The following is a 144,179-nucleotide window of genomic DNA, read 5'->3' on the forward strand; positions in this document are numbered from 1 at the left end:
GCTGGGGCAGACAGAAGTTTAGAAACTTGGCCAGGGTCACACAGCTAGTAGCTGGATCCAAACTCTGTTCTGCCTGACCTGAGTCAAGAAGGACCAATGCGCTATCTACTGTGATATCTTACTGCCAGATGTTTTGCTACTAATGGTGTGATCCTGGACAAGTCACTTAATCTCTGAGTTTTCTGTGTCCTCATCATTAAAAGATGACCTCAATAGTTGCAATCTCTGCCCTTACAGGTATAGTTAGTGTGAGGAAGTTCTTTGTAAACATTAGAGCATTATAGAAATGTCTTTCCTGGGGAAACAGTTTCCCTATCTGAAAAAACTAAGAGGACTTGGAGAATAGTCTAGGTCCCTGGCAACTGTGACACTGAGAAACCTATGCTCTGAGAGGAAGTGATGTGCTGAAGACTACTGCCTATGTTGATGGCAAAGCCAGTGCTCCTGCCCAGTCCAGTGGACTTTCCATCACACTATCTTGGGACTTCTCTCCAGAGTCATAGAATCATAACTTTGATTTAGAGTCGCCAAGGAGCCGAAAGTCAGCTAGGTTAACCTTCTCATTTACAAATGAAGCAACTGTGATACCAATAGATGAAATAACTTATAGTAGAAGCAGGATTTGAATTCAGTCTCTCTGTCTCACAATCTTGTGCTCTTCCCGATGGAGTCATTACTCTTAGAAGGGACCCACAGATTGAAGGTAGAGGAGGGTTCCTCCCTGGCATATAGGGAGTTAACTGAAATGGAGGTGGAGGGAGTAGCCCAGCAGAGCTTCCTGAGTCCTTCCTGACAATAAAGCTAATGAGTCCCTCCTTGCCATTTCTTTTGCACAATAACATTTAATCATCATTTGTGCAGCTGAGAAGGCGTTTGCAGCAGATGTGTGCAGATTCTGCCAAGCGGCGATTTTCAAGTGTAAGAGAAACATCCCTGCTTCTTTGGGAACACCTGACTCTCTAGAGTTAGCACAGTCTCCTGGGGAGTGTGTATGCAAAGATAAGTACATGACCAATGATCCATGCATGTGAGCACATGTACATTCATGGAGAGAGAAATGCTCAAGAATATATGTGTGTGCATACATGTCTGTGGATACACATGCCTATGTACATGAGAAGAGTTGGTATTATAGTGAAAAGTGCCCTGAACTTGGAGTTAGAATACCTGGATCCACCTTTTAGTGGCTGTGCAATGTGAGACAAATTATTTTCCTTCTCTGGGTCTGTTTTTTTGACTGAATAATGTTAATAGTATACATTCAATGGGATAGTTAGGTGGCATAGGGATAGAGTGCTGGGCCTGAAGTTCAAATCTGGCCTCAGACACTTACCAGTTATGTGACCCTGGGTAAGTCACTTAACCCTGTGTGCCTCAGTTTCCTTGTCTGTAAAATGAGTTGGAGAAAGAAATGGCAAACCATTCTAGTATCTTTGCCAAGAAAACTCCAAATGGGGTCACAAAGAGTCGAAAACAATTGAAAAACAATAACAAACAACCACTAACATCTTCTATTTTCACTCATAACACAGCACCTCACATGTACAAAGCAAGACTATAACTTGTATTTGTAGAGGCATCTTGGTGGTGCAGTAGACTTAAGTGTCAGACTTTGAATGAGGAAGACTTCAGTTCAAATACAGCTTCAGACACACACTAGCTGCATGCAGGTCACTTAAATACTGCCTCAGTTTCTTTGTCTATAAACTAGGGATGATAATAATAGCAAATGAGATAATGCTTGTAGAATGCTTGGCTAAACCTACAAGTGCTATATAAATGCTAGCTATTATTATTGTTGAATTGGAGTATTCATTTCTTTTCCTAGTACCTGACAGAGTGGCATCTATATAGCATGCATGAATAAATGTTTAATTGGAATGTCATGTCTTTTGTTTTACCCACAGTGCCTTACACAGCCATCCACAAAGGAAGCAGTAGCAAGTTTTTGGTGAGTTGTTCATGGTCTTCTATTTCCAGGCACATTTCCTAGCACAATACACCAAGTATTCCAGGCACCAATAAATATAGGTTGGAGAAATGAATGAGCAGGATTGAGTTCATATGGTTTGCCAGTAAGCATTCCTATCCTTTGGTAGACTAGAGCCTAAAGAGAAGGAGATATAGGTAAGATCTGTGAGAGGAGAGGGGAGGGAATAAGCATACATTGCTTACTATGTGTCAGGCACTGAACTAAGTATTTTTGCAAATATTATTTCATTTGATCTTCACAACAATCCTGGGACACTGAGGCAGACAGCAGTTAAGTGACTTCCCCATGGTCCCACAGCCAGGAAATATATAAGATCAGATTTGAACTCAGGTTTTTTTTCTGACTCCAGGAGAGGGTAAAATTATGGGCTGAAATATGTCCAAATGGGGGTTGGAGGAGCCCCAAAGAAGTCTTCTTCCATAGAGATGCACTTGGAGCTCATCTAGATTTCAGTTCCTATGAGGATATCCAGTTATAGGGTTTCTTCCCTGGAAGAGATATATATATAAGCCAAGTATCCCTCTGGGGGGATACAAACCCAGAGCAGAGAAAGTACAGACTAACTTCAAACCTGTTTCTACTGATAGGACCTGTAGGGAGGTTTGATAAACTTGCTTGCCTCTGGATCTGGGGTCCCTTTCAGTCCCTTGTTGAAATCTTCCCTGTTCCTCAAAGTTCAGCTCATAATGCCCTAACTAAATTCCCCTAGCTAAAAGTTGTCTTTCCAACTTCATATTCCCAAAGTATTCTCCCAGAACACAACCTCGCCATCAAGGTCTTCATCAGTTCAGATGCTCTGTGTCTTATCTTTCTCTCTAGGTAATGTTGCTGAGTTGTTATAATTACCTCCCATAGGACCTAGCACAGGACACTATTGCATAGGTTGAGCACTGGACTTTTAGTCAGGAGATCTGGATTCTAGCAGTGACTTTCCACACTATTTCTATAACTTTGGACAAATCACTTCCCTATTCTGAGACTTGGTTTTCTAATCCATAAAAATGGGTATACAATATACTAGCTCTAACATTCAAATCCCACTTCAGAAACTTCCTAGCTGTGTGAACCTGAACAAAGCCTTCAGTTTTCTCATCTGTAAAATGGGCCTGTCAGTAGTACCCACACACCACAGGCTGCAGTGAGGTTTAAATGAGCTAACATATGTAAAACACTTTACAAACTTATAAATGTCATATAAATGTCAGTGAAATTATTATCACTACTTACTTCATAGAGTTGTGAAGACAGAGCCGTAGAGATGTGAGTTATTATTACAGCGGGTACTTAACAAATGTAGTGGAGGTTGATTTGGTACCCAAATCTTGCTTGAATTGAATCGGAGCTGTTGTCAATTAGCCATGGCAAAGTACTCGTCAAAACTGGAGGGAATGGCCTTCAGGGAAACAGCCAACTCACAGGCTAACCCAGCTTTTCTTGGTTGGGGCAAAGTGTTTAGTTAAAGAGATGAAGGTAGGGCTGTTGGAGGAATGCATGCTGTATAAGAGCAGAGATCCTAAGGGGAGGGGAAGGACAGTTCAAGGGTGGATCTTGGCTAAAAAGATACACCTCTAGAGCTGGAGATATGAAAGGTAAGCAAAGAATGGTTGGGGGTTGGAAAAGGTGATATAAAAGAGCTGGTTTGGGAACCTAGCAAAAAGATGTGGATGATTTGACTTCAAGTATTTGAAACCTTGTTACAAGAGATAAGCGCTTTGGGGTGTAGTGGGAGGAGGATGGGAATGAACTTCTTTTTAAGCAATTACTGTGGGCCTGATACTGTGCTAAAAAGTGTACAAATATTACCAAATTTGATCTTCACCACAATTCTATGAGGTAGGTGCTTTGATTATCCTCATTTTAAATTTAAGGAAACTGGAACCAGACAATAAAGTGGTTTTCCCAGAGTCAGGCAACTAAGTGTCTGAATCCAGATTTGAACTCACCTCTTCAGGATTCCAACTCCATGCTCTATTCACTGCACCACTTAGCAGCCTAGAGAATACAGAACTGAATTTGAAATCAGGAAGACCTGGATATAAATACTGCCCTAGATGTATGACTCTAGGCCCTTCTATGAGCTTCACTTTTCTCATCTGTAAAAATGGTCATGACAATAGTACCTCCCTCAAAGGAAGATCAAATGAGATGCCAAAATATGTAAATCATTGTGCAGACATTAAAGTCTACATAAATGTGAGCTATTATTAATCTTTTTGGCCCTAGAGAGCAGAATGATGAGAAAGAGAGCGAGAGAGAAAGAGAGACAGAGAGATTGAGACAGAGACGGGTGTGGGAAGGGAAGAAAAAGAGTCCCTGACATAACAATCAGAGCAGTCTAGAAATGGAATGGAGTGTGTCATATGATAGTGGGCTCCCCATAATAGAGAGCCTTCAAGCAGAGAGGCCTGATAATTACTTATTAACATTGATGCAAACTAAATGTCTGCTCAAGAAATTGTGAACTCAAGATCTTCCAAAGTTCTTCTATCTGGGACTCTAGGATTGTATAACTTTAGAGGAAATTGTGCAATCTTGTAAACTTACAGACTGAAGTCAATGTATTATAGCCAAATTTCAGTTATGATGTAATAGCAAATCTTGCCTTGGGAGTCAGAAGAACAAGCTTCAAGTCCTGATTCTAGAACTCTATATGATTTCAGGGAAGGCACTTTTCTCCTACAGATGTTTCAGCTTCTGCAAAATGCTAGTTTTGAACTAAATGGTTTCTAGATTTCCTCCCAGCTCTGATATTGTATTCTATTTTGAGGAACGGGTTCTTATCTTGGAGTCCATGGCCTTTCAAACTTTTTTGTTGTTGCTGTTAACTGATTTCCTAAGGGAATCTTCTGACCCTAACATTCTACGTTGTTCTAACATCACTTTCAGCTGTGATATCCTGAGACTTGATCTGTGAATTTCTTCCTAGATTGTCTACACAACACAGGGCCGAACTTACAGCTAATTATTCCCTCCAACCCAGGTCAGGGCCTTGAGCTCATGAGGGGGTACCAGTCTTCCTATTTCTTCTCTACAAAGGCAAGGCCACTGCATCTTTCTTTTTTCTCCATTCTCAGCAGACCCAGAGTGCAGAGATCTCTGAAAGAGGGGACATCGAGGGCCTAGGGCATTGAGGTTAGATTCTCCATTCTCCTTGCTGGAACCTCTCCCACAGCCACCAGTCCTCCCTTCCCTCCATTCCCTTGCAGTCGCCCACGTCTAAGAGAGATAGATCAGTCCCTGTAGGCGGATAGATTAAAGATCTCCACCCTTCTTTCCTTGGCCCCCGCCAACCAGCCTGGCGGCTCCATCCATCTCTCTTGAATCACACCCTAGAGGCGCTAATGGCACCTGGCATTCTGGAGTCTGGCTTCTCTCTGCGCCTGCGCAGCCCCAAAGGTAACTGTACCTTGGAGACAGGGAGGGCAGAGGTAAGGGAAGGGAGGAAAGGAAGAAAAACCCAGGCCCCACCTCACTCCCAGCCTTTCAAGTTGCCACTCTAGCTCAGGTCTTCCCCACCTGTTTCTGGGGTTCAGGAAATCTCCTTAGTGTCCAGAGACCCACACAAAAAGGGCCTCTGAGAAATCACGTGATGGCTGACCCTAATTCCCAGGATCTCTTCATTCTGAGCAGATTTTGCCTCCCCCATATCCCTTTCCTACCCCCCAGAAAATGGTGTGGTTGGTTGCAGTAAACACATAACTGTGTCATTACCTAGCTCAAACTTTCATTGGCTCCCTATTTTCCCTAGGATAACTCCCTCCACCACCACCACCAAACAACATTGTCTGGTGTTTTAAGCCCATAATAATCAGACTCCAGCCTATTTTTCCAGGATTATTGGATATTGTCCATCTTCACTGACTATTCCAGCCTAACTTGATCTTCCCCCTACTGGATATATCTCCAGGCTCCATACAAATTGCTGCTTGAAAAGCCTCCTGGAATCCCTAGTTCCCTTCAGGACTCAACTCAAGTACCACCTCTCATTAGAGACTTTTATGATCCCCCCTAGTTGTTAATGTCCCCTCTGTATTTATTTTGTGTTTACTTGTACATGTTATTTTCCTTCCAGGAGAATATAATTTCTTTGAAGTCAGAGTTTTTCGTTTTTGCTTTGGTATCCCCCAGTGTCTGGCACACAGGTTAATAAAAACTCTTGTTGAATTGAATATGCTCTTAATGGATTTTTCTTTTGGGGCAAGGGGGCCTCAGGTTGGGAGAAGGGCGTTTCTCCCCTATATAGAGTAGTAATAATCGCAGCTAGAAAGAGAACTCAGAGGTCTCTCAGGCCACCTCCCTGAATAGGAACCCCCTTTACAACATTCCTGACAAGAAGTCATCCAGCCTTTGCTTGGAAATCTTTGACAAAGGGCTCACTACCCACAGAAGCAATCCATTCTGCTTTCAGACAGATCTCTTCGTTAGAAAGTTTTCGCAATGTCTGGCAGAACTGTCTCTGCCATTCCACTCACCCCCACTTCCAACCCGGCACCACCTACGTGTGCCTTCCAGTGACCATGCTGAAACCCAGGAACTCTTCCACATAATAATCCTTCAAATAAAAAAGGCTCCCATTTCCTCTTCCCAGCATCTGCTCCCCAGGAGAGTAGGAGAGATGCCAGAGAAAGCCCCCCTACAACCTCCCTTATTTCTAACCCAGGTCCTGTTTCCTGACGGATCGCAGCCCCCCGATTTCTCATGCCTCTAAAGGTCAAAGTAGACCCCAAAGCCGTTTTCACTGACCCTCTGAATGCCCCCGCCTGGAAAGCTCCAGGATTTCCCCTTCCCCTAATCACTCCGGATTGTCAGTGCGGGACTTTTAATACAGATCGGGTTGAGAGACCACGGGACACGCGCTCTGAGCTCCCCGCGAACTCTGGGCACGAAGTTGAGGGTGAAGAGGGATAGCATTGGGGAAGGGCCCCGGGTCTGTATCTGCTTCTTTCTGTTCCCCGACCCTCCCCACCCCCACCCCTAAACTCAAGGCTCTCCGAGTGAGGTTTGATCAGGCGGTGGGAACTGAGGTGAGCGGGTGGGGTGGTGGGGGGTGCTTTGGTCTTTCGGGGCTGCCTCAATGCCAGAGTCACGGAGCCCCGAGGAGAAGGGCGGGCTAGGACGCGTCACCCTCCTCGTCTGCCCTGTGCCCGGCATAGAGCGCGGCCAGCGGGCGGAACCGCGGCCCCCAGCTGCTGAGATAGGAGAAGTCCTGCTCCGAGCTCGAGCGGGTGTGCACCGAACTGAGCGAGGCTGCGGGCGAGTCCGCACCCTCGAACGCATACGTCTGGAAAGCGTCGTAAGGCGGCACAGACAAGTCCGCGTCCGCCAGCGCCACTTTCCTGCTGATGAAGTCCCTGAAGAGGGAGAAGTCCAGCTCCGGGCTCGGGGCCCCCTGTGGAAGCGGGAGGGAGGGGCGCTCCGACTGCAGCCCGGACTGGAGGCCGCCCCCGCCGCCGCCGCCATCCCCGCCTTTGATCTCGCTGAAGTCGTACAGGCTCCGCAGCGCCGACATGTCGTAGGCCTCCGTGTCCTGCTCTCCTCCGCCCTCGTCGTTGTACTTGATGACGTTGTCTCTCATGTCCTCGTCCTCCTCTGAGCTCAGGTGGCTTTTGTGGTGGCGCTTCAGCGTGAGGATGAGCAGGACCAGCACTGGCCGGGGACAGGGAAGGACGCAAGGAGCGAGACAAGGAGGGTTTGGCCCAGAGGAGGGGAGGGGAGGGGATCGATTGCCCAAGAGGTGGGAGCGCCCCCCCGGGGCCAACGCGGGGAGGCAAGTTTCGGGGAGGGAGTCGTGGAAAAGCGAGGAGAATGGAAAACAAGCTTAAACGGGGGGAGGAGGCGGAGAGGACACGGGAAGGGACAGGACAGCGGAACACACCGAGAACATGGTGTGGGCCGAGGGAGGAAGGGAATAGATGGATGAGAGACCCACCAGAAGGAGGGTAATAGGGAGTGTGTTGGAAAGAAGAAGAAAAGAGAGACATCATTGGAAAAATGGCCCTACGTATGACCCTCCGTCCCCCTACCCCAACCCGTCTGACTGACTTCACCAGGGGCCCTCTCCTTAGCTCCCACAGAGGGGCTGATGTGGCAGGGGAATCCTAGCGCACACCTCCAAAAGAGGCCGCAACCGGCGGTCCTGCAAGCTAAACCAAGGCGCAAGTGAGGTGGATAAATGGCAGGGTATGAGTGGGCTGCAGGCTGGGGGAGTCACTGGAGGGGGAAGCCGGAGCAGATGGCTGCGAGAGCAGGCGGGCAAGGGCTGCAGATGTGACTGCTCCATCAGCTATTCCGCCGTCACCTTTAGAACACTGATGGGCACTTTATTCGTTTGTGGGCAATTAGGCAGAAATTTGTTTGCACTGCGTTGGAAAATGAAACCGATGTAAAGTGCACCCAGTGGGAAAGGGGTTTCTGAGCTGAGGGGGGGTGAGAGGAGCCTGGCCTTCCTATTTCGGGACTCTCTAGGTTGTCTCTCTTGCCTCGGAGTGTTGTGGAAGGTGAGGCAAGTGTTAACTTAGCCACAGGCTGGTTCCCCTAAAATAGGAGTGGGGGAGATATGACCAAGTGAATAGAAGCACAAGGGAGCTTTCTTAGGGACTGAAGTCTGGACTAGGTGAGGGAATGTCCAGATGCAGTACTGTACCGCTTTGGGGAAAGGTGAATGTTTGTGGGTTGGGGAGGGAGGTATCCTCATTCTTTTTTTATAATAGACCAATGACCCTAGACCTCTAGGAATCTTCAATGACCTCATCTCAGCGTTGTGGAGTAAGGAAAGGATGGACCCTTAAGGCTCCTTTTGAGTTTCAAGAGCTTGAAACTACAATAGGACTTGAGACATCTTGTATATATTCTGAATTCTAGAGTCCCTCCCAATACTAACATCCCATGTTCTATGCTCTAAGCTCCCCTACACCGTTGCCATTGTATGTTCTAATGTTCATTCCAGCTCTGAATTCACAAAGGTCTCCAACAGTTCCTCATTCAGTGTAGGAAGGAGTGGGGCTGGGTCTTGCAGAGGATATGATGAACATGGACTTATTTGCAGAGTGGAGATTGGGAAGTGAAGTCTTCTGGACTCTACATACAACCCAGGCTAGAGAACACCACAACAAGGGGCAACCTGCCAGAGGGGAAAAGCTGGGTCCACAGCAGACTCACCAACCAGGATGAGGATGCAGACCAGCAGAGCAATGAGGGCCCCGGGGCTCAGCGAGGCAGCCATCACATAGGCTGTGGTGTTGCAGGACTGGATGGCACCAGCACTATCACAGCCACACACACGGATGGTGAGGGTTCCCGTGCTGCTGAGTGTGGGTGGCCCACTGTCCACCACCAGTATGGGGAGGAAGAAGACATCTTGCTCCTGTCGGTTGAAGCCCACATGTTGTGTGTGCACGGCTGCTGTATTATCTAAATAGAGGTAAGGAAGCATGTGGAGAAGGCAATGACTTTAAGCCATTACCCTGGCCTAGCCTCTGATTCTACCCATTGGTGTGCTCTTAGAATCTCTGCCCCTTCCCACATCCCAGTGATTTACTTCCTTCATCTTCTTTTGTAAGTCAATCCTTTCCCATCCCTCCATCACATTTATTGTTCCTCCCTGGCTTCCTGCCAGCTCCTTGGTGCAGAGGTACTCAGAATGGAAGTGATGGCCCTGGCTTCTTTATGGGATGGGATGTGCCCAGACTTGGAACCCTCCCTCCTCACTCTTAAGAAACTTTGCTCTACTTTCCAGCTCTGCCCAATTTCTTCTAGATTTTACTTTCCTCCTCCTCCTTCTCCTCCTCCTTCTCCTCCTCCTCAATTTGAGGTGATTTCTCTAAATTTAATCAGTTCAGTGCCACAAAGTCCAAGAGACAGTGGGTATGAGAAACTTGTCAAAAGAGTACAGCAAATATTTGATAAATAACTATCTTATCCTAGGAACACTAAATTGATTTCCAGTTAATTTAGTTATAAAACTTTTGTGTACCCTTAGAAAAGAAAATTTATTCTATTTCATGTGTTCATATTCACGATAAGCTCTAGAATTTGTTTCATTTCATACTTAATAGGAAGTAAGCAAAGATTTACTGATTTGGGACAGGGATTAGAGGCTAAGAATGCCCAGACAAAGATTGTTTCCAGAACTCTTGTTTTATTTTGATCTTAACTTTTCAACCTTATCTCCTGCATTATCCCCAACTCCCTCACCTCAGGAAGTCTTGATTCCAGGTATGCTGGCCCATTTGTGCACAGGTCATTCCCATCTTTATGTTTTGGTTCATATTTAGAATATCTGCCCTCTTTTTTGCTGCAATTAAGCCAGTTCACCCTCCCAAATGTTCTCCAATGCAGAAGGCTCATTCCTACTTTGACAAATGTGCCCTCCACATACTTAAAACAAAAAGGAGCTCTTCTACTTCTGCCTAGCTAAAATCTCCCATTCAAAGCCTCATTTGGCTTCTTTCTATGTCCCAGCTTATAGAATTTCTCCCTCTGAGTTCCTATAATCCTGGCCATCTGTATCCCTCACAGGGGTTTTGTCACACATGTTCTGATAATGGGAATCTTGTCTCCTCAACTGAATCAAGATCTCAGGGCAGAAACCAGCTTTTCTAATGTTTTGCTTTCCTCACATTTCTCACAGAGCCCCATGCTCACACTCACATGGGCAGAGACACATGGGTTTCAATCAGCACTTGTTGACTGACTGACTAACCTTTGAGAAGGCAGATACTTATGTCAGGTAAGAGTAATGTTTACAGAATTCAGCTTAGAGGGTGAGCTGGCAAGACAAGGGGAATAGCTGAAAAAGGAATTCATTTCTGGGTTTAAGCTTCAGCCTGTGTAATGGGGAATTTAGGGGTGTGTGTGTGGGGAAGAAATGGTCACTAATTAGTTGTTTTGTACTCACAACTGTCTCCTGCTTCTATTCTATTCAATCTCTTGCTGTCAACCTCTAACACCCTACCTGTACTGGGAAATCCTCTCCAGAGTTGGGCCCTTAATAGCCATGATGATAATTCTCCTTTTGCATGATGCTTTGAGATTTACAAAGTCCCTTCTTCATGGTGTCCCTGAGATGTAGGGAGTACAAATATCACCACTCTCATTTTACAAAGAAGGAAATGAAGGCTCAGAGAATAAAGTTACTTGGCCAGGGTTAGACAGCTAACAAATGGCAGAGTTGGAATTTGAATCCAAATCTCCTGACTTAAGATCATCTTTATATTGTATCAGGTAAGGAGACCAGACTTTAGGGAGATATAGTGGCCAGGACCTCAAGCCCTCTCCCTTTTCCCCCAGGAGTGACCTGGTAGTCTGAATCCCTATAGTTAATATACCTGCCAGTGGTCCAGGCTAGGGAAGCCTCCGAGGGTTGGAGGGGTGCCCTTTTCACCACTGCAAAGAAAGGGTGAGGGAGGGGAGCCAGGGAGCGGCAGGCATCCATCTGGGCTGACATTCATCAGTGTCAGTCCCTGGCTGCAAAAGCAATATTTATAAATCACGTTTCCAAACTGGCTACAAATTTGTACAAAGAAACAGATGGGCTAGGGGTAGCAGTTTGTCACAGTGGATATTTATAAGAAAAAGGGGAGGGAAGGGGGGTGCTCAGGGACAGGGAAGGAGGAGAGGGCCTCCCACCCACTCCTCTAAACGGATTTTTCCTAGCATACAGTAGTTGCCACCCACCAGCCCCCAAATTCCACCAACCCACACAGATAAACAATTACTGAAAGGCAATGCATGTGGTAGCAGAAAAAAAAAATCAGACTTTTGATCAGGATACCCTGGTTTATAACCTAACTATGCAAATTATTGCAGTGTAAGTGGACAAGTCACTTTCTCTGGGCCTCAGTTTATTCAGTTGTAAAAAAATAACAAAGACTCTATAAAAGTGGTAGAAATAACATTTGGAGAACCTAGAGTCAGGAGAAGTTTGCATTGAAATCTTATTTCCAGTGTTTATTAATTTCACAACTATGGGTAAGTCATTTATCATTAAGCCTTCCTTTCTTCATCTGTAAAATGGGACTAGAACCAGCAAAACATACCTCAGGGAACCATTGTAAGGATCATATGAGATAATGCAGGCTCAATATACTTTGTAAACCTTAAGGTACTATACAAATGTCAGACATTATCATTATTATTTGTACTAATCTCATAGGACTACTGTGAGGAAAATGTTATATGATGGTGAGTTATTACAATTATCATTATTGGATTTGTTCTGGGCTTCATCCCCAGATGATTTAGATATACCCCAGCCCCCAGCCAAACAAATATGATTAGAATGTTCAGATATAGAATGTCCCAATGTCATTTCTCTTGCTTCCAGATGCCGGAAAATTGGAAGAAAGGAAAGAACTATGGACCTGTGGGAGATAGGGGCCATACCTTATTGGAGGGGGAGGATAAATCAGGCTGCAAATGTCATGCTCTAACCCAGGATCTTCAAGATATTAATTCTGGATATACACCCAGATCATCCCAGGGTGATCAATTCAGTGATTAAAAGCATGAGGTTAATAGGTGTGATCTCCTGGGTGGTGGCTTGCTTCTATTCCATGACTCTATTATCCTCACCTATCCCTGTCAGCTCCATTAAAAATGCATGTTCTCAATCATAAGAAAAACTAGTGAGAGTGGATAGTTCATTAAAGCCTATCTCTACTACTAGAAAGTTTATTGATCTCAGTAGCACCATCTTTGTGTACACAAAGGTTGCCAACATTTTCTTTGGGAGGGGAATGAGTATGGGGTCTCTCATCTTGGGACAAGAAAAGGTGCTTGAAAAATCCCTTTCTCCTACCTCTTCTAATACCAGCAGAGGGGCTGAGCTCTTTGATGTTGGGGGTGGTTAGAATATGATGGCGTTAACACTGGAAAGAACCTTAGAGTGTAGCTGGATCAACCTGTATCTCAGTAGGAATTGCCCACATCTCTGCAGGATCACTTGGTGGTCCAACTTCTAATTGTTCACAAATAAGTGCATTCCACTTTGGGAAAGCTCTGACTTAGGAAGTTTTTCCTCAGTCTCTCTACGGCTTCCATCCATTAGTCCCAGTTTTGTTCCTGGGAGTAGAGCAAGTCTACTCATCCCTCCAATGAAGAACTTTCAGATATTTCAAGATAACAATCGTCTCCTAAGTTTTTTTCTACTCCAAGTTTTTTTCAACAAACCTGTGATATAATGGGGAATTCAATCATCATCCTTTTGTTGCCTTCTTCTGGACAAACTACACCTTCCTAAATAGTGGTGACTGGAAGTGGACATATTATTCTGAGTGGGATCTGACCTTTCTAGAGAACAACACAGCTATCGCGCCTTGTTCTGCATACACCACACTTTTGTTAATGCAATGAAGAGAAATGGTATTGTCACAATTTGACTCATTGAAAATGCAATGCGTCAGGATCCCTACATCTTTTTCTTTCTTTATATTTTTTGGGCATTCTTTTAAAATTATTGATATCAGGACAGCTAGGTGGCACAGTGGAGTAGTTCAAATACCACTTCAAACACTTATTAGTTGTGTGGCCCTGGGCAAGTCACTTAACCCTGATTGTCTCCAAAAAGTATAAGTGTCGATATCTTTTGTTTTTATATCCCATTCATTTCTAAATATATTCTTCTGCCATCCCATACCCAATGAGTTTTATAAGAAAGAATTAAAAAGAGAAAGAGAAATTCTGTTCTTTCCCCACATAAACTTTATGAAGTGTTCTTACTCTGTTCTAGCCAAGGCACTCATATTTGAAAAGCCATTCACATTCTGCTCTCACTTTTAATCCAGCTCGTCACACAATTTCCTCATCCCCTTTAAGGACTCAGCTCAAATTTCACTTCTCATGGAAGCTTCCTCTGATCATTCTAGCTCAAAGGAACTTTGTACCAATGTTGGTGGACTGACTGACTGACTGACATCGATATGGCTCCACAAGACTCTGAGTCCATTACCAAAGTTAGGAGAGATGTCTATCTTGATCCTTCTATGGGAAGGGATGGGGCTTACCTTTGATATCAAGCAGAGAGAAATGAGGGTTACTGACGGCCTCAGGCACCAGACGGAAGTAAAATCGATGACCTCCCTGTGGTTCATCTCGGTCCACCACACTGATGGTCTGAATGAGCTAAAGGAAGAGAGGATAAAGGACAAGCATAGGAGCTAGTCACTGCCAGTCGGGGGAGGTAAAGCTACTCAGGGCCAGTCCCTGGACAGAAGACCTTGGTGGTCGCATTAAGAAGGGGAGATGGAGAAGCTGAGCCACACAGATGTTACCATCTTGTCCCTTATCTCACCTAGCCTTCCTATCCCAGGGTAGACGTAGTCCATGAAAAAGCATGGGATTCATATGCAATTCTTAAAAAATAAACAGTATGTGATAAATTCATAGTTCTCTCTTGTATGTTCTTTATGTATTGGAATATTTTGTGTTTGTTGATTTTTAAGTTCATAATAAAAAAGAAAGTTTGATTTATTATTTTTATTATTATTAAATAATATTTATTTATTAATAACTATTTATGTTTTTGTTTGTTGCTGAGGCAATTGGGGTTAAGTGACTTGCCCAGAGTCACACAGCCAGGAAGTGTTAAGGGTCTGAGGCTGGATTTGAACTAAGGCCTCCTGATTTCAGGGCTGGTGCTCTATTCATTGCACACCTAGCTGCCCCCAGAAAATTTTATTTTTAACGGGAAGAGATGGGAGGATTATGGAACTTGTAGCCATGAGGGCCTAGCTCTGTGTTCCTAGCTAATTATCTCACTACTATTATCCTCCACCACTAATTATCTCATTGACTCTGGATACCTTACTTAAATTTTCTCCCCATATCAGTTTTCTCATCTATAAAATGAGGATGATGTCTGCCCTACGTATCACACAGAGATATGTCATGTGTCTCAGAATGAGATAGATGTGTGTGACTAAGTTTTGTAAGAGTAAAGTTCTAGAGAAACACCAGCTTCTCTAGAATTGGTCATTACCTGGCCAGGCTTTGCATCCTCACATACAGCAGCTTCATAGGGGGTAGCCAGTTCTGGAGGGTTGTCGTTCACGTCTAGGATCCGTATCCGAAGGGAAGCTCTGGATACCTGTGAGTGATTGTCTGTAATCCAGAGGGTGAGGGGAACGAGACAGAGAGTTAGAGTGGTTGAAGGGTGATACTGCTCCCAACTACAGAATTCTTCTCTTCTCTTTCTCTGGACAGAATCCATGTCCCAGTGGCTGGGTTTACCATCAGGACTGGGGTGGGACCAGATAAGGGAGTAGAGAGGATGGGTACAGAGAAATGAGAGTAGGTCCTCTTGGGCATTGGTCAGCAGACAGTATGGCAGCTTGACTATTTGAAATAAGAAAATCTCGATTCTAGGATTACACTCTGTTGCAGCTAGTTGTATCACCTTGGACAAGACAACTCATCTTTCTGGGATCCACTTTCTGGGATTCACATCATGAAGGAGTAAGTTGTATGAACTGATGCAGAGTATGCAATTACAAAATGGAGGAAAACTACTGAAAAACATCAAAACTGATCATTGAAGTTGCCAGTCTTGGACAGCTAGATAGTGCAGTGGATAAAATTTTGGCCCTGAAGTCAGGAGGACCTGAATTCAAATCTAATCTCGGACACTTAATATTTACTAGCTGTGTGACCCTAGATAAGTCACTTAACCCAATTGCCTTGAGAGAAAAAAAAAGTTACCAGTTTCAGAGAAATGACCACAAAACATAGTTCTTTCTTTTCAGTAGAGGAGAAGTGGACCAGAGAAGAAGAATAACATGGGAATTTTAAAGAGAGCCTTTTTGCATGTTTATTTTGCATAACAAAAGTTTTTTGTTATAAGGGAAGGTTCTTTGGTAGGGGGAGAAGTATGCTATTGAAGATGGTGGCAGTAATATGATAAAGTTATTATTTTTTTAAGTTAAAGGTTTTTTTAATTAGGGGTTTTCTGTAGAAATTAAAAGTGGATCAGCTCAACAGAAGTAAAAATTCTCTAGCAATGAAAGCTACCCAAAACTGGAATGGAATTGGGTTGGGGAGATGGAGAGGCACCAGGATGGTTAGGCAAGGTAGGGAACTCTATGTCATGGAAAGGTTTTCAGCATAGTCAAGATGATCACTTGTTAGGGAGGAAATGTTATTAGAGGAAATATTGAGCTTCATGCTGGACTATCTGATCTCCAAGTTCTTTCCAGCTGAAACTAAGCTCCCAGTAGTTCCAAAGAACCTATGATGAAAAATGCTATCTACTGTCAGAGAAAGAACTAATAAATTCTGAGAGCAGATTGAAGCATACCTTTTCACTTTATTTTTCTTAGGGTTTTCTTGGGGGAGGGTGACTTTTTGCAGCATGGCTAATATGGAAAAATGTTTTGCATGACTTTGCATGTATAATCACTATCATATTGCTTGCCTTCTCAAGTGGCGGAGGAAGAGCAAGGGGGAAGAAGAGAATTTGAAACTCAAAATTTTTTTAAAAATGTAAATTTTTTTAAATAAATGAAGTTGGAAAATATTTAACAAAAATGAAAATATACTTTAAAATTTTTTTATATAAGGGTCCAGAACCCAGTCTAGATTTCTAGCCTGTCTTCCCTGGACAGATACTTTGGCCAGACCCCTATCTCAATCAGCTCAACCTTTGCCCCAACCTCAGGGAATCAAATCTGACAGAGTTGATAACATCTTTGTTCTCCCCAAATATGGGAATTTTAAAGAGAGCCTTAGTAGAAAGAGCACTGGATTAGGAAACATAAAACCTCGGTCTGAGTTTTAGGAGCAGACCTGAAAGTAACCCCAGTCCAATCTCCACTTTACAGTGAAGGAAATTGATATCCAAGGAAACTAAGTGGCTTATTTTCTCAAGGTCACACTTAGCATTTGTCAGAGGCAGGATGTGATCCCAAGTCCTCCAAAGTCTGTGTTCTCTCCTTCCACTGTACCATGCTGCCTCTCTGTTCAACCACCTACTACTAGTGTGATCTTGGGCAAATCAATTCCCTCCCTTGGTTTGTTTCCTTACGATAATAAGGTGGTTAAATTAGTCTTGAAATCCCTTCCAGCTCTAATATTTTAGAATGCTGGAGGTGAAATTGTGTGTGTGTGTGTGTGTGTGTGTGTGTGTGTGTGTGTGTGTGTGAGAGAGAGAGAGAGAGAGAGAGAAAGAGAGAGAGAGAGAGATGCGCCTAAATAAAAATTACTATCATCTAGAAAGGGTTGGAATTTAAACAAAGAAGATTAGAGAGGGTCATGTTCAACTGAGAGGAAGAAAGCATGGAGGATGGAATTTCCCATGCCATGTCTGCCTGGTAAGGGAACTATTTAAGGGCAAGGGAACCTTGCTTGTACTTCTGGCGTTATATGGTTGTCCACTCACTTGGATGAGCTAGTATTCTGTCCCACCCCACTATTTTCATTCACTTAGGAAAGGTGGAAGAGGACATAGCAATCCGCTTCTGCCTTTGCTTAGATGCTAAGAATTGGCTGGTATCTGTGAGCTTGTTGATTAAAAAAAAGGAGCCATGATTTGGAAGGCAGGTACAGATCCTTCTGGGGGGTGGGGGGAAGCTCTGTAATTAACCAGGAGCCTGCCCCTCTGGCTGAGTTCATTCATGAACTTCCATCCCCTTTCTCTTCTCCTGGGGCTGGCTACTGCCTTATCTTTCCAGCTCACCTAGATTTGCCTTTGGTGGTTACAGGGAATGCTTTTTGCAGGAGAGAGAAGTCAAGTCGTGACTGGAAGCTCTGGGTGATCTGTTATTTTTAAAAATGTATTGTTCAGACCCTTAAATAAAACAGTTTCATTTAGAAAACTGAGGAGGATATGAGAAAGAAGAATGGGGGGGATCAAGAAGATACAGGCTTACAGTTGAGCCAAAGGTTAAGACTGGGATGGACAGTTAACTTCTTCTCTCCAGGCAGCAAACCCTTTTTTGGAAATTGGTGGTAAGAATGAGGGAAGCAAAAAGGATTGGAGTTCACATCTGCCTGCTCTCTCATCCTTTAAAGCCTAGCTCATCTGAAAGCTCCTCCAGGAAACTTTTAATTCCCCCATGACTGCAATTGATCTTCCCTTTATTAGATCTCAAAGCACTCTATATTACAATTGTGCTCTTATCATATTGTTTTAATTAGTCATCTAGTTACCTGTGTAACTAATTTTATTCCTAATAGCAAACTGAATGAGAATTGCAATAGTGTCCTCTTTATTTTTGCACTGTGAGGCACAGAGTAGGTACTCAGGAAATGTGTGGTAAATTAATGGAGCCCATCCAAGTACTCTGAATTTAATTACCTCCTGTGTGCAAGACTCTGTGTACAAGCACTAGGAACAGAATGCAAAGTTTAAAGAAGACATGATCCCTGCCTTCATGCAGCTTATACTCTAAGAGCAAGGAGGACTGGATTATAGCTATACAAAATATATTGCTAGTTTGTGTCCTTATAATCCTCATAAGGATTAATAAAGAGAGGAAATTGCCAGGATTTACCAAAGGGTGGGGTCAACATGCCAAGAGGTATCTCTTCTCCCCCTCCCCAGCCCACAACTCAAAAAGGGCAAATCCAACCTTAGTTATGGCTAGAGTTGGTTTGAGAAACCCTGGGAAGGTTTCCTAAACTAAAGATGTAGCATTCTTCTTCATTCCTCTCCCAGCCTAATTTGTAATGTCTACAATCCCACTATTTGGGTCTTTCATCTCAGTTAAGCATCACCTGGCCTAGGCTCCTTTTTCAAAATGAAAACAACCTGGAAAGAGATGGGATGGTGGGAGACATTCAGTCTTTCATACCTCAGTGATTTTATGGGAAGTTTATTGTTCCCTCTACACAGTATATTCCATCTCTGGCCTCCTGGCCTTTTCAAAGACTGCCCCTGTGCTTTCCTTCTTTACCTCTTCCTCTTTAAATTTCTAGTTCTCTTGGCACTCAGCTAAGGCATAACCTCCCACATGAAGTCATTTTTGGATCTCTCTCGTTGTTTGACTATGTATTTAGTTACTTGCTTTCATGTGGTATTCCCACTCATTCCTTCCCTCCAACAGAATATAAGCATCATGAAGGTAGAGATTGTTTTATTTTTGTCTTTGTTTTCCTGGAGCTTAGCACAGGATTTTTTCCTAGAATGTACCTAGTAACTGCTTGTTAAATTTAACTGAATTAAATATATCGCATATGGGGTAGGGGATAGGGAGAGTGCAGAAACAAAAAAAAAAAATGGTGGGAAAAAGACCTAGTTTATCTTCATGAGCCTAATCCAACAAAGTTAACTGTAATCTAGAATGAGGGTAATTAGTGTGGTATAATGATAAAAGCATTAGATATGGTATCAAGACCTGAGTTCAAATTCCTGCACCAACATTCTACTAGCTATTTGGACCATGATCATGCATGTTACTTTATCTGGGCTTTAATATTCTAATCTACAAAGTGAAGATAATTATAATTGTCCAGTCTTCATAAGAGGTTTTTGTGAAGAAAACACTATGTAAATCTTAAAACACTATAGAAATATGAGCTATTGATCTGCTTCCCACACTAGCCCTCCAGTTCCATGAGGCTAGTACCTGGGACAGCTCCCAAGGGAACGAGGTAGAAGAAGCCTCAGGCACAAATGTTAGGTAGATAAATCATACCTGGATCTCCCTCCTGTTAGAACCCTGTCCTAACTGCACCTGCCTGCCCACAAAAGGTACCCCAATCCCAAGGTGGCAGGGTTCCCCCTTACCTTAGCATCTCAGCTAAACTGACTGACATGCAAATTAGTTTAATTATTTCTTCTTCTAAAATAAATTATATTTTGCAGTGACTGCAATATGTTGTGTCAGGCAAAATTACATTCAATATTTTTAAACTAATTGATGCAGCCTTGAGGAAGCCTGATTGACAGCAGTGAGCGGCACAGGCCTGCTACCTAAACGGTTTCTGAAATTAAAATTAAACACGAAGCTTTCCTGCCTTTCCTCCTAGAACTGGCACACCATTAATCTAGGAAGGCAGCTGGGTGAGGCAGGGAAGCCCCGGTGTGCTTAGGAAGTCCAGGGAGTGTCACTAGTAGGAATGACCCTCATTGATAGCATGCCCAGAGCCACTCATTTGTTGTTCAGTCATTTTTTCTGTTGTGTTCGACTCTTCATAAACCCATTTCAGGAGTTTTCTTGGTGAAGATACTGGAGTAGTTTGCCATTTCCTTTTCAAGCTCATTTAAAAGATGAGAAACTGAGGCAAACCATGCTGAGTTTACTTAGGTTCACAAAGCTAGTAAGTATCTATGGTTAGATTTGAACTCATGAAGAGTCTTCCTCATTCCAAGCCCAAGTCTCTATTCGCTGCATCATCTAGCTGCCAGAGCCACTTAAAGAGAGATTAAAGCTGAGGACTTCTGACCTACAGATAAAACTCAGAGATATTCTTTTTCCTCAGATGGTCTTTGGATCCCAGTAGAAAGGCCCCTCCTCCATGTGGAAAGATATGTATTTTGTGAGTACTTAATAAATACATGTTCCTTGAACTGACCTGGATTTCATATTTGGGTCAATTTGACTCTGTAGAGTCTTAATACATAATGGAAAGGTGCCTGGCAGCCTCTGCCCCCTTTATAGGAAACAGATAATTGTGTGGAATAAGAATTATAGCAGAAGTTAGGAATTGTAGACTCTATCCCAGCCTCTTTCATTAATTTAATTGTGGGCACTTGTAAGTGAATGTGGAGCATCACAAAATTATGATTTATTATGAGTAAATGCTTGATTGGTATACTTGTTTTATATATCTACATACCTGAGGTGATCTAAAAATTTCTTGGGTAAAAAGGGGTCACAAGTGGAAAAAGTTTAAGAAGTCCTGAACTAGATGACCCTTAAGGTGATCTCCAGAGAGAGAAGTAGTCCACAGACCATAGCTAGTCATAGAGTTGAAGAACAGAAAAGGATCTCAGGGAGTCCTGCTACAACAATACAGGTAAATGGTAATCTAACCTCAATGGATCTTCCTCAATGGAAATTAATTACTTTCCAGGGACCCTATTCCATTTTTGGAGTTAGGAAGTTTTTCCTTATATAAAGCTGGAATTTGCCTCTCTACCTTGGTCCTAATTCTACTCTCTGCTTATGTGTCTCTATGGAGATTGCTTAATTCAGTGACCATAGAATATTTTCAGGATTTTAGATCCAGATTTACCTCACTCATCAGGATAGTGTATTTCTATATCATACATGCACATCAACCTTCTTCAACCCTCTTTCTCAGATATATACCTACCTCCCAGATACCCAGACCTAACCCCACATCAAACACCTCTTCTATGTCATAGTTTTCCAAATATTTAAAGATAACTATCTCATCCTATTTTCCTCATTTCTAAACAATTATGATCAATGCACACATTCATAGTGTCCTTAATGAAAACCCAGTGAGGAAACAGGCAGGTTTTTGCTGAGAAGTGCTATTGCTGATCATATCTTTGGCTACAACTTTAATTGAGAGGCGTAGAAAAGATATAAAAGTCCACTCTGTATGTTGTTTGCTGATTCCTTTAAAAAATGTGTGACTTAGTAGAATATAATGTAGCCTTCAAGTCTCCTCAAGTAAGATGTCTCCCACACACATCTTAAAAGTACACAGGATTTGATGATATGTGTCTCTATGGAGATTGCTTAATTCAATGACCATAGAATAATTACAGGATCTTAGATTCAGATTTGTCCCACTCATCACTATAGCGTACTTATATATCATAGCAGGCACATCATCCCTCTTTCTCAGATATATAACCACTCCCCAAACATCCAGACCCAGTCTCCAAACTCACATATACTCCTTAACATAACATAGATATCTACATGCAAAGAATATAATCACATATATGTCATTCTATTCCAAAACCAAAAACATGGCAAACAATCCACCAGCCAGTTACCATCCAAAACACCTTCATTTCAGCTTCAGTCTTCAAACATTCTCACTTATTGAAAAGATACATGATTTAGTGAAAAGAGTGTTGAATTTGAAGTCCCAAGACCTACCTTTGAATCTCAGTTCTTTTAAGACCTTCTCTATCTGTGGGATCCTGGGCAAACATCCCCCTCTGTGAGCTTTCCATTCTTTATTTGTACAATAGGCATAATTAGATTTGTACTATGTACTTCATGGGCTCTCTCTTTCTTCCTCTGTCTCTGTCTGTCTGTCTGTCTGTCTCACAAACACACATCCCACAAAACATACTTCTTATCTATACAAATCCCCAGCCATCCCTCCTGACCACATTATACATACATACATACACACATACACCCCACTGTGCACCTGCTTATCCTAGTTCTGAGAATCTGAGCCTTATACAAACAATATACTGCATTTAAACTGCATATTTCACCAGATTACCCATATACTCCTCAGAATAGGTCAACACATATACCCAGGCACATTCTCCTATACAGGAATCAGCTCTCTGTTCTTTTTGCATAGCAGACATGCACAGCGCACACAGTGTTCCATTTCCATAAATGGCCCCCATTTGTTTTTTTTCCTTTTGCTCACACCCACCTGACCCACTCTTATAAAGAGAGATAAGCTCACACTGACACTATCCAAGGCTGGAAGGCACTATGCATGAGATATACCAACATCACCTGGCTAGGTGTCCTTGCTTGTAGGGGAGGGAAGAAGAAGAGATCAGAGAGAAAGAAATGAAGGAAATGGAAAGGAAAAAAGAAAAAAAATAGAAGAAAGGGGTAATAATAAGGTAGAAAAATAAAAGGGGAAAGAGGAAGAGAAAGAAAGAAAGTAGAGAAGGAGAGATCAAGTAGAGAAACAAGTAGAATGAGTAAAAAAAAAAGGCAGACAGAGAAAAAAAGAAAAGAAGAAATGAGAGCGCAGAGGGGGGAGGAGGGAAGGGGAAGTAAAGGACAGAGGGGAGTGAAAGCAGAGAAAGGGAGAGAGACAGGCAGACAAAAGGGTGGGAGTAGAAAGGAGAGAGAGATAAAGTAGAGAGACAGATTGAGGAAAGGGGGATTTAGTGGGAGACATGACTGCCAATGCCTGTCAGCCCCTGGGCTCCCCTCCCCTGGCTGCCGGCCTTCCTATCCTCCCCTGAGGGTAATTAGATTGCGTCCAAACACAATGCTCTGATTAGACTCACTCCCCTCCCGACAGGAAGATTTATCATCTCAATTACAGGCAAACCCAGCCTCAGATACAGCCAGGAGTAGAGCTGAGACCTGTAATAGGGAACCTACCCTCTATCCTCTCCCTCCACCCATCACCTTCCAGGAAGGGGCCAAGTGCTTGTTCACCATTGAGGAGGAGGGAGAAAAAGATGATGGCCCCTAGGAGGATACCCTATTGATTAGTCTCTATGGGGAGGTTATGAAATGAGGGATTTATTCCTCAATTTGAATATTAATCCTACTGGGTCCCCTGAAATCACTGAATGTTACATCTGAAATGGACCTTAAGACATAGAATTTAAAAGTAGAAAGAGGCTTTGGGGATCTAGATCAGTTCCTTCATTTGCCCTAAACCACGTATCAAATTAATGGCAGGGATGGGACTTGGACCTGGATCCCCTAACCATCAAGCTATGGATCGTTCCTCTCCCAAGAGGATCAGCACATTCTCAGATTTTCATTCTGGGGCAGCCAGGGGGCCAGTTAGAGTCCTGGGCCTTGAGTCAGGATTCCTGAGTTCAAATCTAGCTTCAGACACTTATTAGTTATATGATTCTGGACAAGTCACTTAATTCTCTTTGTCTCAGTTTTCTTATTTGTAAAATGAGCTAGACAAGGAATGGTAAAGTATACACACACACACACACACACACACATACATATACATATATACTTTGTCATTCCTTCTCTAGCTCATTTTATATATACTACACACATCTATGCATATAATACATGTGTATTACATATACACATTTGTTATATATTACATATATTACATGTGTGTATTACACATATACATAATACATATGTATTGTATATTATATATATGTGAGTGTGTCTATATACATACACACACATATACACATACACACACAGGCAAAGCTTTCTTCAAATCTTAGAAATCAAATCTAACTAAGATGTTCTATTGTCTTGAGACCCTTGACCCAGTGTCCTGCCTTCTTTGGAATATGTCTGGTCACCTCTGAGGACATGATCCCACCTTGACCTCAGATGATGGAGTTCTCTTGGAACATCTGAACTAGAAGACAATTGATATTATGGAACAAAGAATGTTGGAGTTGGAATTGACCTTAGATTACAAAGTGCCAGAGCTGGAAGGAAGTTTTGAATGTTAATGTTAAATGTTAAAATGTTAGAATGTTAACATGAAAAGGGACATTGGACTACAGAACAGAAGAGTGGATTGGAGCTTAGAACTTTCCCCACTGTTCTGCCTTCCTGAAGATATGCTTGGTCTCCTCTGAGCACATTCATAGACCTTAATTCGGGGGTCTTAGAGGGTCAAAGCATGGCAGTTAGGTGACACGCCATTCTATCTACCCCTTTCTGACCTCTGCTTAACAGCTGGTGGAAAGTGGACTCTCTCCTACATCACCCCAACCCGCCCTGTAGGATTTTTCCTCCTGACCTGGGAGGCACTGGATTTTAGTACAATTCCTGCTCTGGCACCACATGGCTGGGTGATTGTCTAAGTCACAGGATAACAGAATGTTATGACTGAAAGGGACTTTTGAGACAGTCTAATCCCCTCTCCCTTTACAGATGAGGAAACTGAATCTTTAAAGACATTAAGAAATTTACTCAGTCACAAAGCTAGTGAATGGCAGCATTAGTTTCTTTCTCTGAATCTTACTTAGTTTTACAATCCATAAAGTGCTACAGTTGACCTGGCCAATCTTTCAGTCCCTTCTGGCCCTGACATGCTATGTCCTAATATTCCTGAGGACCCAGGTCTGTAGTTCGGTGATCTGTCTTTCCCTCTTCCCCTAAGGTTTAGTTAGCCCCGTTCTCTAACTAGCCAGGACAGGAGAGTCCCGCTAGGGGTTCACGCAGCAGATGAGATTAGCTTCTCGTTGTCCTACATTGCCTGACCTCCAGCCTCTACGAATTTATCTGCTGCTCCCAGGTCCCAGACACCCAGACCTGCCCCCCACTCCCCTCTACCCCACAGTGGGGACCAGTTAGACCTCCAAAATTCTCGCTGTCACTTTGAAGGCTTTCCTTCTACAACTGCCCTTTCCACCAGAGGATTCAGACACAAATTGTACTTTAAATTCAATATCGGTCATTAATATTTCATGATTACAAAACGTTAAAGATAATGTCAGTGGAAGGAGCGTCTGGATGGGCAGAATGGATGACTCAGAAGTTACCGGCGGAGGGGAGTCAGAATACTAAGCGGCTCCACAGGCCTTTGAGGTAATCCAGTATGACAGGCGGCCCTGCTGGAGGGGAACTGCAACACTTACTGACTTGTTCGGAAATCTTAGCTGCTGTGTATAAATATTTCCCCTCTGATTCTTGTCACCTTGTGTTTGCCGAAAGAGAGAGAGCTCGGCTGGTTGAACTAGCGCCCCCACCCTCCTAACCCCCCGGTGCGTCCTGCTCTCCCCAGCGGTTCCCTCCACCCCCAAGCACGGCACTCCCTGTTCCCGCCAGCACACTGAAGCTGAGAAACGGAGAATTCGCAGAACGTCAAGGCTTGAAGGAGCCTTAGAACGCAGAATGTTAGAACAGTGGCCTGGAAGGAGCCTTAAATCACAGAACAGGGAAGGTTTGAGCTCAAAGAGACCTCAGAACAGACTGTAGCAATTGGAGGGGATTTGAAAACACAAAATCTTTGGGCTGGAAAGGACCTCAAAGGTCAACTAAAACAGTATTTCCCCGATTTAATGGAGGAGAAAACCAAGGCTCAGAGAAATGAAATCATGTATTTCCTCTCATTTGCAAATTGAGGCTGATATTTAGAGTGCAGAGGTTCTTAACTGGGCTGAGGGGAAATCTATGGATAGATTTCAGAGGCTTCATGAATCCAAGTGGGAAAAATATCTTGATAGCTGTATTTTAGTATAACTGATTTCCTTTGTAAGTCTGTGTATTTTGTTTTATATGTTTGTTTTTGTTGTGTTTTGCTTTTTTTTTTCTGAGAAGGGGTCGGTCCATGAATTTCACCAGACAGCCTGCTCTAATTCTTTTGGGATAAATATGTAAAATGTATTATAAGCCTTAAGGCACCGTATACACTAATATTATTTGTTGCCCAAGGTCAGATTGTCTGACATTGCCATCAGGGCAGGGACTAGAAATATCCTGGATCTCCTTATGGCTCTTACCTTTACCCTAGAATGCCCCCTGTTACCATTCCTGAGGAGCCTTCTACTCAGTCAGAACCGGCATTGAGCCCCAGATCTGAGCCAGCCTCCAAGTGTAACCTTGGGCCAGGTACTTCCTTCTTCCTTGGGCCTCAGTTTCCTCATCTATCTATCTATACACACACACACACACACACACACACACACACACACACACACACATTAATTCTTAAATTGCTTGCCTTCAGGGATCAAAGGAAGATGCAATGCATCTGCAGATAGAGGGAAAAGAGCTGGGGGGTTGTGCTTTTTTTCTTTGATGAATTTAGTAATTCTATAAATGTAAGGAATTAATTTTACTAACACCAGTTTATCAGGCAGCTACTGTATAGAGGTGTGATTTGCCCCTCTAATGGAATAAGAAATCTATGTTATACAGTAATTCAACCCTCCTGGATTTTGTGAATCTGGTCTTGGGATGCCCTAGAAAAGCAGGGCTCTCTTTGGCTATACACTTTATAAAAATCCATTGGAATCCAGTTCTCCTGGAAACTGGGATTTCTAAAAATGCTCTGGAGAGGGGAACAAGATCTGTGGAAGCTCTGATTTCACCATAAGAATTCTAGGCTCTGCATCTGGAGGCATTTCACCAAATGCACATGAAAGATGGTGGCTCTGATTTACTGGACAATAGATTTGGAATTTTGAGAGACCTTAGAGACCATTGATTCCAATTCCACCAAGAGAACTAACATGATTCACCCAACACACCACCACCACCTGGGTAATACCTGCTATAGGATTTGAATCCACTAACAAGTCTATTGTTATCGTCCAGTGAGGATGTCACAGTCATTCTCCAGGGGGAAGGGAGCTTTCCCAGAGAGAGACTGGGCTCTGGTCAATGTGCTCCCAAAGGTCTGTTCCAATGATCCTCCTCCTCCTTGACTAACCCCATCCTTACAGACCCAGAACTGGATCACATGTTCTCTAAAGCAGTCTCTTCCAGCCCTAGCATCAGCTCTATTCTAAGTTCTTTCTCTTTCAGTTCAATTTAGTTCATTTCAATTCAGAAGACCCTAGATGTGTTGTAGATAAAGTACTAGGCCTAGAATCAGGAAGATCTGAGTTCACATGCAGCCTCAGATGCTTACTAGCTGTGTTTTCCTAAGTAACTCACTTGTTTGCCTCAACTGTAAAATGGGCTTAATAATAGTACCTACCTCCCGGAGTCATTGTGAGGATCAAGTGAGAGAATATTTGGTAAGCATTTAGCCCAGTGGCTGGCACATAGCAGGTGCATAATCAATCCTAGTTTTCTTTTTAGTAATTTAATAGAAAGAACATTAGACCGAGAATCAGAGGCCCTGGCTTGTGCCCCAGGTCTGGTCTTTCCTATATGATTTTGGGTGAGACACTTTCTTTGGAGCAATTTCTTACCTGTAAAATGAAGAGTTGAATTCAGCGCTATTTTGGTTCCTTCTCATTCTAAAATCCTAAAGGAGTGCATTAATAAGAGCAGAACAACAGACACTACAGAAGACTACGTGGGAGCCAGGCTTAATGCCCTTCAGATATCATCTGTCTCTGCCTCTCTGTATGCCTCTGTCTCTGTGTATGTTTGTCTTTGCTCTCTTTGTCTCTCTTTTTCTCTCTTTGTCTGTCAGTTTGTCTCTGCGTATGTGTCTCTTGTCCTCTGTCTTTGTCTCTTATCCCCTGTCTCTGTCTTTCTCTTTCTCCCTGTCTCTGCCTCTCTCTTTGTCCCTATCTTTGTCTATCTCCCGCCTTCTCTCTGTCTCCCTCTCTGTCTCTGTCTTTGTTTGCCTGTCTCTGTATGTGTGTATGTGTCTTTCTCTCTCTGTCTCTCTCCCCTTGTCTCTCTCTCTCCCCTTGTCTCTCTCTCTTCCCCTCCTCTCCCCATCTTTGTCTGTCTCTGTCTTTCTGTCTTTATCTCTCTGTCTCTGTCTCTCCCCTATCTCTGTCTCTGTCTCCCTCTCTGTCTCTGTCTTTGTCTGTTTGCCTGTGTCTGTATGTGTGTATGTGTCTTTCTCTGTCTCTGTCTCTCTGTCTCTCTCCCCTTGTCTCTCTCTCTTCCCCTCCTCTCCCCATCTTTGTCTGTCTCTGTCTTTCTGTCTTTCTCTCTCTGTCTCTGTCTCTCCCCTATCTCTGTCTCTGTCTCCCTCTCTGTCTCTGTCTTTGTCTGTTTGCCTGTGTCTGTATGTGTGTATGTGTTTTTCTCTGTCTCTGTCTCTCTGTCTCTCTCCCCTTGTCTCTCTCTCTCCCCTTGTCTCTCTCTCTTCCCCTCCTCTCCCCATCTTTGTCTGTCTCTGTCTTTCTGTCTTTATCTCTCTGTCTCTGTCTCTCCCCTATCTCTCTCTCTCTGTCTCTCTTTCGCCTGAGGCCTTAGCTGCCTCCTGGGGAGCAAAGAAGGGGGGGCTTGCTCCTCTCTCTTCCCCAGCTTGTCGGCCACTTGCTCTGTTACTGCTTGTTCTTTTCCTTTCATGCCCCGGGAGGAGTGGATTCAAAGGCACTCATAGCAGCAGCCCAGAGGTTTGCTCTTCCTTTGTATTTCCTTTTAAACTGGAGTTGAAAGCAACAGAGGGAACTTCAGCAGAGGGACTTAACTGGGCCCAGGGCTGGGGCAGTGGGGCTGGACTTAGCTGGGGTAAGGGGCAGGAAACCTGGGCCTCCCCAGGAAGAAGTTTCTCCAGCTCCCTCTGAATGGAGGTCATCTTGGTCAGGGATCTTGATTCTCTTAATGGGGGCTTTGGAACCTTTGGCTTTAAGCCTTTCTTACTGAGTGGGGCTTTATAAGCTTTCTCCTCTGGGGTGACTGCAGGGTCAGGAGCCTGGGCTCAGGAAACAAGGGACTACGAAAAGAAGACAGATTCACTGCAGACTGCAAGTAGCAGTGGATCTAGTGGATGGCAGAAATAATAAAATAAAAAGATCGTAGAGAGTCAGAAGAGGTCTTGGAAATTATCCAATCTAGCTCTCTGTCTTTGTTCTGTCATCTCAATCCCGTCTGACTCTTTTTGACCTCTGCTGGGGTTTTTTTTGGCAGAGATGTTGGAGTAATTCTCTGGTTCATTTGACAGATGAGGAAACTGAGGCAAACTAGGTTAAGTGACTTGCCTGGGGTTACACAGCTAGTAAGTGTCTGAGGCTTGATTTGAACTCATGAAGATAACCCTTCCTGATTCCATTACCAGAGTTCTATCCACCTTATTGCCCCAACCCTCCATTTTACAGATGAGGAAACTGAGGCACAGAGAGATTAAATAACTTGCAGACAACCATCGACATACTGTAGAAAAGCCAGAATTTGAAATCAGTTCATCAAACATCAATTTCAGCTCCCTTTCCATTATGCTGTGATGCTATTATTTGCACAATCCTGTATAAAAGTCACAACGTCTCTGGGACTCTATTTCCTTATCTACAAAATGGGGATAATAATCCTTGCATTACCTACCTCATAGTGTTGTTTGTTAGGAGAAAATGTTTTGTAAGCCTTAACTCATGAGAGAAATATGAGCTATTTTTCAGATCAGCGACAGAACATCTATTAACCATGCAAAGGTTCTGGGCCCTTAGCCAGCGGGAGTGCCCCAGGAGCACAGTACAAGGAGTCTCTGAGGTCCAAGCCCACTATGCTCTGGCCAGGGTCTCCTGATTCCACTACAGTTCTTTGCAGCATCTCATCATCAAACTCTGCATGTACATCTAGTATCTACTTGAGCTAAATCATTCTCTCTTCTGCATTCTCTTCAGCTCAACCTTCTGCACTCTGACAATAACTGTCTGTTGCAGGTCCCAGACTCAGCTCGGGGTTAAGGACTCTGGTATGTCCTGAGAAAGTGGGACAGACAATTGAATCCCCATTTGTACTTGATTGAAGGAAAACTAGGGCTAAGGGGAAAGATGTCTTTCTCTTCCTGCCTCCCTTGTTCTCTTTCCCCAGGTAGGAAATCTGGCCCAGTATTTCAGACAGGTCTGTTTAATTAGCAATTAGTAAATGATAAGCAGGCCCCCCTGACACTTGGCTCATCAGATCTCAATGGGAGATGGATGGTTGGCTTGGGAAGAGGGAAGGCAAGTCTCTAGTGGCTCTGGAGAGAATCTTGGGGAAATTTGTGGGCCAGGGCCATTCCAAAGGAGTTTGGGGAGGGAATTCTCAAGTAATGGAAATAGTAAGTAATAGCAGACAGCAGAAAGGGAGTGTGGGGAGAGGAGTTGGCAGGGACCAGATGCAAAGGAGGGGTGGTGTGGGAGGCACCTAGCCATTGTTGTCATTCAGAAACCAAAAGAAGGCCTCTGCTACCAAAAGAGAGCCTGGAGTGGGGTTGGAGGTATCCAAGGGGACTGGATCTGTAGGTGGTCTGCAGGGCTATAAGCTTCATGGTTTTTTCCAGGACCAGAAGGCAGAGCCTCCCTCCCTCCCCTGATCTATTCCCAGCCCTGCCCCACTCACCAGCCTCCATGGCCAGCACAGTGATGTTGTGCCAGCCTGCTGTCTCCCGGTCCAGTCCCTTGCCTGTCACAATGGCACCAGTGTCAGCATCGATGTTGAAGATCTGCTCCAAATCTGAGTCACGATCGATGGCGTACCTAGGGGCCCAGGAAGAGCAGAACTGAGTGCTTCTGGGCCCTAGTAGACTCCCCTCACAGAAATGAGAAGATCTGAAGGGAATGGGGCAGGGAAAGCTCAGCCTCAGACTACTATCACTGTCTCCCTCCTTTCCCGCCATCTCAACCCATTTGAAAGGCATAGTATTGTAGTGGATAGAGTTCTGGACTTTGAATTTGGAAGGCCTGGATTAAATTCTTAGTTACAACCTCTCTGAGCCTCACTTTCCCTGTCTGTAAAATGAAGGGGTTGGATTTGATGGCCTCAGAGGTCCCTTCTAGCTCTAAATCTATAATCCTGTCATCTGTGCTTCGTACTATTCTCAGCAAGCCCTCCCAGCCCTCATCAAGCTTACTTCATCTAAAATCATGAGTCCCAACATGACTGAGGTCTCTGAACAATAGTTTGTTGCCAAGAAGCAGCAGGATGTAGGATCTAACTTAAGAAAAGTTAGGATTACCAGGAACCTGGAATAAAATTCCAGTTCCATCATGTGGTTCTATGGTTCTAAAATCTGGTTCTATCATTTACTGGTGGTATGAATCTTGAATAAGTCACTTAAACTCACAGAGCCTTAATTTTCTCAGAAAAGGATTAATTCTCAATCTCCTTAGATGGATCTCCATCCAGACCCACTAACTGTGAATATCTTCAAGTTCTCTATTCTGATTTCTCTTCACTTCTTCCTCTCTACTTCCCTTGGTGATCTCATCAACTCCCATGGATTCAATTAGCATCTCTATGTCAGTGATTCTCAGATTTACTTTCTAGCCCTCACTTCTCTTCTGATCTTTCTGATCTTCTGGTCCTGCCAACTCTTGTCCCCACACTCCCTTTCTACTGTCTGCTCTTACTTACTACTTCCATTACCTTGAGAATTCTTTCCCCAAACTCTCTTAGAATAGCCCTGGCCCACAAATTTCCCCAAGGTTCTCTCCAGATCTTGCATCTTCAGCTGTCTATTGGACATTTCAAACTTGATGTTCTAAAGGTATCGAACTCATCATGTTCAAATTGAATTCATTAGCAGAGTTCTTATGGATTCTACATTATGTAACATTTCATATATGTCCCCTTCTCTTCTCTGATCCTGTCACTATCCTGATTCAGGCCCTCCTCACCTCATGCTTCTTCTGATTGGCTTCCATTCCTGAACTGCCTCCCTACTCTAGTCCATCCTTCATTCAGCTAGCATAGTGACCTTTCTAAAGTGAAGGTCTGACTATGTCATCCCCCAATTCACTAAACTCCAATACTCCCTATTCAGGATCAAATATAAGATCTTTTATTTATATTTTAAAGCTTTTCAAAGTCTGCTCCCCTGATTTCCCCCCACCTCTCCAATATTCTTACATCTTACTCCCCTCACATAGGCTACCATCCTGTAGCTCTGTTCTCTTTGCTGCTCCTCACATCAAAGGGCATTAGACAGGACACTGGATGGAAAACTGGGCCTACAGTCAAGAAAATCTGACATTTATTAGTTGTGTGATGCTGAATGTCACTTAATCTCTTTCTCCCTTAGTTTCCTCAACTGTATAATAAGGGTAATAATAGCACTCATTAGAGTAAGGTTGTTATGAAGATCAAATGAGATAATATTTATAAATCATTAACCACAGTGACTGGTACATAGTAGGTGCTTAATAAATACTTATTCTTTTCCTCTTCTTCCCTTCCCTCTCACAAGATGAATATCTTCTGATTCTGTGAAATTAGTCCCACCTTCTGCAAGAAGTCTTTCCCAGTCTACCTTAATCTTAGTGTTTTCCCTCTGAAATTATCTGCAATTTATTATGTGTGTGTGTGTGCATGTGTAATATACACCTTATTTGAACATAATTGTTTGCCTACGGTTTCTCCCTCCTGATATGTGATCCTTGAGGGCAGGGACTATTTTTGCCCTTTTTGTCCCCCTTCCCCCCCAGTGCTTAACAAAACACAAACATATATTAGTGCTTAATATCTATGGTTGTTATATCAGTATTTCACTCATTTTGGAATTATACTAAGAAAATTACTAAAACCTTACTCTTAGGAATATATCCTGAGGTCAAAGATAAAAACAGGGATCCCATGTCCACCAATATATTTCATAATAGGACTTTTTGTAGTTAATGTCCATTGATTGGGGAATGACTAAACAAATCACAAGATATGAATGTAATAGAATAAATCTGTATCATATGAAGGGTAGATAAGATGAATTTAAGAAAAGCACAACCAGACTAAGTTGAACTCATACAAAGCAAGAATGCAATATAATCAAATAACTACAACAAAGTCAATAGAAAGAATATTAACCAAGATCAAAATTTAATGGTGGGATAGTAGTATCGAGAATCCCAATATGAGGAGGCTCCAGAACTGGATTTGTAATAAAACTGATGATTAAATTTTTACTCTTTTGTTTAAAAAAAAACCCCAAATCTTACTGGTGGGAACTAGCCTGACAAAGAGATGGGAAAATGAGCTTCACTCTGTTTTTTTGCAGAGGTGCATATATTTCTGCATATATTGTCAGACTTAGCTGATGGGGTAGTTGGTTTTACTGAACTGCTTTTTTTCCTAATTCTTTTTTATTCTTTGTAACAAGAGGTGACAGGGGAGATCAGACAGGGCTACATTTAGAAATAGAGATGATATAAAAACAAAAGATGTCACTAAACTTTTTTTAAAATTATAATTGTATGAACAATCTCACAGGATTGCTGTGGGGAAATCCTGTTGTAAGCCTTAAGGCACTTAGAAATGTGAGCTACATGAGCTTGGCCTAAAATAATCATATTTCTATTGCATTTGAAGGTTCACAAAATACTCACAGCAACCCCTGAAAGATTGTTAGGGAAGTATTAGTATACCTTACATTATAGAGGCTCAGAGAAGTTATTCAATTATTCAGTTTTCTTTAAGTGAAGTAGCTTATTAGTGCGTGAGGTGTGATTTGATATCAGGTCTCTCTTAGCACCAAATTCAAAGCACTGACTACCATACCACACTACCTATCATTAAATAGTTAAATCCAGCAAATCACCAAATTATAGACATATGAAACTGGAAGGAAACTTGGAATCCAGAATGGTAATTCTGGAAGATTCACAACCAAGTATTTGAGAAGCTAGAGCAGGGAAGACACCTAAAAAATAGCACATCATCTCTGGAAAGGACCTCAAAGATCATCTGGTATAATTCCTTTTTACAGAGTAGATTAATGCTCAGAAAGAAGAAGGACAAACCCAAATCTTTCCCCATATGACCACCTAATCTCAGGAGGAAAAAAAAAACATTTTGATAAGGAAGAAAAATGAACATCAAGATCTCAAATGCCTTCAACCATTTTCCATTTCCTCTTTATCCCCTGGTGATCCTACATATCCTTCAACACTCAGTTACCATCCTCAGATTAATGACTGGAAGTATTTTGCCTCCTCCCTTTCATCAGAAAATTTGTTTGGTCCTCTCATATTTTAATTTATATTAAATTCAATTCATCAATATATATTTAAGTGTCTACTATGTGCAATGATGCATTGTGCCAGATTCTGGGGATAGAGATTTTTTTTTAGACATAAGACCTGATCTCAAGGAGTTTACAGCATCACATAATTTGCATAATGAAACACAGAGTGTAATAGAAACTACAGACAAAGGGAACCTAAGAAAATGCGAGAAGGGAAAAATACTTTTAATGGGACAGGTTCAGGGGGAGGAAAAGGAAGACCATCAGAGTCAGAGTTAAGCCTGCAAGAGAAAGCTTCTAAAAAGCTAAGAGGTGGAAAGTTCACACTCCAGCTAAGGGAAAAGTTTGTGAATGAATAGAGCCAAGAGATGGGATATTCACTTTGAAGAATGGCTTCTAGTTCTATATGGCTAGAAAGGACTCATGTAAAGTGCTAAAGACAGGTTGCAGACATTTTGTGGGGAGCTTTAAATGCTAAGCTCAGTATATCTTTTCTCCTACGAGCAATAAGGAGTCATGGAAAGATTTTGATCAGGAGATTGAAATGGTCAGATATGGGACCTTTCCATCTTTGATGTCCTTGAGGAATATTTCTAGCAGTGGGACTATTTCTTAGCATAATTTTAAAATTAGTGAAATAGGGAATACTGAAATAAAATGTGTCTTAGGAAGATGATTTTGGCAGCTGCCTGAAAGATGGATGGGGCTCAGAGGTTGAGGGGCACCTGAAAGCAGATCAGTTTTAAGAGGATATTATAATAGCTCCAGGGAAAGGTGACAAAGGTGTCAACAAGTATGGGGGCACTATGAGGGGGAAAAAAGGTATGGATTTGAGAGATACTGTGGAGATGGAATCAATAGGGCATGACAACTGACTAGATGCAAGGGCTGGAGAGGGGAGAGTCAAAGATGATTCTGAGGTATTGAGCTGGGTGACTGACTGGGAAAATGGTGATGATATCAATTTAAATAGGAAAGTTAGGTAGAGAAGAAGGTTTATCAGGGATGATGATGCATTCTGGGCATGTAGAATTTGAAATGCCAGTGGAACATGCAAATAGGGTCTTTTCAACAAAGTAAGTGGCATAATATATGTCTTTTGAAATAATGGAACCAACTCCTGCTTAAAAACAGGACTTACAGAGAAGTCTGGATTTGTGAGCTGATTGATCTTAGTATTAATTAATCAACATGCATTTGTCAAGTGCTTGCTATGTGTCAGGCACTGTGAAGTGCCTGAGGGGATATAAATACAACAGTGAAACAGTCCCTGCCCTCAAGAAACACGTATTCTATTGAAGGAAGAGACAAGATATACATACATACATAGTACAAGTAGAACTGAGGTGAGAGCCCAGCTAGAGAGGATAGAAAGGGAGACTAGGAAGTCTCAGAGGAAGGTCAAGAAAAAAGTGGGGGCAGCCCTATCTAAAGGGTGGCAGGAAACAGGGCTGAGTATGAGAAGTTGTAAAAAGGGCCATTTGATGGATCACACTGGATGTAAACAAGACTAAGATATGTTATCGCTCCACCAACATTTCATGTTAGTCTCCTGTCTCTTTGTCTTAGCTAGACTGCCAACAACTATTCCATAAAACTCTTCCTCCCCAATTATTACTTAACTACTTGTTACTTTGAGCAAGACGCTTATTTCATTTTTCTGGGATGGGTTTTCTCTGCAAAATGAGGCAGTTGGCCTGGGTCCCTTCCAGCTCTAAAGCTGGGATCACCCTCCTTTCCCGGTGGTCTCCCCCACCTACTTCTAGCTTCTGCAGTATCCACACTTCTAAAACTATTAGAGAAATGGTTGGAAATGTCCTTTTCCCAGGAGGGCTCCACATTCTTGAAAGGTCTTAAAGGATTTAGAAATAGGGGACTTAAGGCTCCCTTTCACAGAGGTGGAAACGGGTGCGGACAAAGGGTGCCGCGTCCTAACTAGCCTGAGCTCACGAAGTAAGGTGACTGAGGGGCACGGTACCGAAGGAGCGCCAGGCCCTAGGACTCCAGTTCATCATCCCCCATCTCTCTCCAGCTCCCCTCCCTCCCGCTTTCTCCTCTCCCTTCGTTTCCCGTTTCCCTCTCTCCTTCGTCCTCTCTTCTTGCCATAGCATAGCAGCACTGGGGATTGGGGGCCAGGGGCCATCTAGCAGACGGCCACTCGGCAGGCTCCTCTCCCAAGGCTGCATCTCTCGGCCCTTCCCGCTCGGCAGCCTGGCCAGCGCCAGGATTTGTTCGTCTGAAGCTTTTCAATTGCCGCGTGAAAAAAGCCCTTTGTTCCGGCTCCTTCCCGGCTCCCGCCTGTCTTTGTGCGGCGGGGGCGGCGCGGGCCCGTGTCTAACACATGTCTCCGGCGGCCCGAACAAGGCGGAGGCTGCGCTCCCGCCAACGTCTTCCCAGAGCTGATAAAGCCAGGCCCTGAGCGTGGGGAGCCCCCCCACCCCCCAGCAGCTCGCGGCCCAGACAAAGGGCGTGCGCCACGGGCCCAACAAGCAGTTTATTGTGTGGGTCCGGACAAAGAAGGCCCGGAAGGGGGGGGAAGGAAGGGGGGAGGGAGGGAGGGAGGAGTGGCGGCGCGGAAGAGCGGGGAGTGGGGAGCCTAGAGCCAGCGCGGAGAGCCAGCAGCCCCTGTCCAGCCGCTTCCACCTACCCCACCAGGTTTGGAGGCTGAAGTCCCTGCCCGACCTCCAGGGAGGCCAGCTGCATCAAAGAGGAGCCCAGCCAGTTATTATTTGAGACTGGGCCCCAGCCCAATCAGCCCGGTCTGTGACAACCCACGTCCAGCCAAGCTGCTTAATTAGCACCATCCGACAGCCATGCAAAAGACGCTTCATTGAGCCTGCACAGAGGCGGCCCGATCGCAAAGAGCTACTGACTGCAGAATCAGGAGTCCAAGCTTCTCTTTCCAACTTGACCACTAACTGGCTGTGACTTTGGGGGCAAGTCCCTATCCCACTCTGGACCTCAGTTCTCTCCTCTGCAAATGAAGAGGGTCAAAGAGATGTTTGCCAGGATAGCAGTGGGTTATGCTTTCCCTGTATCTTGTCCCTGGCGACATCTTGGAACATGAACTGGGTCTTTTCCCACAGGGAGATTACACTACATCGTCTAGTAAGGGAGGGAGAACAGGGATACTATTATAAGAGCAAGAAGGATGTGATAACTGCAGGACACAAACTGAACGATGGGAGATCAAAAGAAGAAGAAATCACATTCTGGCCAGATCTAGAGCCAATCTTCTGGGAAAGAAAAAGAAGGAAGAAATAATAAACTGGGCTTATAGTCCTACTTTACTATCCTCTCTGCTTCTAAATCCTACTTATCCACCTCCCACAATCAAAGAACTAGAAGGAACTTTGGAGACTAGTTGGAGGGCAATTTCTTCATTTTGCAGATGAGGAAACTAAGTTCATAGGGGGAATAACTTGTTCATCTCAAGATGCTTGAATTTGATGTGAATGGGGCAGGTCTCCGGGTTGATACCATAGCTGGATACAGCTGTTTCAGGAAAGGTTAATTCAGTGGGGAAGAAATGGGGTGGATAATTGGCCCCACTAGAGAAGTCCAAGTTAATAGCTTCTAGTTCATGCCTCTCAGCTGAGGATTGCCCTTCTGGGTGGTCTCCCTATCCTTGAAGATCATTTAGAGCTAGAAGGCATTTAAAAATACAGAACATAGACTTTCAAGGCTGAAAGGAATCTTAAAGAGCATTTTAGTCCAACCTTTTATTTTACAGAAAAGCAAAATGAGACTGAAAGAAGGGAAGAGTATTTACCTTTTTCCCCTCCCCTTATCTTGCTCTTTCCCTTTTCTTTGTTCCCTTCTTTCCTTTCTCTTCTTTACATTTTCCCACTTCTCCTATCTCTCCTCCTTCGCTCTTTGCCCTCTTTTCCCCATCTTTCTCCTTCCCTTTACCACTTTTCTTTTTATCTTCTTTCTTATCCTCTGCTCCTTCGCTTTCTCTTCTACTCTCCTTTTCTTAACCCCATCCTCTTCTCTTTTTATTTGCTCTCTTACTCCCTGCCTTTTCCTCCTCCCTACTCTCTTCCTCTCCCTCCTCTTCATTTCCTCCTTTCCACTTATAGTCTCCTTCTTTCTCCTCTCCGCTCTGCCTATCTTTGCTTCCTCCTCTTCTTATTTTTATCTTTCTCCTGTTCTCCACTTCCCTTAATTTCTCTTTTCTCTCTGTCCCCCCCTTTGCTTCTCCTCTTTCTGTTCCTCATCCTCCACTTTCTTCCCAGTCTTCTCTCTTCCTCCAATTTCCTTTTTCTTCCTTCCTTCTATCTCCTTTCTTCTTTCTTCTCTTCTTTTCCTGTCTTTACCTTCTCACTGTCTCCTTTTTCTTTCCCTCTTCTTCCCCTTTTCTCTTTCTTCATTGTCTCTTCTCCTTTCCACCTTCCACTTTATTCCCCATTCTCTCTTCTTCTCATTTCCCTTTCTCCTCCTTTTCTCCTATTCCTTTTTTCTGCCTTCTTACTTTCTCCTCTTCTCCTCCTCCCCCTTTGCCTCCCTCCTTCTCTTTCCCTATCCATACTCTTACCCATCTTCATATTTTCCCTTTTCCTCTCACTCCTTTTCTCCTTCCTTCTCTTCCTCTTTTCTCCCTCAATCCCTTGGCAGTCCTCTTTTTTGCTCTTTCTGCCTCCTCAGCCTTCAGAGGCTGTTTGTTCTCAGTTCTTGGCTCTTTTGTTTCCTCTGTAAGTAAATAATGTAGAGAAAAGGGGAGGGAGGGAGGGAGGAATGGAGGAGGGAATCCCAGGGCTGGAGCATGACAGCCCAGGTGTTCCCAAGGACAGCAATGTGGCTGCCAGGCATAGGTCATAGTCATAGCTGCTGAGCCTAGGACTTCATGAGAGCCAGTGGTGTGTGTGTGTGTGTGTGTGTGTGTGTGAGAGAGAGAGAGAGAGAGAGAGAGAGAGAGAGAGAGAGAGAGAGAGGAAAAGAAGGAGAGAGGGAGAATGTGAATAGCATATTTGAATGTGTGTGTGAATATGAATGGCATGTTTGTGTGTATATGTGTGAGAGAGAGGGTTGAAGAGGAGAGAAAGAGAGAAAAAGGAGAGAGAAAAGGAAAGAGAGAGAGAGAGAGAGAAGAGAGAGAGAGAGAGAGAGAGAGGAGGAGGAAGACAGAGACAGAAATAGACTAGAGAGACAGAGAGAAATCCAGAGAGACAAAAATAGAAAGAGGAGGAAGGGAGAAAGCGAAGAGAGACAAACATACACAGAGAGGAAGAACAGAACAGAGACAGAAAGACATACAGAGACACAGAGAGAGAAAGGAGGAGAGAGGAGAGACAAACAGAGAGAAAGGAAGAGAGACAGAGAGAGGGAGGCAGAGGAGAGAGAGAGAGAGAGAGAGAGAGAGAGAGAGAGAGAGAGAGAGAAAGAGAGAGAGAGAGAGAATGTTATTATATCTCCCTAGGTTAGGAGCTATAGTCAGAGGCCTCTCCTAAAAATGGGGAGTTCAGGTGTCCTCTCTCACTGAACCAGGTAGGTTCAAAAAAGGGGAATTGAAAATGAAGAAAGATAAAGGTAATTGAAAACAAGCCTAGTGCCTGGGAGCAAAAAGAAAGCCAAAGGGCTCCCTTCCAAAGACGACCAGAGTGCCAGGGCCTATGGAGAACTCCTCATTTGTGTGGTGGCTTTCTATTTCCCGGGACCCCATGCAGAGGGGTGTCTTTATGCTTGCCTATGACATAAAGCAATATAGTAGAAAGAGAGCTGACTTTGAAGTCAGGGGACCTGCGGTTGGATGATACTCTGTTTCTTTGTACTTGTGTGGCCCTGGACAAGTCACTTCCACTCCTGGGACTGTTCCCTGAGGTTAGATGATCTTCAAAGTTTCCTTTGGATCTACATCCTATTTAGTTCAACAAATATATTTTAAGCAGTTACTTTATGAAAGGCACCAAGCTAGGCAATATGGTTGCATTTTTTTTAAAACAAATGATATAATTTCTACAACCAAAGAGCTTACATACTCAGTACTCAGAAATCAAAAGTTCTGTAGTTCTGTGATTGAGTTTTGAGTCCCTACTATCCCCTGACTAATCCTGGGGCTAAGGGCAAGTTCCTTTAATTCACTAGGACGTTTCCTTTTATTTAAATGGGACTCAGGGGGGCAACTCCCTTTTTTCAGACAAGGAAACTGAGATCCAGAGACTTGAAGGATTTCCTAAAATTTGGGGTCATCCCAAAGTAGAATGGACTACCTCATGAAGTAATGAGTTCTCTTCATCAGGGAAGGTTTTCAAGTAAATGTTAGATTGATTACCTTCTGGAGGTGACACAAGGGGTTGGGCTTCCACTTCTGAGATCCTGTGATTTAGGAATGGGCCTCAGAAGTCAGTGCCTGTCCTCCCCTGACTCCTCCTCCTCAAGGGTCCAGGGAGAATCAAATGAGTTAATGCCCATAAAGTGTTTTATAAACAGCAAAAGTGCTGAATGTGAGCTATGATAAGGAATATATGAGTAAATAGGTACAGCCAGGTAAGCAGGTGTGTAGCCATGATTGCTGACTATCTATTTCCAGCTTGAGCTGAGTTCTTTACTTCCTAGACTATATATAGGCTCTTATTCCTGGAAAGGGAGAGGGAAGCATATAGAAGGTGTTCTTTATAGATCCTCCCAACCCTGCACAAGCAGGTGTGCCCATCTGTGCATACCCACCCAATCCCGCGTCGCCACGGGCACATGTCTTCCCGAGACGCCAAGTGAGTTTCAGTTCCCAATCATCACTGCAATAGGACAACTCAATGGACACATATTATGGGAGTGAGAGCACAAGTCTTGCACATAAGTCTAGACATCAACACTAGAAGGAGCTGGGACTTCTCTAGTCTAATCTCGTTATGGAAGGACCAAGTCTGTGATGTTCCACATAGAAATGCTTTCTAACTTAACGGTCTTACAGAAAGTTGTGTGGAGCACTCGCTGAGATAGTAAGTGACTTACCCAGGATCACACAGTCATTAAGTGTCACAGGCAAGATCTGAATCCAAGTTTTTCCAATTTTTTGGCTCTCTCCGTCACCATATTGCCTTCCTATTCCTCATTTTGCAACTGACGTGCAGAGAGAAAGAGGAAGTGGATTTTTCGGATCACACAGTAAGTTAATGGTAGAGCAGAGACAGACGGGTGACTGAGTAACTGGTGTTAGTACACAGGGATGTCTGCCTGCAGGTGCCTTCAGTAAACACCATCCTAGCTTTCTCTTTCCCATGTTTACTTAATGCGTGTGCGTGCGTGTGTGTGTGTGTGTGTGTGTGTGTGTGTGTTGTGTTTGTGTGTAACAGAGGGATCATTCCTTAGGTCCCCTTTGCCTGCTTCTCGACTCCTTCCCCCGACCTTAAAACTCCCCTATCAGAGGAATCCCATTCCTCTGTCCCGGATCCTATTCGGAGGTCAGCCTGGCAGGTGGGTACACATGCGTCCGAGTGCATGTTTCTTCCTGTCCTACAGATTTGGCTCCCTTTCTTAGGCTTCCAAGCCAGCAGAGGGGGCCTGGGTTGCAGCAAAGAAACCCACTGCAGAGAACAGTTGTTTGGCAAATCAGCTTTTCAATTCCCCCTCTCATTTTTGGAGTGACTCAGTCCAGTTTGCAGAGTCCCTCCCAGCTGCTTTTGTAAGCCCAGGGTAATCATAGCCGTGGGAAGGGGGTTCTCCAGAGAAAAGAAGAAAAACAAGAGGGGAGGGACTTTGGATAAAGGAGCTGGTCTCCACCCCCCCCTTTCCTGGTATTTCTCTCTCTCTCTCTCTCTCTCTTACTCCTTTTCCTCTCCCTCCCTCCCTCTCTCTCTTTCACACACACACACACACACACACACACACCCCTACCCTTCTCTATCATTAAGAATGGACACCCCTTTGTGCTTAGAAGTTGACTATTTCCTTCTCTCTGCTTACTTGTTCCATCCTGGTATCCCTGGAGCCCCGCCTAAATCTATAGTTCATCATCCATGGATGTCTCACTCTATTTCCAGGTGGGTGACCATGTGTGTGTAATGATGCCTTTGCTGGCCCTCAAGCAAGAGGACCCCACACATTATTTTAGTTTCCTGGGCCCTGGCTAAGTCACTATTTGATCTCAGGTTGATTTCCTACTTGAAACCTCAGTTTCTTTTTTTTTTTTTTATGCAGAAAAGATTTATTTTACATTTTTGGAAGGATGAGTAAGTTTAATTTTTAAAAGTCCAAAGTTGGTCTCAGTTTCTGTAAAATGTATTTAGACCAAAATGATCTCTGAGTTTCTTTCTAACTATATAATACTGTACAAGGCAGCTGAGTCTCTCAGTGGATAGAACACTAGATCTAGTTAGGAAGACTGGAGTTCAGAGCTCCCTAAATAACTTACCAGCTGTTACCCTGAGCAAACCCTTTAACCTATCTGCCGCAATTTCTTCAGCTATAAAATAATAGCACCTCTATCCTAGAGTTGTTGTGAGGATAAAATGTGATATTTATAAAGTGTTTTGAAAACCTTGAAGTGATACATAAATGCTAGCTATTATTATTATTTTATGTCCTAAGGTCCCTTTCAGTGCTGGTATCTCTTATTCTATGTTCTAAGGTCATAAGATCACAGGATTTCAAGCTATGAAGGGCCATGGAAACTCTCCAGGACATCTCTTTCTTTTATAGGTGAGTTCACTGAAGTCCAGAAAGGCCAAGAACCTATGATTCTATGATGGGATTTGTTCAAAATTGCATGGTATGAAATTGTTATTATAGTTTTTAAGGAAGTGAGCTGGGATTTGATTCTGGCTCCAAATCTTGCTCTTTTAAGTGTATATCAAGCTGCCTGCCTTTCAGCTGTGACATTCAGTGTTCTAAGATTTTTTCCAGCTCTGACATCCTATGTTCCGTATGTCAACAATCTTGATTCGAAAGCTCTGATGCTTCAGGAAGTTTTGGTATAAACAGAATGTTCAGGTTTCTGCAAATAGGATTATGTGGTCATATACAAGGTATTTTATTATTGCTGGTCCATTCAGCCCCTGGATGAAACTGGAATTAGAACATATGGATGAAATTAAGTTGGGGGAAAAACTGGGTCAGAACAAAGTTTCCCCAACCCTCCAGTCAGTGAGGGATTTGGTCACTGGCTCTGGATGTTCACAGCTAACAAAGCCTATGCCTGCAAAGTAGGATAGATCAAGAAAGGCTGGTAAGGAAGACTGCAGACTGGTAGATTGCAGATGTTTTTGCAAGGCTGCCCTAGCCCCCGAAGAGTTCTAGCTGTCCATCTAACCCATTATTTCCTGTGTGTAACCTTTTCTTGATTCATTGTCCAAAGAGTAAGTAGCTCCCAAATCTGGCATTTAAAGCCCTTCATTATACAGATTTTTTTCCTTATCCTCTTTGAACAGGAATCTTCTGCTCCAAAGAAATGGATCTTCTTATATTCCTTCCTCCATGCTTTTGCTTACACCGTGCCTCCCAGCCTGAAAGGAGTATAGGATTTAGAGCTGAAAGGGACTTTTAAAATTATTTGGGTCAATTCACTTATTTTACAAGAGAAAACTGAGGTCCAGAAAAGAGCAATAGGTAGCCGGAGGTCACAGAGTGAGTCCCCCAGTCCCCAGGAGGAAATGACACATCATCATACAGAGAAAAGATTCAAACTCATCTCCCGACTCCTCACCCAGCATGCTCTTCTCGCTAGCTCTTATCCTTCCTTACTCCATTCTCTAGAAGAAAGGGAAGGGGGAAGGAACAGACATTTATTAAGTATCTACTCTGTGCCTGGCACTGTGCTAAGCACTTTACAAATATTCTCTTATTTGATCCTCCCAACAATTCTGGGAAATAGGTGCTATTCTCATTCCCATTTTATGGTTGAAGAAACTGAGGCAGACAAATGACTTGCCCAGGATCCCACAGCCAGTAAGTGTTTAAGGCCAAATTTAAACTCAGATCATCCTGACTCCAGTCCCAGCCCTTCATTCATTGATAGATCTCCAACTAGTTGTTTAGTAGATCAGATGCTCCTCCAGGTGCCCTTCCTGACTTTCCCCAACAAGATGTGATCTCCCTCCTTTGTGCTTCTTGGGCTGGGGGGAGTGGAGGCGCCGGGTAGGTAAGGGAGCCTCACCGGACAGGCCTGTTGGCGGCATCAGGGTCCAGCGCTGTTACCACCCCCACGATGGAGCCGATTTGGGCATCTTCCTGCACTTCCATGAGCCCAGAGGGCGGCCGGAATTCGGGGGGCTCGTCCACATCCATCACCGTCACCCGGACGATCGCTTGATCCCTGAAGGTTCCCAGGTCTACAAATCGTGGGTCCACAAACTTGTTCAAGGCCTCGAGCACCACCGTGTGTGTGGCCTGAGCCTCAAAGTCCAGGCACTAGGACACAGAGAGGGACCTGGTGAGAGGGCATTGGGTCCTTAGTGGGAACTTTGGAGCTCGGGCCTGGGGGAGAGGCGGGGGTCCCGTGGAGCCGGGGTGATGAGTCAGTGGGGGTGACAAAGACCTAGGCCCTCTGTGCCCCTCTGGGGCCTTTTGGAGAGAGGGACAACTCAAAGACCCAACCCTGGCAGTAGAATGGCAGGCCCTTGCTGGGCCAGGCCCTTGCTGGGGCGGCTTATCGGGATGGGATAGCCACAGTGGGGATATATCTCCCCCAGGAATGGGCCTCTTCTTCTCCCCTTCCTGGGCCAACCAGGTGAACATCCCGAGCTCCTGCTCCGGCCACCACTCAGACCCAGAGCACTAACCTCTGGCTTTTACCCTGGTCCTGCCACTGCCTTGTTGTGTAGCCCTGAGAAAGTCACCCCTGAGCTGGGTCTCAGGTTCCTCCTCAATAGAAGGAAAGGTTTAAACGAGAAGCTCTCTAAGGCCTCTTCCCGCTCCAACAATCTGTGGTCCGAGAGTTCTAGATGTGCATTCAAAATCACCCATGCAGCTCTCTGATTCCTTGGGGGCCAGCCATTCTGAGCAACTCATCAGGGGATACTAATAATTAATAACCTCTCACCCCTCTCAGTAAACACTAGCTGGGCCCTTCCGGAGACCCCCGCTTCACCCAAAGGAGCACAGGTGGTGGAATTTTAGTTTCTGTAAAAAGTGCTGGGAGAGAGATTGGGGCAGAGAGGCTTTCTCCGAGGCCCTCCAATAGCATGCCATAGGGGGCTGCCTAGTTTTTCTACATATAGGTAGTGTTGGCTCTGCTGATTTTAGAGGAAAAAGTCATTACTGAAGTCAAGGCCACACTTCTCCCTCCTCCCTCCCCTTTCTCGCTCTGGGGGATGCCCGTTCCCCTCCCACTCCTGCTAGCCTCTGCTCCTGGGAAATCAGGATGCAGGGAAGCCACTGAGTGATGGGCTTGGAGCCGGGGTCATCAATCAGGTGGGGGCTCACTTCGCTACCACGCTGACATGACAGAGCGGCTGAGGGGGCCTCAGGAGCAAGTGTGATGAGAGGAGACACTCTTTGCATGGCCATCTGGGGGGTGGGGTGGCCAGGAAGAATGGATGCTCTGCTTATCATGAAGGGAGAAAAGGGTTGTTGGTTCCCTTCCAGAGGAGGCAAAGATATATCCCTTTACTCTACCATTTTAGAATCACCTCACATAATTTTTGACTTTGACTTTTTCCATATTTGGAAAGTACTGTGGAACATAGAATGTTAGGACCCGGAACACAGAGTGCTGGAAAGGATAGGGGCCTTGGAACTTAGAATTCTGGGATATAAAACACAGTGTCAGAGCTTGAAGGGATCTCAAGGATCATCTAACCCAGTCTTTTTATTTTGTCGTTCTACAGAGGAAACACGGGCTCAGCATGGTAAACAGTGACTCCTCCAAAGCCTCATAGCCACTAGGTTACTCTAACCGAGGGCTTCTGGCTCAGTGGCCAAGGCTCATCCTCAACCCCAGCCCAGGTCGCTGCTTGTTCCTCCCCATCCCCCCCCGGGGTCCCCACCTTCTGCACAGTGATGATGGCCTCCTGGGTGTTGCTGTCTGTGGTGACCTTGAACATGTCCCCGCCGCCCTCGTCCTTGAGCTGGTATGTCATGTCAGTGTTTTCTCCCACATCTGAGTCCTCAGCCTTCACTCGCCCAATGGCAGTGCCAATGGGTGCTGTCTCCACGATGCTGAACTGGTACATCTCTGAAAGGGGTCCCACAGAGCCTGTGAGCCAAGGAACTCTTGGCCCTTTAAGGCCCTGCTCTGCCACCATCCGCCCTTGTCAGAGAACCCACAGACCTTCCGTTTCTTTGGGAGAAGGGATGGGGAGGGGTATGGTGATGGGTAGGGAATGGAGGAGACTTCCAGGGGCAGCTAGATGGTGCAGTGGATAGAGCACTGGCCCTAACTTCAAATTCGATCTCAGACACCCAACACCTATTAGCTGTGGCAAGCCATTTAACCCCAATTGCCTTAAAAAAAAAAAAAGGAAGGGGATTTCCATGGGAGGTGGGATGTGGGGGGGAATGAGGGGGCAGCAAGGAGGAGAAGGACAGTGCTACAGTATACATTCCTTCAGGGAAAGGACTGTGCCTTATCTTCATATCAAACCCAGCTGAAAGTCAGCACCTAAACGTTGTTGAGTTGGGGAACCAAATCCTGGACTAAAAAATTCCCTGACAGTGAAGGGCTGAATTGGAGCTTAGAGCTGCCTGACTAGGGGCCATGGGATAGGGACCTGGATGGGTCCTGTGAAATCATTCAGCGCAACCCCTTTATTTCATCGGGGAGGCCCAGAAAGAGAGTGACCCCTGCAAGAGCACACAGCTAATTAGCAGCAGTGCAGAGATTTGCATCCAGCCCCTCTGACTCCAGATTCGGTGCTCTTGCCACTCCCCACTGACTGGAAGCTGCCCTGGGGCGGATCCACAGGTATATAGTCTTGTGACTCAACCATCACTTGTGGTAAGGATAACGGACATCAGTTCCAGCCCCAGCCTCAGTTTCCTTATCGGTATTCTAATAAGGAGATTTACCCCACCTACATTCAAAGGGTATGATGTGGCCACAGAAAGTGGCCACAAACTTTTCCCCCTGAGGCACTCGGGGTTAAGTGACTTGCCCAGGGTCACACAGCCAGGAAGAGTTAAGTGTCTGAGACACATTTGAACTCAGGTCCTCCTGGCTTCTAGCCACTGGGCCTCCTCCCTGCCCTAACAAACTTTTCTTAAAAGAAAAATTATTGTGAGGATCAAGGCCATGCTTATGAGTCGGTCATGGCACCGTGGCCTGCTTTAAGCCTGAGAATGGGTCGGACAGCACCACAGACGGACGGAGAGACGGCTGCCCATCCCACAGCTCTTCTATGGGCTGAGGGTGGGAGACGTGGACCTGGTTTCCGGCTCTGCCCCTGATTTAGTCTGTGAAGCTGGCAAAGGCACAGCCTCTGGGCGCCTCAGGGTCCCACCTGTGAGGCAGCAAGGCTGGACCACAGTTGCTACGGACCCTCCCGGGACTAAGAGGCTCTGTTCCAAGGTCTCTTCCAGCTTTGACAATCTAAGATCCTGCTGATGAGGGGAGGCTTTTGGCACCGGGGGGTGGCAGGTATGGGTCCCAGGCCCTTGTGCCACGGGGCAGCCCAGCTGCAGAGCACCCCTTCCCCCCCAAAGGCTGGACTCCTCCCCAGCAGCCCGCTCCGCGGCAGGAGTGCGAGGCAGAGATTACGGCTGGCTCCGTGCGGATAGGCTTCTGTTATCTCTCGGGGGTCAGTCCCCTGTGGCGGAGTCCTAATGTGAGAGCTCCAGACCTCTCATAATGACTCGCCCGATAGGAATCAGCTCACATCCCCACCGGCATTTAATCTCTGCCAGCGCCTGGCTGCTTCTCGGGCTCCCAGGCAGCGGCAGTGAGGGCTGGAGCTAAGGATGGAGGGGGCCCAGCTGGGCAGGTAGAGGGAGGCCCTGGGGGTGGGGGGGCCAGGGGAGAGGACCGAAGGGCTGCGGGAGCTTGGACAAATCACCCACTTCTCTGGGCTTCAGTTTCCTCACCTGCAAAATGGTCTTGAGAGGGAGTGGGGCTGGGAGCTGGGAGGGGTGCAGAGATCAGGAAACAAGCCTGGGGGCCCTCCTGAGACTGGGGACCGCTCAGGAGCAGGGAGATCCTGCAGACAGCTTGGAAGAAAACCTGCCTCTAGGTGCCCAGATCTCTAGGCCCAGCCAAAGGGTCTGGAGCTCAAGACAAAGGAACAATCGTGGGCAAAAGAGGGAAGAGGCAAACCCCCTGAGCTTGGAGTCAGGAGATCTGAGTTCCAATCCTGACTTTCTATCCTTAATTCAAAATGTAGGTTAGGGCAAGTCACTTCCAAATAACTGTCTTTTTGTCCACTTGTCTTTTGGGTGCTATGAGCCTTGTGCAATCATGGGCAAGAGCCTTGAAAGTCTTAAGTGCTATAATTTGTATCTCCTTGATGTCCCTGTTGTACAACAGCAACAATAATAACTCACATTGTGATAGCACTTGAAGGTTTGTAAAGTACTTTCCTCATAATGGCCCTGTGAATTATGTATGGGAAACAGTGTTACCTCCTTTTTACAGATGATAAAACTGAGGCTCATAAAGGGGAAGGATTTAGTCGCACGAGCGGTTATGTGGCGAGTCCGAGGAGGAAAGAGCAGGAGCTGCGGGGAGGGAGCCCGGGACCGGGGGCTTCTTCCTCCAGCAGATATCTGGTGGCAGGACCGATCTCTGCCAAGTCAGGCAGATGGCAAGACCTGGCTTAGCGGGTCTCTTGCCTCCCAGCCCCTCTATGCCTCGATGCCCCTCGTCAGAGCTGGCCATCTGGGCCCCTTCCTGAGCACTGCCAGGGTGGGGCGGAGTGGTAATTATAACAGGACAAAGGGCCCTGGGACAGATGGGTGGGAGACGGGCCTCTAATTTTTCAAGTACTGCGAGGAAGGAAGATGGCACCGTGAGAGACGGGCCGAGAGAAAGAAAGGGAGGGGGACAAAGGTAAGCTCTTTGAGGGTAGACATTTTCATTTTTCTTTTTTATCTGCATCCCCAGAATCCCCAGACACTAGAACAGTGTCTTAGTCACAAAGGTAGTTACTGAATGAATGCTTTCTGAACTGAACGGAGAGCGGAGGAGCTTTGAGGGTCAATGAGTCCTGCAAATGGGCGGGCACCGGGGGGTCCTTACTCTGTGGGAAGCGGGGCGGGTTGTCATTGACGTCAGTAATGACGATGGTCACAGTGGTGGAGCCCGACAAGCCTCCCAGCTGACCGGCCATGTCTGTGGCCTGGATCACAACCTCGTAACGCTCCTGTTTCTCTCGGTCCAAGTCGGCCACTGCTGTGCGGATCACACCTGGGGAGAAGCAAAGGCATCCTGGCTCAGCTGGGCAGCGGGGACCGTGCCGCTCTCCAGCCTTGTGGCTCTCGGTCTGAGGGACAGCCCCCAGCCCCTCTTCCTCTCTGCCCCTCCTCCGCACGAGGGACTGAGCCTCCTTTGTCAGATTCTGGAAGCGGGGCTGGAAGGGACAGACCGGAGAGCTAAGAGCCTTTCACTCATTCACAGTCATGGAAGACAGATGTAAGTTCGTCCAGTTCTATCCAGACACACACACAACCTCCACACACAACTCATGCCACGTAATATACAACCGCCGTCACAACTCAATTTCACACACAATCAGCTTGCACAACTCACTGACACACTCACACATAATTCACACCCAGCCCCGTGCGTCGCCGCGCGTTCACACAACATTAGAGACGGGAGGGATGTCACGCGCCGTGCGTACAACTTAGACATACAGCACCCACCCTGATAAACAACCCAACGCACCCATGCGTGCTCCGGCTCTGCCACAGTCCTAGCTTCCCCTTCCCCTCCCCCTCCAATTATTCCCATCTATCTCTGGATGGATTCAGAAACTCCCGTTCGATCCAGCTCCGTGTCAGAGACAGTCGACAAACTGGACAATTGAGAAAGACCTGGGCTAACGCCAGGCCCAGGGGCCCCTCGCGCCTCCAGAGGCCGATCAGCTCAGCGCTCCCCCAACCTGCCGAGCACCAGCTGGCGATGGGCAGTGCCTGGGGCCGGGCTCCCCCTCCCGCTGCCTCTCCTTTCTGGCTCAGCTCTGACCCTCGAAGCTGTGAGTGCCAGGCGGAGTCACGCACCAGCTGCCTTTTTATTTCTCCAATAAAACCCTGGCTCCTGGCTCCACGAGCCGGCCCTTGGGCTCTCCCGGACTCTAAATCTCCCCCAAATGGCCCCAGATTTTCCTCCACTTAGGATGCTGCAGCCTCAGCCTGCTGGGAGGCGTATGAAGAGAAGGATCCACATTTGGCCCTAAGATGTTGAGTCCTTGGACATGAAGAATTTGTCAAAGAGGAAAGCCCGAGTGGGCAGGGCTCTCTCTTCCACCCTGAGAGCTTTCTCCCAGGGTTTTTTCTAACAGGGTTTGGGAGCAGGCACTTCTGGGAAGAATGAAATGGGTGGGAGCAAATATACAGTCAGAGGGGATCAAAATCTGTTACTGTTCAGCACGATTTGTTTTACTTCATCCTCGATAACATGTTCATTTGTCTCCTCGTCTGTGATCTCCTTTCAGGGCAAGGACTAACTTACTGAGAGACAGTGTGTCATCGTACACGGGATGTTAGATGTGGGGATCAGGAAAACATTGACCCAAATGCCACATTCACCTCTTTGTTTGCTTTTCAGCTCTAAATCTGACTGTGGCAACATCCTGCACTCCTTTGCGTCCTTGCCAGGGTCTGGCACGAGCTGAACAAGGTGGTATTTTAATGGATTCTCAAAAAGGGGGCGCGCTGACTAAGCCCACATTTGAGATCATCACTAAGACTCCCTATCTGTTTGACCTTGGGCTTCAGTGTCTTCATCTATTATAAACAGAGGAGTTGGATTAGCTTTCTGAGTTTCTAATTCAGGAGCTACACCATCCTGGGCAATTCTGTAAGATGATACGTTGCAGAAAAGAAAAGACTAGTTTTCTAGGCTAATCTGCAATGGTGAAGGAAATTTTCTCATCTGGAGTTCCCTATGACAATGAAATCACAGGTCCAGTCCCTCTTCCTGTGACTGACCTATTGGCTGGTGCAAAGCCGAGTGCTCTCTAGACCTGAGGAGGGAAAGAAATCACTTAGACTGTTAGAGTGGAAGGACTCTTGGAGAGCAGCCCCCAATATAATGGATGACAAAGCTGAGGCAGAGAGAAATCACTTGTCTGAGTTAGAAGCACAACTAAGACCAGCCCCGTATGTCCTGATCCCAGTCCAGTGATCTTTCCCCACACTTTAATACCAAGCTCTTTGGCTGGCTAAGGGGGAGGGGGTGGCTGCTCAGACCAGGAAGACTTCTATGGGGCAATGGGCAATGGGCACCCCAACCACAGCTAATCCAAGGGGGTTGTGTTTGGTGGTTAAGGCTACTGCTGTCCCCTCCTCCTCTCAGAACAGATGAGGAAAAAGGGAAAGAGAGAGAAATAGAAAAAGAGGGAGGGAAAGAGAAGAAAACAGGAGGGTCTTCTTGAGTTATTAGGAACAAATCCTATCCCACTGACTCAGGATGAGAGATGGTAGTCAACTGACATAGGAGAGGGAGAACTGTGGTGATAATATATTTTTCATATTAATATCTACATATATGTCCATACAAACACGCAAGTGTATATGTGTGTATACATATACATACACACATATGCAGCGAGGTGGCACAGTGACAGAGAGCAGAGCCTGGATTGAGGAAGACTTGTCTTCCTGAGTTCAAATCTGGCCTAAGACACCCATTAGCTTTGTAACGCTGATCATCACTTAATCCTGGTTGCCTCAGTTTCCTTATGTGAAAGCTGAAGAAAGAAATGACAAGCCATTCAAGTGTCTTCGCTAAGAAAATATGGGACCACAGAGTCATACTTGACTGAAATGACTGAATAATTATGTGTGGGTTTGTGAGTATATATACATATATACTACTATATATGTATGGATAAATTTATACATATATATATCTACATCTGTATCCACATCTATCTATACCACTGGAGTCTATGCATTGGTGAACTAGTATATAAAGACAATGAAATATTATGCCCTATAAGAAATAATAAATAAGGAAAATTCATATAAGCATGGGAAGACTTATATGAACTGAGGCAGAAGGAAATAAGAAGCACTAGGAAAACAATATGTAAAATAATCACAATAATATAAATGGAAACAAGAAGAATGTTGGGAACTGAATGATCTAAAACAATATATAAAATGATCACAATAATATAAATGGAAACAAGAAGAATGTTGGGAACTGAATGATCTATATCTATATCTATATCTATATCTATCTAATTGTCTCATTAGAATGGCTAGGTCTGGCCTTGGAGAAGAGATAATAAAATGTACTTCCCTCCCTTCCTTATAGAGGTGAGGAATTACAGGTTTGGGACATTCTATCTATATATTATTACACTCAGTTGATGCACTGGTTAGTTTCACTGAACTGTTTTTTTCCCCGCTTTTTTATTTTTTGATTACAAGGGCTGGCTCTCTAGGGAAGGGAAGAGAAGGGATTTATTCTGAAATGAGACTGATGTAAAAATAAAAAATATCAATAAAATAGAGATGAGGAGGGAACCAACCCACTGGAGCCTTGAATTAGAGAACCATTTAAGAGGTCCCCCAGCCCCTCTGCCTCCCCGCCTTCCCTCTAGCTGCAATGGAGTGGTTAGGCCTCTACAGGGAAGTCAGTCACCCAGCTAATGGGTCCATGAGCCAGTCCTAGCACACACTCTTCTGGGTCTTAATTAGACAATTGAATCCTCATTTACCCAGCATGGCCCTTCTTAAACCCTTGCCAAGCTCTAGGGCCCAAATAAAGGGCAGAAGTGCAGGAAAGGAAGGGAATGGAGAATCCAAACTGAATCTTTTCTAACAACTTAGATCTACAGCCTGATTTAGTGGACAATGCACCAGATTTACAATCAAAGGCTCTCAAGCTGAGGATTTGCTTATGTGACTTTAGGAAGGTCACTCGAATCCATTTGTCTCTCCCTCCTAATTTATAATTCTCATTTCTGTGGTACTCTACAGCTTAGAAAGCACTTTCCTTGAAACAATTCTGTCAGAATATAAATTGTATTGCCCCCATTTTACAGATATGGAGCCTGAGGCTGAAAGAAGTTAAATGATTACTAAGATCACACAGATAAGTAAGTAAGAAACCCAGAATCTGAACTCAGATTTCCTGATTTCAAGACCTTTAAGTACCACACCATAGCTGATTCTCTCCACACCTCTCTTTTCTCTTTTCTTTCATCCCTCCTTCATTTTTATCTCTATCCAGAACCCTGTCTCCATCAGTCTTGTGTTTCTCATATTTTCTTCTTTGATTGAATCTTAGTTTTAGAGCTATAAGGAATCTTAGAGGTATCTGGTCTAACCATCATTTTAGGGAAAAGAAACAGATACAGAGAGGCCCACAAAGCTTTTCTTTTAATCAAAGTAACAGTCTGTTTTTGGATTAATTTGTTTTAATTCTTGGATTATAATCTCTCCACCTTCCAGAAATGTGAACTCTTACTCAGAAGGGAGAAGGAAAAGGCAAAACAAACAAACAAGAACAAGGTAGGGGACTCAGGAGCAATAGAAAGTAAATAGAGGCAGAAAGTGGGGGGAAGTGATGAAAGATGTACCAAGAGATAGCTGAAAGACGAGAATCAAAGATCTTAAAATCAGAAGGAACCTCAGAATTATCCAGTGCAACACTTTCATTTTACAAAGGAAGAAACTGAGATCTAGAGAAGTAAAATGACTTAACCAACATCACACAAGTAATAAGTGAACAGAACTGCAAACTGAGTCCAGATCCTCAGGCTCCAAATCCAGTAATTTTTCTGACCAAGAGAAAAGGGAGAGAGAAATAAAAGGAAGGATGGAAGGATGGAGATATCTTAAGAGAAAAAGAGAGAGGAAGGGAAGCCCAGAGAATTGTACTTTTCAAGTAATGAGAGATCTTTTCCCTTTTATGTTTTGTTTTCCTCCATTAGATTGGAAGCTCATTGAGAGCAAAGACTATCTTGTTTTTGTTGTATCTAAGCATAGTGCCTGCCACATAGTGATAGTGCTTATAAACTGCTTAACTATAGTGCTCATAAAAATATTTAACAAATGCTCTATCATCTCTGTCTCTCCTATCTATTTTTGAGGAGCCCCTGGACATCTCTGGACACCATATGGATGTTGAGAAGGGGAATATATAAACACCAGGATCTTCCCTCCTTCCCACTTGACCTTCTCTCTGCACCACTTCTCCCATCCACTTACACATTCACCTTTCACACTCATTACCCACCACACCCACCCACCTACCTTCCCCCCAACACACACACACACACACACACACACACACACACACACACACACACACACCTCAGTAGCTTCTAAAGACTGGGTTACTAGAGTCTTCTCCATTTCTGTAACCAGGTTATGGAAATTAGCACTGTGGGAGTAAAGCTGGAAAGAAACTGAAGAGTTCATCTAATACTCCCATTTTACACATGGAAAAACTAAGGCCCAGAGAGAGAATGAGGCTTTCACACATGTACTAAGTAGAAGAACTGGGATTCAAACAAAGCTAGGAACCTTCCAACTATAAATCTGGGGCTCTTTCTAATGATTAAGAACTGTAGGGAGTAGGCAGCCATCCTCCTGTTTTCTAGCCTGCTCCAACTTTTTCTGGAAACAGTTCATCCCCAAACTATGAAAAATGTGAATAGCTGTCCCAGATAGTCAAGTCATGGAAGGATTCTCTAATCCAATTTCCCCTTATGCCCAAAGTACTTTAGGCAGGTGGGTCCTAGGGTTCCATGTGAAAAACTGAATCCCAGGAAAAGACTAAATGTCAAGCAACTCTGATCCCAACCTTAAATTCGACCTATTTACAGAAATGACAAAGCCAATTTGGGGAAAAAGGCTTAGATTTAGAGTTAAAAGGGTCCTTAGGGTCATTCAGACCAATCCTTCATTTTTCAGATGAGGATATTGTGTTCAAAGAGACCATTTTTTCGGGACCATGGGAACTAGTAAATATCCAAGTCACGATTTGAATCCAGGTTTTCCTGATTCCAAGCCCAACACCCTATCCACTGTCATCCCCTCTATTTTCATTCTGTTTTCATTCTTAGAGCCAATTTTTTGTAGGAGGAGGGGCAGTGCAGATGTGGTTGATCACAGCCAGACCACTGATACTCTACGGTGGATAGCCACTAACTCTGTGTGGAACCTTGGGTCACTTCCACTTGGTAGAGAAAATTTCCTCCTCTAGACTCAATGGTCTCTAAGATTTCTTCCAGCTCCATCAGTCAATGTTCTATGCTCTAATGCCTGTCCCAACTCTAGCATTCAGTATTTTATGTTCCAAGGCTCCTTTTGCATCTGACATATTATGTTCTAAGTCCCTTTCCACTTCCGATATTCTAGGGTCTCTTCCAGTTCTAACATCCTGTGTTCTAAGTTGTAAGACCTTTTCCAGCTCTGAAATTCTATGCCTTATATTCTAAGGTTCCGTCTAGTCCTGTCATTCTTTGTTCTAAGGTCCTTTCTATAATTCTAGGAGCCTTTGACAACTGATATTTGACATCTCTGGTTCTCTGAAAAACATGTGGATTTTTTAAGGACAGAGCTGAGCATTTCTGGCTAGGCTCCTTCTACCCCTTGGAGGAGATGGCAAGATTTGTTTTGAGAGGTGGGCTGGGAAGGTGGTGAATTGAGAGGGATTTAGAGCTCTCTAATAATTGTGACATGGCTACTCCACCCCCCTCCCTCTGGCCCCATGCTAACCCATCCTTCACACTTGCAGGGCCAAGCATCCAGCTGTTTCCCCTCCAGCTGCTGCTGCAGGGGCCACGAAGGGGCGCAGCGTGAGATGCCTCATTAGTCACACAAATGCCATTCCTGTTCCAGATGATGGGGGCCACGTTGGGAGATTTGGCCTTTAAAACACACAAGTTAATTTCTCCTCTTACAAGAAGGGTTCTTTTATCTTATTCCTCTCCCCCCCTCTCTCTTTCTCCTCACACCTTCCTCTCAGGGCCCCGTTCCGGCTACGCTCCCTGCTAACTGCACAGTGAGAACAGACTGTACCACTGAGCATCTGCTAAATATAGCCCAGAGAATGTTATCAGTTTAATATTCCCAGCTTATGGAACGAAACACTCTTCTGAGCCAGGTCTGGCACCAACCCCTGATACTGTAGGGAGATGAGAGCCCAGAGAAGGAACAATGAGGGAAGAGTGGAGTGGGAGTAGGGCAACCAAGAAGGGACTGGAGAAACTTGATCTTTCCCTTGGACATGACCTCTCTCCTGGAAAAAGGCCCCTAAGGGTTTTCCAGATCCTCATAAAGTGGCCTTGCTCCTTCTTTTATGATCATGCACAATTTCCCTCCAGGACTAGTTTCCTCATCTAAAGTGAGAGCTTTGGATAGGGTGATCCTGCAGGACCCTTTCAAAACTTCCAAATTTAAATCCTATGCCTTCTTATCTTCTCTCTATGGTTCTCAGAGCATATCATAGCCTGGAAAATAGAGGAGAGAGTGTAACAGTGTAATAGTACTGGGACTCAGTTTTCCAATATGTATAATGAGGGATAACGACTTACCTCACAGGAATGTTGTGAGGACAGGCCTTTGTAAATTATAAAGCACTACAGAAATGGTAGGTAGCATTAGCCAGCCCAGGACATTGATGGGAACTCTTCAACCTACAACATCTACTTCTCCATCACCCAGTTTCTCCCTTACTCCCAGCAACCAGGCTCGCATCTCGATTGATGAGGCAGCATGGTTTCATAGAGCATTGGACTGGAAATTAGGAACACCTGAATTCAAATCCTGCCCTTAGGGCACTTATTAGTTTTTTGATCCAGGGGAGGTCAGTTAACTCCCCTATGACTTAGTTTCCTCCTCTATAAAATTAGGCAATTGGACTCATTGACTTCTAAGATCCCTTCTACCTCTAACTCTCTGATGCTGTACTCTATCATCTGGGCTACTTCTGATCCTATCTATGTGACCATTTTTCTCAGTCTCAGTTTACTTATCTTTAAAATGAGAATAACAAAGTCTGTAGTACCTGCCTTACAGAGTTTTTGTAAGTTTCAAATGAGAATGTAAATTAAATTTCTCTAAGCAAACTTCAAGGTGCTATATAAATGCTAATAATTATTATTAATTAATCTGGGACCATAGTTTGAGAGAGATGGAAGGGACCTTAAAGACCATCTGGTCCAGAGAATCTCCAAATGTAGTCCCAGATCCTCCATTAAAAGAGGGTGCCCAGGTCAGCCATCCTTTCATTTCCTACCTAGATGCACCCATTTGGACTTCATCTTGCCCCTCCTTTTCAGCTTCCTGTTCTTCCCCAATAAGGCTAAGTTCCTTGAGGGCAAAAACTGCTTTATGTCTTCTTTGTACTTAGCACTCAGCCATATCTGGCACACTGTAGGGGCTTAATAAATGTCCACTGACTGACTTACTGATTGAACTCCTAGGATTTCTGACTTTTCACAAAGATCCTTGAAATTAATACTATTGATTTTTATAATAATACTAAAATGGCCTAATATGATAAGTATTGATCAATCAATCAATAAAAATTTATTAAGCACCTACCAGGCACTATGCTAAAGCATGGGATAAATAGAATCCACATAAACAAAAATCTTTTGGGGAGTTCTCAATATTTTTTAAGAGTAGAAAGGGGAGAGAGAGAGAAAGAGAGAGAGAGAGAGAGAGAAAGAGAGAGAGAGAGAGAGAGAGAAAGAGAGAGAGAGAGAGAGAGAGAGAGAGAGAGAGAGAGAGAATCTCTGATCTTGTCCAATGTCCTTATTTTACAGATGAAAAAAAAAAACTGAAGCTCAGAGAGGAAGTGACTTGTCCAAGCCTTCACAGCTAGATAGAAGCAGAGTCCAGATTTCAACCCATTTACTCAGGGGTTCTTTCCATTGAACCAGAGAGCCGGTGATATCCTACTTGCCAAATCCAATGGTCTTTGCTCAGCTCTCCTCCTCTTCTTCCTCTCTATCTCACTTCACTGGTCACCTTGTTCAATACCCCATGAAGCTGTCCCTTGTTCTCTTTTGATATTCTTCCCCTAATACCTCTCCAACCGCTCTTTCTCTGTGGCTTGACCATTCTCTTCCTTTCATCTCTTAACCGTGGGCTTTCCCCAAGGCTCTGTTCTGGACCTATTTATCTTCTTTCTCTATGCTATCTCCCTTGGAAACCTTAGCTGTTCCCATGGCTCAAACTACCACCTCTGTGGATGCTACCCTAGGACCCTAATCCCTCCTCAAGATTCCAGACCAACATCCCTAAATGCCTGTGGGACACTTTCATCTGGACATACCAGCCAGCTCTCAAATTCGACACGTCCACCCTAAGCTCACCCTGATTCCCCGTACAACTATTCCATGTCTCAGTTTCTTTATTTCAGTTGATTTGGAATTGCCGACCCTCCCCTCCCCTGTTCCTGGAGTCCCCGGTATCCAGTGCCTCAGATGTCCTTTGCCATACCTCTGGCGTGTGTTCCCCCCTTTCTATATCCATTATCACCACCTGAGCCCAGGCCCATGATGCTTCTCCTCTGGATAACTATAACAGCCTTCTAACTAGCTGATCTCTCAGCTCCTAGTTTCTCCTTCATGTGACTCACAATGCACTCCTCTGAACATACATTTGGATGGCATAAAATACAAATTTGGCTTGTGGGAGCTAGGGAGCTAACCATTGGGGGCAAAGAGCAGCCAAAACTTGGGGGATCCAGTGCAAAGGGTTGGGAAGGCCATGTTTAAAACTTGAACTAGCCAACCGAAAGACTTCCTCTTCTCCTCTTTGTCTCCATTCCTTTCTTTTTTTCAACTGACAGCTGGGGATAGGGGCTTCTGGCTGGGCCTTGCTCAGTCTGAAGGTCTACTTTCAGAGGCCGTATTCCCCTCGCTCTCGCCAACCTTTCTGTTCCTATGTCTCCCTATCACTCTGCATGCTCTGCTTGCCTCCCCTTCTCTCCTTCTGTTTCCTTGCTCTTCCTACTCAGAGGTCCCTCCCATCTCTCAGCTCTCACCCCAACAACCTGGGGCCTCCCATTCCTCTATACCCTATATATCCTTCCATTGTATTTCCATTTCCTATCCCTCTGTCTCCTGCTCTTCTTCACCATTCGGTCCCTTCTCCTACCTTTATTTAGCTTTCTGTCCTTTCACCTTCTCTTCCCAGTCTTCCAGTCCCTCTAGCTTTTACCTCTACCCCCACCCTGCTGTTCTCTGCTCCTGTTTTTTTAGCCTCTCAACCCAATCTCTTATTCCTTGTCCCCTATCTTCCCATCTCCTCTGTTCACTGTTTTTCTGGACCTCTGGCTCCCCAATTAGGTGACACAGTGAATAATAGAGCATTGTCCAGGAGTCAGGAGGTTCACATCTGCCCTCAGATACTTAGTAGCTTGTAACTCCGGACAAGTCATTTAACCTCTGTCTGCCTCAAATTTCTCATTAGTAAAAAGGGGATAATAATAGCGCCTACCTCCCAGGGTTATTGTGAGGATCAAATGAGATCTCAATTATAAAATGCTTAGCACTGAGCCTGGCACATAGTAAGTGCTATATAAATGTTAGCTATTATTATAGTTTTATCACTATTATTATTTTTATCATCACTATTATTCCACCTTCTCTCTTCTTCCATCCCTTAGTACCCTTGTCCTGGTACTTCCCAAGAGCTGTCCTCCATCTGTTCATGGCAGTCCTCCCATCATCCTTTGTTTTTCCTTGGGGAGGAATTTGATTCCTCAGCCTCCTTTCCCCACTTACCCCACTGGGATCAGTTTCTAGGCTACAGGGCGCATGTCTGCCATCCCTTCTGCTGAGCACTCCCCGCAGAGCTCCTCACCTGTCTTGTTGTCCACAGTGAAGTGCTGCTCACCATCCAGGACACTGTACACCAGTCGTGCGCTGCTCCCATACGTGGGGTCATCTGCATCTGATGCCATCACCTGCATTACTGAAGTGCCTGGGCCCATGGAGGGGGAAAGTAGGGGGGACCAAGGAGAGACACGGTTGTGAGATCATCTGCCTGGAGCCTGAGAGGGAAAAGAGACTCGCTGGGAGGTGTTACTGAGCTCCCAGCCCCATCTCCTCATGGAGTCCGCATCCTGCTCACCAAGCCCCTGGCTTGCTCTCCTCAAGTCTCCCATTCTCCCCACTGAGCCCCACCACCTTCATGCCTCCTGCCACCCTCTCCGCAAGGAACTGTGAGTGAAGAAGGGTGAGTTGTGGGGCAGTGTCCGGTTCCTTTAACCATTCCCAGCCTGGACACTTACATCAGAGCCATGTCCCCATGGAGATGGGGGTGGGGATGAGGGAGGGTGTAATACCCATGTCTCATCTAGTAGGGGTATAGATGCTAAGAGGATGTGGTTAGTCTGACTGGGCTCTAGGCTCGTCAGCCCTTCTAGGCCTGTCAAATGCCTCTGAGGGGAAAAAAAGAGTTGGAAAGCATCTCTCAGTTTATGTTATCCAATACCTTCAGCTTACGGAAATGGAAATCCAGGTCCGGAGGGAGCAAATCACCGAATTTGAGAGAGAAAAGGGAACTCACAGGTCATTTAGTGCGATCCATACCCAAATAAGAATCCTTCCTCCAAAAACCCTTCCAAGTAGTCATCCAACTAACCTGCAGTGATAGGGAGCTCATTAGCCCCTCCAGAGCAATCTATTCTATGTTTCAATAAGCTCTAATACTAGCAGGTTTTCCCTTCCATCGGGGATGAAAGGCACTTGTCCAAGATCACACAGTAAAATTAGACACAAAGGATGGACTAGAAGCTGGAGCTCCTGAGTCCCAGGACAGAAACCTTTTTCTTACCTCACTGCAAAAAATAGCTTGGATGTGATTCTTAAGCAAACACAGGATTTAGAAATGGAAAGGATACTTTTCACTTTAAGAAACTGAGGCCTACAGTGGTTGTCCCTTGTCCAAGGTCACAAAGGCAAGATAGCAAAACCAGGATTAGAACTCAAATTCTTTAATTCTGAATATAGCACTCTTGCCAGTATTTCATGCCAGTACCTCCATGATATACCTGTAGAATGGGCTCAGCCAGAGGGTAGTGGAGGTTGAAAGGTAAAAAGAAGCTGATTTGTAAGCCTTGTGGGGCAGCGAACAGCAAGAGTCACTGCTCTGGACACTGCCCCACAGCTCAACCTCCTAGGAGTGCTGGGAGGGAGATGGGGAGGCAGTCCTGAGCGCTGGATTCTCCCACCCTGCTCTTCAGGAAAGAGGAAAAGCCAGAATGGAGGAGCTGGGAGAGGGCCGGGCCAGATACAGTCCAGGGCAGCGGTGCCATCCCCCCTCCCCGAGGGACCCAGACAGGGCCCTCTCTCCTCATGCTCTGCACGTAGCCGGCCGGGGAGAGTATAAATTGGATAAAAGTCCATCAAACGGCTGCAATTAAGTTATTGATTTTCGACGCTGCCTCATTAAACCGAGCGCTTCACTCTGCCTGTCCCCGCCATGGTTCTAATTTGACATCATGTTCAATTTGAGGAGAGCAGAACTTGGGACGTGAGGCTCAGCTGGGGGCAGCGGGGGAGAGACACAGGAGAGACCAAGAGACGGAAGGACGGACAGACCTGGGCGGCCTCGCCTGCCGGTAAGGGAACTGCAGCCTCCTAGAATAAGTCAGACCTCAGAGCAGAATCTAAAAGGGCCTCAGATTTTCCTAGGGCCCTGTGGGCAGACTTGGTGTTTGCCCCATTACATTCTACCTCATCTGTGTGCGTGTTATTTCTACCACTAGTCAATGGCAATATCCTTAGGAGGAAAGGAGAATACTGTTTTTTGTATTTTTATCTGCAGCCCTGAACGTAGGATCCCCCACAGAAGGAAGCTAAAGAAGGACTGCTGAAGTAAATTCTAAATCAAATGGCAAAGGTGGAAGGAAACTCAGAACATGGAATATCAAAGTGAGGTGGGTCCTTAGAACATAGCATGTCAGGACAGAACATATATATTATACAGAATGTAGACTGACCAAGCTGTTAGGAACCTTAGAGATCAGACTAGATGAGAGCCAGTCTGGTTGGCCTGGTGATTCCTTCTTAGGGAAATGTTATTAAATGTATAATGTAAAATACAAGGGTTACAAAGAAAACCAATTATATAAAGATATAATTTCCATCCATTTTCATGGACCCCAGATATATATCCATTAAAATTAAGAACTTCTCAAAATTCTCATTTTACAGACATTTTATATCCAGATTGGGTGATCTGTCTAAGCTCACACAAAAAGTTTGGGGAAAGCTTCCAGATCTTAGTTTCTATATTTGCAAAATTAAGGATTTGTTTAGACTGTTCTGAAGGTGTTTCCTGCCTCTAACTCATGTCCCTGCCAGAGGGACCCCATCTGCTCTGCCCCATGCCCACTGCTAGCCCAGGGTTCCAGCTGGGAATGGGGGATCAGAACATTTGGAACTCCCAAGTTCCCCTTCCATGAGCCCTGTCCTATCTCATCCCAGCTGTTGTCCTCCTTCCCCATGGGCAGCACGGTCTTCAAGCTGTCCTGCTTGGTCAGTCCAGAGGTGAGTCCAGCTCACTGCCTGGCCTAATGAGGGAGTGTCTGGAAATGCTACTGCAGCATTTCTCCACGAACTCCCCACCCCCTTCCCTCCCTCACTCTCTCTTTCCCAGCCCACCTCCCGTCTTCCCTTCTCTGGCCCTTGGCAGGCTGGAGAGACATATTTATTTCTTAGTCTTTAGCATTTCTTCTTTTCCTACCCACCTACTCCTCTTCCTTCAGCCCACCCCACTCTACCCCTGCAATGCACCTCCCTCTCTTCCATTAAAATTGGAACCACCAAGGAGGAGAAGGAGGAGGAGGAGGAGGAGGAGGAGGAGGAGGAGGAGGAGGAGGAGAAGGAGGAGGAAAAGGAAGATGACGAGTAGGAGGAGGAGGAGGAGGAAGAGGAAGAGAAGGAGAAGGAGGAGGAGGAGGAGGAGGAGGAGGAGGAGGAGGAGGAGGAGAAGAAAAAAGGAGGAGGAAAGGTATGAGAAATGAGATCTTAACATCCCAGGGAAGAAAGGATGGAGAACAAGGAACCAGGAGCCAAGGTGCAGGATAGGAGTGGGGAACACGAGTACCTCTGAGCCTCACATACCGGGATCGCAGTCCGAGTTCTCCTACTTACTACTTCTATGATGTTGGTCAAGTTATATCCACTCTCTGAATCCCAGAATTCCCTGGCTAGGATGCAGCAGTGATACCCTCTTGTAGACGGGTCCAAAATCAATACACATTTTGAATAGTCTTCCTAGAATCTTTCACCCTAACATTGCTAAAAGGTAGAAATGCCACAGGACTAAAGAAAATTACCTTAGAGGCAGTTAGGTGGCACAGTGGATAAAGCACTGCACTTAGATTCAAGAACAACTGAATTCAAATCCAGCCTCTGACACTTATTAGCTAAATGACCCTGGCCAAGTCACTTAACTTCTGCCTCAGTTTCCCCATATATAACATGTGGATAGCATTAGCAATCATCTCCCAGGGTTACTGTTAAAGTCAAATGTCTGTGAAGTATTTCATTAACTTTAAAGGACTCTATACATATTACTATTTGCTATTGCTATTGTTACCATTATTATTAAATTGCTATAATCATTGTACTCAACGATGGACAAGGATCCATAATATGCAGCAAGGAGATCACAGTGGAAGAAGCACTCCATTTGGAGTCAAAGAAGCTGAGTTTGAATCTCAACTTGATTACTGTACTATCTTGGACAAAGCACCTCACTGCTCTCCTGGAGAAAATGAGAGCTGACTGGACCGGATGATCTCAAAAGTTGTTTCAGCACTAAAGTCTGTGATCCTAGTATATATTTTTATGGTTTTTAAAGGATCTTCCACGGTCATGATATGATTTGATTCTCATAACAACCCTAGAAAGAAGGCAGGATAAATGCTATGTAAGGAAAACCACATAAGCCCACATTCTAGCCTATCTGGACTACTTGGTACTTCCCTACAACATTCCATCTGCTCCCCCGTGCCCAAATGTTTTCTGTTTTCACCTCTGCCTCCTGAAATCCCTGGCTCCCATCAGGTCACCACAACAGCTACTTCTATACTGGGACTTTCTCAATCCCCTGGATCCCTCAAGTGTTAGGTTTCTCCTCCCCCAAATTACTATGTATTTATTTCACGTATACTTTAATTTAGCTTTTTCTGTTCCTCTCTGTTTCCTCTCAGTAGAATTCCAGATCTATGATAATAGGGACCATTTTGGGTTTTCTTTTGGTCTTGAATCTCTGGAATGTAGCATAGGCAAATATAAAGGGCTTAACACACGCTTTTTGAACAGAGTGGAACTGAATAAGATCTATCCAAGAATGGAATAGATTACATTAGGAGATAGTGAGTCCTTTGTCAGTGAAGATCTTTGAGCTAAAGCTGCACAACCACTTTGGAGAAATATAAAGGCCATTCCTATTCGGATACCAATTCAATAATCTTGAGTTTCAAGGACTCTGGCTATCATTCCCATTTTCCAGATGTGAAAATTGAAGCTCAGAACAGTAAAGTGACTTGGTACAGGTCACATAGGTAGGAGGTGTCTGAGCTAAGACTGAAACACTGGCTGTAGCTATCAAAACAGAGTAGTCAGGATTTCCCCAATAGAAGCCCCCTTACTGTACCATATAAGCATTGGCTATCATTATTATTAAGCCCTAGTTTGCTGCTTTTGCCACATCCCTGTCTAAGTCTGGACACAGTACAAGGGCATCATAGGGGTGGCCACTTATACAGCCCTCCAAGGACCCCATCATATGGAGTGCTCTAAGATTGCAGGAGTTAGAGGCAGGAGAGAGACTTGCTTGTTTGAAGTCCTATCTCTTTGCAGGTAGAAGGACATCCTGTGCTACATTCTTAATAAGTGGCCATCCCATCTCTGTTTAAAGATCTTTAGTGACAGGGAACTCATTCTTTCCTCAGGCAGTCCTTTCTACTTCTGAACAGTTCCAGATCTAGGAAGCTTTGCTTCTGCCCACTGCTCCTAATTCTGTTCTCTGTAGCCAAGCAGAGGGAGCCTCATCCCTCCTGACTATGCCAGCCCTTCAGATGCTATGTCATAGGATCATAGTTCACAGAGGCTATGCTGGATTTGCACTCAGGTTTTCTGACTCCAGAACCCATACTCTTTTTGGCTGCTTCCCCACTTATCTCCAGGCTTAATATCCCCATCTCCTTTAACTATCAAATAATGTCTGAACTATTTATAATCTTTTGCCCATCAGTGTAGCACCCAGAGCCAAAAGCAATATTTTAGACACAATATAACCAGGACAGAAAGAGGCTGGACCATCACTTGCCTTGTTCTGTATGCTAGATTTCTGTTTACACAAATTAAGCTCTTCTTTGCCTTCCAGATCACTAAACGCCCTTTAGCAGCCATGTGACATTATTGGGGCATCTGGGAAGTGGTTCTGGTGGTTCTAGTGGTCCTTCCCATCTCCTCTGGCTTATAGAACCTCAAATAGGATCTGGGATTTTTTCTGAGCCTGTCACATATCCTCATGCTTCCCAGTTTCAATTTGGAGACTTCTGTTACTTTGTCTTGGTTTCTCTACTGCTCTTATTGTTACTATTGGTACTGAAGGATCACCGATATTCTCCTTTTCCCCAGGTAACCCCCTCCAGTAGCTCCCCTCATCTAGGATGCTCCCCATTCCAACCCCCCTGCATCAGGCTAAACACACTTGCCACACTGACACGCCTTCCTTGTAATCATGGCAGATCAACACTGGAAATGATTTGAGATGTGGAGCATTATGGGTAGAAATCACCTTAGAGACCGTCTCAGCTAACTCTTTCATTTTAGAGAAAACACATTGAAACCCCAACAGAGGTAGCCACTTATTCAAGGTTATACAACTAGGTTCTAGCCTCCGCACTCAGGATAGAACCGAGGTCCCTCTCTTCATCATTATGTGCTGTCAACCCAATGGGGCTAGCAACATATCAGAAATGATGGATGGAAAAGTCACCTGTCATTCTGCAGAAATGTAGTTTAAGGTCCCTAGGGGGCTGGAGGACTGCTATATGATTTTCAGCAAATGACTCTAGTCCTTAGTTTATCTTTCTATAAATAAGAGAGACAGGAGAGAAGATAATCTTTACTTTCTCTGCCTTTGCCACTCCTTCTCATAATTTAACAGGTCAGTTCAAAACCTCCTCCTCCAGGAAGCCTTTTCTATTCATTCTTATTAATACAAATTTCTTCTCTTCCTAATAACAGTATGGCAAGTAGGTGATACAGTGAATAGAACAGAAGGTCTGAAGTCAAGAAATCAGAGTTCAAATCCAGCCTAAGACATTTACTAGCCATGTCACCCTGAGCAGGTCACTTAACCCCTGCTCGCCTAACAGTACCTTACTTTCCAGGATTTTTGTGAGGGCCAAATGAGATAATCATTATGAAGCACTTAGCATAATACCTGGCAGATAGTAAGCACTACATAAATGTTAGCTATTATTATTATTGTGAAACTGAACATAAAATTATATTCAAATGTCAACTATCCAAGTAGAGAGAATATTAGATGTGAGAGAGATTTTAACAGGTGGAGATGGAGGGGGATAACTGGGGAGAAAAGTTGTCTAGGCAAACAGAGCATCCTGAGCAAATATGCAAGAAGGTGGGATAGAGGGAAGATAGATAGAAAGATGTAGTCAACGATCCATTTTGGTGGAGTGTAGACAAAATAATAAGTTCTATAGTGCTTTAGAGATTATAAAGCATTTTTTTCCAATAACCCTGAAAGACAGGGAGAATATGGAACCCCAGGCATGGTATTATAGAAAGAAGACCAGTCCAGGTTCAAATTCCAGCCTTGCTACTAACTGACTATGTCACCATAGCCAAGTCACTTAATATCATTGAGTCTGTGTCCTCATCTATAAAATGACCATTTAAGTTTGTATCCATAGTGCTTCATATACAGTAGGCACTTAATAAATATCTGCTAATGGAAAAGCTACCAGAATTATTGTGCACAATTTATGTTATGAGTTTAAAGTACTCTTGGATTGTATAATTAAGAGAATTAACATTCCTGATCTTTCTAAGGATCACTACACAAGACCAATTTATGAAATCCTTACTACAATATTAGCATGATAGAGGCAGGAAGTAGCTGTTACAGTGGATACCATAAGCCTGCCCCAGGGAAACCAGCCTAGAGAGATGAAGTGGCTTCCTAACATCACACAGCTAGGAAGGGATTCATGTCCAGGTCTGCATTCTGTTCGCTGTGAGATAAATCTGAAAAGGTAACTTGGGGTTAGAATGTGGAAGGCCTTGAATGCCAGGCTTTTCTGGCCTTTCAGGGAAATGGTTTTCTCCTCTTGTCCCGCTATCTGGTTCTGGCTCTTGCCCAAGCCCTTGGGGACCTTGTTATCTCATGAATGTAGCATTCAGGAAGTGAAGTCTTTTTAAAATATTGATTGATTTGGAGTATTTAGAAAAGAAATAGTATCACTAGAAAAGTATTCCCTACATACTGTCAAAGGAACTGTCAAAGGAACATCCCTGATGGACATGAATATAAGAACAGCTTTCTGAGAGCTGGAAGAGACCAGCAAGTCCAGCACTCTCATTTGCACATGAGGAAATGGTTTGTCTAAGGTCCCATGGGCAGTAAATAGCAGAGCCAATGTTAGTTCTCATACTCGAAATTCAAGTTGCTTTTCCCCTATTTTCCCTATATTTCTACTTTTTTCTCACCCCCCCCCCTGCCTCCACCCCATCATTTGGGCTCTTTTCTCCAGGGATGTGACTCTTCTGAGCCATTTCCAGACCAAGCCATCTCCAATCCAGACTTTATTCCTTCCTTCCCTGGATTCGGCCCCTAAAACCACCTAGGCTCTGACAAGTGAGCTTTTACCTTATCTTGCATAAATGTAGGCTTCAATTCACTTTTTGGCCATCATCAGACCATGCTGCCACATGTTCCCAATCCTGGTATCCAGAGGCCCTTAAGAGTTGTCTTCCTCTTTAGAGTATAAGCTCCTTAAGAACAGGAACTATCTTACTTATTTGTATTTGTCTCTAGAAGTGATTAGCACAGCACTTGACAATACTCTATCCAGCTATCATCCATCTATCTATGTATCTATGTATCTAACTAACTCCCTGTATGTTTGTCTATCAGTCAATTTATCTATCTATCTGTCTATCTACCTATCTATCAGTCAATTTATCTATCAATTAATTTATCTATTTGTCTGTCTTTCTGCTATCTAGACTAAATCCCTATATACTACCATTTTCAGGTCAACTGGGCTCAACTTAGTCCTACTGATGGGGAGAAGGGAAGAAGAATTCTTGGGCAAACAGAAAGTTCATGTTCTGTGTTTGACCGAAGAAAATGATATCTATTTCTTAATTTGGAAGATTTTAATTTCTTAACAAAATTTCTAAAGCTAGCAGGGACCATGACTCCAACAAAGCTCAGTAGTTCCAATGTGGTTGCAGGCACCAAATGGAAAAATAAAAAAGAGGAAAAAATGAGAATGGAAGAATCAGATGTGGAGAAGGAAGAGGAAGAAGAACAACATATAATTTGACAGGAGAAAGTGGAAGGACAAGATGGGATGGGGATGAGGAAAAAGAAAAGACAGAGGGAGAGAGAAGAAAAAGGAAGGAGGAAAAAGAAATGCAGGAAAAGGACATGGAAAAAGAAAAGAACTGGAAGGAATGATACAAATCGGGGAGGAAAGGATGAGGAGGAAGAAAAGAACAAGAAAAAAGAAATAAAGTTGAGGAAAAAGATGTAAGAAAAATTAAAATTAAAATTAAAACATGGTACATGATTTAATAGTTCTTTGAAGTTGTTCACAAAGTGCTTTCTTTATGATAATTCCATGGGAAAGTCAGGACAGAGATTATTATTCCCATTTTAAAGATAAAGAAGTTGAGGCACTGGAAGTCCAGTTCCCTGGCCCTAACACTGTTCACTTCAACTATGAATCCTTCCTTGCTTGAAATACCTCTAGGACATAAAAGAACTGGATCATTTTTGCAGACAAAACTGTGATAAATCTTTGTAGTATTCCATCTATCATCTATCATAGTACTATAGCCATCATGTCTAATTCTGTCCAGGCAGCAGATCAGCCCTGACTGGGGCACAGGGAGATGGGAGGAGGCGCAGACATGAGAGTGAGAGCTCCAAAAAGCCACAGAATACAGAATATAGATATGAGATGGATGGCACACAGGATGTTAGAGAGTGATGCTAGAACACAGAATGTTCAGGTGGGAAGATCCTTATGGGTATCCCACTGGGTGTCCAGGGTGGGGGAGAGGACCCTAGAATAGGTCCAAAATGAAAGGGGGCTTGGAAGACAATCTCAGAGGTAGAAGGGAGTCTCAGATACTTGGGCTGTCAGAGCTGGAAGAGGCCCTAGAAATTATCCAGTGTAAGCTAGACATCTTATGGGAATCCAAGCTAGGGGGACTTCCTGGACTTTGACTTTGCTTTTCAGACTTGTAAAAGAGAAACTCCATCCCGGCCCTGTCTTTCTCCATCACCTGCAGCTGCTATAACTGCTCTGAACACTTTCTATTAAAAATTAAAAACCACTTGTCGAGGCCCCAGGAACGTACTGATTACACAGGAAACAACCCTCCTTCTCAAGCTCTTCTCAGCTCCCTCGGTGATCATCACTCCTGCAGCCAGCTCACTCTGCTGGCCTCAACCCCGGGGCTTCCGACTGCACAGCCTAATCTAGACGGATGAGCCTTGGGAGACACAGGACACGTTGGACAGCAGCTAAGGGAAGAGGCAAAGCAGGAGAGAGAGGGAAAGGGGAGGGACACAGGCAGGAGGAGACCAGACGGGGATTGCAGAGAAAGGCCCGGGGGGATGAAGGTAAGGAGGGGAAGGGGCGGGGAAGAAGCAAGGATGGAGGGGGAATAGGAAGGAAGAAAGGAGAGATGGGACAGTAGGGTCAGCAATGAATGGGTGGGTCAGGTACCCCCCCCATTCTTCTTTTTCCCATAGGAGATGGTCTTGGGTGACAATCCTGCAGCAGCAACAACAAGTGTCGAGCAGAACACGCTCCTGAGCTCCTGGAAGCAAGAACAGTCCATGAGCCGCCAAACGTTCCCAATTAGAGTGTTCGGAAGCTCTGGGCACCCCCCCCAGCCCAAGTCAGGATGGTTTTAGCTTCGCCCAGTGAACTGGGGGCAGCTCAAACACCCAGACTATCCCAGCCCCCGCCGTTGGGTCTGGCCCTTCCTCCCCACCACTAACGGACTGAGACTTGGTCAGGATAGTGATGGCCTCTCAAGGGAGTCAGGCCTGGGGCGTGAGACCGTGGAAGGAGGAGGCCCCTCAGCCTCCTGAATTCTGCATATTTCACTTCTAAGTTCCAAGAAGCATTAGTGGTAAAAAAAAAGGGGGGGGCTTGGAACAAAGGCTGTTAGCCCCTAAAACACACTGTAGAATGCAAAATGTCACTCTTAGAGGAGATTTTATCTCCTTGGATACAAAACAGAGGACAGAGGACTGGAAAGGCCCTTAGAACACAGGATGCTCGAGCTGGAAATGTTCTAAAAAGATGATCTATTTTAAAACTCTCATTTTACAGAAAAGACCATTGAGACCCGGAGGAAGAAATTGATGTGTCTAAGGTCACAGAGCCAGCCAAGAGAAAAAACTAGACTAGAGCACCCAGCCCTCCTGACTCCCAGATCAAGGCTCCTTCCCAGGCCCAGCATTATAATTCACCGACTGTTGCTCTCAGCACTTACATTAGGCCTACATTAAGTAGGATTGATGAGCCCCGCTTTGATTAGGATTTTATTGTGTTACTGTGGGCTTCCAGCAGGAGAGACTCAGATCTCTGGACGCCCCAGACCCAGGTGGCTCATCCGCCCCAAGGGAATTCTGATTTCCCAGCTGCTCCTCCCGTCTCACCATCCCCTTTTGCTTTTGGATCTTTGGGGCCGGGGACGGCCTCCGTCTATGGGACGCCCGGACCCTCGGCTCTTCTCCAGGGGCTCGGAGGCCTGTCTGCCCCTCCTCGTGTCCTCCCTTGGTTTGGCCTCATTCTCCCCCTCCCCCAGGCCTGGCCCCTCTTGGTATTGAAAGCCAAGCGCTGTTGCTAGGCAAAGAGATATTGCACATATAGATCTTCCTGGACTTTAATTAAAAACTTCTTTAGAAGTTGTCTCTGTGGATGCTGGGCACGATTGATTCCATCTCTGGCCCTTGGGGGCTCCCTAGCCAGCCCTCTCCCTGGTCCCTGAGTCAGCCTCCTTCCTGTCCTCCCCACTGGAGACAGGGAGCCATGAGCCAGCCCAGGAGGGGGAAGGGTCTTTGTGGCCAGACCCTCGTCCTCCTAGATCTCCCTGCGGGAAGAGGTCTTCCAAGATAGTGCTATTCGGGCTCATTAAGGCCAGACCATGGCTTCTGGTTTTTTACTCAATTCTATCCCTGCCAACAACTAATTCACAGAGTGACCTTGGGCCTCTTCTTGGCTTGGGCTTCCCATCTGGACCTCACAGTATAGTAGAAAGAGCAGTGGTTTTGGGCATCAGGGGTGCAGAGTTTAAATCCCAGAGCTACAATTCACTACCTGGATGAACTTGGCACTCACTTAACTCTCGGTCCTCCATTTCTTCATCCATAAAACGAAGGGGTTGATGATTTCCTGTCCAGCTCTGAGTCCAAATATCCTTTTCCTTATCTATACAATAGGTTTTATTAGGTCAAATACTTATTAAAGCTTTTTTAGCTTTAAAATTCTATGATTCTCCCAACCTATGCTCCTCCATTCATTCACCCGAGTACAAATCAGCAAGATTAAGAGTGTGATAAAACGTGTGTGTGTGTGTGTGTGTGTGTGTGTGTGTGTGTGTGTACTGAATTGGTCATCCAGAGATCTAGGTTTTAAAAGTAGCTTCCTCACTGACTAGCACTATCACCTTGGATAAGTCCCTTCGGTTCTCGGGGCCTGACTGAATTTTCTTCTCTGGAAAATGGGAATGACCCTGTCTGGCCCCCAATGATCTTGGGAGGATAAAATGAGATAATGTATTTTAAAGCCAGCAGGAAAAGTTCAAAGTGCTTGAGGTTGGTTGTTATTATTCAATGAGTGTCTTGGGAGGCTCTGACTGCATTACTGCCTCCCCCACAGGGAGTTGCTCAGAGCGCGGAAGAGATGTCTGGGAACAAAACTCCTCCACCCATATGCATCATTTGGCAAATTATAGCCCCTTGGGCCCCAAGATTCAAATTTATACTTGTGACAGAAAAGGGAGAAGGGGCTGGGGACCATTCCTCCCTCTGCCTGTAGACAGGGCTCCAGTAGCACAGCAGATGCAACACATTGCAAAATATTATTACTGGCAGGGCAGGGATGTAGCATGTCAGAACACTGACTATGCAAGTGGGAAAGGGACCTTAGAGCTCAGTCAGCCTGAGCCCCTTATTTTATAAATCATACTGTTTTGAGCTGGAAAAGATCTTTGAAGTCAGCTTGGTCTAACCAACTTTTAGTTTAGACAATTGAGGTTCAGAAGCAATTTGCCCCTGGGTAACAGAGTGAGTGGACAGAGCTGAGATGTGAACTCAGGGCCAAGGCTCCCTGCCTGCTTCTGGCTGCCCCTCCTCTCATTGGAGTCCCCGTCCACTGGAAGCTGCTCCACACACTCTCATTCCCTTTTAACTTCTAAGCATGCTAATTTGCAAGGACTGCCGCCTTTCATGTTTCCCAGCCGTATTTCCCTTCTCCCTCTGATCTCCAATTTTGCACAGACACTGTCGCCTCTCGTAGGCCTTGTTCCCATCAGTTGATGATCAGGCAACTCAGTAAATGTGAGTGATTTTCAAAGCCGCCTGGATTCTTGTAGAATGCCTTGGTGTCAGGATAGCTTCCGCTTTAAAAGTTGCTGAAGTAACATAAATTAATTTCATTTAATTTCTTTTCCCAATGGTCTCACTGATTTACTTGGCTCTGTAGTCCACCCACCCATCCAGGAAGAACAGACACAGTGCCCTGGTTATCCTGGCTTTACAGCGCCTTTGAAGTCCTCTGCCACCAACCTGGCCCTTCCATAGCCATGGAGGTCAATAAGTCAGCGTGACCTAACAACAGCTGCCCCCTCAATACAACTGCACTCATGCCTCCCATTAGATTTCAGGATTTAGATCTGGAGGCGACTTTAGAGACCAGCTAATTCAATGCCCTCCTCACAGAGCGGGAAAATCATCTGTCCAAGGTTACACAGCCAGTAAGCAACTGAGACTGTTTTCAAAGCAAAGTTCTTTGTCTCCAAATACAGTGTTCACAACTGTTCTGGGAGGTTGTTAGTTAATTTTCAATAATAATAAAAACAGCAGCTAGAATTTATATTGCACTTTAACATTTGAGAAGCATTTTATATATATAGGCTCATTTGAATCTTACAACTACCCTGGGAGACAGATGTAATTACGATCTTCATTTTGTAGTTGAGGGGAAACTGAAGCTGAAAGAGGTTAAGTACCTTTTTCAGGGTCTTTTAGCTGCTAAGTGTCTTAGGCTGGATTTGAACTTAGATTTTCCTGACTCTAGTCAGTGCTCTGTGCACTATCGCACCACCTAGTGGTCTGTTATTGTTGCTGGCAGAGAAGTAAACCTAGGCTCAAGGAAGGAAGTCACTTATTTGAGGCCCCATAAAGAGTAAGTAAGGAATCTGGGATTTGAACCCAGAACTCCTATTGGCTGGGATAGAGCTCTTTCTACTTCGTGAAGCTACCTCTCCTAAAAATCTCCAACTGATTTGTTCAGTAAGTAGACCTTAAAAATTCATTAGCTCATTTGATTGGTCCTAATAGAAAATCAATTATTATACCTACTGACAAAGAAGGAAATTGAGGCACAAAGTAATCATCCATTTTCTGCTTGAGTCTTCTAGCAACAAAGAACTCACTACCTGGCAAGGCAGACCATTAATTCCTGGATAACAGTGATTTTTGAGAAATTCTTAATTATACCGAGTCCAAATCTACCTTCTTGCTACTTCACTGCATTGTTAATGAACTCCCCTTTCAGATCTCATACGTGCTTTGTTTTGTATTTCTCTGAAGCATTTGTTACATAATACTGCATAGCATAGTTAACGATGGGTCTTTTACCTCTGATAATTGGCGGTTCTGCGATGGCAGGGACTCTACCTTAATCATCTTTGAATCTCTCCAACATCTACTTAGCAAAGAGCTCTGCACAGGCAAGTGTTTAATAAATATTTGTTGCCATGATCTGAATGAATTGGTTCTACTTCTACCTTCTGGAGCCAAGCAAAACATTCCTAATATGGTGGCTTTTCAACTAGCTGAAGGCAGCCATCATAGAACTGGAGATTTAAATCAGGAAGAAACCTCTGAGACCAGCTAGTCCAATAGCCCACATTTTACAGATGAAGGAACTGAGGCCCATTGAGATTATGTGTCTCGCCCAAGGTCATAAAAACAGCAAGAATTAGAAGTAGTGTTGAACTCGGATCCTCTGAATTCAAGCCCAGTGCTTTTTTCGCCACACTGAGCAGTCTGTATCTTATACACTGTGTCTTCTCTTCTCCAGGCTAAACATCTTGGTTCCTTCTATTGATCATCAATATGGCCTAGTTTTCAATCCCCTTGACATTCTGGTTGCCTTCTTCTGGATGTTATCCAGCTTGCCAATGAGCCTTCTAAAATGTGGTACCAAGTATATAGATAATTCCAATTGGGAGCTCTATGTTGTCTGCTTTGATAGGCATGTATGATTGCTTTTTCTGTGTCTCAGTCTCTCTCTCTCTCTCTCTCTCTCTCTCTCTCTCTCTCTCTCTCTCTCTCTCTCCTTGCTCTCTTCTCTCATTTTCTCCTTCTCTCCTTGCCTCTTCTTCTGTCTGTCTGTTACACACACACACACACACACACACACACACACACACACATTCATATACACTTAGGAGAAATGCAATATATACATATATAAATTCACGCACAGACTAAGTACCCATGCATGCAGTTCTTCTCACAGTATAAATGTGTGTAAATTCATACACAAGTACTATATGAATGCATACTGTAAGTGCATCTGGAAAGGAGCAATATTTGTGTATATGCGCACATAGGTGCTTCTGGTTCCAGGACCCTCCCCAGTCTTCCCTTTCCTTTGCATCTGTCACTTTTTCTGGCCCATTTTCTCCTCTTCCATTTCCCTGGACTGATTGTTTGGAAGAAGCTGCCTGATCATTACCTGTCAATCCCACTGGCCCAGAGAGAGCTAGGAATGACCACTCCCAGAAACAGGATGCCTCCTTGGGCCCTCCTGTGTCGGCCCCCCTTTCTTGCTCCTGTAACCGCGCTCCCTGAATTCCCCTGGAAGAACAAAGCTCATCTTGGAGCCCTGCCCCTGGGCCCTTTAGTGACAGCCGGAGTAGAGACACAGAAAGAGACCAGGCCTCAGGGCTACAGGGGATGGACCAAGAAAGAGGCTTCCCTCCCCTCTCCCGGAGGCCCTGGCCCATGTTTCTTGGGAGGCAGAGGGCAACAGAAGTGCCAGGGCAGAGTCACCAGGTTACAACAGAAGGCACCTCAGAGCTAACTTAATATGGGGACGGCCGTGCAACAGACAAATTATCTCAGCTTCCCCTGGGAAAATCTTCCCTCCAAGGAGGTGAGAAATGCAAAGAGGCAGGCGCGTTGCTCTTGGGATGGACTCTGGACATCACGCTGTGTGTCCAGTTCACTCCGTCAGCAAGCATTCGTGTTTCTCTGTTAGTTTGTCTAAGTGTGTGCGCCCGCTCGCTGTATCTATATCTGTGCAACTCACGCCCACTCTCAGTGTCTCCCTTTGTACGGACAGGAGGCGGCGTGGCTTTTCGCATGATTACTTGTGCATGTGTATGTATGTGTATCTGTCGTTAAGTCTGTTTCTGTCTAGGAAAGACTTCTTTCCAGGTCCCCCTTACCTCCACCCCACAACTCCCCATGCCTCCCCTCTGCAATTAACTGCCGTTTACACAGCGGCACATGTCCTGTACGTACATAATTTATTTGTACGTCATCTCCCTCATTAGCATATAAGCTCCCTGCATGTGTTTTTGCCTCTCTTTGTATCCTCTCAACTTTGTAGCCTCACTGTATCCTCGCAGTGCCCAGCACACAGTAAGAGCTTAATAAATGCTTGTTCTGATCCCATCTCTCTCCTCTCTCTGAGTCTGTCTCCGAATCTGCGTGTTTTGGTACATCAGTATGTGTGATTCTATGTCTGTATCTTGATGCATTGTCTCCGGACATGGGATTCAGTCTCTCTATGTATCATAATGCATCTCAAGAGTGTCTGTAATGTATCTGGATGTCTACCCTCACCCATTATTCTCTCTCAGCAACAAATGACCTTCCTAATAGCCCTCAGACAGTCGCAGAAGCTGTAGCTGCATTTGAAAGTTTGAACAGCCCTGCTCAGTTCAAGGGCTTCAGGAGGCTCTCCTCACATCCCAAGAAAAGGGGGTCCCGAGGCAACCATGGTACAGTTCCTCCCTCTCCCCAGCAATGAACACCCTCCAGAACCTGCCCACCACTGGCCCAGGGAACAGGACCGAAGCAGAATATTCCATGGCCTAGCCTTCTCAGAGACCCATGTGCTGATCGTCACCCAGAGAAGCGGACCCCCCTCACCTACCTATGGGTGAGAGCTCAGCCACACTGCCAATGTAGGGGCCCTGCAGGAAGCGAGGTTCGCTGTCGTTGATGTCCTGGACCTTGATGATAAACTCCGACTCGGGTTCCAGGAGCTGGTCTGTGGCCCGATCCCGTGCCTGGGCTCGAAGTGTATAGAAGGTTTTCTGCTCCCGGTCAAGCCGCTCCATGGCGTGAATGTCACCGGTCAATTCATCAATCAGGAAGATCGTCCCAGCCCCCTCCCCAGAGATGGTGTATTTGATAGAGCCATCACCTTCATCGGAGTCAGAATGGATCTGCAGAGAAGGAAAGGAAACACTGTGTCTAAGTTGGGGGGGGGGGGAGAATAAGGAGAAGATGGACAGCAACTTTCTCCTGACCAACAAAGGTAATAATCCCCTTATACTGACTGGTACATTTAGTCAAATGTTGCTGGATTTAGGCAGCTAGGTGGTGCAGTCAATAGAGTATCCAACCTGTAGTCAGGCAGATTCTCCTTAATGAGTTCAAATCCAGCTTCAGATTACTAGCTGCATGACCCTGGGTCAGCCACTTAACCCTGTTTGCCTCAGTTTCCTCAGCTGCAAAACGAGCTGGAGAAGGAAATGGCAAACCCCTCCAGTAGCTTTGCTAAGAAAACCCCAAATGGAGTCACAAAGAGTTAAACATGACTGAACAACAACATGGTCTCATTTGATAGCTTATTAGCTCTTTGAAGGGTCTGGGTCATATTTTGTCATAGACGGACACCATTTTACATTTACTTAGTATTTTAAGTTCTCATTAAAAGCCCTATAAGAGGGGCAGTGAGGTGGTGCCTGAAGTCAGAAAGACCTGAGTTCAAATCTGTTCTCAGACACTTAACACTTCCTGGCTGTGTGACCCTGGGCAAGTCACTTAACCCCAATTGTCTCAGGGGGAAAAACGACCCTATAAGAGGTAAAATGACTCACCCAGTATCACACAGCAAACATGCAGTGGAACTAGAGCTCAAAGTCAGTCTATCCAATCAGTCCACTGATAAGCCATTAACATTTGTAGTCTAGAGAAATGAACCCCCACTTTGACCACATCCCCAATGTCTTTTATCTCTCTGTTTGCCTCTGTCTCTCTGTTTCTCTCTCTGTGCATTTGGAGTCAATCTATTTTCTGGGAAGAGATGAGAAATGGATTTCTGATTACTCACTACCCTGCTTTTCTAGCATTGTCTTAGATTACTCCCCTTTTCCCTCCATAATCTCCACACTCCTAGTAAACTGAACCATTTCCTACTCCCTCCTTGATCCTTCTGTGACTTGCATGACTCAGTGCCTTTATTTGCCCTATTCCTTTCTCCAAAAAAATTTGGTTGGGATACCTCCAGGGTCCTCTAGACCCTTTCAGGAGGTGGTTAGGTCAAAATTATTTTCATAATAATCCTAATATGCTTCAATTTTTAATGTAGTAAACAGCAATAGCATAACCTACATAAAAACTCTTTGGGGTCCTCAATATTCTTTGAGTGTATTATTATAATTGTGATTAAGACTATCAAACCTGCAGTTACTATGTTTAGTATAATGCTGAAGTTAAAAGTGTTTTGTATTTAAGTTTCAACATCTTTATTAATAAATATCATTCCCATGTCAAAAAAAAGTATAAAGGGGTTCTGAGACCAAACACTTTGAGTTACACTGACTTAGACTATCCTTCCACCTATTGCTACCAGTTAACACCTCTCCATCCCTAAATGCCACCAAATATCCTACATTATTTGGAGAGAAGGACATTGGGTTTAGACTTAGAAATGCCTCCTTTGTTTCTCCATCAAGTGTCTACACCAGGTAATGACCTTCTCTCACCCCATTCTTTACACTTCAGACCTCTAATAATACTTCATACCTCTCTAAAGCTCATGTATTTTGTGACATGGTTTTCTGTCAAATTCATCAGATGAGTGGGACACATTTGTTCTCTGTGGCTCCACAGGGAATATTGAAGAAGTGGAATGAGAAAATGAAGAATCAGAGGATTTAAAAGTAAAAGGACCTATGTTCAGATCCCAGATCTGCTACTTGGGACCTATGTGACCTTGGGTCTCATCTATAGAATAAAAAGGTTGGACTAGAAAGTTGTAGGATTGCAAAGTTAAAGTTGGAAGGCACCTTAGGGTCACTGAGTCTGATAGACTTGTCCCCATCTTATAGTTAAATAAAAATAGTGTCATATAACTAGTATATATCTAAGATAAGATTTGATTCCTACAAAGTTTCTTCTAAGTCTAAATATATCTTCCAATGAAATAAGACCAAGGAGAAAAGTTAGAGGGAGGCAGATTTCAGCTTGATGTAAGGAATGCAATAATATTTGTAAAACTCAGTGAAAGCCTTAATGCTACAAATATTAGTGTTGTTCAACTCTATTATCACAGACCACACCTTGAGTTTTGCATCTCCTCCAGCACTTATTATAGGGCTCTGGACTCAGTAGTGGATGAATTTAAACCACCTCACAAAAGCCCTGTCCTTTCTCCAAATCTGAAAAAAGTTCATAAAAGATCTCTGTCTCTTCTCACTCACTCCTCCAATCCATGCTTCACATACTAGCAGATTTGTTTCCTTTGCATAGCTATCACTCTTTAGTCCAATGCACCCCCATTCCCCTTCAGTTCTTTACTGCTTACTAAGCAGAAATCCAGTTCCGCAGCCTAATCGACAAACATTTCTTTAGAGTTCTTTGTGCCTGGCAGTGTGCTAAGTGTAGAGAATAAAAAAAACCTAAAATGAAACAGCTCCTGTCCTCAAGAAGCTTACATTTTCTACAATTAGTGTTCTACTTTTCTTTTTTAAAAAAATTATGTGTTTGCATATATTTATATTCTGTACCTCGCATATCCCTTCCTGAACTGAACAATTAAATGAGTTCAAATCTGCTCTCAGACACTTAACACTTCCTGGCTGTGTGACCCTGGGCAAGTCACTTAACCCCAATTGCCTCAGGGGGGAAAAAAGACCCTATAAGAGGTAAAATGATTCACCCAGTATCACACAGCAAACATGCAGTGGAACTAGAGCTCAAAGTCAGTCTATCCAATCAATCCACTGATAAGCCATTAACATTTGTAGTCTAGAGAAATGAACCTCCACTTTGACCACATCCCCAATGTCTTTTATCTCTCTGTTTGCCTCTGTCTCTCTGTTTCTCTCTCTGTGCATTTGGAGTCAATCCATTTTCTGGGAAGAGATGAGAAATGGATTTCTGATTACTCACTACCCTGCTTTTCTAGCATTGTCTTAGATTACTCCCCTTTTCCCTCCATAATCTCCACACTCCTAGTAAACTAGGAACCATTTCCTACTCCCTCCTTGACCCTTCTGTGACTTGCATGACTCAGTGCCTTTATTTGCCCTATTCCTTTCTCCAAAAAATTTGGTTGGGATACCTCCAGGGTCCTCTAGACCCTTTCAGGAGATGGTTAGGTCAAAATTATTTTCATAATAATCCTAATATGCTTCAATTTTTAATGTAGTAAACAGCAATAGCATAACCCACATAAAAACTCTTTGGGGTCCTCAATATTCTTTGAGTGTATTATTATAATTGTGATTAAGACTATCAAACCTACAGTTACTATGTTTAGTATAATGCTGAAGTTAAAAGTGTTTTGTATTTAAGTTTCAACATCTTTATTAATAAATATCATTCCCATGTCAAAAAAAAAAGTATAAAGGGGTTCTGAGACCAAACACTTTGAGTTACACTGACTTAGACTATCCTTCCACCTATTGCTACCAGTTAACACCTCTCCATCCCTAAATGCCACCAAATATCCTACATTATTTGGAGAGAAGGACATTGGGTTTAGACTTAGAAATGCCTCTTTTGTTTCTCCATCAAGTGTCTACACCAGGTAATGACCTTCTCTCACCCCATTCTTTACACTTCAGACCTCTAATAATACTTCATACCTCTCTAAAGCTCATGTATTTTGTGACATGGTTTTCTGTCAAATTCATCAGATGAGTGGGACACATTTGTTCTCTGTGGCTCCACAGGGAATATTGAAGAAGTGGAATGAGAAAATGAAGAATCAGAGGATTTAAAAGTAAAAGGACCTATGTTCAGATCCCAGATCTGCTACTTGGGACCTATGTGACCTTGGGTCTCATCTATAGAATAAAAAGGTTGGACTAGAAAGTTGTAGGATTGCAAAGTTAAAGTTGGAAGGCACCTTAGGGTCACTGAGTCTGATAGACTTGTCCCCATCTTATAGTTAAATAAAAACAGTGTCATATAACTAGTATATATCTAAGATAAGATTTGATTCCTACAAAGTTTCTTCTAAGTCTAAATATATCTTCCAATGAAATAAGACCAAGGAGAAAAGTTAGAGGGAGGCAGATTTCAGCTTAATAAAAGGGAGAATTTTCTAATAACTGGTGCTATCTAAAAATGGAATGAGCTGTCTTATGTGCTAGTGAGCCCCCAGTCACTGGTGATATTCAAGCAGAGACTGGATGACTGCCCTGCTAAACACACTATGGATTTTTGCTTTAAATAGGGTCTCTTCCAACTCTGGAGTTTATGCTTCCAAGAAAGGGTTTCTGAGCTGATCCAGGGATGGTTTACCACATGCTTTACACATGCTTGATCCCCTAAGCCTTGTTTCTGATGTCTTCCCCCTCCTCCACAAACCGTACATTATATATGGGAAGAGCATGAGATTTAGACTTGATAGCCCTGGATTCAAATCTTGACTTTGCCTTTTTATATGTGCAACCCCGAGCAAGTCCCATCTCTGAGGATTCAGCTTCACCACATTTAAAATAAATGAAAGATTGTTCTGTGATCCCTCAGCTGCCGGCTGATGCAAATCCTAGAATCCTACAAGGCCAGCTAAGTCCCCCCTCCTCCAGAAAGCTTCTCATTCTCCACGGCTGGGCCAAGTACCACAGCTTCTGTGAAGCCTCCTCCACCACTGTGGCCCACACTAATCTCTTCCGCCTTTGAACTCCTGTAGCACTTACTGTCTGTATCACTCATGCTGATAGTAAATCATTCACACCCTTGTACTGGAACTTAACTGTTTCACGTAAGCCTTATCTCATCCGCGAGACTATAAGCTCCTAGAGGGATGTATCTTCTCCTTAAGGAGGCTAAGCCCAAAGGACAGACTCAGTTCTGCACAGAGGGAAACACAGAATTGGAACGAATGGAATATAAGGGGAGGGGAGGGAAAGGAAGGGAATAAGACTGATGCAGCCAACATCATTCCTCTGCCCATGTTGGGACAAAGGATAGGCCCAGGAGGGGGAGAGACTGGGAATTTGGAGGAAGGTCTCTATCTCCAAGCCGGGACACCCTTCTAGTCCAATCCCCTCATTTTGCAGAAGAGGAAACTGAGGCCCAGAGAAGGAAAAGGAATTGCCCAAGATTATACAATCAATCAGTGACAGAAGGAGAAGCAATGTGACATGGGGGAAGTCTTTTAGATTAGAAATCAGAGGCCTGGGATTTGAATTCCAGCTCTGGAAATTTACTACCTCAGTAACCTTTTAGAAGGAATGCCCTCCTCTCCCCTCTCTTTCTTTCTTACTTGGTCTGATGAATTCCAATAGTTCCTTTGAAGCCCAACTCAAACACCATCTCCCTCATCAATCTTCCCCCATTCCCCAGGCAGAAATGGGCTACATTATGGTGCTTCTTCAACACACTTACCTGTCTTGCTCCTCTCTAATACTCTCACTGTATAGCACTCTGATTCTTATCTTGCTGCTACAGCCTGAGAACTCGAACAGCAGGGAACATGTCTTATCTAAACTCTGCATACCTTTCCGGAGTCCAGCATAGGACTCTGCACATAGTAGGTATTCAATAAATGGCTGTTGAATGTCAATGTCAATTGATGACTGTGCACTGGGTACCTACTGTGTGCTTAGCCCTGTGGTGGGGGAGGGGAGGAGTCAGCAGAAGATTGAAAAGAACAACCACTATCCAAATTCTCAAATCATTTGGGAGGGGGATTGCAAAATGTACACAGAAGAAATAATTATAAAAATGACTGAGGAATGAGCAACGTGGTTTTGAGTCTAAGCGTGGCCAGGAATTTAAAGGAGGGAGAGTTTACTGGAGTTTGGGGCTTCATTGGGGATGCTTCATCAGAGAAGGAGGACCTGAGCTGGGCTGGGAAGGATGAAGGGGGCTTAGATCCTAACAAGCACATCCATCTGTTCAGGGGCATGGAACAATAGGGCAAGAGAGTAAATGGGGAATGCTAGCAGCCCCAGTGAGTGATCAAAGCCACCTAGACCAGGGGTTCTTAATCTGGCATCCATGAATGTGGTGATTTTTAAATTTATTTCTTACATTCATTTTTTTATTATAACTTTTTATTTACAAGATATATGCATGGGTAATTTTTCAGCATTGACCCTTGCAAAACCTGTTCCAACTTTTCCCCTCCTTTTCCCCATCCCTTCCCCCAGATGGCAGGTAGACTAATATATGTTAAATATGTTAAAGTATATGGTAAATACAATATATTACATTCATTTAAAAAGACAATAACTTCCTATTTTCAAAACACATACAAAGATAGTTTTTTAACACTCACTCCTGCAAAACCTCATGCTCCCGATTTTTTTCTCCCTTCCTTCTCTCCACCCCCTCCCCGAGACAGTAAGCAATCCAATATATGTCAAATATATGCAACTCTTGCACACATACCTCTAAAATCATCGTGCTGCATAAGAAAAATTAAATCAAAAAGAAAAAAGAGAAAGAAAACAAAAAGCAAGCAAACAACAAAAAAGGTGAAAATACTATGTTGTGATCCACACTCAGTCTCTACAGTCATCTCCCTGCTCTCCCCATCACAAATCCATTGGAATTGACCTGAATAACGCATTACCAAAAAGAGCCATCAGAATCAATTGTTGCATAATCTTGTTGTTGCTGTGTAAATGTGGTGATTTTAAAATATATATATAATATGATAAATGTATTTCAATATAATTGATTTCCTCTGTACTCCTGTGTGTTTTATTTTATGTGCTTAAAAATATGTCATTTTGAGAAGGGATCTTAGACTTCACCAGAATGCCACAAGAGTTTATGATATGAAGTTTTAAGAGCACCTGGCCTGTGCTCATAGGTTCCTGTCCTTCAACTCTGACCATACATCCTAGTCTCCATTCAGATCCAAGCCCTAACCTCATCTAGTCTTCACCTTGCTGAGATTTGCTAGAGTAGTTTGGGAAAGTTTATTGCTGACTGCCTGGTTGAGGATTAGGAGAAAACAGGTTTTTGAAGCAATAATACATTACCTAACTATAGCAACTGCCCATTCCCTCCATGACCATACTTGTACACACACACACACACACACACACACACACACACACGTGTGCGTGCCCACACACACATTTCAATCCCAAGTCCTACCTCTCTCCATCTCTAGGGCCAGCTTCTCAGAAAAAGTGAGACTTAGAGTTGAAAAGGACTTTAGGGGTCGACTAGTCCAAACCCCTCATTTTACAGAGAAGGAAACTGAGGACAAGCAACACGAAATGATTTATCAAAAGTTACATAAGAAGTGACAGAGATGGTCTTCTGATTGCATGGCCAGTGGTCTTTCTCTAGGAAGTGGTGGGTGGGTGACTGGGTGGTCACTCCTAATCAGATCCAAACAGCCTTCCCAGAGCCAGCCTGGGAGGACCTCCAGAGGTTGCAATATGGGGCAAAATCATGAAGATTCCAGTTGCCACAGACTTTCTGGAAAGGAGGTATCATCTCTATGGCCAGAAGCTGTACCACTCACCTACTGTAGTCTAATTTCCTTCTTATAGAACAGGAACAAATAAAATAGTTAGAAAGCAGATATGGCCATAGACAATATGGATTTTCTAGTAAAGAACAAATGAGTTTGGAACTGTCAGGGTTAAACCACAATGTTGGGAAAACAGTATTTTAAGGAAACAGCCTAGATTTTGCCCTTACAACATAGAAAGTTAGAGCAAGAAAGAACTCTGTGACAGTGTTCTCAACTTGTGGATGAAAATTCCCCAGGAAACCCATAGTTATTCTCAGGGGTGCTCAAATCCATATGTGCACCCAGCACTGTCAATTTGATCTTTATTTAGTTCCAAGAAAATATGCAGTGTGAATGCAACTGCTATCATGTGGGGGTCCGCAACATTTTTTGACATTTAGAAAAGGGTTCTCATACTCAAAAAGGTTAGAAATCTCCTTGCCTTAGGACACAGAACTTTTGAGCTGGAAATTCAGGAATCATTTAGTCCATTCCTTCTGATCTTAGAGAAGGGGAAACTGAGGCTCATCAAGTGATGACTTGGGTCATACATCAAATTAATGGTAGAGCTAAGAATAAAACCCAGATTGATTGATTGATTCTGGGCCACTGATTTTTTCATTATCCTGTGTAATGGTTGGAGGAGGACTGGTATAGTAATTGGGGCCTCAATAGTTGGCAGAAGAGAACCTAAAGGTGAGGGAGCCTCTCACAGGAGCTTTAAATTGTTATATGGCTTTGAGTTGGAGACTACCTTATAGACCCAATTTCATATGGTAATAAATGGGAAGGGGAAGAAGAGGGGGGAAAAGGGAAATCCTCCTATTATTTCAGGGACATTAGACAGGTTTCCCTTTAAAGTTGGTGAACATGTATGTGTCCTTCCCTTGTTCTCAAGGGTAAATATATTCCCTTTCTCCCAAAATTCTAGGCAGTTCTCAAGTTCTTGTTATCTTATGCCTCTTAAGGCATGACCATAGAGTGCCCAAAACAAAGTCCTCCCACCACAGAAACTCAGTCCAGCTGTGATGCTAGGACTGAGAGGGGAAATTCCATACTGGGACCCAGTCTCTTTCTTCCATTCCTAGTTTCTCTCAACAGAGGAAGGGAGTGAAAGGGTAAATAGCAAACAGGAAAGACAGGCCTTCTCATCCCCAAGAACCGCCAGTGATTCAGGGCCGACCATCCTGAGATAATTTTATTGGTGGCATTAAACTGAGTTATGAGGTTTTTACAATCCAGCCACTTATGAGAAATCTATTAACAGTAACTGGACAGGAAGAATGCATCTCGGTGGAGCCCAGGACGGGCATTAATTGGGGCAATCTATAAGGGGACGGGGACCCGGAAAGGTTCCACCCGACGCCACCATTTACTCCCCGTGATTTCTGCTGAGAATCAGCAAAGTTGCCAAAAAAAGAGAGACGTCCATTAATCGGCTAATGAAATATGAAAATGTTTATGGGCCATTCAATCTTCCAAACGGCAGTTCTATAATCCACCTTTCAGACACACAGTTCCACCAGATAGAATTTATACCCAGGATCTAGGTGGTGTGGGCTGCCTTTCCCCCCATCTATGACAGCTTCATCCCATTCGTCCTCTCTTTGGGTGGGGTTGGGGTAACTCCTCATGGGCCCCTAGAGCATGCATTACAATAGTTTTCATTTTACAAAGATGGAAATTAAGGCTCAGAAAGGACAACTGATTTACTTGCCCAAGATGACAGCAAATTCATGACGTAAAAGAATTTGAAATCAAAAGGCCGATTACCTGGGTGAGCTTGGCCACATAATTTCAACTCACTTTAACTCATTAGTACAATGAAGACATTGGAACAGCTGACCTCTAAGGTCCTTTTAGCTCTAAATTCTATGATCCAAGAACACTAGGCTTAGAGTAGCTAGGTGGTGCAGTAGAGAGAGCACTGCTCTGAAGTCAAGAGTTCTAATTTGACCTCAAACACTCAACACTTATTAGCTGTGTGATCCTGGGCATTTCACTTAACTCTGATTGTCTTGCCCTCCCATATCACCCCATTCTTCCAAAAAACACCAGACTTTGAGTCAAGAACTTGAGGTTTTAGTCCTGGGTAAGCAATTAATTTCTGTGGCTTTAGCCAAGTTCAGAATATTAAGGAAGAATAGCATTTCTCTACACTGGCCCTCTACTTTTCCTCTTCTGTGAAATAAAAGGGTTGTATTGAATTATTCCTAAAGTCCATTCTAGCCCTAAAACTCTGTCATTCTAGAGACAGAGCTGAGATTAGAACCCAGGATTGCTAGAAGGTTTGGGCCTTTTCCAGTTAACTGCCTTGAATAATAAGATTACAAGGTTGGGGAGAAGGACTTGGGAAGCCCCAATTTTTGCATAGGGAATATCCTTCCCATCAGTTCTCCCTTAAGTGATGGGCAGTAATGGGCACTGAGCTTAAGTCAGACAGGATCACTTGTAATGAACCTTAGAGGCTGCAAGAAAAAGGGGGGGAGGAGAGGGAGACAACTTATGGGTGATGTCACTGATGTTCTATTGCAATTTACAAAGTGGAGCTCACTCTAAGATTGATGGTCAGACCTCCAGGGACTACAGAATCAAACAGGGCTCTCTCTCTCCTGTCTCCTGAAACCTTGGATTTGGCAGCCTGCAGCAGCAGAAAAACTAGGAGTCAAGAGACTCAGGTTTAAATTTCCTTTTCAACTGCTTCTTATTGCAGGCAAATTATTAATCTTGTGCCTTAACTTTCTTATCTGTAAAATGGGGATAAAACTGATGCTATATATTGTATGAGCTTTTGTAAAGAATGTTAAGAGGACTTGATGAAGACCAAGGTTCTTTTCATAACTCTAACCCTAATTTGCTATGTGGCCAAGTTATTTTCCCTATTTTGTAAAATAAGAGAGTAGGATTAGAAGATCCCCAAACCCTCTTGTAGCTCTAAAATTCTTGGTTCTCCCTTCCTGCACTAACATTCTATATGGAGTGTTTTAACATTTCTTCCAGCTCTGACATTCTAGTTATTGGAGTCCTTATGGTGCTAACATTCTATGCACTATGGTCCCTTCCAAAAGTAAATTCTATTTTATATATTTTAAGGGCCCTTCTAGCTCAGAAATTCTGTCTTTTAAAGGTCCCTCCCAGTTCTGGTTCTCTGATAAATGTTAAATTCTTACTATTTTTCTGGAGAAACTTTCAGGGTATTGTATTCTTGCCTCTAAGCAATCTCTTAATATTGGATAGAGACCTATTTCTGAACCAAATCAGAGACAAAAACCAGAGACTTCTGGGAAGGGAAACATAGCAGAAATGGGATTTCTTGGCTCCAGCAGCAAAATCAGAATGAACAGATGTAAATCTTTCCAAGCATAGAGAACCTGAGCTTTTTGGCAGAAATTACTTTCTCTGAGTGGACCTTTGTTGGGAAGGGGGGGCTTTTTAAACTTTAAGCTCCCTGAGAACCAGAGACCACATCCACTTTTGATTAACCTGGTGGGGCTCCAATCCTAGAGTGAATCCTCAGTGAATAAACATCTATAGTTCATTCTTCTGGGAGATAAGGGAGAAAGCTCACAAGAGCTGAAAACAGGCAGAGAGACCATGTTATTCAGTCCCACTGGCTGAGAAATCACCCACTGCCCCGATTTGAGATTGAACATGGGCACCAGTGACTGGAGGAATCAGCACAGTACAAGACCACTTGGCTCAAATCCAACTTCTATCACTTACTACTTGTGGGATCTTGGGCCTCAGAATTTTTTTTCAATTTTGGAGTCAATTCCAGCTCTTAATTTGTAATTCTGCTCTGATATCCTCAATTATCACCCATCCTTTATTTGAAGGCCTATGATGACATGGACTTCATCCCCAAGGAAGCACATTTCCACTTCTAAATGATTCTAATTGGAAGAAAGTTTTTTCTTACATTAAGCTGAAATTTGCCCCTGCAGAACCTTTATATACCCTTTCTGGTCCTGCTCTCTGGTGCCAAAGTGAACAAGTCTAATCTTTTTTTGTGACTGTTTTTCAGATGGGTGCCATCAAATATCATGTCTCCTCCAAGTTGTCTCTTCTCCATGCTCAAAATTCCCAGTTACTCTCACTAATCAATCAAGTATATACAATGTTCCGGCTAAAAGAACAAAAAATGGGAATAGCTCCTGTCCTCATGAAGCTTCCATTCCAAACTCAGATGGTACGTCTTTGGATTCTTTATCAGATTAATTGCTCTCCTCTGAATATTTTCCAGTTCATCAGTGTCCTTCCTAAAAAGACACTGGTTACTTAGAACCAAATAGAATACTATGAATCTGAGTCCTCATTCTAAAAACTAAGCCTCTCCTAAAGCAGCCCAGCTTTTTTGGCTACTGTGTCTCTTACATAATCATCATAAAAACATGCTTACATCCTTCCACAACTACCATCCTTTGAAGAAAGGTCGGAGGTTTTGATGCTAGAGCCGGAGGGGTCCTTAAAAGTCATAAAATCCTTTATTTAACCAAGAAGAAATTTAGAAGAATTCAGAGAAATTAAGTGATTGTCCAAGGTCATGGAAACAAATAGACAGAGTCTGAATTCAAGTCCACTTCCCTGGACTCCAAATCCAGAGCTCTTTCCACTGCATTAAAGCCAGATCTCCTTAAGTCCTCCTGCTTACACATATTCAGGAGAATTGACCTAATATTTGCAGCTCTTCCTTCCTCCCTAATCTTACCAATCTGTCCACCCCATCGCTCAAGACTCAGCTCAAACGTCGCTGCCTCCGGGAAGCCACCTCTGATTCCCCCAGCTGGAAGTGATCTCTCTGTCATCTGGTACTCAGTACTCCTCTGATGTGCTGGACACATTCTGATTTGTCCCATGCAGACCAAGCCACTGACATTTATTAAGCACTTACTGTGTGGACAGCACTGCTTGACTCTGCAAAATGTAACAAAGTTTGACTCCTGGAGTTTATGGGCTGAGAGAAGTTCAGACACCAGCACCAAAAACCACAATGCCTAATACTACATGATAGATACACAGAGAGTTATAAAAACAAGGTGGGGGAGGAGCAGGAGAGGGCTGTGTGCCGGCTGCTTTCTCCCCGACTGTCTTGACTATGGGGCACAGTTCCATCCCTGACCTGGCTCTTCTCGGCCCACCCCCAGGATAACTCCTGAGGAAAGGCTCAGGCAGAGGCCCTCCAAGCTCCACCCCTCACCCATCAACAATGGGAAATATACCAGAGCTGTAGTTGGCCTCTCCCTGGGGGGCTGAAAAGTGCGATTTATGAGCCCATTAATTACTTCCTCCTAATTAAATCAAAATTAAATGCGAACAGAGGTACGTTTTTTCCTTATTAAAAACAATTAAATGGACAGCGTGGATACACAAATAAAATGACTCCGGGATTTAACCAGAAAGGAGATCAAATCAAAATGCTCCCCATTAATGAGAACGGCTCTCATGTTGGAGCCCCTCGTAAACCAGGAGTTCATCAATTTTCTTTAAATATTAGCAACTTAATTAAATCTGCTCCCCCCCTGCTTTAATCCCACCATATATCTAAAATAGATCTCACCGCCCGCAGAAGTCGGTAACAAGTGCTGACCCCATAATTCTATCTTTAAAAAAATTTTTTTTAAATCCTACCGAAATCCACATCCAACTGACAGAGGCCTCGGGGGAAATTACAGTTCAGAAAAGGGATTAGCCAAAGTACCCAGATTTTATGGAAATGTTGTTGGTTCGGGGGAGGTTGTGAGAGGTGGGTGTGGGGGAGAGGTTTGGGGTAAAGATGCAGGCTTGGGTGCTTGCTGGAAGCGGGGTGGGCAGAACTGGGGAGAGGGAAGCTAACCTATTCAGTGTGGGATCGAGTGGGGGAGGGGGAGGGAAGCAGAAAGGAGCCAGAGCCAGGACGGTGGGTGACAATGGATGACGGCTGTGAGCGATGGGGAAAAGGGCTGTAAAATGGGTTAGCTCTAGGTGCCCGGGGTTCACTCTGGAAATGAGGCTGTTGCTAGGCTACCTCTGGAATTCGACAAGGACGGATGCTCGGAGCGGCTCCCTGGGGTGGGGGTGGGGGGGAGACAGTGAATTAACTGAAAGTACAGAGAATACCTTTCCCCTGCAAGGGGGGACTTGACTGAAGAGGGTAAGGCAGAACGGGGACAGGTTATTTTTAAAACCCCAGACCCAGACATTTTAAGGGGAGGGGAAGCCGGGGAAGGATGATTGTGGGACTCCATTCCAGTGATGAGAACCAAAAAAGGCCCATCTTTGCAGGGAATGGGAGACCCAGTGGTGCAGAGGATTTAGAGTCAATCCTGTCTGCCTTCTACTGCAGATATGACTTTGGGCAAGTCCTTTAACTTTAAAAGCCTCAGTTTTCTCGTGTGAAATAAGAAAATGAAGGCTGCTGTACCTCAACAGTCTCTAACATCCATTTCAGATCTAAATCCTATGATTCCAAGTGGCATAATTGGGGTAGAGGGGGAGGAAAAGAAGGCAAGGATGAAAAGAAATCATTTAATGGGCAACTGTTTTCTCAGAAACAGGATAAACTGCTTCCCTTGGAGCATAGCCATCCCTGTCTAATAATCTATGAGCCTAAATGACTTCTTTTCTCGACTTCTGCAGCATAAAGGACCCCAAGGACTGTAGGGCTGAGGACAGGTTTTCAAACCCCATTCAGGGATGCCCTTGAGATGGTAGAGCTGGACCCCGAGAGTGACAAATACAACTTTCCTATGATATAAAGGAGTTCAGAACAAGCAGCCCTGCAAGAAAGACTTTGGCTTACTCCCTGATCCTCAGTTTCCACACATGTAAAACTGGAATAATAATATCTTTATTTTTTGTTGTAATGTTCAAATGAGGCAGCATACGACATGCATTTTGTAAACTTAAAAGCAATGTTTTAGAGGCTAGGGCTGATTGGTTGGAGAAGATGGTGATAAACTTGGGGACAACAGTTTATGCAGTACAGTGGATAGAGTCTGGCCCTGGATCCGTGAAGACGGTAGTTTAAATCCAGTTTCAGACACTTACTAGCTACAGGTTGGGCAAGTCATTTAATCTCTATTTGCCTCCACTTCTTCCTCCACTTGTGAAGCAAATGGACATAATTATAGGACCTCTCAGGGTTGTTGTGAGATCAAATTTGTAATGCATTTAGCACAGAGCCTGGCACATAGTAGGTGCTATATAAATGCTAGCTACTGCCATTATGATGATAGAGAGGATAAAAGAATTCCCTGACCTAGGTTTCAAGAAACTGGTATTGGAAATCTAGCTCTACCATCACACAGGATCATAGAATCAGACTGAAAGCTAAGTGGACCCTGAGAGATCTCTTAGTCCAAGCCCCTTATTTGACAGAAAGATCTAGGGACCTATTCTAAGTCATACAGGTTGCAAGCAGAGGAACTGAGATTTTAAATCCAAGTTCTTTCATTCTAAATATGCAACCTTCCATTGTGCCACATTTCCTTTTATGATCTCAATGATTGATATACTTTGCCATACTTTTGTCCAAATCCTATAAACCAAAAGTTACTTTTCCCAAGACTTTCCTGGGCCCTCTTCTCACCTCTATGTGTCCTTCCTCTTGGTGATTTCATACTGGCTGCATGACTTTGGGCAAGTAACAGGGACAGAGGAACTCCAATGGATTCATTTATCATCTCTATACTCCCAAACCTACATAATCCAGCTCCATACTTTACCCTCAATGATAGTCCCACCACTCGGTTGGTCCATAGGCAGTTCAAGCTTAACAGAATAGAATGTATCATTTTATCCTTCAAACCCACAATCCCTCTAAATCTTTTGTTTCTGTAGGGACAACATCATTCTTCTAGTCAAGAAGATGATAATTTTCAACTTTCTGCTCTCCTTCATCCCCCTATATTCCACCAGACCTTGTCCAGTACATTTCCCTAATATCTCTCACATCTATCCTCATTTTTCCACTCATACCGCCACCTCCCTAGTTCAAGGCTTTATCACTTTTCACTTGGACCACGACAATAGCTTCACAATTGAAATTCTTTTTTTAAGTTTCTCCTTGTTCTGCTTCATACTTCACAGAGATGCCAAAAAAATGTCTTTTCCCCCCAAATACAGGTCTAATCATATTGACCCCTCTCCTCTAACATCTCTAGTGGCTTCCTATTGCCTGGGGAATAAAATATAAACTTCTCTTCTTAGTGTTTAAAGCCCTCCACAGCTAAGCTCCAGAATATCTTTCCAGGCTCATTTCCAATTACTTCCTTTCATGTGCCAAAACTAGCGGGCTTGCTGCTCCCTGAACTCTGCATTTCAGCCCTTGCCCATGTACCTCTCCACAGGCTGTCTCTCATGTTTGGAATCCATACCTTCCTCTGCTCAACCTCCTAGAATACTTGGTCATCTTTTAAGGATCAGCATGGGTGCCAATTATTCTATGAAGCTGTTCCTGATCCTACTAGTTCTTTGCACTCTTTCCCTCCTCAGATGATCTTTTATATGTTCATCTATTTATATGTTATATCTCCTATTTGAATATATAAACTTCTGGAAAGCAAGTCTTTTTTCACTTTAGTCTTTGAATTCCTCAGCACCTCGTACATTGGGTTGCATTTTATAAGTATTGGTTAAATCGAATTGAATCCCTCCCAGGGTAGTCAAGTTGGAAGATCAATCAGGTTTTATCCTTCTCTCTCAATATGATCTTTGTCAAGTCATAGGGCTTCACTGGGCCCATTTTCTTAAAAGTTCTATAAACAAGGGCAGCTATGTGATACAGTGGTTAGAGCACTGGGTTTAGTATCAGATTCATTTTTGTGACTTCAAATACAACCTCAGACACTTCCCAGCTGATTTGCTAGGCAAATTATTTGACTTTGCTTGTCTCAATTTTCTCATTTGAAAAATAAGCTGGAGAAGGAAGTGGCAAACCACTTCAGTATCTATGGCAAGAAAACTCCAAATGGAATCCCAAAAAGTCAAATACAACCTAAAGTATTGAACATTAGAAACTTAAAGCCTACTAAGACTTCTTCCAAGACTTTCTTGGGCTTCCTTTTCTCTCCTTTCTACATTCTTCCTCCTGGTGATGCCATAATAGCTAGATGACCTGGGTAAATCATAGAAACCCATGGAGATTCCTCCTAATCAAAGATCCAGTTCTACAATTTTATAGGCATTTATGCTTACTCTCACAAGCTACTTGGTAGTAGCTTGTAACTCTTCACTCTAGATCTCTATTTTCATCATCTACAAAATTAGAGGCTGGATCACAAAATGCAAAATAGCCACTTTGATTATATAGAATTTAAATCTTTTGCACAATCAAAATCAATGCAACCAGAATAAATAAAGAGAAACTGTAGATTAGAAGAGGGGAAGGACAGAATCTTTGTATATAGCATCTCTGATAAAAGTCTGATATATAAGATATATGTGGAATTGAAACAAACATTTTATGTAAAATTATTATTTGTGTGTATGTATATACACATATAAATTGATAACTTAGTAACTTTTCTCACATATAACTTTAGATTGTAAATTAAATTTATATTAAACTGAGTCATTTCCCATTAGCTAAGTGGTCAAAAGATAGGAATAATTTTCAAAAGAAGAAATGCAAATGATCATAATCTATATGAAGAGATACAAATAACAAATATTAAGAAATTAAATTAAAATCTAATTTATAAATCAAATTAAAATTAAAGCAACACTGGAGTTTAACTTCACAGCTTTCAAATTTGCAAAGGTGGTCAAAGATAGAAATAGTCAATGTTGAAAGGACTACAGGAAGTCTAGCACACTAATTAATTGCTGAAATTGTTGATTGATCTAACTGTGTAGGAAAACAATATGAAGTTATATGATAAAATGCTAAATTATTCATACTAAATTCAGCCATACATATTATTCATATATTAGTTATTAAACCATCCATATTCACAATCCCACAACTGGGCAGATAAATCACAGAAGTCAGAGAGGAAAAAAAAGGTGCTGTAGATGCCAAAATGGTCCTAAAAGCATGTTTTGTTATAGTAAAATATTAGAAAGACGTGGGTTCCCATCAATTGGAGAATGGCTAAATAAATTATGGTATGTGAATGCAATGGGATCTTGTTATGCCATGAGAAAAAAATGACTGAGGTATAGAAAGGTAAGGAAATACTATTGTGTTATAAGAAACAATGAGAGTAGAAACAATTATATAGTGGGGAGAGAGGTGGTCTCAGAGTCAAGAAGAGACAGGTTCAAGTCCTACTTCTGATTGTGTGACTCTGGGAAGATCACTGGATCATTTGATCCAAACTCCATCATTTTAGAGATGAGTAAACTGAAGTTCTGAGACAGGGAGTAACTTACTCAAAATTAAACAATTTGGAAGAAATATAATTGAAATTCAAATCAAGATAGTCTGAATCCAAATCCAGCACATTTATCATTGTGCCAAAGTTCTGGACAACTCTTGAAGACTTTAAAATGTAGAGAAAGTACTAACTTACATTGAGAGAGAATTTCTTCCTCTAATCTGCTATGTCAATGAAACTATATTTCTAATGTGATCTAATCCCTATGAAATAATGATTATGGAAAATTTATTCATTCATTAAGTCTCAAACTAATATGGTACAAAGAAAATAGAATCAAGAAAATATACCCAATTACTAGTACCATATTTAAAACACACACAATCACAAAATCATCTGAAAATATGTTTTGAGCTATACTCAGAGTTTATCATTTCTCTCACTGGAAGCAGATAACATTTTTCATTGTGAGTTCTTTGGAATTGTCTTGGATTATTATATTGATAGAGTAACTAAGTCTTTCACAGTTGATTATCATTACAATATTGCTGTTACTATGTACAATGTTCTCCTAGGTCTTCCCACTTCATTTTGCATTAGGTCATATAAGTCTTCCTGAGTTTTTCTGAAACCATCCCTTTTGTCATTGTTATAGTTCAATAGTATTCTATTACCATCATGTACTGCAACCCATTTAGTCACTTCCCAATTAATGGACATCTCCTCAGTTTCCAATACTTTTCCACCACAGAAATAAAAAGCTGCTATAAATATTTTTGTACCTATAGGTTCATTTCCTTCTCCTTTGACCTCATTGGGGTACAGACTCAGTAGAAGCATTTTTGGGTCAAAGAATATTCACAGCTTTATATCCATTGGCTACAGTTCCAAATTGTTTCCCTACAGAAGAATAGATTGCTTTGTGTTCTCCAGGTCAATACAGGATCTTTGAGGAAATGTGAGGAGTAAAAATTCTGTATATCTTACCATAAATTGAGTTTCTGATATAGTAAGGGATGGTAGGAATTAAAAGATTTAGAACCAAAAAGGACCTCAGAGATCTAATCCAGTTCTTTCAAATGATATATTCAGAGTTTTATTACTACCTTTTGGATTTTATTTATGTGACATCTCCAAAATGACTGGACTAATTCACAGCTCCACCAACAGTGTATTATTGTTAGTCTACATATTTTTCCATACTCCCTCCAATATTTGTCATTTTCCTTTTTCTGTCATGTTAGCCAATCTAATGGGTATGAGATAGTACCTCAGAGTTGTTTTAATATGCATTTCTCTAATTATTAGTGATTTATAGCATTTTTATATAACTATTGATAGCTTTGATTAAAAAAAAACTTCCTGTTCATATCCTTTGACCATCTATTAATCAAGGAATGACTCTTATTTTTGTAAATTTGGCTCAGTTGCCTATATATTTGAGAAATGAAATTTTATAAGCCCTCTGAATTAAAATTAGATTTAATGATCTTAATTCCAAATGAAGAAGTCCAGGGCAGATAGATTCATAGAACCTCTGAATTGAAAGGAATCTCAAAAAATATTGAGTACAACTAGACCAAGATTACCTACAATAAGTGATCATGTAACCTTCAGGAGGAAAAAAAAATTAAGTATTTATTAAGCACCTATTCTGGACCAGGCACTGTGTTAAGTGCTTTATAAATTTTATCTCATTTGATTCTCTCTGCAACCATGGAAGGTAGGTATTATTACTGTTAACATTTTGTAGTTAAGGAAACTGAAGCAGACAGAGAGTAAGTGACATGTCCAGTTACATAGCAAAATTTGAAGTCATGTCTTCCTGATTCCAAAGCCAATACTATCTGCTGTGCCAAATAATTTTACTTTAAAGATATCTAGTGAAATAGCCCATTTTCCTGATTCTAGTTCCATGGTTCTAGGTTATTTTTCTTGACATCAGACCTTAATCTATCTCTTTGAAATGTTTGCCCATTTATCTGGGTTCTGCTCTGGAGTCAAACAGAACAAATCTATTTGACAAGTCCACATAAAGCCCTTCACATTCTTTAAGATTGCTCTCATGTTCCACCATTATGCTTTCTCCAGTCTCAATTTCCTTACCCTCCTCATCTCTCATTCTATACTTCCTTGCAATCTCAAGGTATTTCACTATCTTGACTTTATTCCTCTACTTTATTACTGTCCTGTTCAAAATGTGATACCTGGATCTGAACCCCATATTTGAGATGCTGTATGACCAGAACCAGCAGAGTGCTGATAAATGCTTAATAAATATCTGGGAATATGTGTGAAATGTACCCATGACACATTTTTAGGTTTAATCAAAATCATTAATATTTTTCCCATCACTTTCTTACATCTAGGCAATCATCATAACAATCAATCAAGTCCTGTTTTGGAGCATTTGTGGGTTTTTGAGGCCTAAATGCTTATGCTGGAAATGTAACAGTTATTGAGCTGCTCCCGTGGTAGTGCGTATCTCTCTAGATACTGCTCTTAATGAAGTCTAATCTACATTGCTTGATGTAGTATATACTGTCTTCTAGTACAGAGATTGTAACTACCCAGTGGAATGCTGTATACCTCAACTGATCATTTCTGGGTCAGTTGGTTTTACTTAACTGTTTTTCTTTGGTATAGTAAGAAGGAGCATAGATCAGGAAAAAACTGTGACATAAATAAAACCCAAAATATCATTCGAAGGGACTGGATTAGTTCGGAGGTCCTTTTTTAGATCTGAATCCTACACTTCCTACCGACCCCTTCCTCAAAAACTCAACCTATGGTAAGGTATATACTCTTATCTAATACAGGGTTTCACTTCTTATATTTCCTCAAAGAGCCTTTATGGACCTGAAGACCATAAAGCAATTCACTCTTCCGAAGGGAAACAATGACTGTGCATTTCAAAAAGCAGTATTGTCTAATTAGAAGAAGATCAAGGTCAAGTCCCCACTAACTTATTATATGATCTTGGATAAGTCACTTTCCCAAATCTAGGTCTATTTCTTTATCTATAAAATAAGATGAGATATATATAGTTAAATATCTATAAAATAATGATTACAGACCAAGGCACAGAAATCAAGCATAACACTGGAAAAAGTAAGAAGCATAAGAGATTATTCTAAAGGAATAGAGAAGGAAAGTCTAGGCTTACCTCCTTTTAAGCCCCAAAGATTTAAGATGCCAGCCCTCCTGCCTTCATTCCTAGGTCTGTTCCTTTGCCCTAGACATAAAGTTGGCAAAGAATGGCTGCTTTACATAGTGAAAAAAATCTGTATTGAAAGCATCCTGGATTTGAAGTCAGACTAACTAAACGGTTTGAATCTCAAACTATTGCTATTTGCAATCTTTGTGACCTTAGACAATACGTCCCTAAACCTCTCTGGACCTCAGACTTCTCCACTGAAAAGGGTTGGAAGGATTTGAAACAAATAAGCCAGAACCTTCCAATTCTGTAGTCTATAAATTTATAAATAGAAGACCTGGGTTTGAGCCCCCAACTCTGCCCCCTAATTCTTAGACTGTCCCTTCTTGATGGATATCAGTTTCTTCCCTTGTCAAAAAAGGAACAACAATCTGATTGGGCATTTGGGACAGAAGCAATTTGTAAATCATATTCCTGGAAATATATATCTGAGCTATTACCACCATAGAAAATCAACCCAACCTCTCGTCCAGCTCACTCACCCCTCTCATGCATATCACTGCTGTTAATCTTTTTTTCCAGGCCCCAATCACTGGCACCTGCATGCTCCTTCTATGAAAATCTTTTATATGAACTGGAATTTGGTTATGTAAATTTTATGACAACATCACTGGTGGGTGAACAGCTGGAGTGGGAAGGAACAAAGGCAACAGGTTTTATTTAATCCCTACCAGACAGAGAAAATAGTTAACCAGTCCCTTGCTGCCACTAAACTGTCCAGAGAGATTATTGGCCATAACTGAATGCAGAACTGGGAGCTCTTGAAAGATTCTAGCCCAACCCAAAGGGGTTCAAGCAAACTGCCCCTGAAACAATCTCTCAAATAACTCTAGCATCTGCCTTTTCACTTAAGTTCCAAGCAAGGTTGATCTCCAAGACAGAACCATAGAACAGAAGACCCAGAAGGGAATAGCTCTTAATACACTAAATATTAGAACACAGAATGTCAAAGGTACAAGAGATCACAGAATATAGGTTATAGAATATTAGAACTTCAAAGATCCTTGGACAAAGTCTAGTACAAAACCTAGTTTGTCAGAGGTGGAAACTGAGATAAGGGAAATAACTGAGCTAAGGTCACACAACTAGTGAGCTGTGGAACTGGGACTGAAACCCAGGTCTTCTGATTCCTAATCCACTTTTTTCCATTAAACCATGCTATCTATCTCCCACTAAGTCATGCTGTCTTTCACCAAATCAGTTCATGCCTTTGGAGAGGGATGATCTTCAGAGCAGACAAAGAGCTTTGTGGATGGATTCAGGAGACATGAAGATCACCTCCAAGACAAAATACTAAAATAGTACCCTCATCTTCATAGATACCTACATGAAAGTCTCCCTCTCAGGTTAAGCATTATCCTTTTTTCTGTTCCTCTTTTCAAGTATATTCCCCTAGGGGAAATCAACAGCCACAAGTCATTTGTTGTCAAGTCTTGTTCACTCTAACTCCAAAAATGTCTCCAATATGTAATCCCTTCCTTCCACTAACAGTCACCTCCCTCATCCAGTCCCTCACCATCGAGGAGGACAGCTTACCTCAAATACCCCTCCAACATATGTGTGCTTCTGTGTTTGAGTCACCCTTGTCTTAGCCGGTGTATCTGCCTCCATAACTATTTTAACAGTCTTTTAAATGAACTGCCTGCCCATAACCTCTCCTCTCCCCAATCCATCTTTCACATAAAGGTACAAACAATCTTCCCAATGTACAGACCTGACTTATGTTACTCCATTTCTGAAGGTCCTTTTGGGGCTCCCTCAAGTTACAGGATAAAATTCGAACTCCTCGGCCTCACCTGTAATCCTCTCCACCACTAGACTACAATTCACTTTTCAAGATTTATTTACTCCCTATCACACATTCTACCTTCTTGCCAAACTGGGCAACTAGATGATATGAAACTCAACCTACCACTTTCCGGTTTTATGAAGTCCTGCAAACTGCTGTCCTTACACCTCTCCAGATTTCAAAATCCTCCTCTTGAATTCTTTGCTCAGGCACTATCACCCCATAAAACTTATTGCACTTTTGCAGGTTGTTAGTACTCTCCCTCCTCAGATTTTCCCAGAGTACTTCTTATGGATCTCTCTTCATTTTACTCAAGCCTACTCTTGAAGGTACCTTATCTCTTCAAGTAGACTATAAGTTCTCAGACTTCCTTTGTCTCAAATAAATGCCTATCTTTTACAGGAAGCCTTTCTCATTCTCTCTTAATTCTACTGTTTATTTCCTATTTGTTTTGTATTTATCTTGCTTTGTATATATTTGTTTGCATGTTGTCTCCTATATTAGATTGTGAGCCTCTTGAGAGCAGGATTATCTTTTACTTCTTTTTGTATCCCCAGCACTTAGCATAGTGTCTGGCACAGAGTAGGTACTTAATAAGCACTGATTGATTGAGAGGAGGAAACATATCATCTTCATAATTGTATCTCTATCACCTAGAACACTGCCTTCAACAAAAAAAAGAACTTCAATGCAATAAACATTTATTAAGTTCATGAGCACCTCCTGTGATCAAAGTACTATGATAAATACTGATTTGTAATAGTGACAAAAGCAGAATTTCAACCCAGGAAAACCAACTAGAAATCTAGCACTCTATCTGCTACAAAGCCTTTAGCTTCCCTGAGATTCTGTGTTCTAAATACTTCTCAAGTCTGACACTTTGCAATTTGTGTCCTAAAGTCCCTCAAAAGTCTAATACTCTGTTCTAAGAACTCTTCCTTTTCCTGATAGTCTAGGTTCCAAGGAATCTCCTTGCTGAAATTCTAAGCTCCAAGAAGTTTCTTGGGTCTGAAATTTTAGGCTCCAAAGAGTTTCCTGCTCTAACATTCTAAGCTCCAAGGAATTTCTTTGTTCTACAATTTATGATGCCTTCCAAGTCTGATATTTTGAGTTGCTTTACAGTTCTAGGAATCTGGCCATCATCACCCTGGTGGCAGAGGGAGACTCCAGGTGAGGAAATAAGAATATAGGAAGGAAGAGAAGAAAAAGGAGAAGGGAGGGAGGAAGAAAGTGTCACCTCTTCCTCCTCCCTCACCTCTGAACTTTACCTTGCCCACATACAAAGGTTCGGTACCGGTGTACTCCTCCACCACGAAGAATTGGTTCCAGACCCAGCCTCTCTTTACTCGACCACTGGATAGAGTTCCATCATCTTCCTCAGGCCCTGATTTGGCGGGGGTCCCAGAAGCCCACAAGCTTCCCAGAAGCAAAAGCAGAGGAGGCAGCAACAGTGGTGGCAGAGATAAGCTGGCCCCCACAGGCCTCCCCCTAGCTCCGGGGCACGGCCTCCTCATATTTCTCCGTGGTGGGAGCCAGACCCAGGCACATGGACGGAGAGGCTACGCCCCAGGATGCACCTGAGCCGCGGTCACATATTGGTCTCAGGCCCCCCGGGGGGCCAAGGTCAGGCCAGTGCTGGGCCGGCTGAGCTCCTCATGGTACGTCTCGTCCAATTGGTTCAGTGCGGCCCAGATGGGACAGCCCGGGAAGGACCCACTGAAACACTAGTCCCAGGGGCGGGGCCGCTGGCACGGCGCCCAACCGGACTGGGGACTGCTGCTCTCATTGGAGGCCCCCACTCTGGGCCTGGCTACTTCACGCCGCAGTCGGGAGACCACCTGCAGATTACTCAGAAACCCGGCTCTTGCCCGGGCTACACCGGGCCATCTCCAGGCTCCCAGGCAGTGGTGCGGAGGTATACGCCTCTGGCTCGTGGCGGAGTTTTCCTAGGGCCTGGTCAGGAGGTGGACTGTTGCCTGGATCGTCCACTCCAGAAACCTGGAGGAAAGAGAGAGATGTCAGTGGCAACTCTGAGACGGGACATTGACTGCTCTTTCCCTTTGAGGCTCTCCCATCCTTGTTCTTGCACTTCCCGTTTGGGACTTTTTCCCGTTCAATTTGCCACCTATGTGCATTGAGTAAATTCTGTCATCCCTCAGGATGGATTAAATGATCTCCAAAGTTCCTTCCAGATGTAAAGCCTATGATTCCTCTTCCCACCAGTCGCCCTTTTCTACCAGCCTTCCCCCATCTTCACACAAACACTCTTTCCCAACATTCATCCCAAAGGAGCCTCTCCTAGCTTGGTATAGTTGCTTCATCTAAAATTCAGGAGACCTGGATTCTCATTATAGTTCTGTCACTAATTTCTTACTAAGCCTGGATCAGTCAAGAGCCTTAGATTCCTCCTCTGTTTAAAAAGAAAAAGAGGGGGAAAGAGGTTGATCTGCCTGGTCTTTCAGGTTATTCCATCTCAAATATTCTCTATACTATGATTCATCTCTTAAAGTTAAGGCTGGACCTTATGAACCTCAAAGTAAAGATGGCCCTGCTTCTCCCAAAGAGAAGAACCTAAGGCCTCTTTTACCCTAACCCATCAGTCATCTCTGAAGTAACTTTTATTCTCCACCCAAAATGTAAACTAGGGCATGTCCTAGACCAAATTATACAGTTATATGAATTATCAGAATCTGGAGGGACCTTAGAACAGGACAATTGTTTCAGGTAGAATGAACGAATAAAAAAAGTATTTCAAGGACATAACATCTGAGGTACCATTAGTTTTAGTCTTGAAAGATATCAAGTGATAGTGAAACTTCTATGCTTTCTCTATAAAGACAGTCTCCTGAAATGCATTCTTTCCTCCTCTCTATGAACTAAGCAGATCCACCCAATAACTATGACATTTATGGGGTTTGAATGGTAAGGATTCAAAAAGGAATCTTTATTTAAGAGTTAAATCAACCCTAGACCAGCTGATATCTAAAGCTTGGCAACCATATTTAGATCAAGGTTTTATTCCCTACATTCAAGTCCCAGTTGAAATAAGACTGGAATTATAGACAAGGAAGAGTCTCTGACACACAAGACTTCATTTTGGGAAGGTTATGACTCTCTGAGGAATGGCTAGCGGACCCAAGATAGCTCCCTTGGTTCTATCAGGTAGTTCTAAGCTCCATCACTGCTCAGCAGGGAGATATTGTGAGGAAGAAAGGACTGGGAGGTGGCTTGAAACCTCCTCCCATGAGAAGTAAGAAATAACAGAGAGGAAGCAATAATGGAAAGGAGACAGGAACACCTCCCTCCATTCAACTATACCAGTTTCATTAATAATCCCCAGAGTCTGTCCTCTATGGAGAAACTCCAGGGCTGGTCAAAAGTAGGAGTCACTGAACCCCACCAAATGGACTCTCAAATCCCTTCCATTTTTTTAAAATCTATTTTTCTATGATCTCTTCCAACTCTAGCAATCTTCAATTCTTCCTCAGCCTCTTTATCTGTCCCTATTCCCACTCCCATTACTCCTTCCCTAAATGAGAGAGGAGGTGATTTGTCCATTTTAACTCACAATCTAGCTGTTTTGAAGTATGATCTCTTTAAAGCCCAGACTCATTTCTTGTAGATTCTAGGTTTACAAATATGAGGAGCTACTTGGATATGAACAAAAGGTCCTGTAAATCCTTCCAAAAGATGTTAGGAAGACTGGAACTTTCCCTCCCCTACTCTTCAACTTAAACAAATGACTCATGGAACACAGAATATCGGCGCTAGAAGGGACCTCAGACACCAACCATCCCAGCATCTTCATTTTACAAAAGAGGATGCCTGAGGTCCCAAGGTGCTAAATGCCACAAAGGGAGATCCTGAATAGAATAGGCTGAATTTCCCAGCTGTGTAAATTTCTCTTCTTATCTGCTATGAACTGTGGGTGCCCACGTATGTGTGCATGTCCCAGAATATAGCAGCTTTTGGACATATAGTATCAACACTGGATAGAATGTTGAATCTTACACATTTAATTCCCTCATTTTGACAGATAAAGAACCTGGGACCCAGAGAGGGAAAGGAACTTGAGAAAGGTTGCACAGCCGCCTTAGCGGCAGTGCCAAACACACGTGCATGTGTTTGGTGACAGGGCCAGCCTTGGCAGATCTGTCTCTGGGTGTTATTAATGGGCTGGTCCCTCCCTCTCTGGGGCAGTAATGACGACTTTAATAAAGCTTCGTGCATGAGAGACACTACATAAGTACAGCCCTCACTGACATTAAATCAGCTTGGCCCTGGTGCCGACCCTGCAACCCCCACTGGCAGCTCCTCCGACAGGCGAGTGGGTCATTCATCACCCTCCTTTGTTTATAGACTTTCCGTCAGGGCTCATAAGCAGCCGATTTAATCCCTCTGGCCGGACATGGGCCCAGAGAGGCCCCCAGGCAGCAGCTGCTTCCTCACACCAACATCCTTACCACAGCTAAAGATTTCTTTTCAACAGCAGGCTCTGGCTTGGTTAAGGGACCATCTCTAACCCCCCTCCTTCCTCTTATAACAGCTTAGGTTTCTATAGCACCACAGGGTCTATCAAGTACTTTCCTTAACATATCTCTTAGAGATAGGAAATATTATTACCTCCATTTTATAACTAAGGAGACTAGACTCAGTATCAGACTGAGAGCTAGGAAGGACCTTAGAAACCATCTAGTCCAACGAGTTCATTTTACAGAGGAGGAAACTGAGGCCCAGAAATGCTAAGTGACTTGGATGGTATCAAGACTCTATCCATTAGCCACTTATAGTCTTGGAAAGTTGTTCAAGTTCACACAGCTAATAAGCAAAAGAATTGGGATGAAAAATTGATTCTTTGGTCCATTTATCTTCCACACAGCCAGGTGGTGTCAGAAACTGCCTCTGTCATTTTCCAGTGGCCCAAAAGGAAAGAGGATAGCTCCATTCCCTTCCAGCTTCCAGTGGCTTTTGGGGTGGGTCTCCAGAAAAACCTGGACATGTAAACAGTTGCTTAATTGTCAATAGTCTAGTACACCTGTTTGCCACCTCTCTGACCTCACACTATTATCTGATCCTGAATTCCAAACTCAGAGAAGCCCTGCAAATAGCTTTTCCTCCACTTCCCAATGTTGAACTTGGATGCCAAGTGAGAAGCATCCTGGAGCTCTGAGAGATACAAGACTGAGAGTCAATAGTACTTAGCTCCAGCCCTGCCATGAAGTTATTAGTGAGATCTTAAGTAAATTAATTTCCTTCCCTGGGACTTAGTTTTCTCGTCTATACAATGAAAGAGTAGGACTGGATTAGGGATTTTTAACCTTTTTGAATCAGAGACCTTTTTGACAGTCTGGTGAAGTCTATGGACTTCTTTTCAAAATAAATTTTTTTAAATCCAAAATTGAAGAAAATGCCAAATTTGAATTAGAGATTCATGAAAATAAAGATGTTATTTTTTCCCATTCAATTTCATGGACCACTTGAAATTTATCATGTCCCTTTCAGCTCAGGCACTCTGTTCTAAGATTTCTCTTTCATCCAACAAGCAGTATTTATTAAATATTATTTCTGTACAGATCACTTGGTATAGGAGACCCAACATTCAGATAAGATACAGCCCTTGCCCTCGTGGAGAATTCACAGTAGTAGCAGAATAGGGCACAAATATAGAAAACTATAACGTACAACATTCTAGAGTCAATACATTAGAGCAAAGTACTACTTGAGGGCTGAGGATAAAGGGTTAATGTTCTCTGTTGGAGAGACCCTTTCAGCTTTGGCAGCTTTACAGAAGAGATCTTCTAGTAAAGAGAATATACAATACAAAATCATAGTCTTAAAATTCAGAAGGTCATCTAGTCCAGTCTCCTCATTTTACAGAATAGGAAACTAAGGTTCAGTGACTTGTCCAAAGTCCACAAGTCCTATTTGAACTTTATTCCTTTCCCACTAAGGCCATGCCACTTTCTATTATATTCTTTTATCAAACTTAGAGCAGCAGCTTCAGTTCAATTCCTGATTGTTCTTCAGGCTCAATAATCACTGCTATTTCCCTTGCCTGGAATGCCTTCCCTATCTTCAAATCCTGAATCCTTCATCTTACCTTCTTTATTCAAGGTTCAGATTACCTTTTTTATTCAAGGTTCAGATCAGGTTCCACTTTCTCTAAGAAATATTCCTGACCCTCCCAGCCCATGAAGATCTCTTCCTTTGAGCTATGTGTCTCTACCACTACTTGGGCACATAACACATAGGCCAATAGCCTCCTAACATGTGTAGAATTTTAGTGCTCAAAGAACTAGATTGTCAACAAGAACTCATACAGGGCTAGTAGAGATGAGTACAGGGTCAGAATCCCAGGAGCCTCCTAATTGGTCTCCCTGCTTCCAGTTTGCTCTCTTTCGTTCATCTTCCACATGTCTGTCAAAAGAATTATCCCTAAAGCACAGTCATCCTCTGCTCAGGAATCTTCAAGAGCTCTCTTTTGCCTCTAGCAAAAAAAAAAATACAAACTTCTAACCTCGGCATTTAGAGTCCTCCTTCAAAGTCCTCACTTTTCTTCCATAGGCCTTCTCATCATTTTCCAATCTTAGTATTGTGTGCTGCACTAGCTATTGCATATACTTGCAATGTTCTCTCCTTATCTCTTGGTGCTCCTTGCTTTCTTTAAAGCTCAATGAATAAGCCCATGGGAAGTCTTTCCATAGTCACCCAGCTGCTAACACTCTCCCCTTCCTCAAATGATCTTGTATTTATTTACCTGTTCAAAGGCTCTACCCTCTAGGAGAAGACATGCTTTTTGAAATCAAGGACTGCTTTTTGGCTTGGCTTTCTATCCCCAGCACCTAGCTCATACTAGATTTTGAATAAATTCTTATCAAATAGAATTCAGTAAAGACCAGCACAGAGCAAGGCACACAGTAAGCATTTGATCGACAAATGCAGGACCATGCAATCTGTCAGTAAGCAATAGCATAAGGCTGTGTACACAGTAATAATAGCTGACATTTATATAGTGCTTTAAGATTCATAATATCATAAATTTAGAACTGGAAGGGACTTCAGAGATGGTTTAGTTCAAGCTTATTATTTTACAGATAAGGAAACTGAGGCCTAAAAAAGGCAAATGATTTTTAACGAGTGGTAGAGCTGGAATTTGAACTAATATCTTCTAAGCATCAGATTCAGCATTCTGCTCACTACCTCCTGATTCAGAAGATGATTGATATAAATATCATATCTGAGTCTTAGGGCAACCATTTGAGGCAGAGTCTACAAGTGTTTTTATCCTCATTTTATAAGTGAAGTAAATGAGTGACTTGTCCATTGTCAGGTATCTAGTAAGTATTCAGGTGAAATTTAGATGCTTCCCTTCCAGGGTTGTCTTTACTACACCTTGCTACTTTTGAAAGCATGTGCTGAGTAGAAGCTCAAATAGGGCTGGACACCCAGTAGGTATTCAATAATGAATTGCTAGCTGCTGGATTTTCTGGGCCTTCTTAAGCAACTTTTCTCTTTTTCTCGCCAATGAATACCCCCACCTTGTCTGCCGACTTACTATTTTGAGCTCAGTTCTATTTAGCTCACCCCACATTGATTGAGTGCCTACTATGCACCCAGCACTGTTTCTTCAGCTTTGGCCTGCTCTTTCCTTTCCTGAGGGCAGACATTATTGCACACTGCATGTCCTTTCCTAAGTTCCCAATTCCCTTTCAGCATTACTCTTGCCTGGCACAGTCGCCATGGCTCAGCTGCTTCAGGGCTCTCATTTATTACTCAGCCCAAGATCCTCTGAGAGCTCTCTGTGGGCATGAGCTTACTGTCCTACCACTTAACCCTATCTTACTACTGCTGTGCTGATCTTTCAGGGCCATTTGGAGGGTATGGTAAATAGAATTTCACCCCCAAAGCCCCAATGACAAAATGCCCAGGATAAACAGGGTCCAGTTTTTCCACTACTATATAGATGAATTCAGACTTAAATAGATAACACTCCTGGCTTTTGTGGTCTGAGGCACACCATTAACACTCACATGGAGTTCCCCTATCTAATTCAGTACAATGCAATATTCATTAAGTACCTACTGTGTGTGAAGCAATAGATAAGATGGGAAATTTAGATAAAGTCTCAATCCACTTTTCACCTCTTGCTCTTGGCTAAGTAATCAGATCAATACTACCATTGCTTCTGGAAAGTGATTGCTTCAATCATTGGTCTGCTGCCAGATCTCTACTCTTCTCGATGTGCTGTCTTTCCCTGTGGTATGTATATGTAAGCTTTTTGAGGGTAAGCTCACTTTTGTATTTGTATTTCCAACAATTAACACAATTCCAGGCACAGAGGAAACATTACATAAATTCTGCTTAAAAATTTATCTGTAGTCTCATAGAGTCATATGACTATGCTATGGCACATTCAGATAATATACAATATTATATGATAACCACATTAGAGAAATACAAAATCCCTCAGGGAGAATTGCACTTTGGGCCTATAGAGTACCTCAAGATAAGAGACAGTGGCAGTTATCATGAGGAAGTATTATGTCCCTGCCATATAAATACCTTGAGCCCAAGCCCATTTGAGCAGTACTAGTTATAACTGTAACAGGTTTATGTGTAAGAATTTGAAAGGAATAGAGGGTAGAAGACTTAGCAGAAGAAAGAGATTTCTGTTTCCCTCCCTTCAGTTTCCCCACTGTTACTAGCAGGAAAACTCTTTTAAATGAGTTCAGAACCTTTAAATGAGCTTCCGAATCTGAGGTCCAAGTCCCTACAGCTTCTTACTCAGCAAAACACACACACACACACACACACACACACACACACACACACACACACCACCTCTGTCCACATCTCTGTTCTTTCTTTGATAACACCAGTTCAGGTTTATCCTTCCAAAAGAAAGAGGAGGGAAAGGAAATCTTTTTTCCTTTTCGGTAGGGCAGATGTGTTCCATTTATGCCAAATTGGAATTCCAATAGCCTTTTCTCAAACCTAATCCTCCTTAACCTCCCTGCAGCACTTGACACTGTTGATCATCTCTCTTTTCATGGGTTTCACAACATGGTTCTCTCCTGATTCTCCTATTTGTACAACCACTCCTTTTCAGTCATCTTTGTGGTTCTTCATCTAAATTATGTCCAAGTGAATGTCTCCCAAGACTCTTAGAGCCTCTATACTATTTATTTATTTATCTATGCATTTATCCATCTATCTATCTGTCTACCTATCAATCTATCTCACTTGATGTTATCAGTTCCTAGAGGTTCACAATCATATTCTCTATATAGCTGATTCCTAAGTCTATGTATCCAGCCATCATCTCTTTTTGCTGAACTACAGTCATACATCTTCAGCTTTCTCTTGGATATTTTGGATTAGATATTCCACAAGACATGTTCCCAACATGTCCAAAATAAAAATCATTATCTAACTCAACCCCACTTCCAAACTTTTCTATTATTGCCAAGGATGCCAGCATCCTCCTAGCTACTCAAGCTCCCAACTCAATGTCATCTCAACTCCTTACTCTCATTCATTCAATCCTTTGCTGAATCTTGTTGTTTCTATCTTCACAATATCTGTTACATAATTGTCCTCTTTTACAATATCTGTTTGTAATATCTTTTCTCTTCTCTCTACTTACATAACACCTTAGTTCAAGTACTCATTGGTTCTGTCCTACTCTTTTGCAATTATTCTCCTTGCTTTATCTTTCTGTATTCCAATCCATCTTCCACTCAACTGTTAAAGTGATTTTTTCTAAATAATAGGTCTAATCATGTATCCTTCTCCCCCCCACCACCATATACCCCATTCAAAGACCTTCAATGACTCCCTATTACCTCTGGGATCAAACACAAATTCTTCTGTTTGGCATTGAAAGTGCTTTATAACTTTGCCACCCTTCTACCTTTCCAGTCTCCTTATACTTTAAGCTTCTCCATAAACTCTGTGATCCCACACTGATCAAGTTGGAGTTCCTTTAACATAACACTCCAGCTCTCTTCTCCACATCTTTGTACCCACTGTGCCTGACATGCTCTGTCCCCTTAGTTCCCTTGGTTTCCTTAAACCCAACTCAAATCCTCCCTTCTACAAGATACCTTTCCAGACACTACCCTCTTCTCTCCAGCTGTTAATGTCATCTGCTTTCAAATTACTATCATCTAGGGCAGCTAGGTAGTGGAGGAGATAGAATGCTGGACCTGAAACCTGGAGAACCTGTGTTCAAATCTGACCTCAGACACTTAATAGTTGTTTTGTTGATTGCCTCAGTTTCCTCATGTGTAAAATGAAGAAGAAAATGGTGAACCTTTCTAATATCTTGCCAAGAAAACTCCGAATGGGATCATGGAGAGTCAAACAACTGAAAAAAATCAACAAACAAATTCTAGATATCACTTGTATGTACCTAAATAATTATGTATTGACTCCACTTTTTGTGAGCAGGGATTTTTTTCTTTGTATTCTCAGAGCTTAGCTTGATGTCTGGCACATAGTACCATAGTGAATAAATACCTTTTGGCTGAGTGCACTGTTCCACATAGATATTATTTATGTATGACCTAAAAAAATTGTTACCCATATATGATTATGATTGTGCACTGTTCCACATAGATATTATTTATGTATGACCTAAAAAAATTGTTACCCATATATGATTATGATTCTGTAGAAATATAGTTACCTTTTTTCTTATCTAAAAGAAACATATTAGCTATAAAACTGTTACATAGAAAGTGTTACCCCTTTGCTGGCCCCATAGAAACATAGCAGTCTAGATAGACATTGCTCCCTATTTTTATCTATGAAGTTTCCCTTAGAAACATGTATGTATTTACACATACACTTATACAAATATATATATGAAAAACAATGTTACTCATGACAGCACTGATAGTGTCTTGGGTTTAATAGACTTTCTCAAAGATACCTAACTCCTTTGAGTGATGTTATTTCTATTTGATAATACCTCCTGACTTCCAAACATTTCCAGTTTCAATGGAAGTAATAATGTTAATCTTCACTGTAGGTTGAAATGAAAAAGTGGAGAATGAGCAAGGATTTCAGAGCAAGTCCAAGTTTCTTCCTGACAGCTTTTAATGCTCTGGGTACCAGCATAGCCCTGGATAATTCACTGTGTCCCAGAACAGCCCTGGGGCCATGGGGTCAGAGGCCATGCATGGTCTGTGCTCTCCAGTTATTGATGAGCCTTGTTCTATTTTACCGAGGCCTTACAGCACTATAAATAACCAAGAAACAAATGTGTCCAGAGTCACCGAGTCATGCACATTTGATCATGTGTCAGCAGTTCCTATTGGGGCAGGGGGGGTGTTAAATGATTGTGCAAATCCATGGCTATGATGGGAGAGCACTTTAACTAGACTCTGAACTTGGAGTTAGAGGCTCCCAAATTGAACTTCACTTTTGCTATTTACTACCCACATGACCTTAGGCCAGTCACTTAAACTCTTTTGACCTCATTTTTCTCATCTGGAAAATGAGAGGGTTGAAGTAGATGATTTCTAGTTCCCCTATGAATGATGAAATTATTTGTGACCGGTGACTCTGAGAAACAGGAGATGGGCGAGAAGCAGCGGCTTCACCAACGGGTGTTAAAATAAGAATGAGACTCATGCACCCAGCCCTAATGCCCCCCTCTATTCTGGCAAAGTATAGGATCAGCCATCTCCCCCACATCCATGCCTTAGACTGCCCCTGATGAGTATTTAATTTAATTTCCCCAAGATTTTCCAAGAGATAAAAGAAAGGGAGGGATACAGAGTCATGTGCCCCAGTCTGATGATCGGTAGTGATGGACCAGGCTCCACATGTCTCCCTAGGGACTCCCTGTGCCCCTTGAATACTCTCCTCTACTTGGACTCTTCACATCTCCAGGAGACATGGAGTGTTCCCCATATGACTCTCCCCAGAAATGGTACCCCCACCCAGGATCGTACTTCAGGCCATCCCCATCTCTTCTGAGAGTGCAAGCCTACCCTATTGAACAGATCAATCTCTACCCTCCCATCCTGCTTGGAATCCACCCTATCCTGGCCAGTGATTACTGGCCCCAGCCTTCAACCCCCCAGTGTCAAACTGGTGCCCGCCCCTCCGGCTGCGCTCCTCTCGCCTGACTGCCCCCCACCCCCTCCCCCTACACAGGGCGCCTGGCAGAGGCCTACTGTACATCATGTTGACAGTAGAAATTACATCCTGAGCGTATGTTTTACACCGCGCCCTGTCAGAACTCACCGCAGCCCAGTGATCAGGACAAATTGAATACCATCCTGGCCGTGTCAATATTGATTTCATTTTACAAATGCAGCCTGATTTGGGGGAGGGGGAGGGAGAGCACACTGATGATGTGGAACCCCCTGGAGAAGGTGGAGGGTAGGAAGGGGAGATTCCCCCTCCCTCTAGCTCCCTCCTCCCCTATAGTCAGCTTCCTGTTTGGTTCCAGTCAGGAACATGGCTTCAACCCTTTAGGGATTTGATTCCTGAAACCCAACACACCCAGGAAATGAAGTATCACCTACCTATCAGAGAGCAGCTTAGACAAATGCTACATTCATAGATTGTCAGAGCTAGGAGAGCCCTTGTAACATAAAACATAATGTCAAGAATGGGAGGGACCCTAGAACATAGAGAATAGAATATTAGAGCTTAGAGGGGCATTAGAATAAAGAATATTGAAGCTGGAAGGGATTTTAAAGAACATTCCAATTCCCTCATTTCATAAAGGAAGAAACTAAAAAAAAAGGGAAATGATTTGCCTGTGGCTATTCAATGAATCAGTAGCAGAAACGAGACTAGAACCCCTAATCCAACATGCTTTTCTTTATTAGGCCCAGCTAGACTCACAACAGTGCCTGTTTGTGGAAGGCTGGATGGGCAACTTTAATATTCCTTTAAAGAGTAACACTCACCAATCCCACAGGAGATTCTCTGACAACTTTCCATGATTCCATAGTCCCAAAATGGGTCAGGGCACATAGCTGCCTCTTCTCCCTTATCACAGAATGGGACACTGAATAAGGGACTCAGTCATACTCTTCCAAAACAGGCAATGTCCATACCATTGGAGGCATGTGGTGGCGCACTAAGACACTCCTATGCAGTTCAACTTTTCCTAGGTCAGCAATTTGGCATCCAGGAAAAGTAGTTTTCCTATAACCTATAATAGGAGTTGCTCTTAGTGGTATATGCCCATTCACACCAGGGTGAAGTTGTAGCCAGCCAAATACACCTCTTCCTACACACACACACACACACACACACACACACACACACACGAATGAATTCAAAACAGAAGGAACATTTTATGTTGCATAAATTGCATAAATATATATGCAAATAGCAAGCTGTGACTGACATATACAAATCCCATTCACATGACACACATGTGCACACCCACACAGAGATATACACAAATACTTCCCTGTGATTGACACATAACACAACATACATATTTTCTTGTGACACACACTCCATCTTGTCACTCACTATCTTCACTAGCCCACATTAGGGAAACAATTTGCCTGGCCCACCAAGTAAATCTCTGAATTCACTGAAACCCTCTTGGAAATCTCAGATTCTAGTCTCCTTGGGGGAGGGGGGAGGACTTATATTAGGGATACATCCACAGAAACCTCTTCTACCTCCACTCCTCACACAAGTCCTACTTCTTTTCAGCTAAGATGCTAACATCAAATCTGAACTATGCTACACGGAGGGCAGAGATAGCATGAGCCTAGAGAAAGAATAAAACTTCCCTTTCCATCAAATGTGAAACACACACACACACACACACACACACACACACACACACACACAAATGCTCAACCCACTACCAAAGGAGATAGATATAATAAACATCCCAGGAATAAAAAGGTACTATGGGGATAGAAGGGTAGGGAAGTCATATTTTCATATCATTTCTTTGTGCAGAAAGTTGAGATTTAGCACATTCTGATCTAATGGGACTGAATCAGTATCATTCATGAATTCTACCCTCTAGCTAAGTTACTAAAGAGGGGTGCAGAGAGGCCAAGTATCTCTCCTCAAGACCAACAACCAGTTCAGATTCATTTCAGTGCTATTATAGAAAACAAATGAGAGAATGTATTCAAAGTGCTTTGCAGGACTCTGGGCCAGGCACTGTGCTAAATGCTAGGGATACAAAGAAAGACAAAACCAGTTCTTATTCACAAGGAGTTCACATTCTACTAAGTGAGACAACATGCAAACAATTGTAAACAGAATGGAAAAATATGCATATAGTTATAAATATAGCTAGAAGAGAGGAAGAGGGATGGAAGGAGGAAGGGAAGGAGAAAAAGATGAGAAAAGAAAGATAGAAAATAGAAGGAAATCTCAGAAAGAAGGTCCTAGAATTAAACAGTACTGTGAAAATCAGGTTTCTTGTCAAATGTTAGATTTTTAACTGAGACTTGAAGGAAGCCAAGGAAACCCAGAAGAAGAACATTCCAGTCATGGGGGACAGCAATGAAAAGCACTGAGTCAGGACATGGATTGGCTAGTGTAAGGAACAGCAAGGAGGCCCAAATCACTGAATTATAGACTAGATAGAAGGAAATAAAATGTAAGAAGATTGGAAAGTTAGAAGAGACTCAGGTTATAAAGGACTTTAAAAGCTAAATAGAGGATTTTATATTCAATTCTGGAGGTAATAGGGAGCCACTGGAATTTATTAAATGTATTCTTGGGAGGGGTATGTGTGATATAAACAAATCTGTACTTCAGGAAGATCAGTTTGACAGCCAAATGGAGGATAGAGTGGAATGGGAAGAGACTTGGCAGGATCAACAAGATATTCTTCCCTTCCACAAGGCTGAAGTGATGAAGAGCTTCAACCAGGGTGGAAGTCATGACAGAGAAGAGAAAGGAGTATATAGTCAGGTTTTGTGAAAAAAAAGTGAACAAAATTGAGCAAGATTTTTGAAATTGGGGGTTAGAGAAAATGGATTCAGGATGACACAGATTGTGAATCTGGGTGATTGGAAAGAGAGCAGTGATGTTAATAGGGAAGTTTGAAAGCGGGAAGGTTTGGAGGAAAGATAATGAGTTCAGTTTTGAACATGTGGAGTTTGAGATATCTATGGAACAGGCAACATAAGATATGCAAAGGGCATTTCAGAATTGGAAATCAGAGGTTAGATCCGAAAATCATCTGTAGAGAGATCATAACAGGGGAGCAGCTAGGTGGCCCAGTGAATAGACTACTGGCTCTGGAGTCAAGAGGACCTGAGTCAATCTGACTTCAAGTACATGTGTGATCATGAGCAAATCACTTAACCCCAAATATAGAGACAAAGACAGAGACAGAGAGACAAAGAAAGAGATAGAGAAACAGAGACAGAGACAGAGACCAATTGAATTTGCAAAACTTAAAGTATAATATAAACATGTGTTAATGATAATAATAATAATATTGTCACTGTTGCATAATGTTGTATAATAAGTAGAAATAACCTTATAGTCAGAAGGGCCTGAGTTCAAGTTCTGCTCTTAATACATTCTAAGTTGTGAAGCTGGGCAGGTGCCCCCAGACAGCTCTCTGAGACTCCAAATGGCAGAGAAAGTTCCTTACCTGGAGTTCCATAAGTGAATGAAATCACAGGTCTACTCTGTTTATGGGATATAGGGTAAGAAGGGACCTTACACCATATATTATAGAATGTTAACACTAGATGTGATCTTAGAAACTCCCTCATTTTACAAAGGAGGGTCCAAAGAGAGGAAATTTTCTGCCTAAGAAGCCACAGGTGAGCCAGTTCTAGAATCCCAGTGTCTAGACAGCTAGCACAGGCCCACGTTCACTCTACACCTCGGTGCTATTCATTTGAAAAGCCTCTATCGAATCCCTACTATGTGCCAGGAAGCATTGCCATGAGCTCTCTGAAGCTGGGACGATAAAGTTGCCATTGGAAGAAAGAAGGAAAGAGCAGTGGTGCAGTAGCAAGTGACCCCAATTAGGGTTCAAAGACCCTGGGCAAAGAACCATTGGCTCACTAACCATGATGACCAAGAAACAAGTTTCATCCTTCCTTTTTCTGTTTCATTTTGCCCATTAAGGAGAATAATCTAATGCCATACTGATAATAAAAATATTCAAGGTAGTTAGTTTTTATTGCAAGAAGAGTGAAGGATGCTGTAGAATACATTTTAATCCTGATACGATAGAAAAAACACTTATCTGGGAATCAAGAAACCCAGTTTCTTCCCTTCCACATTCCCCATGGGAGGCATGAGACCAGAGTTGCCTTCTGCTTCTGCTATTAACTCACTATGTCATTTTTGGGCAAGACACTTCGTTCCGGACCTAAGCTTATCCTTATGAAATATAATGGCATTATAATAGGACAGGGTAGCATAATAAAAAGAACCATAGATTGGAGCTGGAGGCCTGGTTTAAGTCCCACTATGGGTACCTGGGCAAGTCACCTCCTCTCTGGGTCTGTTTCCTTCTCTGTAAAATGATAATAATGTTTATAACTGATGTTTCCATAGCACATTAAGATTTTCTTTAACAATGTTTTCTTTACAGTAGCCCTGTGAAGTTGAATTAAAGAAAGCATTTATTAAGTGTTTACTGTCAAAGAGTTCCTATTCTAATAGCTAAGCAGAGAGGAATCCAAAAGCAGTCCAGAGAATCAGGGAGTGAGAATGATTTGAAATAACTTGCAAAAGTGTTTCCTCACATGGAGGTTCTGGAGTAAAACTCACCCATCAGAGAAGGTCACAGGGTGGAAATGGAAAAATAATTTGGGAAGCCAGGAAGCTGAGTTAGAAATTATAATCTTCATTGTATAAATGGATAAACTGAAACCCAAAGAAGTGATTTGCCAACCAAAGTCATACATCTGGCAGAACATTCTAACTCTCCCAACTCTGTGCCCCATGTTCTTTCTACCATGTTACACTGAGAGTTTGGTGGCAGTGAGGTGTAATGGTGCATCAGTCCCTCAATAGGATGCTAAGAGACTCAAGTTTTAGTCCCAGAGTTCTGCTCCTAACTTGTAATGTGATTTTGAGCCTCTCGCTGTCCCACCCTGGGCTTTAACTTCTTCTGTAAAATGAGGGAATTGGGCTAGATTGGTATTTTTTAATTAAATTGACAATAGAACACCCTGAGGTTTGAAATATATTGATTAGTCTTCAAGTACTGATGTGGGAATGCTAGGAAATTTGGATACCTCAGGGAAAATGAAAGATCAGAAAATCTTTGGAATGAGAAGATAATGGATATTAATGAAGGGATATAGAAAATTCAGTTTATTTTCACACCAAAAACATTCTAAACATGTCTTTCATGTATAAGTTTTTCATATTTAAAGGGGAAATCTCAGGAGTATTAAAATATTCAGACATAGGCAAGACATTTAAAACAGTTTGCTTGCCCACCAGTGACCTTCATATGAGAGCTGTCTTGCAGCTCTGGAGACAGCAGCCCTAGGAGCTCTCCAAGGTCCTTTCTTGCTTTAGCACAGATTCTAATTCCAATACATAACAAACCCCTAGGATTCTGATTCTAATACATATAAACAGATTTCTTTGGGCAAAAGCGTCATTTTCCCTCCACATTCTCTAACAATCTTTTGAACAATTTGACATGTAAGACACTCAAGGCCTGGAATCCCCAAGACAGAGTATAGATTCAGCATCCTGTAATTCTTTCCTAACTCCCATTGTGGTCCCATCTCTATATACCCAACACTTTTCTTCAGTGTTCCATGATACTTTTCATTCCCCCCATCCCCAAATTCCCAATTATCACTATTAATCCTTATCTCTTCCTGATCTCCATTATATTCTCATCCCTATCTTTGCCCCATTTATCCCAGCTGTAAGCTGAAGATTCCCCAGTGTTCTCCACACTTCTCATCAATACCATGATTCAACTAATTATAATAATCTCCCATTCCTACCATTCAATGATCCCCAGTATCTCCTGATAAGTCTCATCTCTAACCTCCAAACACATTCTAAGCCAGCCATTCCCCTTCTGATTCCCAGTGTCCTCCCATCTCTCATTTTTCTCCAGTTCCTCAGCATCCCTAATCCTCCCTCACTATCTCCACATCATTTCATTGGTCTCCAGTATCTCCCTATCCATGAGTGATCTTGATCCTCATCTCTACTATTCTCACCTTCACTATTCTTCCATTGATCCCCACTGTCTCAGTGAGCTCTATTGTTCCTCTGTCTCTACCATCCCTCCTATCCATTTTGATCCCTTCCACCTGATTCCCATTAACTCCCTGATCCACCTGACCCCACTCCTCCAAGACACACATACAGACCCATCCTTGTCATTTTCCAGGCCTCTCAGAAGCAATAAGCTGAGGTCTGCTAAGCTAGGAGCTCATCCTGGACAGCTGTTCGGTACAGTTCTCCCACCTAGGGCAGGCAACAGACTGACTGCATTACAGTCGGATCAGCCCCCGGATCCCACTTAATGCCTCAGCAAGACCGCCTGCCTGGCAGCTCATCTCCTGCCAGCAGCCCTGGAGCTCCCAGAGCCTGGCCACACAGCCTGTGATTATCCCCCCGACAAATTCTCTGCTCATATTGTCAACAGTGCAGTAAATTACAGGCCCGGGTGCCGGGGGCTTCCTCCTTAAACAAGATTCAATTCTACTTAGCTGCACCCCCTCACACACCCGCTCTTCTCCCTGCCACCCCCTCCCCCAACCCCTGAATTTATTTCCTGGCCTGTAGGCCCAGAGGCTGAGTAACCATGGCAAAATCCTTGGGGGAATCTTCAGGCTGAAGTATCTAAGCCACTCTCTAGACTAGTGATACAATGTAAAGAACACTTCCTCTAGAGTCAGAGGACTTGTGTTCAAATCCCATCTCTGACATTATTACTGCCAGGTAAGTTACTGTGTCTCTGTTTTCTCATCTGTAAATGAGGAGATTTCACCTAATGATCTCAGAAGATCCTTGTAGTACTAAATCCATGATCTTATCTCCTGGACTATCCACCTTCAGCAAGAGGGAAATGAAGAGTTGGGTGGGGATAGGGGAGAGAGTTGCTGGGAACCTCATTTCTAATGATAGAGAAAGATGGGATGGAAAAGGCTCTCCTTTGAGAGTAGGAGACCTAGTTCCCGCTCCTGGCTATGGCACTTCTCAGTGATCTTGCACAAGTCCCTTCCCTTCTCAAGACTCTTGATTTTCTAGATTCAAAAATGAAGATTGAATAATTTTTCTAACCTGATATTCCATTGGCTGTGTTCTAAATCCTTTCTATCTCTGATGTTTTATATTTTATACTTTATGCTTTATTCTCCTTCAGTCTAATGTTCTTTCAATTCTGATATTCTGCATTCTAAGGCACCTTCCAGATGCAACAGTCTAGGATTCTGTGATTTTAATCTTCCTAAAGCATAATTAGTTGGGTCCTTCCACTTGCTTCATACCACAAATTGTTCCCTATGATCTGAAGGATAAAATGAAAGTCCTTCACATGACATTCAAAGTCCCCTATTGTATGGCCCCATCCTACCTAGTCTACCATGACCTGGAAGACTGTGTCTGCAAGGGCCAGATAGGAAATTCTAATTCCTCTAACCCAGAGGCTTCGTCTGACTGTTCTTTCTGACATAGATGATGAAGCCAAGAGATAAAAAGCTGTCTCTAATCTCCTGTGCTCTTTTTAGGCTGGAAAAAGAAAGGGAAATTATGTCCCATCACTTATTCAAACCTTAATTCCTCTCTTTCCTGAAGCTAAATCTATAGAACATCATTTCTTGATTCTTCCATTGGCCTGTTCTTAGGACACCCCAGTAAGAAGAAAGAAAACTTTTAAGGGTTAAAAGGGGTGGGTTGGTCCTAAAAATCAGAAGAAACTATTAGTACTGTCTTCACACCAGAGCTCAGAAATCTGTTGCACACACATGCACACACACTCATACATACACCCCAATAAAAAAGAAATCTCTTTTCTACCTATGTCTGAAATTCTCAATGTTATTAAATCACAGATCACTGATTTGGAGTGGAAAAAACCTTCGAGTTCATATAGTCTCACACTTTTATTTTACGTATTGGAAAACCGAGGTCCATTTGTTTGCCCAAAGTCCCATGGTTATTAAGTTTCAGAACCAGGATCTAAACCCAGATTCTTTGACTTCAGATTTATCTCCATTGTCTCACAATGACACATTATCCTCTTAAAACTCTTCTTGTCATTTTTATTGGCTATCATATCACAAGGATAGCATTACCAAGTCTGTAACCCACTAAAACCCCCAGATCTTTTTCTACCAATGCTGTTGTATCACTATGCTACCCCATATTTAAGAGAGAGAGACCCACATAGGGTGGGTTGCCATTATGCTATGGAGAGAGTTTCAAATAGAAAGCTGAGAAGTAGAATGTCAGAGACTAGACCCAGGCAGCTCTGATTCACAGGAGGTGGGGAGGAAGAGAGAGAAGGAAAAAGGAAGGAGGGAGAAACAGTGTTTGTTAAAATTCACACCCAGTAATTGTTTAGGGAAAGTATTTCCCAAGTTTAAAAGGCTTTCTCCTCCACATTTTCCTTGGTCCCAGTTTCAAAGGAATTTTAATTGCAAAGAAAATTTTGCCATCTCCCTTAGGGGAGAAAGGGCTCTATGGGCAGAACAGTCTCGCTCAGCACTGATTCCTCTCCAAAGAGGGGATTTTCACGCTTGGGCTGAGTGAATGCAGGCCAGGGACTGAGGAGATGGGGGAGGAAAGGGAAGAACAAGAGAGGATGGGAGAAACAGGTCTGTTTCTCTCACCTCAATGCTTAGGCTATCCAATCCACTGGATTGGGTAACTGACATTGTTCAGTAAAGATGAAGTTTATATATCTCCCTTCATCTGTCTGCCCTGTTCTCCCACTTCACCAATGTCAATTGGCCTTAGAACAATCTGGTTTTGCTAACAAAAGGCTCTCACCACTGTCCATTGCTTTATCCCAGTGTATTCCAGGGAAAAACCTTTCCCCATTCATGGTCTCACTGAAAAAATCTATACAAATCTCTTGGAAAGTAGGTAGTACAAGGCTTATTATCACCACTTTACAGGGAGAAAACAGATTCAAAATGGGGGAGTGACTTGCTTCAAGTTACATAACTAGGCAGGAGTGGAAGCTATGTGACTTCAAGTCTAGTTTCCTTTCTCCTATACTAGACCAACTTCTGCCATTACAACCCACTAGCTACATCTATTAGAATTCAGATGTAGACCTGTCACTGCAACTTTAACATTTTATCAGCAATTTATTGTTTTGTTTAAGATTGACCCAACTTAATTGCTATCTAAACTGCCTAGCTGAGAGGTTACAGTTAGGGAGACCCTGGGGACAGGTTCCATACCTGGGTTAGCACAGAGACACACAGCACCCCTAATAATTAAAATGATCTTTCAAATCTACATCACATTTTATGATTGCAAAATATTTCTCATTCATTATTTTATCTAATGATCATAGAAATCTTGGTAGGGAAACAGAACAAAATTAGCTCCTTTTAAAGGTGAAGAAACTAGCACAGAGAGAAGGAACAATTTGCCCAACATAGGGAGTTAACAGAACAGCTGTCCTCAAGAGACTAAGAAAGTGATAGTTCCCCCACTCTTGACCCTGGTCAGACCACACCTGGAATTGTACTAGTGAGAGGATTTGAAATTATGCTATGAGAGCTGGTTGAGGGAACTAGAAATGTTTAACTAGAAGAATTGCATGAATGTGATAGTTGTCTTCAAGTATTTGAAGGCATATCACGGCAGATGATTTGTTCTGCTCAGTCCCAGAGGTCAGAACCGAAAGAAATGAGTAGCGGTTGCAGAGAAGCCATTTTAAAGCACTATATAAAGGGAGAAAACACTTCTCAACCATTGTTATTCTTCAGTCATGTTCAATTCTTTCTGACCTCCGTTAGGGATTTTTTTTGACAAAAATATTGAAGTGGTTTGCCATTTCTTTCTGCAGCTCACTTTACAGATAAAGAAACTGAGGTAAACAGGATTAAGTGACTTACCCAGGGTCATAAAGCCAGTAAGTGTCTGAGGCCAGATTTGAATTCATGCAGATGAGTCTTTCTGATTCCACTGTGTCACTCTAGATGCCTTCAATCATTAGAGCTTCCCAGAGGTGAAATGGGTTGTTTTGAAAAGTATTGAATTATTCCTTACTGGAAGCCTTTTAGCAAGAGTCAGATGACCTCTTATTGGGATATTGTCAAGGGGATTACTGTGAAGCCATTTTTTGGCTTATCTATACTCAAGTCCCTCTAGTTCTGAAATTCTATGTTTAAGTGATTCTGGGATTCTGTGACAAGAACCCAAGCCTTCTGACTCCCAATGCTGGACTCTTTCCATTGCACCTGCTAGTGCAAATGTACTATTTGCTGATTCCTGAGAGTCCCCAGGGTCATAGATTAATTGGAGTTTTGCACCTGGCTTTATCTTTAAACTCTTTCCTACAAAGGCTCCTCATAATCACATATTCACAACATCTGAGAGCAGGACAAGTCTACAAAGATCATCCAGGTGCACGAACACCTCAATAGGAATCCCAAATACAGCAGCCGTTCTTCCATGTGGTTAAGAGACATGTATTCTTTTCCTGAAGACCTCCCTCAAATGGAAGTCTACTATGTTTAAACACACCCTATTTTACTCATACACAGGGAGTGGGAAGTTTTGGTTGGGAAGGTTTTTTGTAAATCAAACCCAAACAACCCTCTCTTCAGTTTTTGACCCACTGCTCCTTCTGCCCTCTGGGACAACGCAAAACTAATGTAATCCATCTCGACCATGAGAGTCATCCAAATACCTAGATACAATTATAATAATATCCTGTCTAAAGCTTCTCTTTTCTAGGCTAAACATCCTCAATTATGAGATTCAGTCCTTGTACAGCATGGTCTCCAGTTTCCTCACCATCCTCATTACTATCCTCTAGATATTATCCAGTTTGTCAATGTCCTTTCTAAAATGCAATACCTAGCACCAAATGCAAAACTAGCTGTAGTCAAATAAGAACAAGACAGCCACTTTATCACTTTACTCACTCTATAACTAAGACAGTATTAATTAATTTTTTCACACTATTGACTCATATTGGAAGACTGTGCCCAAGAGAAGCTAAGATACTCCACTCTGAACTACCTGGGCCTAGAAAACCTAATCTTCATCCTGATAATTTTCTACATGTTCAAGTCAACATATGTACCCTTAAGACTTTTTCCCCTACCTTTTGCTCAAAGAACTATAATCAAATCAATACTAGCATTACTTCTGCCCTATTTTTCTGCTCACCATCCTGTGCCTTCCCAAACTAAATCATTTTTCCCTATCCAGAACTCCCTATATGTGCTCCATTTTCCCATTAGAATTTAAGCTTCTCATGGCCAGGAAATATCTCATTTATGAATTTATATACCAGGAACCTAGCACTATGACAACATAGTAAATAATTAATGCTTCACTCATTGATTCACTTATTTCATTCATTCATTGTTTGCTTTCCATTAAAATACTAAATCTTTTCTGATTAAACAGTTAATTTCACCTCTCCCACCCTGCACGTGTAGCATTGAATTTTTGAATACGTGTCAGGCAATTCATTTATTCCTATTAAATTTGGCCTTATTAGATCCATCATTCCAGCCTGTTGAGATTTTTTTTCAAATCTTGACTCTGTCATCCAATATATTAGTTATCCTTTTTAGCTTTGTTTTATTTGCAAATTTGATAGGTGTGCCATGTATGTCTTTAAGTCACTGATAAAAAAAAAAGGGTTTTGTGTAGATTCCTGGGGTTCTCCTAGAGAAAGCTCCTTGAGAGGTTGATTACCCTATTAATTTCTATTCTCTGGCTTAAATAATTCAACCAGTTTCAAATACACCTAACTGTACAATCATGTAGCCCATGTCTCTTCATCTATATCCCCAAGAAACTGCATGAAAGATTTTGTTAAATACTTTGCTAAAATCCAAGTAAAATGTTGCTACAATATTTAGCTAAATGAAGTTATTCTGGCATGATTTCTTTTTGATAAAGCCATATTGGTTCATAGTGACCACTGTACTCTTTTATAAATGCTCACATATTATCACTTTTAATAGTACATTCTAGAATTTTTCCAGGAGTCAAAATGAAGCTTACCACTTTATACTTGGCAAACTTCACAATTTTTCTTTTTCTCTTTTTTAAACCTCTAATCCTGGGGTATTTTTCACATTCTCTGGGATATTGTCCAAGATCTCTGATGTCAGCTCAAAAATTCTTAAAGTATTAATTAAAATAGACAGCATTTTCATAAGCAAACTCTTCAGAAGTTGACAATCCAACTTTATGGGTTTGCATACAACTGTTCTGTTAAAATAATAATTAGTCTTAAAGCCAAAGATCATCTGTTTCAGTTCTTTCATTTTACAGATTAGGAAACTGAGGCCCAAAGAGAGACTCCATTTGAGTGTGTCTAAGGGTCCAAATTAACATTTGTGATAAATTAGCAAAGTTAAGTTGTGAGTCCGAGAATTGTTAACTCATGTAGGGTATAATAAAAAGAGGTCTGGAGTCTGAAGACTGCAATTTGAACCCAGATTCTCCCCTTAATCACTTAACAATGGGCCTCTGTTTCCACATTTATAAAATGCAAGTTTAGATGAGCTGATCTCTAACCTTACAATGCTAAATCTCTGATTTTATTTCTCCTAATCTATTGCCTCTGAAACGATATCATGCTGTCTAACCAATAAGATGTCTCTTTACTTTGAGTGTCCTCTAATACTTGATCTCACAGGCTTTCTAACCAGCTTTGGAAACTAAAAGGTGAGAGAGAGGATTCCAGCAGAATCTGCCCAGCAGAAAAAAAGGCAACTTGTCCCCATTTATAGATAGCAATCTGAGAATCGTTGTGGGGAAACAATTTGGTCAAGGTCACACAGCTGTTTTTACTACTTTAGAGAGAAGACTATGTTGAAATGGGAGGCTTGTCATGGTGAAGAGAGGAAACAAATAAGAAACGGAGAATATGGGGAAGTGGAAAAGGAAGATCCAGGCAGGACTATTAGAAGCCCAAAGAGGTCATGGTCTCTGTCTGATATGATCAGAATAATAATTATAGACTGCTTCTTGAAAGTGCATTTATGTTCAATATTTCCTTTCCTTTCATATCTTTATACATAGATCAGGTTCAGATTTGGATTAAATGGCTCCTAAAATTGCTTCTAACAGGAAATTTCTATGATTTTATGACTTAATAAATTTATTTATTTATTTATTCAACAAACATTTATTAAACATCTACTGTTTAAAGGGATCTAGGCTCGAGCCCTGGGGCAGATACAAAATTTAGATAGGACAGTATTCCTGCCTTGATGGAGGTTGCAGTTTATTAAGAGAATATGACACCAGCAAAGATAATTCTATTATACAATGTGACCTAATAAGTACATTAGAGAAGAATAAAGTAAGGTTCTACCTGAGGGAAGATGGTCATTATTGAATGGGGAAATCAGGAAAGACTTGATAGAGATAATTTTTGCATTGGGCTTTAGAAGCTAGGCAGAAACTGAACAGGAACTGTCTCTTCCCACCCTAAAAAGTACTGTGAGAATGTCATTGTCATCCCCCTTCTCTATCAAAAACAGGATAGGCTACATCACTCACGGCCACAGAATGAGGTAATGGTAGAGTTGGTATTAGAATGCAGACCCAAGGCCCTCTCCACTAGTAGTCCATACTGCCTTCGGTTTGGTTGTCTTAATTCTGCCGGATGAAGGTCACAATATGTCCTATGTATGACAAATTGCCCTCCATTTCATTTTCAATTGGGTTGGAAGGCAGTGAGTAAGGTAACAACAACAACAATAATAATAATTTACATAGTGCCTACTATGGGTCAGGCACTATGTTAAGCTCTTTACAAATATTATTTCATTTGAGCCTCATAGCAACTCGGGGAGGTAGTTCCTATGATCACCCTCATTATTCAATTAAAGAAAGTGAGGCAAATAGAATTTAAGTGACTGGCCTGAGGTCACAGATTTGAAAGCAACTTTTCCTGACCATAAGCCCAGGACTCTAGCCACTATGCTGTCCAAACTAGTGGGGAAATTATGTGACTTGAGTCTCTGGAATGCCCCACCATGCTTATGAATAATGGCAAGTCAGTTCCTGTCTTTGAACTTTGATTTCCTCATCTGTAAAATATAAGACATAGAACTAGAAAATGGCTAAGGTTTCATTGTTCCAGGACCTTTTCCAGCTCTTCCCATTGTATGGTTCTGTGGATTGATAATGATAATGCTATTATCATGCTACATGTTATTTAGAAACTCTTGGGATCTCTAGAATAAAATCAGAAACTCATCTAGAACTGATTTTCTGAGCAGCTCTCCCATTATTCCATTGGGAATCTTTGCCTGATGTAAAACTACCCTCTTTTCTCTCCCTCCTCAGTCTCTCTTCTCCCAACAGAGAACAAGGCACAATAAGGAAAGAAATAAATGTGTTTCTTAAGGACCTATCATATGCCAGGGATTGTGCAAAGCACTTTCATCTCCTTGGACAGTCACCTTTCAAGATTTGTGCCATTATTACCCCCATTTTAGAGTTTGAGGTAATTGAGTTATTGTTGATGATGGTTAGTTGTCTCAGTTACCCAGTTCTCCTTGATCCCATTTGGGCTTTCTTAGCAGAGATATTGGAGTGGGTTGCTATTCCCTTTTCCACTTCATTTTACAGGTGAGGAAACTGAGGCAAAAAGATTTAAGTGACTTGCCCAGGTCACACAGTTAGTAAGTGAGGTGGGATTCAAACTCAGAATATTGAGAGTAATCAGGGACTGGGTCTGGAACCAAGAAGACCAAACTTAGGTCTTCCTGATTCCAGGCCCAGTACCACCTAGATATCTCCTAAGTCAGTAAGATTAACAACCATTGTCTCTTTTGCTTCTCATCATGGCCCTATCAGACTATCAGAGTTTTGTTAATTCTTTCTCCCCCTATCTCCCTCTTTCTTTTTCTCTCTTTCCTTTCCTCTATCTCTGTCTCTCTGTCTGTCTCTTTCTCTGCAACCCTTTCTTTTTCTCTGCCTCTTTTTCATATATATGCATAGAAAAACATAAACATGAATGTATTCATATATAAGATATAATGTAGATATTTATGTTTGTGTGGCTAGCCCAAGATTACACTAGTATGTGACAAAATTGAGAATAGGACCCAGGTTTCCAGATTTTCATTTGGAGTTTTGTTATAGTTGTTATGAAGTATACAAAGAAGCTATAAAATGTTCTTTCTGCCCTCAAGGCGCTCACTGTCAAATTGAAGAGACAAAATATATACATACAGAGACCAGAGAGCGCTTGCTAAGAGATAAATGAACCATACAAGCAATAAGGTTATGGGAATTTCGATATAAGGGTGAAATTTCTAGAAGCAAAAAGGGGAGTCATTGAGGTAAATCAAAGAGAGAAGAGGTAGGATTGTATTGGGGCTTCCTTAAAAGATGAGGAAAATTCAGATTGACAGAGAGGATGTAGGAAAGATTGGGATAATCTGAAATAAACCGATGTAGAAGAGGATGATATGAAGATCATTCTGACTGGAATGGACAGTGTGTGGAGCAGCAATCCTATTTCATAGGCTCCCAGGACCTTCAAATCATAGACTTACAGACTTTTAAGAATTTTAAAAATCAGAGAACCTTTGAAGAAGAGATTCATACAATCTTAGAACTACAGAGTCTTAAAAACAGAACCTTAGAATGCTAGACTCCCAGCATCTTGGAATCATTGACTCTCAGAAACTTTGAGTCATCGAATTTCGGAATATTAAAACTGACAGGGACTTTAGTGATTATCGAATCTAAACCCCTCATTTTGAACAAGAGAAAACTGAGACCCAGAAAGAAAAAAGGCTGTTTCAGCTGCTGGGAGGTGGGGGAAGAGAGGTGCGGGGAAGGAGGAGGGTCTTACACAGAATGACTGGAGTGTTGAAGAAGGGGGAATGGAAGGAAGTCGGCACTTCCCTATTTATTACCTCTGGGCTCTCCAATGCCTGACTACCAGGCAGAAATGACAAAATAAAAAGGAAGAGAAAAAAATGCGAGCTACAGCCAGAATAAAATCAGGGCAAATAGAATAAAGCCTGACAGCCAAGTATAAATAAATATTCGTAAAAGAGTTAAAGGACAGATTAAAATAAAAACACCAAAAGCAATTCTTACCCCCTGACAAATGCAGTGCGAATTGGGTTCTTTTAATCAAATGTTTGGCAGGTGTATGAATTATTTATAATTCAATATCGTGTGGTTAAATGGAAAATGGAAGATGTTTTCAGCATCTTGTCTCAGCCCCCGCCTCTCCCTAAGGAAGCATCCCCCAATTTTCCCTAGAGAGAAGAAAACTGAACCCCAGTGTCTTGCTTAGTAGTTAGATTGTTCACTGGCTTATTCCCCCAATCCCATGGCACAGTGAAGACCTGACTTAGAAGTGAGGAGATCTGGCATATAGTTGTGAACCTGCCTTTAACTAGCTACATGACCTTGGACAAGTATCTTTCCTCCTCTAGATCTCAGTTTTCTTATACATAAACAAAGGGAATTGGAGTGGACGATGGCTAAAGTCCTTCAAGTTCCAAATGGTTCTAAAAATCTGCCATCTTTCTCATTTGCCCCTTTTCGCCACAGCTTCTTTCTCATAATGCAGTGATTAGGCATAGGACTAGATTCAGGAAAACTAGCTATATTCTAGTTCCAGTTCTGCCACTAACTAGCTTTGTAATCTTAAGCAACCTGAGCCCTACCAACCCCTGCACCCTACCCCTTGAAGCACTAGTTATCTCTTCTGTGAAATGGGTACAATATTCGTTGTCCCCACAGCCTTAAAGAAGTATTGGGAACTTAGTCACAGAAAATTGTGATAAGGGGACTGAGAAGGATCCACGTGAAGAAAAGGTCTTCCCTGGAGGGCCCTATTGTCTGAGTCAGTGCCAGAGAGAGATAATAACAGTTGATCTTTAAGATCTTTTTGTTGAGTTATGTTTGACATTTTGTGACCGTATTTGGAATTTTCTTGGCAAAGAAAGTGGAGCAAATAGAGTTAAGTAACCAGGGTCACACAACTAGTGATTGCCTGAGGCCAGATTTGAACTCAGGCAGAGTGTTCCTGATTCTAAACTCAGTGTTCTATCCATTGCTTCACTTAGCTGCCTCATTCTGCCCCTTCTTCTTTTAAGATTTATAAAGTGCTTTTCATACATTTTCACACATTTAATAATGAAGAGACAAGTTCAAGATCATCTGGTTCCTTGTCCATCTTTCCACATCAGTTGATATCTTCCCTTGTTGGGTGAATCTGTTCTGAAATCAATTTGGCTCCTCCTTTCTCCCTGTTTTCCTCCCACCTAGCTATGGCTTCCTAGAGGTCTAGAACAATAATCCCCAAGAGTGCAACATCCGGTGAGATCACTCAGGGAAGAAGTACTTCTGGGCCCTGCAAGGCCTGCAAAGCTTAGTGAAGGAAGGCACGGAGAAGAGGAGCCAACTGGGGAAGATGTGCTGACTAACTTCCCAGTGGCAGATGAATGAGTTCTCAGCACTAACAAACGGCTGTCGGAAAGGTGGAAGAATGAAGGTAATTAGTCCCTTTAATGCCGATTTCAGACTAATCTTTCACACTTAAGAAAATTGTTCCAATGATTTTCTTATTTTCAGGGGAACTCGTTAAATAAGAATTAGAAAATAGATAAGGTAATAGATAAGAAAATGGGTTTTGCCAACGAATAGCAGCCAAAACACGTGGAGTAAGCTTGGGGGTGGGACATACTTGGAATAATAAAGATAATATCTTTAGGGGAATGAGGAGATATGGAAAGGATCCCCAGGAGCCAAACTTTGGGCAAATGATGATTGAGACTCAGTCCTCCTGGAAGCCACAAAGATTCAGAATATAGAATGTCATATAGAATGTCTGTCATGTAGATAGACATATAGAATGTCAGACACAGAAGAACCTCTAGAGCATCCAATGTCAGAACCATGAGAACTTCAGAACTGAGAGAAACCTTAGAACCTGGAATATTGAAGCTGTAAGAGACCTCAGAAGTTAGAACATAGAATGTTAGAACTATAAAGAGCCCTAGAACTGGGAAGTACATTAGAACTCAGAACACAGAATGTTAGGATTATCAGGGTTCTTAGAAGTTATGATCATAGAATGTCAGACTACAAGCAACTTTAAATGCTCCTCTTCCAAACCCCTCATTTTACAGAGGATCTTGAGGACTAGAAGAAGGGAAATTACTTGCCCAGCTCACAATGAGTCAAGACCCAGACTCCTATTGGACAGAGTCCCCTATCTTCTTCCCTTCCCCTTCCTCAGGGTCTACTCAGGATCCTCTCATTCTTTAAAGGCTATGGATGATCCCTTATCCCAGAGAGGTGAGAGAAGGGGGATGAGGAGGGGAGCCCCTCCTCAAGCACTACTGTCATAGCATGTTTTTCTCCCTGGTATCATTTCCCTGGCATGATCTCTAGTGTCTCTGCGTGAAGGTTTCACCCCATTAGCCTTGCTTAAAAAAGTGCAGCCGGGCCTGGGCCCGTTATTGCCCACATAAATCAGGAGGCTTTGAATACGGAACACCTTTAAATAAACAGCTGATGGGAGTGAAGTTCCAAGATCATTATTAATAGCTTTTCATTTGTGTGGCCGCTGTGCTGTGACATTCTTTCCCAGCAGAAAGCCTTCGCTTCCAGCCCCCGGTACATCTGATCCCCCGAGTCCTCCAGTCAGAATGAATGACTGTACCTTTGTGTTAATTGCATACACCGTTCCACAAACTGAATACTAATATTAACTAGCAGGAGGAGAGGTGGGCCTGATGGCAGAGGGGCTCAGGAGCTGTCCTGCCCACCTAGGAGAAAGCTCGGGACAGAAGAGGTCGACAGGGTGAGAGAAGCAGATGGGACGCATACCTTGGCTGCCTGGAGGAGGCAGCCTGAGCATGGCACCTGGCCAGATCTAGCCTGAGAAGGGATGGAGAGAGGCTGCGGGAAGAACCGAGCTGTTCCTGAGCTCCCAGACCAGAGTCCCTAATTCAATTCAATTCAACAAACATTTATTAAGCCTCTATTATGTACACAGCATTATACTAGCTACTGGATAATGATAATTCCTGTTTCTATGGGGCTTTAAGGCTTGCTTTCCTCACAATGGCCCTATAAGACAGTTAATACAAGTATCACTCTTCTCATTTTATAAATTAAGATACTGAGGTTTCCAAAGTGACTTGCCCCAAATCCCACAACTGGGAAGTATCAACAACAGAGACTTGAATTCATAGCTTCTGACTCAAAAGTACAAATTCTACCCCACACCTTTCAGGTAACTCCCAAATCTTCCCCCCACACACACCTGCAGCCACAGAAATAGAGAGGGGAGAAGTACTAGGGAGCAAGTACTAAAGCAGCTCAGCAGCAATCTGAGTGGAGCAGAGGTCCATGATAGCCCTCAAAGACAAGCATAGGGCACTATGCTTCTGAACACATGATAAAGCCCCAGGCCAATCTTTCTCATGACCCTATTGTACCCATCCAGGAATATCAATAGCAAATGTGACATAGTCACTGGCAAAGTGGCTAGGGAAAAAAAGCATGAAGCTTCTTCAGACTTTAGGGTTAAGAGTTTAATGGAATGATGAATTTAGGCTTAAGATTTCAAGGTTTTATTAAAGTTTAAGGTTTGCATATAAGACTTAAAATTATAGTTTTGAATTAATGCCTAAACACACACATACACACACACACACACACACACACACAATTAAGACTTAAAATATTGTCCTTGGCCCACATTTAGACTTATAAAATGTCAATGCTAGAAGAAACTTTAGAATATACAAAGGACTACAAGAAACTTGGGAACACAGTGAATATCAGAGCTAGAAAAAGACTTAAGAAAATAGAATTCATAGTTAAAATCAACCTTAAAGATAATTTAGTCTAATGTCCCCATATTACAGGCAGGAAAACTGAGGCTCAGAGAGATTAAGCAATTTCTTCAATGTCATGAAGTAGTAAGTAGCAAAGCTAGGCTTTCAACACAAGATGAACTCTAAGAACCCTTCCCTCCACAGAATACTGAATTTAAGGTTTATTATTAGTCTTTAGAGTTAGAATTTGAGGTAAAGGTATAGTTATTCAAATTTGGATTTGGAGTTCAAGACTAAGACTTCAGGTTAGGGTCTAAGGTTTGATTATAAGGTTTGGGGTTAGAGTCAGTAATTGAAGCTCAAATTTGGGGCTTAGGGACAGATTTGGTGTTTGAGGCTGTATTTTCCGCCTCACAGAAGGCCAAAGCTGTTTCTTCATTGGCCCACAGTGGCCATTTCCATAGACCTTTTTTTGGACAGGGTTTTTAACTCCTTAGCTAAAGTTAGCTAAAAGCTAGCTGAGTTGCTAGATTTGCTCTATCCCAAGGATTATGTACCAAAAAGGGAAGTGGATGTAACTGGGGCTAAGGGGTTCCATGGATCAGAATTGAAGCTCAGGGTTGCTGTGATCAGGCCAAGCTTTGATGTGCCACAGGCCTCAGCCGCAGTTTGTCCTCCTCCATGAGCTTCCTAAATAGAGTCCAATACCTCAGCTGTTTCCTTTCTTACCTTTCCTTCCTTGCTTTCCAGGACCCAAGAGCAATAACAGGAAGGAAACCCTGGGTTCAAATTTTAACTCTACCAATGATTATTTTTGTATGAGCTGGGGCGCTTCCTTTCTATGAACTTCAGTTTCCTTCATAAAATAAAGAAATCTCAAAGGTTTTAAGTCTCTTCCAACTCTAAATCCTTTAAGAAATTTAATTCAATTCAGCTTAATAGCTAAAGGAGATCCAGAACATATATTAGATGAGGTCTCTGCCCCCTCAAGGATCTTATAGTCAGATGGCTGGAAGAGACTGCTATTGAGTGGGAAGATATCTCCCCTTTGTTCAGAATTAGGTTCTATCAGTATCTAGCCACAGCTCAGAGGTTTAAGAAGCCTATCTTTCCTCCCTTCAATCTTCCTTTTCTCTTTTCTAATCAGAATAACTCACGTTCCTACAATGCTTACAGTAAAGCAAAAGAGCACTTTATATGCCACTGATCTCATTTTCAACCTTCAAACATTCCTCTGAAAAGTAAATATTCTTACCCTCATTTATAAATGGGAAAACTGAGGCTTGTGGAGGGCAGACACTTTTCCAAAGTCACATAGATAATTAGCAACCCAAGGCTTCTAACACCAGTTCAGGGTTTTTTCCCCTATACTGCACTCCTGCAAGGGTCTTAGAAAGGAAGGAAGGAAACAAGTATTTATTAAGCACCTAAGATATGCCAGGTATTTCTTTATTCAGTCATTTCAGTCATGTCTGGTTCTTTGTGACCCCATTTGGAGTTTTCTTAGCAAAAATACTGAAGTGGTTTGCCCTTTCCTTCTCCAGCTCACAAATGAGAAAACTAAGGCAAAGAGAGTTAAGTGACTTACCCAACTAGTAAGTATCTTTGGCTACATTTGAACTCAGGTCTTCCTGACTCTAAGCCTGGCTTTCTATCTGTGCTACCTAGCTGCCACAAACATTGTGCTTTATATGCTTTATAAATATTATCATCTCATTTGATCCTCACAACAATTCTGGGAGGTAGGTGCTGTAATTATCTCTATCTTACAGTTGAGTAAACTGAGGCAGACAGTGAATGAATAACTTGCCCAGGGTCACAGTGCTACTAAATGGCTGAGGGTAAATTTGAACTTAGGTCCTTCTGGCTCCAGCCCAGAGCTCTATCCACTGTACTACTTAGCTTCCTCTTAGAGATCACCTGATTCCACTTCCTAATTTTTCAGAAAAAGAAAATAAGGCTTAAAGGAGGTGGGATTAATTGACTAAAGTCAGTGTCGGAGTCGGGACTAGAAATCAAGTCTCATGACTTCCAATGCAGAACTCTGAGAACCCCAAAATATGTCCAGCTAAGGAGCCAGCTTGTGGTCTTGGGCATTCCAAATGCGGCTTTCACTATAAACAAAAAAATAAAAGGAAAACTGGGCAGGAACCAGCTTGGCTGGGGAAGAGTGTACATGTAAAGGAACTTTGAAAGACCAATGAGGGGCAGATAGACTGGGGCCAAACTGTGGATAGCATCAATTACCAAACCAAGAAGATAGAACTTTATTCTGTAGAACATTAAGAACCATGGAAGATTCTTGGGCAGCAAAGAATAAAGGTGGGATCCAGAACCACTGTGGAGTTATGGTAAACAGATTCCCTACTCAGGAGTCCCTTAGGTAATTGACTCTTCTAACATGTGGATCGGCCCATGAGATCAGCCAAGGTCAGATTATTCAAGAAAAGGAGACTCCTTCCCCTAAACAGTCCCCTTCAGACAGCAGACCTTGCCTTCTGGCAAAGTATTCAAGGGCTCAGGGGTTCAAGGCACTGAATTCTACAAACCAGGAGAAGCAGACTCCCTCTTCTCTGGGTAAAAAATACTCAGAATGGGATTTGGAAGGCTTTGATGCTAGTTCCAGCTTTATCATTTATTCATTAGTAAATGCCCTCTTTGGTCCTCAGTTTCCTCTTATTTACAATGAATGAGTGGGCCTAAAGTTCTTTGTTCAAAAGTTCTTTCCAGAACTGATATTTTAATGTCATAGTGATGGGGGTGAATCCTGAAACTGTCCAAACTCTATTCTGGAAGAGGTCCAAGAGAGGGATGACAAACAGATCTTTTGGGGAGATTCTCAAATCCTGGGAAAAACATATCTTTCCCAGATAAGCCAGTTAAGTGGTTTCATTCAATCGGTGATCTTGGTTAATCATCCTCCACTGACATAAACTGAGATCTTTTGGGAGCCCCCCCTGAAACTGTACTTCCTTCAGGGAGTTCCCAGACTCTTGGAAAATCCTGCAAACTTCCAGGTATTCAATTGGAGCTCTCTGTCTGATGGTTCTCTATTGAGTATCCCAAACACCTCCCACCCCAGATCAAGATTTACCCATATAACCAAGGGTGTGTTAATCCACCTTTGTCAAATTCCCAATGAGGAATTTTACCCGCTAAGAAAGCTTCCTTTTTAGTGAACAATAAAAATCACTTTTTTGCCACACACAGATTTTGGGTTTGCCATCGCCTACCAGATGGGATTCCTCACCTCAATTCTTGCACCTCTTCACTACCATTCGTGATTTGCATCATTTGCACTTCATCAATAAGGTCCTTTCCAATTTAACATTCTATATTTTATATTCCAAGATCACTTCCATTGTTAACTTTCTGTGTTCTACATTCTATGTTCTAAGATTTCCAAGATATAAGAACATTGAAAAGATCCTGAAGTTGGGAGTAAATAATCTTTAGTTAAGAGTTCCAGCGCAGCCACTTAACTACTTTGAGATCATGGACAAATCAATCTCTTCCAGTCTGCTCCTCCATCTGCAAAATGAGTGATAGATAATAATTATCCTTGTTTTATAGGGTTGTTGTGGGAAAAGGGCCTTATAAACCATAATGTATTATAGCAATATGAATAGATAATAATATGATCCTTTCTGCTCTAACATCCTGAAAAATGGGAATCATAATGTCCATTCTAAATAGGGAAAAATCACTAGATTTTGAGCCACACTGTCTGGATTCAAATCCGGGTACTGCCATTTGTTATCTTTGCATCTTTCACCTGAGCCTGAGTTTCCTTATGTGTTTTTTTAAAAATGAGGCAATTGTTGATCTCTGGGTTCCTTCCAACTCAATCTATGATCCTTTGGTGATCCTCTGTGAATAAAAAGGGCTAAATCATATGATTTATAAACTCTTCTCTCTCCCACCATTCTCCCTGGATCCCCTGAATATATCCCATCCCTAGCCAGTGTGTGTATGTAAGGGGAACAATGAAGGTCTGGGGCTGAGGTAGGCTGATTGTTCTATCAAGTCCCTTAGGAACTTGTGTAGGACCAGGAAGAGAAAGTCCAAAAGCAGAGTAAGAATCAGGAGCCCCATTCCTTTTGTTCTATTGTGGGTAAACCAGCAGGCCTTTTTGTGCCTCAGTTTTTTCAACTGTAAAATGAGTGTTGGCTGATGTCTGAGATCCCTTCCAGCCCTGAAATTTTATGAAAATATGAATCAATAAGAGATAGGAAATAAGGCCTGCAGAGGCTGGGAGAAATAGGCCTTCAGAGGCTGGGAGAAAGGGTGGGGACAGCTCCCTGGCCCTATGCCAACCCAGTCCCAAAAGCAGAGGAAAGAATTATAAAAAGAATCTGTCAAATCCCCCAACCCTCCCCACTCTTTTCCTTCCTCTTCCCTGTAAATGAAGCAGGGGACTGTGTTCAAAAGCTCAGCAATAGGCCTGAGAAAAGAAGTATACTAGAAATGGAAAAGACCAGCAGGGAGCTGAGCTGGACTGGGCTGGGGTTGGAGGTGGGGGAGGGGAGGAGCTTGGCCAGGTTTGAGGGACGAGTTAACAGCTCAATTGTTACTTCAATTACACGGATTATTTGAAAACAATGTTATGAATTTCATCACTGACAGTCCCAGGAAACGGCTGCCATGGCAACAGGGGAAAATAACAGGGTCTGGGTGACCAATCAGAAGTTCCCTCCTCAGCCCCACCAGGGATTCAGTTCACAAAAACTCCTTTAGCGCCTATGACCCCTCCTTGGGCAGAACAAGAGTGGGGAGGAGGCAAGGAAGGGGGAATATGATTGACATAAAAGAGGTAGGACATCGAGATAAGAGGGAGGCAGCTAATGGAGTAGAAGGGCTCAGAAGATTTGGGTTTTAAGTTCTAGCTCTGACATGGACTTTCTCTGTGAGCTCAGGCAAGTCACTTCCTTTGTCTGGATCTCAGTTTCCTCCTCTGCAACATGAGGGAATTTTGCTGGATAGCAACCTCATGGGGAACTTTCAATTCTAATACAGGAAAGAATGCTAGTCTGTCATCAGAGAGCACAGCTTTTGCCACTTGGGTCAGCTGTATCACCTTGGACAGCTCACTTACCTCTGCCTCAGATTCTCCACAGGCAAAATTAGAAGGTTGGAACAGATCCAAAGGTCTCCCCTAGTTCTATTCCAAGATCCATGACCGTCCAACCTAAGGTATTTTCCAGTCTCGACAGCCTATGTGCTACATTCTGAGCTTTGGGTGAGATCCCTGTGAACTGGATTGATCTAAGAGGTCTTCCTTGGGAAGACTGGCCTTGAGCTCAGCCCTGACATGTGGGAAGGATTTTTTGGCAAGGCCGAGGGTATGAGAGAGGGAGTACAGCAAAGGTGAGAGGACCGGAGTGACTCTGGGAGCATACTGACCTGGATGGAGCAATGCTCTGCATACTGTGGATACTTAATAAATGTTTGCTGAATGAATGGCTACAGCAGAGGATATGTGTTAAAAGCAGTGGGAGATTAAGTTAGAAAGTAGGAATAGATTTAATGTGGGAAGCCATGGGGAGCCATTGCTGGCAGGGGAATCTCTTTCCTCTCCCTTCCACACTCTAAACCTCCTCTTCCCTCTTTTTCTCACTCACTGCGATGCAATTTCCCAAAGCATTTTTCCTAATTTGTGATTGTTTTTAACCTAGCAGCAGGCAGCATTTCTGGCATCTCACAGCCTATGAGTGCCACCAATTTGTCCAGTCTCTCTTCCTACAGAGCTCCTTCATAGTGACAGAATGTCAGAGTTGGGAGGGCCCTCAAAGCATAACCCATAGAATGTTACAGTTGGAAGAGACCCATTGAAAGACATCATCTCCTCCAATTTTCTACATTATAAATGGAAAAACGAAGGACAGAGAAGGGATCAAGGTCACATAGAAAGTCAGAGATAAAGACAAGACTCACTTCCCACTTCATCCTCTGGAGAAACAGGTTCAGGAAGTAGAAAATGTTGCCCATTTTCCCCTGATTCGGTCAAAAAAAAAGTACTAGAAGAAACCTAGAGAAAATGTACTTCATTTTATTGCAAGCAATTGAGAGCTTTTTGCCCACCCTCTACCCTCCAAAACCTAGTGCTTCATTGCTACCCCCCTCCTGGGGGTTTCTCACATCCTGGAATAGGTAAACAGGAATCACTGGATGGAAAACCAAAAGATTGTGTGTTCATGATGGAATAAAATAACAAACAAACAATTAATTCGGACCCCTCAGAGGACTTGGGTTTGAATTCTAACTGCTACCTGGGTGAAGCTGGCTAAGTTGCATCCTGATCCTTCGTTCCCTCAGCTGTGAAATGAGGAATTGGTTAGACGATCTCTAAGGTTCCTTTGAGCTGTAAACATGATGCTCCTGTGCCTTTGATACCTGCTCTGTCCTAACCTTAGTAGGCTAATAAAATGGGAGGGAGTCTTCTTTATCTCAGTGTTTGGAACACTGAGATCCTAAACCAATGGGCAAGAGCATGAAAACTAGCCACTTGTTGGAGGGTTGAGGAGTCTGCCTAATAGGAGGGGGCAAAGCATATGGAAGCATGGGTAGTGTGGAGCCCACATGGGCTCCATCAGAGAAGACAAGAAAGAGAAAGACAAATGGAGCTTCAAGATTTTGGGGGGTGGAATTAGATGAGTAAAGAATATGCAAAAAGAGCTCAATTGTCTGCCTAAGGCTATAATATGAGGGAGAACACCACAGCTAGGTTTCTTTTAGACTGAATCAGGGAAAATGGGGAACCTCTTCTATTCCTGAATCTTCATTTCTCCATTTATAAAAGGAGTAGGAGACAGTGAAAAGAGACTTTGGAGTCAGATGACCTAAGTTCAAATGCCATTTGATTTCCTATTTGTTTAAAGTTGGTCAAGTCATATAACTTCCCTTGGCCTCAGTTCCCTCATCTATAAAATGGCAGGGCTAGACGATGATCTCTGAGGTCCCTCTCCCAGCTCCAAATTTAGAATCTTATGACTATGGATGTTTAGCATCTCAGGCATTCTATGATTTTTCTTTTGTATTATATTCAGATGGAATTCCCCTCTTAATTAAAAGTCTTACCCCCAAAAAGGTTTCTTCAAAGGGCCCAAGCAGGCTCACTCAGAGCCCAACAGAGACCTGGGCTGCCCCCTCATCACCCATCTCCCCTAGAGGCTCAAGGCCCGCTAAGGCTGGGATCTGACTGCTCTAGTGCTCATTAGCCAAGTTCATTAAGGAAGACAAATGACCCGTGTCCAGCCTCCACACATCAGCAGCTCCACCTGAGGGTGAGAGGGTGGAGGAATAGACAGGCTGCTTGTAAGGAAATGCTGGAGAGTTCTGGATGCTTATGCCAATGTGTGGGCTGGGATTAGCAGGGGAGAAAGAACCCTGGCTCTTTGAACAGAATTCAGTGATTTGAGACAACAAGGGCACCACAGACACTGTTACCCAAGTTTGGAAGCAGTAGCACAGGGCAGGCTGGGTAACAGCTTTCCTAGTCCCATCCATTTCCACTCCCTAGACCTAAAAACAGGAGGGGGACGCACCAGGAATTAAGCCAGCTCTTCATAAATGTCATCTCTCTCATCAGTCTGGGTCACTTCCTCCAGGAAGCCCCCCATATCCCTGGCTGGTTACATCTGAGGAATGAGCCAAAGTTGAATCCTAAAAAGGCAGCTGGGGCATATCTTTAAGCTGGAACCCCTGGTATCCCTATATGGTATCTGATATCCCTAGATACAGAAAAAAGGGAGGAGAAAGGGAGAAGGAGGAGGGGAGAAGAAGAAAATAATGGGAAAAGAGAAAAGAAAATGAAAGAAGGGCTTTCAAGAGAAAAGAGAATGGGTACAAAGCAGGATGGGAGAGGGGAAGAAAAGGAAATAGATCTGGGGTTTCACAAAGACATTTTATTGCTTTTCAGCTGTGTCTGAGTCTTCATGACCCCATTTGGAGTTCTCTTGGCAAATATCCTGGAGTAGTTGGCCATTTCTTTCTCCAGCTCATTTTACAGATAAGGAAACTGAGGCAAATAGGGTTAAATGAGTTGTCCAGGATCACACAGCTAGTAGTCTGAGGCCAGATTTGAATTAAGGAATATGACTTTTCTTGACTCCAAGTTCAGTGCTCTATCTACTCTGCCACCTAAATGCCCCTCTCAAAGGCATAGCTTTCTCCTAGATCTTCTCCCTGTAGCACCATGATGTAGCACCCAATGTACTGCAGGGATCCATGCTGGGAATGAGGCCTTCACATTCTACAGGGCTCCTCTCAAGAAGAAGGAATGGAGGAGAATACATGGCACAGAAAAGGACTTTCGGCAGAGAGATGGGTATAGAATTAGGGAACTGAGAGGGATCTCAGAAATAAGTTAGTCCATTTTATAGATAGAGAAACTAAGGTATAGAATTGGGAAGCTGAGAGAGATCTTAGAAATCAGCTAATCCAAGCCCCTCATTTTACAGATGGAAAAACTGAAGCCAAAATAGGTGAAATAATCTGCCTAAGGTTATAGTGGCAATAAGCAGCAGAGCCAGGACTCTCACCCATAACTCCCAATTTTCTCCTGCTCCTGAAAAAAGAAGATAATAAAGCTCGAATTACATAGCTTTCAGGTTGTTAGGAGGAAAGAGATTTGTAACTATTATAGGGGTGAGTTGTGCCTTGGAGGGCATTTAGGATCACAGGAGATTTGGGATTTTAGGCAATAGACAAACAGGACATGGGCTGTCTTTTTCTCGCCAACCAAAGAAATCCATGTATACAGAAAAGGAACACAAGTCCATTCAATTCTACTAATAATGAACTGCAAGGCTCAGCGATGAATGCAAAGATGTATGACAGACTCTGCTACCAGATAGCATCCTTTCTTCTTTCATTCCCTCCTTCCTTCCTTTTTCTTCCCTTTCACTCATTACTTCTATCTATCTGTTCTGAATCTGTGTCTGTAATAAGAACAATGGCTAGCATTTATATAATGCCTAATATGTGTCAGGAAATATGCTAAGCATTTTATAAATATTATCTCATGTGATCCTTACAACAATCCTGAAAAATAAATAGGATTTTCATCCCCATTTTACAGTTGAGGAAACTGAGGAACAAAGTGACTGTTCAAGATCACTTCACCTACCCCATCATCCTTCTTAGACTAAGTGATCATGCCCATTGTGCAGATTAGAAAACTGAGGTCTAGAAGCTTTACCTGTAACCCTCTGATGAGAAAGTTCCAACCTTTCTCAGGAAAACAACAAGACTCAGAAATGAAAGGGACTATCTTGAAGATGTTCCAGGTAGCCTAGTTGTATGTGAACATTTGTGTTGGAGTCAAGTTCTCCACCTTACTGGAGGTGGCAGAGGTCAATGGACTGAGCTAGTGCAAATTTTCTGCTCAGATCTGCTTCTGGATTCCTGCTTCCTACTTCCCTTTCAAAGTCCCAAATCAGCTTTCTCTGACTCCCCAACTTGTCTGTTGTCCTGAGAGAGCTTTGATGCCCCAGGGCTGGCATCCCGGTGGTACTCTGCTCTCAGCAAGCACCTGCTAGCCCAACTCCATCATCAATCCCCTCTCCCTGGCCCCAGCTCTGTGTCTGCTGCTGCCTGAGTTATATAAACAAGAATCAGTGACTCTCAGAATACCTGAGGCTGCATTTCCGAAAGGAGCTTCCTGACCAGGGGGGGAAAACATCAGAAAGAGAAAGGAAAAGAATTTAATTGGCCAAGTCCCCTAGCCCATGTGGTAAACAAAGCAGCTCTAAACTTTGCTAACTCTTTTTTTCCATCTGGGGAAAGTGAGCCTCTCCCAGCATCCCCCATCTCAGGTCTTCCAACCAGAACTGGTGAGAGGAAGGAAGGAAGGAAGGAAGTCTTGCTGAGAGCCTAGTTAGCATCTCACAATGGTCTGGAAATCATTTCTTCCAGTCCCCTGTCTCCACATAGTATGGCTGAGTGGAAAGGATAGTCAAAGGGCGGTAGGTTTGAGTCCCAGTTCTGACATTATCTGGGTGAGACCTTTAAGCAGCAATTTTCTTGACTGAAAATGGGAGGGGGAGATTGGATGAGCTCTAAGGTCTCTTCCAGCTCTTGGACGCAGTGATTCTTTTATGGAGCTAAGCACCCACCACACCAAACATATCCACACATAACCAACCTGGCAGTCCCCTTGCAGCTTCCAGGAAGTACACAAGTATTTATTAAGCACTAGTTACTGTGTGCCAGGCACTAGAGGTACTGTTATTATCCACATTGTCCAGGGTCACACAATATGTTTCTGAGGCTGGATCTGAACTCACATCTTCCTATCTCTAGGCCCAGACACTCTCTCCACTGCACCACTTAACTGCTTCAGACAATTATCACAACCTCTCCATCCATCACTGTCCAACTGCCGGCTAACTAGAGCCAGGTTATGCTTTGTGTCGAACTCAAATTTCTTCTCCTGCAATTCCTCCAAGTGGAGCAGGAAAAAATCCCTTATTAAATCTATTTAAGAGAGAATAACTGAATCTGATACAAGAATCAGGAATGGGGCTTTAGTTTGAAATCTGCTAGCCACAGGTATCTTTGTCAGGTTTCTCCCTGTGATATGAAAGAGCAATGAATCCAGGCTAGGTGGTCCTGCGTTCAGATGCTCTCAATTATGATCTGTGTGACCTTGGAAGTCATATCCCCTGTCTGAGTTTATTTCCTCCTGTTTAGCAGAAGGGAATTCGATTAGATGATCTCTCACCTTCCAACTCTAAACTTCTAAACCCATCATGGACTCCACCAGTTCAGGATTCCAGGTGAGAGGATTAGATTTGAGCCCAGCCTGCAGGAAGGTGCTGAAGCTGCTTGGCCCACGTCTGTAGTTGGTGGGCAAGCAGCCAAGCCCAGGCTGCTGATAGAGGATCTGTCCCTGCTTTTCATACTCAGCTCGATGGCCCAGGCCCCAGCTCCTGATCCTGAGAGGCCCCTGGGGGCCAGCATTTGAACTTCTCTAATGGACTTTCTTTCACATTACTAAGGGCAATGAGTCCTCCTGCTCCCCAAAGCAGGACGAATTGAAGAGTCTGCAGGGAAATTCCACATGAGAGGAGGAAAGAGTGCAATAGAGACTCGGAGCAGTAGCTAAGTGAAAGGGAAAAAAGTATGGCGGTAGGGCAAAAAGCTGATCCATGTTTTGGGGAGTAAGATATAAATGAAATAGGGGGTATAAGGGAAGCACAACCAAAAAAAGTGGCAGTTACTAGTAAAGAAAGGATAAGCAGGCAAGCCTGGGATATTAGGGGATTAGTTATAAATGTGGGGCAAGAGATAGTTGAGAACAGAGAAGATTGTTAATTATAGTGGGGGGATGTAGGGAGATGTGATAGGTGGAGTTAGTGATAAGGGTGGGGATAGAAGTGGATAGAAGGATTTCTGGAAGTGAGATATAAAAGACAGAGGTTGACTCAGTGGTTTTGGTACCAAGAATTCAGAGGCAGGCAAGCAGGATCTGGAAGGCTGGGAATCCTATTTCCTTCCCATGATAGAAAAGCTTGGCAGCATCTCCAGAAATACTGGAGAATGACCCTAGTGAGGCCAGGTGGAACCCCACAGAGGAAGCATTCATATCCCCAGGGCTTCTCTATGTGCCAGGGAGTTGAGTTTAGTACCAACCTGGCACCAACTCAACTGGGTTTTTGTGGCTCTTGATCTGTCCCTTTCTCTATTCTGATTTTTCCCTCTTCACTTGACTCTGACCCCTGCAGAGCAAAACTGACTCCAAGTCAAAGGGCCAGCTATCCTCTCTACAGGTAGGGAGTACAATCTAGTCAAACCACTGAGAAGAACTTAAGGCCTGTCCAAAGTCTGGCCTTAGGCCCCTCCATGGTAGACATTTCCTCACTCCACATGTCTGCAGTCCCTGAGTCCCCCACGTCCTGGAGGGATTACTAGGAAGGGGAGAGACAGAGAAGTTCTCTAACAATTCCTTCCTTTCCTCCCAGGAAAGGCCACAGCGCCATCCATTGCTTTATATAAGCGGCTTCCCCCAGACAGCCTATAGGAAGTCTCCCTCCTAGTGCCTCCAGCCCCAGCTTCTGCCCCAGCTGCAGCCCCAGTCACAGTCTTATT

At 43.1% G+C, this 144,179-nt stretch overlaps 1 protein-coding gene across 2 annotated transcripts; it reads right to left on the bottom strand.

Annotated features, from left to right (window-relative positions):
* Window positions 1-6,795: 6,795 nt before the first annotated feature.
* Window positions 6,796-101,660, bottom strand: CDH22 (cadherin 22). Of its 2 annotated transcripts, XM_051979952.1 has the most exons (11): window positions 101,415-101,660; window positions 77,055-77,349; window positions 60,221-60,340; window positions 49,458-49,625; window positions 46,276-46,463; window positions 44,445-44,698; window positions 30,739-30,875; window positions 14,970-15,091; window positions 13,996-14,113; window positions 9,152-9,403; window positions 6,796-7,639 (listed from the first exon to the last, which is right to left on the bottom strand). In XM_051979952.1, exons 1-11 carry the CDS (start codon window positions 101,658-101,660, stop codon window positions 7,104-7,106), a joined length of 2,436 nt encoding a protein of 811 aa, XP_051835912.1. In that variant the 3' UTR covers window positions 6,796-7,103. The 2 variants fall into 2 exon arrangements, with proteins under 2 accessions (XP_051835912.1, XP_051835913.1); XM_051979953.1 differs by lacking the exon at window positions 60,221-60,340.
* Between the last annotated feature and the right edge of the window lie 42,519 nt (window positions 101,661-144,179).

The sequence above is a fragment of the Antechinus flavipes genome, chromosome 2, assembly GCF_016432865.1.
Source record: "Antechinus flavipes isolate AdamAnt ecotype Samford, QLD, Australia chromosome 2, AdamAnt_v2, whole genome shotgun sequence".
In the NCBI taxonomy this organism is placed as follows: domain Eukaryota; kingdom Metazoa; phylum Chordata; class Mammalia; order Dasyuromorphia; family Dasyuridae; genus Antechinus; species Antechinus flavipes.

What these genes read in the sequence shown, in the direction of transcription:
- CDH22 (XM_051979952.1), bottom strand. Translation starts at nt 101,660, where the DNA reads ATGAGGAGGCCGTGCCCCGGAGCTAGGGGGAGGCCTGTGGGGGCCAGC. An exon ending in GGCTGAGCTCTCACCCATAG is followed by an intron (nt 60,341 to 77,054) that starts GTAGGTGAGGGG and finishes CCATGGGCCCAG; the next exon opens with GCACTTCAGTAATGCAGGTG. An exon ending in CTGCATCCTCATCCTGGTTG is followed by an intron (nt 7,640 to 9,151) that starts GTGAGTCTGCTG and finishes GTCCCCGGCCAG; the next exon opens with TGCTGGTCCTGCTCATCCTC.